This window comes from Petromyzon marinus, unplaced genomic scaffold (genome assembly GCF_048934315.1).
Source record: "Petromyzon marinus isolate PM22_M1 ecotype Great Lakes invasive population unplaced genomic scaffold, UKy_Petmar_22M1.pri1.0 PM_G_Scaffold_69, whole genome shotgun sequence".
Taxonomy (NCBI): Eukaryota; Metazoa; Chordata; class Hyperoartia; order Petromyzontiformes; family Petromyzontidae; genus Petromyzon; species Petromyzon marinus.
In genome coordinates, this window is record NW_027423023.1 from 552,718 (window position 1) to 696,896 (window position 144,179).

The 144,179-nt window shown below is 49.4% G+C and overlaps 2 protein-coding genes, 1 long non-coding RNA gene and 1 pseudogene across 8 annotated transcripts; 1 reads left to right on the forward strand and 3 right to left on the reverse strand.

Annotated features, from left to right (window-relative positions):
- Positions 1–15,486: 15,486 nt before the first annotated feature.
- On the forward strand, positions 15,487–50,570 carry LOC142920147 (protocadherin Fat 3-like). Its single transcript, XM_076062613.1, has 17 exons — positions 15,487–15,608; positions 24,901–25,782; positions 25,880–26,072; positions 26,365–26,429; positions 36,242–36,553; positions 36,712–36,925; positions 37,331–37,470; positions 41,284–41,574; positions 41,928–42,138; positions 42,438–45,040; positions 45,826–46,177; positions 46,477–46,679; positions 46,959–47,112; positions 47,499–47,741; positions 48,720–49,097; positions 49,365–49,612; positions 49,904–50,570. The coding sequence occupies exons 2-17, from the start codon at positions 25,021–25,023 to the stop codon at positions 49,910–49,912; spliced, it is 6,378 nt and encodes a 2,125-aa protein (XP_075918728.1). The 5' UTR covers positions 15,487–15,608; positions 24,901–25,020; the 3' UTR covers positions 49,913–50,570.
- LOC142920144 (selenoprotein W pseudogene) lies at positions 21,039–21,363 on the reverse strand (annotated as a pseudogene).
- Positions 50,571–66,410: 15,840 nt separating the features above from the next.
- Positions 66,411–103,046, reverse strand: LOC142920148 (neuronal cell adhesion molecule-like). 6 transcript variants are annotated; one of them, XM_076062617.1, is made up of 12 exons: positions 102,891–103,046; positions 97,001–97,129; positions 94,615–94,720; positions 82,824–83,047; positions 82,531–82,653; positions 81,605–81,772; positions 79,012–79,120; positions 74,457–74,641; positions 74,036–74,170; positions 70,499–70,642; positions 69,791–69,902; positions 66,411–67,723 (listed from the first exon to the last, which is right to left on the reverse strand). In XM_076062617.1, exons 2-12 carry the CDS (start codon positions 97,086–97,088, stop codon positions 67,552–67,554), a joined length of 1,566 nt encoding a protein of 521 aa, XP_075918732.1. In that variant the 5' UTR covers positions 97,089–97,129; positions 102,891–103,046; the 3' UTR covers positions 66,411–67,551. The 6 variants fall into 6 exon arrangements, with proteins under 6 accessions (XP_075918732.1, XP_075918731.1, XP_075918729.1 ...); XM_076062616.1 differs by having other exon boundaries at positions 97,001–97,199; XM_076062614.1 differs by having other exon boundaries at positions 102,871–103,046.
- A 25,897-nt stretch (positions 103,047–128,943) lies between these two features.
- LOC142920149 (uncharacterized) lies at positions 128,944–132,516 on the reverse strand. Its single transcript, XR_012938688.1, has 3 exons — positions 132,421–132,516; positions 132,030–132,070; positions 128,944–131,880 (listed from the first exon to the last, which is right to left on the reverse strand). It is a non-coding gene; the product is annotated as an uncharacterized LOC142920149 (long non-coding RNA).
- Between the last annotated feature and the right edge of the window lie 11,663 nt (positions 132,517–144,179).

The window sequence follows — 144,179 nt, forward strand, 5'->3', positions numbered from 1 at the left end:
GTTATTTTAGCAATATATTTAAGGACAGTGTTGTGTTTAGAATGCGTCTAGACAAGGAAGGTGACTTGTTCTGCACGGGCAGCCCAAATGATTACAATTTCTGTCATTAAACAATTTACTCTTGAGTAGCATTCGTTTAGCCCCGCTGTTACGAACCTAAACGCAGTAATGTTGAAACAAAGTAAACTTTAGTCGCTCACATCTCAGCTCAGACATGATCATCGCAATTATTTCCAAAGACGTGTGGGGTCCCGCAAAAGTAGTGCCCGGCCACAAATAGCGGGAATCAGAATTGGGTGCATCACCCTCGCAGGAAGGTGGTGTTCCGTGATGGGATAACGTCTTTGATCAAAGACTCTGATCAAACGCATCCGATTGATGCACTTGATCGATGCTTTGCTCAACTCTGACGCTGTTAACTCTCACATAATAAGCTCTAACAGTGTGAACACTGCAACCTATACACTTCAACCTATCCATTGTAACGGTATTAAAATAAATACTATAAGCTGCTAAAGTTTTGAATAACATAAATGTAGGTGCGGGATTGTAATCGCATGAGAATAATTTGAATCACACTGTGTGCGTAATGGCATCATACAAACATGGTTCCTCCAGTCTATCATATTTAGTTCAATACAACACGTATTTACAGTCAATATTAACAGCTGTGCACGTTTATTGCTCGAACTGCCTGGTTGCGATACACCTGACGGTCAAAAAGGTGACGCATCTGTGGGCTTCAACTCACCGCCTTATCTGCAAACAACCAGCCGTTAGCGGCACAGTGCTAAGGTGCCAAGGAAGCATCCATCGTGTGGCCCGAGCGAGAGCCCGCAGCAAGCACTCATGAGGTGTTGGCCAGGCTTTGGCTACACGCAGGTTCAGCGCTGCTGAGAGTGAAGCCTCCTGTAGACGCTCACTACAGGGCTTAACAGTCACCGACGGTCGATCTTCATCGGTATGCACGTCAATCCAACTCCGCGGAGACATTTCCACACGTTCCTAAATCCTTTACTGGAGAAGAAGGTTCTACAGATCACCCCTGGTGCGTTCTAAACAGCGCTGCAACTGTGATTCTGTGAGAAGCCTTAGGCTACTGCAAGTGGCTATTTCTAACCCCCACAACGAGCACAGCCAAACCTGGACGAATTTCTCAGCCTAGGTATATTAAAACGGTGCAGTAAACTGCCATAAGGTTCACCACAATACCTGTACCACAGCTCGGCACAAATACATTTCTGCCATCCGAACACAGATGCCGATTCCCGGACTGCAGGATTCAAACCTCGGTCCATTTTTGCCGCGAGGCATAAATGCCGCAAATTTCCCCCCACTTCTGATGAGCACAGTTGCCTATGTACGGCACGAAAGAAGTTTGACGTACGTCCAACTGCGCTGCCACCCTGCCACTCCGAACACGGCAGTGACTGCTTCACGTCGAGAAGACGCTGATCGTTTCAATGTTGAAGACAATGTGTGAGCTAGAGAGACGACTTCACATCCCAATGCGGGTGGATCGAACCGATCGCGCGTCGTCCGGGGGCGGTGGGGGGGAACTCGATGCAGAACAAACCGTCACAGTCCCTGTGGCCACTTATCCACCCACTCCCAAAGTCCCCGGGGCCGCTGCCCTGACCAGCACATGCAAGCAGCATCTTCAAAGTGGGTTGGAGTCGTTTTACTTAGAGAAGCCGGTGGGGGGGTGGGGGGGCTGTAGCGAGACTTGTAGTATGATGGTGGGGGTGGTAGGGGTGGTGGGGGAGCGATGGTGGTGGGCAAACATTGAGGGTGCGAGAGGGCCGACGATGGCGGGGGGAAAAGGAACACGGCACAGACCGCGGGGCCGTCATCTGGGGCGCCGTTCTGCGTTTATACTTTGCGCAAAAGTGCATGTCTTTTTGTCAACCTTGTGGTCTGGGCAATACTCGGCTGTTTTTAACAACTCAAAACGCTAACTAAAAACTTTCGGGAAAAACCACCCACTAATTATTCACAGATATTTATTTCGTTAAAAAAACCCATCAGCTCTGTGTTCAATGATTACATTATTAAAGCACTATCCAAACGTCTCCACCTCAAGTATTGTGATATGGAGTTCTTTAACCCTTTCAGTGCAGGCGTTGGCTGCTGACTGGTTGGGCTAGAGCTGGCCCAACCAACGCGTCTTGTCGAGGAAATTAAATGCGGCGACTACAGCGGGCCCAGCTGTGTTGATGAGAATGTCCTACAGAGGCCGATGTGAGCACGATGCTACGTAAACATCGGTGGGAAGAAGTTTTAAGTGGGCACACAGAGAAAGCTGCCAGACTACGTGCGGAATCGACAGCGAGGAGACTGGACGGCCTCAATAGGCGCGCATTCAGCAGCCGTCGCAAGCTTTTAGAATGGACCATGACAAAAATGTAATGAGCGTGTGTGAACAGTACTCGTGTGTGTGTGTATAGTGGATTTTTCTCTAATATTAAGATATTTTTAAGACAAGAATGTGATTTAGAATAAGCTTGACTTGTAATTCCGATTATAATGACCTTTGTTTTTAGCACGCAATACATTTTATGTACATCGTTGTTTGCCGGCAGATTACGTGGTTCATTGTAGAGGGAATCAATAGACTGGATTCAATATCCGTGACGATAGAAACTCAATGGATGGATCAACAGGTAATCTACATTGCTCCGTCGCCAGTGCTGCAACGTCACGGTGCACTGTGAAATCATGGTACGGGAGCCTTACTTCATGAAAATGTCTCCTTAATCTAAAACCCAACTCATTTATCCAGAACATGCTCCCAGTCAGTTTATATTAGTTTGGCGCAGGAGAGAACTGACCTCAATGGTAATACAAACCAACAACAATAACTTACGATTTACAGCTTTCGTGACTGCAAGGATTCATCTTCTTTGGTTCTTTCGGTAAAGTCACGTAGAATGAGAATAAAATAATAAATTGATAAAACAAAATAACACAATAATATTCTCACGACGTTTCGGCCACAACACAAGCGGCCTTCATCAGATGAAGGGACGAGACTGTCTGGAGGACAGTGCTGGAGTGAAAAAGTCACGCTTTTTTAAGCTGTGTGAGAAGAAACAAAGCGCTTTGACAAAGGAATTAGCATATAATTTAGCATTGAAATGGCTGAGTGATTAGCTTGTGACTGGTCACAGAAATGGCTATGTTAAAGTTAAAGCATACACATCCACAAAGGCACCCCTTGACAAAGGAATTAGCATAGAATTTAGCATTGAAATAGCTAAGTTAAAGTATACACATCCGCAGAGGCACCCCTTGACAAAGGAATTAGCATAGAATTTAGCATTGAAATAGCTGAGTGATTAGCTTGTAACTGGTCACAGAAATAGCTATGTTAAAGTCAGAGCATATACATTCACCGAGGCACCTAGTACAAATCAAACAGGAGAATTTAGCATTGAAATAACTAGGCGAATTTAGCATTGAAATAACTGAGTGATTAGCTTGTGACTGGTCACAGAAATGGCTATGTTGAAGTCAAGGCCTACACATCTGAGCTATTCACAGTAACTGGGTATACAATACAATATATAATGAATATTACATAGTGAACCAATAAAAAACTAAAATATAAATTACCTCAATGTTATCAATATACTCTATATTCTCCAATCAGCTAAGCCACCAACAATAAGTCGTTATATATCACAATGCTATATGGCGAAAAAATGGGTGGATTCTTACCCTCAACTTTAGCAACACGGATAGCTACGGGTCCCGTTCAGATGGACGAGTTCATCCACGGTCGGAACAGAGGAGGGGGAGAGAGACAGCTGCGAGGCGCTGTTATACTCCATGTTGTAAACCATACCATTAACCGTGGTGTGAGAGGTATTAAGAGTCAATGCCAGCGAAAGAGCTGCGGTCTGAAGGTCATCGTAAAATACAATTAATTAAGAACGGAAATGGTTTAAAACATCTTTCCAATGGTTACTAAGCCAGAATCCATCTTCTCTGTTGAAATTGTCTCTGTGCTTGTATATGTGAATGGCCTCATGAACGAATCTCTCATGGTAGCCGGTTGGTTTGCAAAGAACCTCCGTCTTGGAGAAGTCAATGTCATGTGAGCCCACTGAATTATAACAGTGATCTGGCACGGCAGAGGAGTTCGTTCTACCGTGTTTCAAGTCTGCTTTATGTTCGCGGATGCGGTCCGAGATATGTCGTTTGGTTTCTCCAATGTAGCTGCTACCACAGAGGCACTTTAGTTTGTAAACGCCCGGGTACTGTATGTCTGGAACAGCATCTTTTACAGATGGAACTAGATCACGGATTTTATGTACTGTGTTGAATCAGACCTGGATCTTGTGTTTATTCAGGATTTTGGAGATATTTTACGTGACCCCTGCAATGTAGGGTAAGGTGATGATTTTGAGTGGCTCCACAAGAGGATCCTTCTTCATGACTGGAGTGATGGCTTTGCAGATTGTGTAGTCGGAGTATCCATTAGCCCTGAGAGCCTGGTATACGTGCTTGAGTTCACTGGTAATGTGTTCCTGGTCGGAAATGCATTTGGCTCTATGGTATAGAGTCTTGATGAGGGAGTTCTTCTGGGATGGATGGTGGTGGGAATCCGGTTTCAAGTAAGCATCTGTATGGGTAGCTTTCCTGTAGACAGAGTGGCTCATTGAACCATCATGTCTTCTTTTAATTAAGACATCCAAAAAGGGTAGTTTGCCATCTTTTTCGACCTCCATGGTAAATCTGATGGCTGGGTGTATGTAACATTTTAGCTAAAGGTCTAAACTTTGCTGTCACACCGAGACACTTACCGGTTAATGATATCATTGCCCATGTCGACGTTGCACTCAAGGGCTTGAGTCACATCTTTGCAGACGTAGCAAGATCTGAAATCACTGCAACCCTCAAAAACACTAAGTTGCCACCCAGCAACATCAGCAAAGACGAACGTTTTGAATTATCTCAATTAAAAAAGAAAAGTGATATTGTCGTCCTCTCAGCCGACAAGGGCAATGCCACTGTCATCATGGACAAAACAGAATATAACAACAAAATCAATTGAGTGTACTTGTTGACAAGCATGTTCTGCCATTGCCGACAGTTGTGTTAAGATAATTTAATATTTCTCTGATGTTTTTTTAGTCTTACGCGGATGTTACGTCCAGTCTGTCCAATGTAGCAGCTGCCACATAAACAATTAATCCGATATACACCTTCTGTTGATAATTTAGGTAATGCGTCTTTAGTGCAAGATATTAGTTTTTGAATTTGGTGTACTGTACCAAATCTTACTGTAATGTTTTGCTTTTGCAAAACACGGGCTAATTTGTCAGTTACTCCTGAGATATATGGAATTTTTATTGTTTTAACAATCTGGTCGCTTTCAGCAGTATTGCTTTGCAATCGTGATTTGGCATTCAGTGCTCTGTTAATTTGAGCATTATTGTAGCCATTCTGTCGTAGTGCGTCTTTAACGTGTTTAATCTCTCTCACTAGACTCTCACCATCTGACACTGCTTTAGCCCGATGTATGAGCGTCTTGATAAGAGAGGATTTCTGAGCTGGATGATGATGTGATTCTGCATTCAGATAGGCATCAGTGTGCGTTTACTTTCTGTAAACGCTGTGTGTTATTTTACCGTTTAGGCCATGTCCAAGCAAAACATCTAGGAATGGGAGTGTGTTATTCACCTCCATTTCCATGGTGAACTGTATGGCCGGGTTTTGTGCATTGAGATGATTTAGAAAATCATTAAGTGTATCTTTACCATGTGGCCAGACAACCAAAGTGTCATCCACATATCTAAACCAAAAGGATGGTTGTAATGTGCTCGAGGCAAGTGCTCTTATTTCAAAGTTTTCCATGTACAAATTTGCTATAGCAGGGGATAAAGGAGAACCCATTGCTGCTCCTTCCTGTTATCCTACTCAAACTGTAAATGTGGATTCACTCTTCAACACACCGGTGGGCTAAAGTAGTGAATTGTCTTTTGTCAACGTGACACTTTTTTTGCTGATTGGCCGTGTCGGGTGGTGGAGGGTTACGACACATTTATAAATAAACACGATCTAACCCAAAAACCTTTATTATGAATAAAATAACGGTACTGACTGGGCTAATGATAAAATAACGGTACTCACTGGGCTAATGATAAAATAACGGTACTCACTGAATTAATGATAAAATAACGGTACTCACTGGGCTAATGATAAAATAACGGTACTCACTGGGCCAATGATGAAATAACGGTACTGACTGGGCTAATGATAAAATAACGGTACTCACTGGGCTAATGATAAAATAATGGTACTCGCTGGGCTAATGATAAAATAACGGTACTCGCTGGGCTAATGATAAAATAACGGGACTCGCTGGGCTAATGATAAAATAACGGTACTCACTGGGCTAATGATAAAATAACGGTACTGACTGGACTAATGATAAAATAACAGTACTCACTGGGCTAATGATAAAATAACGGTACTCACTGGGCTAATGATAAAATAACGGTACTCACTGGGCTAATGATAAAATAACGGTACTCATTGGGCTAATGATAAAATAACGGTACTCACTGGGCTAATGATAAAATAACGGTACTCACTGGGCTAATGATAAAATAACGGTACTCACTGGGCTAATGATAAAATAACCATACTCACTGGGCTAATGATAAAATAACCATACTCACTGGGCTAATGATAAAATAACGGTACTCACTGGGCTAATGATAAAATAACGGTACTCACTGGGTTGATGATAAAATAACAGTACTCGCTGGGCTAATGATAAAATAACGGTACTCGTTGGGCTAATGATAAAATAACGGTACTCGCTGGGCTAATGATAAAATAACGGTACTCGCTGGGCTAATGATAAAATAACGGTACTCACTGGGCTAATGATAAAATAACGGTACTGACTGGACTAATGATAAAATAACAGTACTCACTGGGCTAATGATAAAATAACGGTACTGACTGGGCTAATGATAAAATAATGGTACTCACCGGCCTAATTATAAAATAACGGTACTCACTGGGCTAATGATAAAATAACGGTACTCACTGGGCCAATGATAAAATAACGGTACTGACTGGGCTAATGATAAAATAACGGTACTCACTGGGCTAATGATAAAATAATGGTACTCGCTGGGCTAATGATAAAATAACGGTACTCGCTGGGCTAATGATAAAATAACGGTACTCGCTGGGCTAATGATAAAATAACGGTACTCACTGGGCTAATGATAAAATAACGGTACTGACTGGACTAATGATAAAATAACAGTACTCACTGGGCTAATGATAAAATAACGGTACTCACTGGGCTAATGATAAAATAACGGTACTCACTGGGCTAATGATAAAATAACGGTACTCACTGGGCTAATGATAAAATAACGGTACTCACTGGGCTAATGATAAAATAACGGTACTCACTGGGCTAATGATAAAATAACGGTACTCACTGGGCTAATGATAAAATAACCATACTCACTGGGCTAATGATAAAATAACCATACTCACTGGGCTAATGATAAAATAACGGTACTCACTGGGCTAATGATAAAATAACGGTACTCACTGGGTTGATGATAAAATAACAGTACTCGCTGGGCTAATGATAAAATAACGGTACTCGCTGGGCTAATGATAAAATAACGGTACTGACTGGGCTAATGATAAAATAACAGTACTCACTGGACTAATGATTAAATAACGGTACTGACTGGGCTAATGATAAAATAACGGTACTCACTGGGCTAATGATAAAATAATGGTACTGACCGGGCTAATGATAAAATAACGGTACTCACTGGGCTAATGATTAAACAACGGTACTCACTGGGCTAATGATAAAACAATGGTACTCACTGGGCTAATGATAAAATAACGGTACTGACCGGGCTAATGATAAAATAACAATACTCACTGGGATATTGATAAAATAACGGTACTCACTGGGCTAATGATAAAATAACGGTACTCACTCGGCTAATGATAAAATAACGGTACTCACTGGGCTAATGATAAAATAACAGTACTCACTGGGCTAATGATAAAATAACGGTACTCACTGGGCTAATGATAAAATAACGGTACTCACTGGGCTAATGATAAAATAACGGTACTCACTTGGCTAATGATAAAATTACGGTACTCACTGGGCTAATGATAAAATAACCATACTCACTGGGCTAATGATAAAATAACGGTACTCACTGGGCTAATGATAAAATAACGGTACTCACTGGGCTAATGATAAAATAACGGTACTCACTGAGTTGATGATAAAATAACAGTACTCGCTGGGCTAATGATAAAATAACAGTACTCACTGGGTTGATGATAAAATAACAGTACTCGCTGGGCTAATGATAAAATAACGGTACTGACTGGGCTAATGATAAAATAATGGTACTCACCGGCCTAATTATAAAATAACGGTACTCACTGGGCTAATGATAAAATAACGGTACTCACTGGGCTAATGATAAAATAACGGTACTGACTGGGTTAATGATAAAATAACGGTACTCATTGTGCTAATGATAAAATAACGGTACTCACTGGGCTAATGATAATATCACGGTACTCACTGGGCTAATGATAAAATAACGCTACTGACTGGGCTAATGATAAAATAACGGTACTCACTGGGCTAATGATAAAATAACGGTACTCACTGGGCTAATGATAAAATAACAGTACTCACTGGACTAATGATTAAATAACGGTACTGACTGGGCTAATGATAAAATAACGGTACTCACTGGGCTAATGACAAAATAACGGTACTGACCGGGCTAATGATAAAATAACGGTACTCACTGGGCTAATGATTAAACAACGGTACTCACTGGGCTAATGATAAAACAATGGTACTCACTGGGCTAATGATAAAATAACGGTACTGACCGGCTAATGATAAAATAACGATACTCACTGGGATAATGATAAAATAACTATACTCACTGGGCTAATGATAAAATAACGGTACTCACTGGGCTAATGATAAAATAACGGTACTCACTGGGCTAATGATAAAATAACCATACTCACTGGGCTAATGATAAAATAACGGTACTCACTGGGCTAATGATAAAATAACGGTACTCACTGTGCTAATGATAAAATAACAGTACTCACTGGGCTAATGATAAAATAACGGTACTCACTCGGCTAATGATAAAATAACGGTACTCACTGGGCTAATGATAAAATAACAGTACTCACTGGGCTAATGATAAAATAACGGTACTCACTGGGCTAATGATAAAATAACGGTACTCACTGGGCTAATGATAAAATTACGGTACTCACTGGGCTAATGATAAAATAACCATACTCACTGGGCTAATGATAAAATAACGGTACTCACTGGGCTAATGATAAAATAACGGTACTCACTGGGCTAATGATAAAATAACGGTACTCACTGAGTTGATGATAAAATAACAGTACTCGCTGGGCTAATGATAAAATAACAGTACTCACTGGGTTGATGATAAAATAACAGTACTCGCTGGGCTAATGATAAAATAACGGTACTCGCTGGGCTAATGATAAAATAACGGTACTGACTGGGCTAATGATAAAATAATGGTACTCACCGGCCTAATTATAAAATAACAGTACTCACTGGGCTAATGATAAAATAACGGTACTCACTGGGCTAATGATAAAATAACGGTACTGACTGGGTTAATGATAAAATAACGGTACTCATTGTGCTAATGATAAAATAACGGTACTCACTGGGCTAATGATAATATCACGGTACTCACTGGGCTAATGATAAAATAACGCTACTGACTGGGCTAATGATAAAATAACGGTACTCACTGGGCTAATGATAAAATAACGGTACTCACTGGGCTAATGATAAAATAACAGTACTCACTGGACTAATGATTAAATAACGGTACTGACTGGGCTAATGATAAAATAACGGTACTCACTGGGCTAATGACAAAATAACGGTACTGACCGGGCTAATGATAAAATAACGGTACTCACTGGGCTAATGATTAAACAACGGTACTCCCTGGGCTAATGATAAAACAATGGTACTCACTGGGCTAATGATAAAATAACGGTACTGACCGGCTAATGATAAAATAACGATACTCACTGGGATAATGATAAAATAACTATACTCACTGGGCTAATGATAAAATAACGGTACTCACTGGGCTAATGATAAAATAACGGTACTCACTGGGCTAATGATAAAATAACCATACTCACTGGGCTAATGATAAAATAACGGTACTCACTGGGCTAATGATAAAATAACGGTACTCACTGTGCTAATGATAAAATAACAGTACTCACTGGGCTAATGATAAAATAACGGTACTCACTGGGCTATTGATAAAATAACGGTACTCACTGGGCTAATGATAAAATAATGGTACTCACTGGGCTAATGATAAAATAACGGTACTCACTGGGCTAATGATAAAATAACGGTACTCACTGGGCTAATGATAAAATAACGGTACTCACTGGGCTAATGATAAAATAACCATACTCACTGGGCTAATGATAAAATAACGGTACTCACTGGGCTAATGATAAAATAACGGTACTCACTGGGCTAATGATAAAATAATGGTACTCACTGGGTTGATGATAAAATAACAGTACTCGCTGGGCTAATGATAAAATAACGGTACTCACTGGGCTAATGATAAAATAACGGTACTGACTGGACTAATGATAAAATAACAGTACTCACTGGGCTAATGATAAAATAACGGTACTCACTGGGCTAATGATAAAATAACGGTACTCACTGGGCTAATGATAAAATAACGGTACTCACTGGGCTAATGATAAAATAACGGTACTCACTGGGCTAATGATAAAATAACGGTACTCACTGGGCTAATGATGAAATAACCATACTCACTGGGCTAATGATAAAATAACGGTACTCACTGGGCTAATGATAAAATAACGGTACTCACTGGGCTAATGATAAAATAACGGTACTCACTGGGTTGATGATAAAATAACAGTACTCGCTGGGCTAATGATAAAATAATGGTACTCGCTGGGCTAATGATAAAATAACGGTACTGACTGGGCTAATGATAAAATAATGGTACTCACCGGCCTAATGATAAAATAACGGTACTCACTGGGCTAATGATAAAATAACAGTACTCACTGGGCTAATGATAAAATAACGGTACTGACTGGGTTAATGATAAAATAACGGTACTCACTGTGCTAATGATAAAATAACGGTACTCACTGGGCTAATGATAATATCACGGTACTCACTGGGCTAATGATAAAATAACGCTACTGACTGGGCTAATGATAAAAGAACGGTACTCACTGGGCTAATGATAAAATAACGGTACCGTGCATTAGTGCACCTGTGTGGTGCCACAACAGCGAAGCCGCTCCATCGAAACCGTGGCCGTCGCTGTGCTGCTGCGACCGAGAAGCCACCCGGCTCCCGTCACAGCACTTCCCCCCCCCCCCCACATAAACACACACACTCACGTAGGGCCTCGTGGGGAGGGGGCGGGCACCTGCCCTGAGTTTTTACCCGAGAGGCCCCCTCGTGGGGGTGCTCCACGGTTTCTCAGGGCCAGGGAATTGGCAGGCACCCCCCCCCCCCCCCCCCAGGCCAAATGACACTGGGGCGCCGTGGCTTAACTTAAATGACCACCCATGATGCACCGCGGGTTAGCGCCTCTCCCCATGATGCACCGCGGGTTAGCCTCTCTACCCATGATGCACCGCGGATTAACGGTTCTACCCATGATGCACCGCGGATTGGCGGCGCGAGGGCTTTGAAGATCAACAGGAGGGAGGGATCGAGGAGCCGTCACCTCACTGTTACTCGCACGTCCGTGAGACGGGGCAGAGAGCAGCCAGATTCCGTTTGCAGCATCATCTTGCCGCGACCTCCATCGCCGCGAGGTCGGACCGCAAGTACGAGGGAGAGAGGTAAGACTAAAGGTGGCGAAATTCGGAGAGAAAATAGAGAGAGCGGACAGGTCGATTAAGTATCGGGCAGTAGAGAGATAGGTTAGACCTGTCCTGCTGGTCCGCACTGACACGCACAGTCTAGTCTGTTTATTCGTGGAGAATAAATAATCGACGGTAAAATAAAACAAGATTACGCAATTCAAGCGCGTGATGGTGCTGCTGCTGCTGGCGGTGGTTACCGCGTGTGTAGAGCTGCGCTGTGAGGTACACGGGTACGCGCGTGCATAATCATACAACGGTTGTTGCGGTTGTGGCAGTGGTAGTTGTGGCTATCGTGGTGGTGGTGGGCAGTGTGGTCGGTGGCACGACTGGTGGTGCTCGTGCGGAGCCGCGGTCGCGCATCTTTACACAGCTATTTATAGCGCGAGTCGTAGCGGACGAAGGGAGCGACGCGCGGGTAGTCGCCGCGCTATTTTTAGCGTGGGCACGTGGTGGGTAACCGCGCGTGGCCGAGTGTGGGCAGCGGCGTATACCTGGGTACGCGTAGGGGAAATGCACGCGGGGAGCGTGTGTGTGTGCGAATGACCCGAGGTGGCCGAGAGCCAGCCAAGAGACGTGTCTCGTAGGAGTTTGCGCGGAGGCAGCGAGCTCGGAGCTGCGAACGGCAGCAACGAGGAGGGAAGAGGAGGAGGAAGAAGAAGATGAGGGGCAGCAGCCCCCACGCACTTGCTGCTAACAGAAAATCAATCTCGTGTTCCGGTGCCACAGCCGTTCCGTGTATTTGCACTCTTTCAGCTCGCTGTCGCATCAATGCGCACGCCTCCAATGCCCCGGAGGAGAACTCATTAGCAAGCACGGCCAACGCCACTGCCTGGGAAAGCGCTCCAACAGGACAAAATGAATCCACGACAGAATGAATAATAAATTACGGTCGCATTTTAGGCCCACATATGGAATAATCAGGCGTGGATTTACCCATATGTGGAATACCGCTACGGGAATCGACGTATTTTAATGACCCAACAATCTTCAAATAAACGGGGAATCGACCGATTTTTTTTTACCATGCAAAATCTCGAACACTGCTTGATCCATGCTCAAGCACACAGAAACAGGTGTTCAAAATATCACAGCTTGATCCATGCTTGATCATTCCGCCGCGGATTCATTATCTCCCGTTACAGCGCGCCTGTCGGGAAGCACGTGTTTTATTACAGAGTGCGGTGTAGCGCACGCGCCTGCAGACATTACGTAATCCACCGGGTATTAATAATAGCAACTCTGCCCCTGCCGCGCGCATGTCACTTGCGGAGATGCGAGAGGCGCGCAGAAGTAAAACTATGACCCAGTTCAAAATGTCCATAAAGATTGATTCCTTTGAGAGAGAAAAAAAATGCCGTGCCATTTATTACTTACTTATCCATCTCTTATCCATCTCTTATCCATCTCTTGTCCATCTCTAATCCGTCACTGTGCCATCACTCCTGGCATGAATCGTCCATGCAGCCATTATTCATGAGCTGTAAAAATAATAATGTACAGCCTTTAGTCAATCCACTGCTGAACAACATACAGCGGTATACAACAACATACCTGTCCTGGGCCTTCCCAAGGTCAACTCAGCCTTAAATATCCGACTGATGTCGTGTGTGAACATCAGCACTGGGGAGACAAAGGTGGCGAGGCCATGCTGTAGATGACACCACAATTGGCGTGCTATGCTGGTCTTTATAGGTGCCTGCAGTCTGCATGTGTCTCTGTGGTATATTAAAAGCCAAGTAAGAGATCTGGGTATTTGTTTGCTTGATGTATGCGCTATGCAATGTCAGACTGAAGCACACATTAACATGAATAATAAATGTCATTTAACATTTATATACAGCCTAAAACCAAAACAACAGTGAATCTTCACCCACTCACTCACCACTCACTCACCACACTGCAGGTCACAACAACACTCACTCACTACTCACTCACCACACTGCAGGTCACGACAACACTTACCCACTCACCACCCACTCACCACACTGTAGGTCACAGCAACACTCACTCACCCACTCACTCACCCACTCACCACACTGCAGGTCACACCAACCACTCACCACACTGCAGGTCACAACAACACTCACTCATCCACTCACCCACTCACTCACCACTCAGGTCAGGACAACGGTCACTCACCCATTCACCCAGCCACTCACTCACCACACTGCAGGCCAAGATGATGATGATCATCATCATCATCTTGATCATCATCCAGCGGTGGATTGACAGAGTGATGTGAGAGAGACAGAGAGAGATTAAATGGAAGCCATTTCATTTAATCTCTCTCTGTCTACTCGTATTTAGATGGATTCACACTCTGTTGATATTCTCTGTCAGACACTCAGATATCTCTCTATCAATATAGATGGATATTTAAAAAAAAACCTGCGTGTGACGCTGTTGGGCCACAAGGGCTGTTAGAGAGGCACCGATGGAAGCTCCCACACCCGTCCGCCTTTGTCTTCCCAACTGCGGATATTAAAAAAAAAGTGTTTTTTTACTCCACCCGCACTGAAGGCCAAAGGGCGCTCTATGGGACTCACAGAACCGGTTCCGACACCGTTCGCCACTGATGACAGCCGTGGTCGGTAATGGAACTGCTCTTAGTAGAAGCTGCTGCTGGGTTCGTGGAGCGTAGATGCGCTAACCACTGCGCTACCGCTCCCCGTACACACACACACATATATAAAACTACACGCGTGTCTATTCGTACTTCATGTGTACATGACGTTATCATCATGCACACTCGACGTGGTCAATCAACTGCTGGATGAAGTCTCCGTGGGCTCCATGCTACAGCCATATCCCACCATCCTGCCAAGCGACACACACACACAAATATAATAATAATTATTATTTTTTGACTTAAAACTTTCGTCAATGCCGACATTCGTATTCTGGGTTCTTTCGGTAAAGTTACGTAGAAGGAAAATACAAAATAAATTTTACATTCAAAATAATAAATGTAAAATAATAAAAGCTGTTTATTTAGGTCATTCGGTAAAGTCACGTATAAAGGTTCAAAGGAAATAACAAAAAAAAGTTGTAAGTCTAAAATTGTATTTCTTACACTTGGCCAAAAGAATGGGGGAGGGCGGTATCGCGTGATTTCAAGAGGACATTTGGAAACCATATAAAGCAACACAGACGGTCGGTCTGTGTTGCTTTATATGGTTTCCAAATTTTGCTAAAACCTGTTTAATTTAGTGCGCTCCTCTGTGTATATATCTGCAGTTATGTGTTTCCTCTCTTAAATTTAGCTCTTCTGTACCTGATGATTGCTTTTGTTGCAATCGAAACGTCGTACGCTATTATGTAATTTTATTATTTCTTATGCCTACGTGACTCTACTGAATGTTATTAATTAGGAACGGGGGCGTGACCAAGGGCGGAGCCTGAAAAGGGGGCGTGGCCAATGGATGGTCCTGGAAAGGGGCGTAGTCAAGGGGCGGGGCCTAAGAAGGGGCGTGACCAAAGGGCCACGCCCACGAAGGCCGAGTCCCGGGAGCGATGGCGTCTGTTCGCCGTCTCTGAGAAGGATTCCGCCGGCTCCGACCCCGGCTCCTCGGCGTCGGCCTCTTCGGTCTCCGCTCTTTGCGCAGCAGGTAGAGTGTCACGACGAGGAGCTGTCCTCGTCACCATTGCATCGTCATCCCCGTGGAGTGTGTGTGTCTCGTTACCCGTGGTGGTCACCACACACACGCGGCACGCAGTAGTGAGCTGCTAGATGCCAGCCAAGAGCAGCACAAAGTGGAGCCCTCTCTCCATCTCTCTCTCTCCCTCTCTCTCTCCCTCTCTCTCTCGCCCTCTCCCTCTCTTTTTTTACGATCAGAAGAAACAAGGAGATGCTCGGTGTAGTCGGCTCTTTGCTCCGTTCATCATTTCGGTTTTTTTGTGTTTTTTTAATGCTTTGCTTTATATAAACCACCCCCCTTTTAAGTGAAAGACCTAAAAAAAATATTTTTTTTCTTTCCCCTTCCCTCTCTCTCTCTCCCTCTATCTCCCTCTCTCTCTCTCGCTCTCCCTCTCTCTCCCTCTCTCTCTCTCTCTCTCTCTCCCCCTCTTTCTCTCCCTCTCGCTCTCTCTCGCTCTCTCTCCCTCTCTCCAGGCATGGTCCTTGTGGCTCCTCAGGGTGTCCTGTTGGTGGAACCGGACCATGTAGGAGTAGAGCACCTTCCTCTTTACATTTGCGAAGGCCACCTCCGGTAGGTCTTCTAGCCGGCACAGGTTGTGATCCGCCTTCGTTTGTCGGCATTGGCGATGCAGTGGCACGACTGAGAGCTCCGGTGGAGGGGGATCGAGAGGGGCCTCGTCATCCCCAACGCCGATGGGGGGCGTTCTCCCCGCTGCCGCTGAGAAGGCCCCTTTGGCTTCGGCCAGGATCCAGGCAACCACCCGGAGCGACTGCAGCCCTGTCTTTGCAGCCACGTCTGCTGGTCCGAACCACCGGCCCCTTGTTTCAGGCTCCACCAGATCTCCCATCCTGGTGAGCCGCGCGTTGGCGAGGCGCCTCTCCATGCCAGGGGTGGTGGTGGTGGATGGCAGCTTTGTCTGTGGGTTCCTGAGGATCGGTTCGAAGACCAGATCCTCAGCCGATTGCAGTTGGTTCAGCCTCCTGACGGCGAGGGAGCTCCATGTCTGCAGGACGCTTCTGTAGAAGGGTGGCAGCTGTCCCAGTGGGAGGCCCTGCAGGTCCATGTAGAATAGTTACTTGGAGCACTGCAGACCCCCCAGCTGTTTCAGGAGGAAGGAGGCCGTGACGCTCCAGGCCGGTGCAGGGGCGGCGTGCAGGAACTTTTGCGCTGCCTGCAGTCGGAAGGTGGCCAGCTGACTCCGCACGCACACCAGCCCATGACCGCCCTCGTCCAGTGGCAGGGCCAGGACCCCAGCCGCGACCCGGTGTCCTCCACCCGACCAGAAGAAGTCGAGGACTCGCTTCTGAAGTGCGTTGACGAGGCTCATGGGGGGGTGCAGGGAGAAGAGTCGGTGCCACAGCATGGACGTCACCAGCTGGTTCACCACCAACGTCTTTGTCCTGAAGGTGAGGAACTTGCACAGGCGACTCCAGGTGGCCAGCAGCTCCTTCACCTTCTCCTCCAGCTCGACCCAGTTCCTCTGCGGTGGTTCCTCCTCTGGTCCGAGGAACACCCCCAGGTGGTGCAGCGATGTTGTGCTCCAATTGATGGCTTTTGCCTTCTCGGGACACTCGGTCATGTCCCACGCTCCAACCAGCAGGCCGCTGCACTTTTGCCAGTTCATCTTTGATGAAGAGGCTTTCGAAAAGACCTCCTGGCACTCATGCAGCAGGGCGACATCAGCCAGGGAGCGCAGGATGAGGAGGACGTTGTCGGCGTATACCGTCAGGACCAACTTGACGCTTGGTTCCCTCAGCACCAGGCCGCTGAGTCTCCGCCTTATGAGATTCAGGAAAGGCTCTAATGCCAGGGCATAAAGTTGGCCCGACAATGGGCATCCGTGTCTCATTCCTCGCTCGAATTTGACCGGGGCAGTGAGGGCGCCGTTGATCTTGATCATGCACTCCGCCTTGGTGTAGAGTAGGCGGATCGTTCGGACAAAGGCATCCCCAAAACCCAAGGTCTTGAGGGTTCCCAGCAGGTACTTGTGGTCCACTCTGTCAAAAGCCTTTTCCTGGTCAAGAGCAAGAAACGCAATTGGGATGCCCAACCTCTGGGACACCGCGATGAGGTCCCTGACCAGGAAGATGCCGTCGTGGATGGTTCGTCTGGGGATGGTGTAGGACTGGTCCCCGTGTACGACTTGTGCAATCACCCCTTTCAGTCGCAGGGAGAGAGCCTTCGTCAATATTTTGTAGTCTGTGTTCAGGAGGGAGACCGGACGCCAGTTTTGTAGGTGCCTCAGGTCTCCGTTCTTGGGAAGCAGAGTGAGCACCGCCCTCCTCCAAGACTGAGGCATCACCCCAGTGACTGAGGCTTCCTCCAGCACCTCTCTGTAGTCCTCCCGCAGGGATGGCCAAAAAGCGGCGTAAAATTCCCCTGTTAGGCCGTCTAACCCTGGGGATTTATTTGGGGCCAGTCCTCTTACAGCTGCGTCAAGGTCAGTCCTGGTGAGCTTTTGCTCTAGCAGCTCTTTCCCGTCTTCCCCCAGGGTGGGTAGACCACTCCATGCCTCCGCCTGGGCCGGTTCCGATGTTTCTTCAGGGGAGAACAGGCTGCCGTAGAAGTCTCTGATGATGGTCGACTTCTGCTGGAGTTCGTGCACCAGGACACCGTCACCATCAAATCGGCACTCCATGGATTTGCGTCTCCCATTCTGCCTCCCGAGGGAGTAGAAAAGCGGGGATCCCGTGTCGAGGTCCGTGATGAGCTTCACCCGGGATCGCACAAACGCTCCCCTCGTCTGCTCCTCATGTAGCCCTTTGAGACGCTCCCTATTCTCCTCGTATTCTTGGAGAAGAGCAGGGTCGCTGTCCTCGGCGAGGCGACCCTCCAAATTGAGGACTCGGGCTTCCATGTCGGTGATGTCCGCGTTCTTCAGTCTGGTGCTCCCCCAGGTGTATTGTTGGCACAACAGCCTGGTGTGCACTTTGCCCATATCTCTCTCTCCCTCCCCCTCTCTCTCTCCCTCTCTCTCTCTCCCTCTCTCTCTCCCTCTCTCTCTCCCTCCCTCTCTCTCTCCCTCTCTCTCTCTTTCCCTCTCTCTCCTTTTTTTAGAATTCGGTGTTTGATGGTCTGCAACCTTTTATACATCTTTAAATGAAAATAACTGAAAGTTACAATCTCCTGTATACATTGGCAAGGTTTGTTATTCGAAAAACACGACTTGCACGAAATGCTATTTTTTTTTACTCGCGGCTCGTAACTGTAAAGTAAATTGTGACGAGCAATTTGGCAGTAGACTCGCAACGATTGAGGGTTGAGTCTTCTCCATGTAGAATTATTCAGCGGGAAAGTCTGTCAAGTACTTCTTTAGCTCGTCAGCCCAATGGTTTGTCCATCAGAATTTTCTCGAGGGCGTCGTTCACGACGGACGCGTTCCCTGGTGATGGCTCTCGTCACGACCGCGAGCTTCTCCAGGGACTCTGAGACCGAGGAGGACGCATTCCCTTTAAGAGTGTGCCCCTAATCTCAGCTCGTTACCTGTATAAAAGACACCTGGGAGCCAGAAATCTTTCTGATTGAGAGGGGGTCAAATACTTATTTCCCTCATTAAAATGCAAATCAATTTATAACATTTTTTACATGCGTTATTCTGGATTGTTTTGTTGTTATTCTGTCTCTCACTGTTCAAATAAACCTACCATTAAAATGATTGACTGATCATTTCTTTGTCAGTGGGCAAACGTACAAAATCAGCAGGGGATCAAATACTTTTTTCCCTCACTGTACATAGGCGTTAAGACAAAATCCCTGCCGAGTACAGTGTAGCTTCACTGTAATACAGTAGGCGACACTGCTAATGTCAATGGCTCCGTTGTAATCAGGGGAACCAAGTGTGTGGGATTATTTTCAGCTGCGTGAAATGCACTGCACGACGACTCCACTGCAGCAGCATACTTGAAATTGGTTTTGGCTAATCAACGTTGATATAAATAGTGCAATGTATGCTCAATAAAAAAAACGTGTTGTCAAATATCAGACTGGCCCAGTCCGGAATGGTTTTTGAAACTCCTGAATGTTTATATGTATTGAAGACTCTGAATGCATTGTGTTTACTGCCAATACCAATTAGGACATGTATGCATGCCATTGCAACAAAACTTCCTTAGTTTGGGACAATGATTAGCCAAAGTTAAACCCCTGCAACACGTGTTTTCAGTTATTTGCTTTTTCGAAGGAACAGTTAACAGTTAAGCCCAACAATTGAAAACTACAAAAAAAACATACTTTAGAACAGTAAACACAACAAAGTCTGTCTTCTGATTCAATGCATTCTATCAAGATCGCGGGTTTATTGAAGACCAATTTCGAAGTAAAGTCTGCGCGGGAATTAAACGATACAATTGACAACATACCTACCCCCAAGTGAAATTTAAAATCAATTAAAAAAATACCAGCGTCTCCTCCCCAGTGGCAACAAAGTGATAGATGTGTATGCAGAGGAGACGATTGACAAGAGTTTAACTCGTTGGTGGTTTGTTCATCGTGGCAGGGCGCTGAGAGCCATCTCCTTCATCCGACGCCGGCTCACGGTGAAACGACCACGAGTCCTGTTAAAGCTGTCACCAAAGGGGGCCACAAAACAAGAGGAAGTTATCACGACAGCAAAGTATGAAACAAACCCATTTTTACGACGATTAAGGCAATGGAGAGCAAGAGCAGGCAGTGGTTAAAACAAAAATCTAGATTTTTTTTAAAGATTTATGGAGCTGTTAATCAGAACAAAGGATGTGTTTGCATTTTAGACAACTTTAAAAAAAGAGCAAATGAGACGTGGAAACCAAGTACATTTGTTGGTAATGATTAATAATTTGGATATATATAAACTCCCAGAAAACAAATTGTACGTGCTAATGTAAGATATTATTTTCATATAAAAATATTCACTGAAAAGTTACATTTGCTCTTGTGCCAGTTTAACAAAAGCTGTGTGTACAGCAGTGGACTATTTAACACATGCTGACTGATTTCTTACTATAAATGTGCTAGCTTTGAATCATACATTATTTTAACATCAATACATTTCTTTAGAACCAGTGACACAGACAAGCCTTTACCTCTGTTAAGAAGCAAAGCATGTTTTGATTTAAAGCTTTAGTGACTGCAGGGATTCATATTCTTGGTTCTTTCGGTAAAGTAGAAGGCAAACAATAAAATAATAAAAATATAAAACAATAAAATCTCACTACGTTTCGACTGCAACACAAGCAATCATCATCATGTGTGAAAACCACAGCAAGAAAATTTCACACCTGATGATGATTGCTTGTGTTGCAGTCGAAACGTCGTGAGAATTGTATTGTTTTATATTTGTATTATTTTATTGTTTTCGTTCTACGTGGTGACTTTACCGAAAGAACCAAGAATATGCAAAGCATGCTTCTGCTTCCACACATTCTGGCTACTTCTTTTCGAGGGCTTTCTCCACTCCACTGAAGAAGATCTTTTGTAGCTTCTCATCTGAGTCTACAAACCCATCGCCGTTGGCCTTGGAGTGGAGAAGTTTCCCTCCCACAATCTGCACCTCCAGGAAGCCAGTCTGCGTCGGGGTCCCCTCACCAGTTATCTCTCCAGGGAACTCGGTTGCAAGTTCATCCTTGAGGTGGTGAAACCGACTTCGGTACCCTCAGGCGCCAACAATAAACGATGTGTATTTTGAGCGGCATTGCTGCTGTAGAGGTGGTTGAGGCCGAAACGTCTGTTCTGCACCATCACTGAACCGCGTCTTATCTCCCTCGCTCTCTCCCTCTACCCTCTCTACTACCACCACTATCACTACTACTACCACCACTATCACTACTACTACCACCACTAACTACCACTACTACTGCCACCACTATTACTACCACTACTACCGCCACTATTACTACCACTACTACCGCCACTATTACTACTACTACCACCACTATTACTACTACCACTACTACTGCCACCACTCTTACTACCACTACTACCACCACTATTACCACTACTACTACCGCCACTAACTACTACTACCACCACTAACTACTACCACCACCACTATTACTACCACCACTAACTACCACTCTTACTACCACTACTACCACCACTATTACTACTATTACTACCACTACTACCACCACTAACTACTACTACCACCACTCTCACTACCACTACTATTACTATCACTACTACCACTACTATCACTAATACCACCACTACTACCACCACTATTACTACCACTACTATGATCACCACTACCACCACTATTACTACCACCACTACTATCACCACTAACTACCATTACTACCACCATTATTACTATCACCATGACTACCACTACTACTACCGCTACTGCCACTGCTACTACACTCTATACTAATGTGTAGTGTACTCTGTACGCAACTGCGCACAATTCTAAGTCACTTATAACTGCTTTGCCGTTACTTATTGCCAATTATGGACTAATATCCTATCATCTCATAGAGTCCCTGGCACGTAATAATATGCTACACAGTGGCAGTGGGTGTCGCAAAATGTCGATTTACTACTAATAATAATGATCGAATCATTGGGGAGGGCACGTGCTGTTGTATATGCCGGGTATGAACATTTTGATGAAAATAATAAAAATTTAATGAAATTTTGAAAAATGCGTATTTATCCGAAATTATAGTATTTGATGTAAATATGTGCATAAATTATGCTAATTAGAGACTCGTATTATTTAATGTGATTGTGCTAATGTGGGCAGTTATGATAATTAGGCTTCGCTTCGTTGCTCAGGGTCGTATCATCAATCGGGATCATACAGTGAATTGTATGAAGTTATGCAGGTGTGCTGTAAGTATGCTAGATTAAGCTCGGCTTTGTTGTCTAAGTTTGTATTATCTATCATTATATTACAATTATTCCTGCTTTAACATTTACTGATTATGTATTAGTGTTTATGTCAGGTCTCCAAATTCAAATCTCACCGCAGGATACAGTTCTTATTATTAAGATTATTAGGCATGAACTCAAGAAGGAAACACTCAAACACTTCTGTGTTAAGCAATTTTAACTATAAACAAAAACATGACACTTTAATATGCGAACTCTCATGCTTGGAATTACCCCCGGTACCATCGGGGAAATTTCCCTCAGTGAGCAGTACATTTAACCATCAATGGTTGCGTTGTTTGACTTTGGCAACCGCACATATGATTAATTCCACCGTATAACTCGAGCTTAGTTGGTGATAGGGAGAGTCTTTAAAACAGGCATGCAACGATATTTATACGAAAGGCAATAAAAGCAAATTATTATACCCCAAAGGCAAAAGTATACATCAATAGATTCATCGGCAAGATTATATAATTAACTAAATGTCTTGGAATAAGGGTGTGCAGCGGGGTGCTTGCCCTCCTACGGGAGATTCTTATTTTTGGCTAAGCTTTAATTAATTCGTAGACAAGATTACATGCTACAGAAACGGGTTTAACACGATGTTATCTCTGTGAGCGTGATTCATCATGTATCGATGAATCTATTGGTAATTTATGCGATTAGAAGTAAATTCACATAAAACAAAATAAGAAGAAAAAATTAATGTACTTATAAACGACGTATTATCACTCGCTGAGCCGCGATGCCTTCACGGCCAGCTGATGGTTCATGCACTTTTATAATTAGTCTTCTTATTGTGTGGGTGCGTTGGATTGTCTCTTTGGTAAATTATTGTGTGAGCAAACGCCGGGAGCGTCGTGGGTTTGTGAGGGTGGGGGAGGGTATACAAACGACGGCTGGTTCCCTATCTCTTGTCTTGGTTCCCAGCTGGTGCTGGTCGGTGTGCGTGTGGGTCGAACCCACGGCGCGCTCGCTGGCGCTGACACTCTTGCTCACGGGCGGCTGGTCAGGCTCTTTCCCCTGCTGGATGAGCCGAGTTGGCACAACGCTTGGCAGCTGGCACCCTTGCTTGGTGGCGCTGGTGGCGCTGCTGCGCACTCACTCTTGCTCCGTCTCTCTCTGGCGGTGCCGATTTCGTGTGCAGATGGTTTTCTACAAGGCTGGCTTGGCCGATGCTTGGCCCTCTCCGCCCTTTCTAGAGGTTGATTGCTTGACGCTGAGAATAACTTTCAGCGATACTCTGTCGGTCCATGCCGAACTCAGCACAGAGCATCACCTCGCCCCTCTTCTCTGCGATGCACCACACGCATTGTTGCTCTCGAGGCCATGCCCCGGAGCTGGCTTGCTGTCCTCTTCCGAGCTGCTGTGTCTTCTTGTCGAGCTGATGGTCGCCGTCTTCTGCCGCTGGTAGCTGCGATTGTGATGTATGGCCCGTGTCTCTCTTTTTATGCCAAAATTTCTTGTTAGTATCTGATATCCCGAGGATAGAGGATTCGTTTTGGCTTAGGAATAACCCTGACTGCTAGAATTATTCTTGATGCTTCGGTCAGGTGTAGAAAATTATTAAAGGTGAAAATAACATTAGTATTGAATTCACAAATGAGTAATGATCCACTGATGTAGATTGTGGCTTGGTTTTTAAGTGGAGTGAGTGTGAGGATCGATAATGTTAGCTTCATCTTTGGTCGCTAAGTTTTGGAATTTTTACCATTTGTTAGCAGAAGCATGAAAAAATTAACCAAAACGAAACGCCTGTTTGTTATCCTTCGTCGGGGGGGGGGGGCGTGTGTTTTTTTAATTTGACTTCATGACTGACCGTTTCCGTTGGTGGGAGGGTGTCATTATCTTTGCGAGAGTGATAAGACAGCTGCTCGAAAGGGGGAGGGGGGTTCTGTTTGTTTGTGCTCCCAGCGACCCCGCGAGTGATTATATGAAAACAAATATTGGCAAAATCATTAATATAAAAAAATGGAAAAAGGCCTATATACACAACAGTGCCACCCCACCCCCCACTGGCTCCGCCACTGCGAACGAGCGAACGTTGAGGAGTAATTTGGCCGCCGCAAATGTCCACGTTGGGGATGGGTCTCTGGAAAAGGTGGTCGGGAGATGTCACCTCTCTCGCCTGGTACGCAGGAGGTCGTGGGTTCGATCCCAACCCTGAAGACGCCTGCTGCTGTAGATTTGGAGTTTGCATCTCTCATCATCATCACGGTGCTAGGAGATGTTAACTACTGCGCCTGGTATTTGGCCACGTGACGACGATGATGAGCCACTTTGCTGAGCTATCGTTTACGACGGCCAGTTCGCTACTGAAAAAGCGCTACCCGGTACCTCGGTGGGGGGTGCCTTGCCTGGCAAACATAAAAATTGTTTAGTTTATGGTTGGTCTTGATCTGACATGTTACAGGAGAAGGAGGACCGATACCCCGTTAGGAGCACCGAATGAACCCGGAGACTTTCGCGGCACCCGCCTTTCCGACCGCTGCTCGGTGTCGTCATTGTCGTCATTGCCTCTCGAGTGCAGACCATGACGCTCGACAAGATGGCGTCGGCGCTCCTCCCGCTGCTGCTGCTGCTGCCGCCGTGCGGCGGCCAGCCGGAGCCGCCCTTGTGCTTAGCCAGATATTTCTACAGTGCCACCGTCTACGAGAACTCCGCGCCCAGGACGTACGTGGAGAGCCACAGCAGGATGGGGTTCTACATCGGCCGCTCGGGCTTCATACCCACGTACTCCATCGTATCCGGGGATGAGGGGGCCGGGTTCACGGCAGAGGGGTTGCACTTGGGTGACACTTTAATCTTGCGCATCCGCACGGGGAATGTGTCGTTGAACCGCGAGGAGCGCCGCGGCTACGTACTGAGGATAAGGGCGGTCACCTGGAGCCGCCTTTGTCTGGCGTTCATCACGGTCTTGGTCCGGGTGATGGACCGCAACGAATTCAGCCCGCTGTTCTCGATGTCATCGTACGGCACGAGCGACTTCAACGCGCCGGCGAGCACCGTCGGCCTCCTCGTCGCCGACGACGCGCCGGCGGGCACCGTCGTCGTTCGCGTCACCGCCACGGACGCTGACGAGGGCCCCAACGGGCGCTTCCGTTACGCCCTGGCACATCACATGTTCGCCGTGCATCCGACGAGCGGCGCTGTGATGCTCGTCAAGAGGCTGAAGCGCGATGATTGGGGGATGTACATATTGAAGGTGCTGAGAAGCTACTGGCTCGAGGTGCGCGCTACGGATCGCGGAGTCTTCCAACGCTTCTCCGCACTGCACATCTACGTGGAGGTGCAGGTACAGAAACTCGCGCGCACTCACACGTGCGTATGCACCGCTGCATTTGAAAACGGCACGATGAGAGTACCGTGTGTGGTTTTCCCCCCCACCCAAGGACGTGAACGACAACCCCCCGTGGGTGTCGCAGACGTGGTACCAGGCCGACGCTATGGAGAACTCTCATTCCGTTATATTCCAAGTGAAAGCCTGGGACCCAGACAAGGACAGCGTGCCCCAGGGCAAGGGCCTCACGTTCAACATCGTTAGTGGAGACCCACGGGGAATGTTCACCGTAAACAAAACGTCAGGTGCGGGCGGTGGTGGGGGAGGAGAGCAAATTCACAACATTTACAATTGTAGTGTATGGTGGACACTACACGACACTTCTATGCACCACAGAACGTGCCAATTCATTACTAGTACAGCACTAACATACAGCAACATTTACTATCGACGCATTTCCATTTGACGCGATGTGACTCAACAGAGTCCGACATCACGATAACGAACTCCCCCCACCCCCCCCCCCCCCACCGCGTGCGTGCATGTGCCGGCCGGCATATGGTTGTGGTTGACCTCCGGTGAACCAACTCGTCACAGGCATCATATCTAACACCCCCGACAAGTCGCTGGACAGAGAGACGCAGGCGGAGTACGAGCTGGAGGTGAGAGAGTCACCGTGAGGGTGGTGGTGGTTGTGATGGGGAGTCCCTGACCCTTCATGATGGTGAGCGGGCCTAGGTAAAACTTCGTGGCCGGGAGTCGGAGCCGTTTCTGCGACAGGGATGTCCTCTGGCTCCTACAGTATTTTATCTAACCTACGAGCAGGAAGTACCCGGCGTTGCCCGGGTTGAAAAAAAAAATATTTCAAAACTTCTCTTAAAAACCTTACATATACATACACAGATACTAAGGTATTTTGAAAGCCCGGTGGGCCGTTTGTCCATTTCTCCACCAACAAAATTATAAGAGGCTTGCACAAGTCCAAAAAGTCATAGGAAGTGTGGGGTACATAGTTGATCTAAAAGGTTTCTGAAAATTGTCGACCCACCCCCTCAAAAAATATCTTTATCCCCGCGTAGGTATATATACCTACACACCCTTAATACAATATAGTAAGTAGTATCTCTTGCCTCTGTAGTTGTATCTACTGACTGTATAGTAGTATCTACTGAGCCAGTAGTAGCTACTGAATGTTTAGTAGTATTTAGTGACTGTAGTAACTACTGACTGTAGTAGTATCTACTGGGCCTACAGTAGTATCTACCGACCTTATAGTAGTAACAACTAACTTTATAGTAGTATCTACTGACTGTGTCGTAGTATTTACTGACTGTAGCAGTATTACTGACTGTAGTGGTATATACTTACTGGTAGTATCTACTAACTCTATATAGCAGTATCTACCAACTGGATAGCAGTTTCTACTATCACTACAGGAGTGCATACTGGCTGTGGTTGGACCTGCTATGATTACAGCAGTGCATACTATGGTGGCTCCTGCTTTCATTACAGCAGTGCATACTGACTGGTGGTATCCTGCTATGACTACAGCAGTGCATACCGACTATGGTGGTTCCTGCTATGATGACAGCTTTCACTACAGTAGTACATGCTGACTTTATCTTATATATGAAAGGGAAATTTGTGAATGTGTGTCTGTTCGAATTGTTTAGCATACTTGCCGACATGCAAACACCTTACTGTATATTAAACGAGAATATGCGATTCTAAAGAAATCTACAATCTTCGATTCCTTTGCGCGATTTAAAGAATCGATTCTTTGTGCGCTCAGGTTATATTTAAAATTACTGAGTTATATATTTTCATTGGTATGTTATGTCTTTAAGTTTTCAGAAGTTTTAAAATATATTTTTGCCCCGGGCAACGCTGGGTATATCGACTCTATAGCACAAAGTCCTCACCTGACAAGAGTGGCGTGTTGAGGCCTAGTACCATGCAGAGCCCCCGGCCTCGCCTAGATTGCCCCCCCCCCCGTGCTAGAATAATCGTGTAAAGGCGCGATAATTTTAGCATCTTCCGACCCTATAATAGTAATTGCACACATGGGGGGGGGGGTGGGGGGAGAGAAGTGGACATGACACTTTGATGAATTTACCTCGGCGTTGCGTGTAAATTTTGTTTGCATTTAGAACGTGAATGAGAAATGGCGTCCACCCTGCAGCGACGGCGTGCGCGCCCGTTGTTAGGGGCAACTCGCGTCAGCGTTTCACGCATACGCAACGGCGCGCTTTGTCGCGAGCCGGTCGGCAAAAGTAAATTACTAAATTAAGATAGATCGCACCAAAACGCGATTTTAACCACTTTTAAGGTGACGGATGGGAAAACGAAATGGCCTATTCCCACCGCGGAGCCCGGGGCGTGCCGCCCGGCAAATTTTTTTCGACGTCAATCCCACGGTCCGAGAGCCAAATCCCCCGCAAGTGAGCGTACACAGACAGACAGACAGAGAAACAGACAGACAAAAAATGCCTTTTATAAGTTAGACTAGCGGTTAGTACCCGGCGTTGCCCGGGCGAAAAAGGCAGACACACACATGGACTTACAAACAGACATGGACCCATACACATAGAAACCCACTGACTTACATGCACGCAAACACATGGACTCACACACACAGACATTGACTTGAGAGACATGTAGTTACACACACAAATCGACTCAAACACACAGAGTTACACACATCGACTCACACATACATACATAGACTGCACAAGAACAGCCGCCATTCGCCACTAAGTGGCAGTGACGTCACCACAACGCTTGTGGCAGGCTATGTGCACCTTGAGGCCACGTGAAGTGTCGAACACCTGCTGGCAGGAAGTCACGGGGCAGACCCAGATGGCACAGGTCGACTGAGATGACTGGCAGATGCACCACCTGTGCCCTGTACCCTGCTAACTTGCTGTGCTTTAGCCACACGGTGCACCGCTCGTTCTTGTGAGCGTCGCTCCTCCGCCCTCCGTTGTTGTTGGAGGCCAACTGCCTCCAACTGGCCTGTAGTGTCTTTCACGAGGCTCCTCCACAGATACCGATCTTGACACCGCTGGTACCAGTCGACAAGTCCACTCAGCTGCACATCATCCTGTAGCATATCACTCCATCTCTTCTCTAGCACCCGTTTAGAGACCTTCGATCCGGCGGAACAAAAGGTGTTTAGGCATGCGGTGGCTGGGCATGCAGGCTACATGGCCCAGCCAACGCAGCCTTGCCTGGCCATGCAGGCTACATGGCCCAGCCAATGCAGCCTTGCCTGGCGTAGGAGGTCACCAATGGGACTTTGTCCAGATCTTTCAAGTATTTGTGAGCTCATCACACAATCCAGCCTGGTTAAACCCAGGAAGGATCGTAGGCAGGCCAGCCTAAATGTTTGTAACCGGCGAAAATGTTGCATTAGGGGGGTCCAAGTTTCGCAAGTGTAGAGAAGGGAGGGAATGACCGTGGGCGAGACGATGTGGAGCTTCGTGCGGAGCGAGAGACCAGGTAGCTTCAACGCAGTGGCACACAGCCGATGAAAAGATAATGCCGCTCAACTGATTCAGAGTGAGACCTCTGGTGTTAAACCGGAGCCAGTCATGAGTACACTGGGCAGGTATGGGAAACTCTGCACTCTCTACAACTGGCCCATCACCAATTGTGAGTTATGGGGGTGGATTGTCCGATGGTACAAAATACCCAGGCAGGTGCTTAGTTTTGGTGGGGCTGATGGCAAGGCCCCACCTCTTAGTGGCAAGCTCCAGGCTGAGCAGCAGCGCGTCCAACTCCTCTTCTGAGTGAGCATTAATTACCAGACCATCAGCATACATAACGTGTTTGGCCAATAGGGAGCCATCGATTGACCGCACCCGGGCATCGATGAGCCTCCCATTGTATCTGTACCAGATGTGAATTCTTCCGGTAGAGGCATTGAAGGCTTAACGAAATATGTGGTCCAAATATATGTAAAAGAATGTGGGAGGCAGTGGACATCCCTGTCGCACCCCAAGATGTACAGTGAGTGGCTCTGATTCACGGTCACGTAGTTTGATGTGGGACCGCTCACTATCATGAAGGTCCTTAAGGATCGTGAGCAGAGGGTCAGGGACTCGAAAAGGACGAGGAGCAACCCAGAGCCCAGGCCTAATGATGGTATCATAGGCCCTGAGCAAGTGAATAAAGCACACATATGGACTAACATGCACACATGGACCTACAGGCACGCAACGAAATGGACTAACACTGACTAACATGGAGCCACGCACACACAGCGACGAACACATGCACATGGACTGACACACACATATCAAGTCACACACACACACATTGACTTACACACACACATCGAGTGAGACACACACATACATAGACTTACAGACACATTGACTTACACACATATGGACTTACAGACACACACACAGGGACTTACACACATGGACCCACGCACACACATCGACTGACAGCCACACATCGACTCACACATACATAGACTCACACACACAGACATGAACTTACACACACATACATATCGACGCACACACACATGGACTGCCACACATAGACACATTGCCATACACACATCGACTGACACAACAACAACAACCGCCATTCGCCACTAAGTGGCGGTGACGTCACCACGACGCTTGTGCCAGGCTATGTGCACCCTGAGGCCACGTGAAGTGTCGAACGCCCGCTGGCAGGAGGTCACGGGGCAGACCCAGGTTCCACGGGTCGACTGACTGAGATGACTGGCTGATGCACCACCTGTGCCCCCTACTGTGCCAACCTGCTGTGCTTTAGCCATCAGGCGCTCCGCTCGTTGTTCTGAGCGTCGCTCCTCCGCCCTCCGTTGTTGTTGGAGGGCGACTGCCTCCAACTGCCCAGTAGCATCCTTTACGAGCCTCCTCCACAGAGGCCGATCTTGACACCGCTGGTACCAGTCATCAGCAAGTCCACTCAGCTCCACGTCCTCCTGTACCACATCACTCCATCTCTTCTCTAGCCCGTGCCGCGCCCGCTTAGCCCCCTCAATCCGGCCAAACAAAAGCTGTTTCGGCATGCGGTGGCTGGGCATGCGGGCTACATGACCCAGCCATCGCAGCCTTGCCTGCCGGAGGAGCTCACCGATGGGACCCTGCCCAGATCTTTCAAGGATTTGTGAGCTCCTCACACAATCCAGTCTGGTTAAACCCAGGATGGATCGTAGGCAGGCCAGCCTAAATGTTTCTAACCGGCGAAGATGTTCCATTAGGGGGGTCCACGTTTCGCAAGCGTAGAGAAGGGAGGGAATGACCGTGGCCGAGAAGACCTGAAGCTTAGTGCGGAGCGACAGACCAGATAGCTTCCACACAGCGTTACGCAACCGATGAAAAGATATTGCCGCTCGACTGATTCGGAGTGAGACCTCTGCTGTTAAACTGGAGCCAGTCATAAGCACACTGCCCAGGTATGGGAAACTCTCCACTCTCTCCACAACTGCCCCATCACCGATTGGGAGTTGTGGGGGTGGAGTGTCCGATGGTACAAAATACCCAGGCAGGTGCTTAGTTTTGGTGGGGCTGATGGTAAGGCCCCACCTCTTAGTGGCACGCTCCAGTCTCAGCAGCAGCGTCTCCAACTCCTCCTCTGACTGAGCAGCTATTACCAAATCATCAGCATACATAACGTGGTTGAGCAATACGGAGCCATCCCTTGACCGCACCCGGGGATCGATTAGCCTCCCATTATATCTGTACCATATGGAGATTCCCCGGGTACAGATATTGAAGGCTTCACGAACTACATGGTCAAAATAGATGTTAAATAATGTGGGAGCCAGAGGACATCCCTGTCGCACCCCAAGGTGTACAGGGGATGGCTCTGACTCCCGGCCACGTAGTTTTACCCGGGCCCGCTCACCATCATGAAGGTCCTTAATGATCGTGAGCAGAGGGTCAGGTACTCCAAACGCACGAAGAACGACCCAGAGCCCAGGCCTACTGATGGTATCATAGGCCTTGACCAGGTCAATAAAGCAGAGATGTAGGTCTTGTTGGAATTCCCTACACCTCTGCTGTAGCAGACGGACAGAAAATATGGCATCTGTGCAGGACCGCCCTTTCCTGAAACCACATTGCAGCTCCGCAAGCCTCTCCTCAGTGTGCCTGGCAAGGCGATGCTGAATAATCCTTGCCAGGACCTTTCCCGGCACACTGAGGAGTGAGATGCCCCTGTAGTTGTTACAGTTTGTGCGGTCCCCATTCTTAAAAAGGGGGACCACCAGGGCATCCTTCCAATCCTGCGGAACCCGTCCAGTGGTCCAGACTGTTGTTATGATGTCATATAGGGCAGTCTGTGCACAAACGCCACCCTCCCTCAGCATTTCGCTTGGGAGATCATCTCTGCCCGCTGCCTTTCCTGGTGTCAGACTCCGGATCGCCTTCACTACTTCCTCAGCAGATGGCACCTCAGCCAACCACTCACAGGGGGTGACTTCTTCCAATATTTGAGGCACCGCAGCCTCAGCAGGGTCATCCTCACTTTGTGCCATGATGTTTTCCTGGCTGAGGGATTTTCCCTCCCCCAGGACCTCACAGAAATGCTCAGCAAATCTGCGAACCTGTTCCTGGGGGTCGGAGATTGGATCACCGTTTTTTCCCCTAATGATGGTAATAGGTGTGGCGCTGCAGGTTACTTTTTTGATGGAGTTAAATAGAGATTTGTGATCACGGGCCACTGAGGCAGACTCCATCTCCTCAGCAACCCGCGACCACCACCCATCCTTGCAGCGCCTCACGGCTCTCCGAACCTCCGAGCGAAGGCTGCGGTAAGCCTCCTCATTCTCTGACGTGGGATTCTGTAGCCGATGACAGTGGGCCTGTCGCTTTTTCTCAACCATCCTAAACACCTCCTCTGTCAGCCAGGGTCTCTGGGGAGGTCTGGACCGCGTACCCAAAGCAGCCATTGCAGCTGCATGAGTCACAGTCCTAAACCTCGCCCATTTACCCTCGACATCAGGAGGAGTCGGGGACGATGCCAATCCCAGCCGCAAGCGATGATGAAATTCTCGCTTGCAACTTTCATCAGATAACTGAGACCAGGCCACTTTATGTTGGAATGGGGTCCTAGGTGTACACCCACCACCGGAGTGGAAGAATGGCTGGCGCATCTTACAGATGACTAGTCGATGGTCAGAGGGCAGATCAGCTCCACGGTAGGTCCTGGTGTCAAGGACATGGGCTCGCATTCGCTGGTCCGTCACTATGTAGTCCAGCAGATGTTCTTGCTTGGACCCGGCATGCATCCATGATGTTGTGTGGATGCGCCGATGCCGGAACAGCGTGTTGGTAATTACAAGCCCATGGGCTGCACAAAAATCTAGCAGCCTCCTACCGTTGTTATTGAGCTGATCTGGCCCATGCCCTCCAATCACTCCAGACCAGGTGCCAGTATCATGACCAACTCGGGCATTGAAGTCACCCAACATGATGACTCTATCCCGAGGTGCCACTTTAGCCAGCACCTGTGACAGGAGGTCATATAAGGCATCTGACTCATCGGCTTTGCCTGCATCCCTCCACGGATGTTCATCTTCGGTGGGGGCATAAGTAACCACGACCACCATTCCTCGCCTCCGGTTGATGGGAAGGCGAGCCCAAAGTAGCCTGGGGCTTACAGCTTCCCACACCTCACCGCCACGCTCCCACACCCCCTTCATTCTTTTGTTCAAAAGAAGACCCACACCCTGTTGTTTGGCAGTCTGCTGCCCCGAGTAGAGGACTGTCCACCCCTCTTGGTGGCAGGAGCCAGAGCCGGTCCACCGGACCTCCTGAATGCCGCATAGATCCAGGCGGTACCGGTCCAGCTCCCGACAGAGGAGTGGCAGCCTCTCCTCTGCAGTGAGCGTTCGAACATTCCACGTGGCCACCCGTAGTGGCTTTTCGTTGTTTCTGGAGTAGCCCCGAGGGTAGGTATTCAATCTCCTGGCTCCGCCAATTGGGGTTTGGCCAGGAGACGTCATAGACGCCTGGCCCCCCGGGGCCTCCGGCACAACATGACTCCCACACAAACATACATGGACTGACACACGCACATAGAGGCACACAAACATGGACTGAGACACACACATGGATGTACGCACACACATGGACGTACGCACACACACACACACATGTACGTACAGACACACACACATAGACTCACACGCACACATGGACCAAAAAACACACACATAGAAAGAAATTTACTTACATTGACTGACAAGGAGCGACGCACACACACACACATTGACTCATACACACACATGGCCGCAGACATGCACATCGACCCACACACACACATGGAATTAGACGCAGGCATTATTACTGTGAAAGAAGTAACTTAATTAAAAAAGAGTAGTTTTTTTACACACACACACCACGCACACACATTGACTTATGCACACACATACATGGACTTACGCACACACCACGACGGTATGCACTATGACTACAGCAGTGCATACCGACTGTGGTGGTACCTGATTTCACTCAAGCAGTGCACACGGCCTGTGGTGGTACCTGCTTGAACTACAGCAGTGCACACGGACTGTGGTGGTACCTGCTTGAACTACAGCAGTGCAAACCGACTGTGGTGGTTTGTGGTATCACTGCAGCAGTGCCTAGTGACTGTGGCAGAACCTGCTATCACAAAGGCAGTGCATACTGACAGTGGTGGTAGCGGCTTTTACAAAAGCAGTGCATACTAACTGTGGTGGTAGCTGCTATGATAACAGCAGTGCATACTGTGGTGGTACATGGTTTAACAACAGCAGTGCATACTGAATGTGCTGGTACCTGGTATGATTACAGCAGTGCATATCGTGGTGGTACCTGCTTTCCCTGCAGCAGTGCATGCATATTGTCGTGGTAGCTGGTATGATTACAACAGTGCATACAGTAGTGGTACCTGCTTTAGCTACTGGAGTGCATACGGACTTTGGTACCTGCTTTTACTACAGCAGTGCATAGTGACTGGTGGTCCGTGCTATTACTACAGCAGTGCATAGTGCGCTTTCCCTACAGCAGTGCATGCAATTGGCGTCAGTTGGTACGGTCGAGCTCGTGCAGTACGTAAATAAAATGAGAATGGCACTAAATCGCTAATTAAACTAATTTTAAGTTGACGGCTGGGAAAACGTAATAGCCTATACCAAGCAGGGGGCTTGGGGCGTGCCACCCGGCAATTTTTTTCGGACTTGAACCCCACCGTTTGAGAGCCAAATCCCCCGCAAGCGCGCGCACGCGAAGACTTTTATATATAAGATAGCGTATGTGGGGATAATGGGAAAATGTCGTTCGTCGCCAAACAAATGGCAAAGTCGTGTCGGTGGGGGCTAAGTCGACTCTGGGAATCGACACCGAAGCGTAGGTTTGCAGTGGCCCCTGCATGAAAACGACGGAAAGTACAGCGTTCATCACAGATAGGTAAAGTTGTGCGCTTATTTATATAAATAGCTATTATTGCGACCACGTCTTTATGCGCGAGGGAATGACACTTATGCAGAAGTTTTCTCTTTCAAAATAGCTACTTTTCTAAATATCACTGTCCTGCTCACAAAACAACTACTTTGAGGGGAATCATCGCGTTTCCTGTACTCTGGAGGAACCAGCAGCCACCTCATATCCCTGCACTGAATGCTATTATTACGTCTTCTTCATTCTAACATATTTACACTTGCCCCCTCAGTACGGGGGTTGAGCGGCAACATTTCAATTATGCTTAATTGGTGCACATCAGCTCATAGTTACAGGTAGGATAATTTGATTTTTTTGTTGACTTTCATTTATTTACCAATTTATTAATTTTTCGCTCGCGCAAAATGTTTACACAAAAATGTTGGGACACCATCGCCCTCACTCTGAATTACTCATGGCAGATGCCTGCATTTCCCCCCCTTGCTTCTTTCACTTAAGTCACGCAGATAGAAAACTATTATTTTAAAAGTTAGTAAATATGAAAGTAATGTGTGTGCGAGTCCATATGCGTGTGCGTCATATGAGTGTGCAAGTCGATGTGTGTGTGTCTTTTTAGGGTAGTTGTGGGTTGGAGAAGAGATAGAGTGATGTGGTATAGGAGGGTGTGGAGCTGCGTGGACTTGGTACCAGAGGTGTCAAGATCGGCCTCTGTGGAGGAGGCTCGTGAAGGACGCAACTGGGCAGTTGGAGGCAGTCGCCCTTCAACAATGGAGGGCGGAGGAGCGATGCTCAACAACGAGCGGAGTGCAGGGTGGCTAAAGCACAGCAAGTGGGCACATGTTGTGCATCAGCCAGTCAGTTGACCCATGGCACCTGCTGGGTTTGTCCCGTAACCTCGTGTCAGCAGGCGTTCGAAACTTCACGTGGCCTCAACGTGCACATAGCCTGGCACAAGCATCGTGGTGATGTCACCGCCACTTAGTGGCTGAATGGCAGTTGTTGTTGTGCATGTGTGTCTGTGCGTGCGTCCGTCCCACCGGTGCCAGGTGTCCATCGTGGACACCGGCGTGCCCCCGCGTGAAACGAGGGTGGTGGTGTCGGTGAACGTCTTGGACAGAAACGACCACACCCCACGCTTCCCCAGGGACCTCCAGCACGTCTACGTGGTGGTGGCGGATGACGAAACGGAGGTAGAAATCGCACGTTTCTATGCCACCGACGCCGACTCGGGCGACAACGCCAGGATAGCGTACGACATATCGCCACAAGTAAAATATCGCATGGACGGCTATCAAGGAATCGGAATCCTCTTCACCCGGAGAAACTTGCACCGTGCGGGGACATCCGACACCATGGAGGTCAGGGACATACTCCATCCTCCACCCTGTTTCCCCCGCATCCCGCTTCCTCCCTCCTCCACACGCAGACACACGTGATGATATCACCCCGACCTCTTATCACCGCGATGATTCGACCACGAAACGTAACTCTCCAATCTCTGTTGCCGGCCCCGCAGCTCACCGCCATGAACATGGATTTGGACGCAAGAAAGGTGTCTACCAAATTGCGTGTGGATTGGGTCGCCACTCCTCTGCCGCCGGAGACGCCCCCGGCCTTCGCCCAGAGGTATCATGCGGTCACCGTGGCGGAGACGGCCGCCGTGGGCTCCGTGGTGATCGCCCTGCCCACGCAGAGCACGGCGGGGAGCCTCCTCTGGTTCAGCATCACAGGTCACGTGGTGCCACCACCCACCTCCCCCCACCCCAACACAACCCAACCCATCCCAACCCACATCATGATGTGTTAACGGTGACATGTTGAATGGTTAACGGTGACATCATGATGATGTGTTAACGGTGACATGATGATGGGTTAACGGTGACATCATGATGATGGGTTAATGGTGACATGATGGGTTAACGGTGACATGATGATGGGGTTAACGGTGACATCATGTTGATGGGTTAACGGTGACATCATGATGATGGGGTTAACGGTGACATCATGATGATGGGGTTAACGGTGATATCATGTTGATGGGGTTAACGGTGACATGTTGATGGGTTAACGGTGACATGATGATGGGTTAACAGAGACATGATGATGATGACGGTAGGGGCACCGCGTGTTGACAGGCGGTAACGTGGAGGACCGCTTCTATGTGACCCAACATGGCGGTGTTGTGGAGTTGGCCCAGCCGCTGGATGCCGAGCAGCGCACCTCCTACGAGCTCACCATCAGGCTCACCGATGGGTCCAACGCTGTAACCACCCTGGTGGGCGGGCACGCGTGTCTGTGTGTGTGTCTGTCTCTGTGTGACTGTGTGTGTCCGTCTGTGTGTGTCTGTCTCTGTGCGATTGTGTGTGTCTGTGTGTGTCTGTCTCTGTGTGACTGTGTGTGTCTGTGTGTGTGTCTCTCTGTGTGACTTTGTCTGTCTGTCTGTGTGTGTCTGTCTCTGTGTGACTGTGTGTGTCTATCTGTGTGTGTCTGTCTCTGTGTGACTGTGTGTGTCTGTCTGTGTGTGTCTGTCTCTGTGTGACTGTGTGTGTCTGTCTGTGTGTGTCTGTCTCTATGTGACTGTGTGTGTGTCTGTCTCTGTGACTGTGTGTCTATCTGTGTGTGTCTGTCTTTGTGTGTCCGTCTGTGTGTGTCTGTCTCTGTGTGACTGTGTGTGTCTGTCTGTGTGTGTCTGTCTCCGGCAAAACAACCCCCTACCTCCTCGCGGTGCCGGGCGGGCAACTCTGTCGTGGGCAGTGCCGTGGGGGGAGGTCCAATTTCGATTGGCTCCTCCCCTCATGGCATCTGTGTCCACCACAGGGGCTAAACGGGGGCTCTGGACGGGTGCGAGGGGCTGGTAACCCCTCCACCTTCAATTTATTACCACTAAACCGCAAATTAAGTATATAACTAATAAGCTTGTGCCGGAGGCCCCGAGGGGCCAGGCGTCTATGACGTCTCCTGGCCAAACCCCAATTGGCGGAGCCAGGAGATTGAATATCTACCCTCGGGGCTCCTCCAGAAACAATGAAAACCACTACGGATGGCCACGTGGAATGTTCGAACGCTCATTGCGGAGGAGAGGCTGCCACTCCTCTGTCGGGAGCTGGACCGGTACCGCCTGGATCTATGTGGCATTCAGGAGGTCCGGTGGACCGGTTCTGGCTCCTGCCACCATGAGGGGTGGACAGTCCTCTACTCGGGGCGGCAGACTGCCAAACAACAAGGTGTGGGTCTTCTTTTGAACAAAAGAATGAAGGGGGCGTGGGAGCGTGGCGGTGAGGTGTGGGAAGCTGTAAGCCCCAGGTTACTTTGGGCTCACCTTCCCATCAACCGGAGGCGAGGAATGGTGGTCGTGGTTACTTATGCCCCCACCGAAGATTAACATCCGTGGAGGGATGCAAGCAAAGCCGATGAGTCAGATGCCTTCTATGACCTCCTGTCACAGGTGCTGGCTAAATAGGCCCCTCAGGATAGAGTCATCATGTTGGGTGACTTCAATGCCCGAGTTGGTCATGATGCTGGCACCTGGTCTGGAGTGATTGGAAGGCATGGGCCAGATCAGCTCAATAACAACGGTAGGAGGCTGCTGGATTTTTGTGCAGCCCATGGGCTTGTAATTACCAACACGCTGTTCCGGCATCGGCGCATCCACACAACATCATGGATGCATGCCGGGTCCAAGCAAGAACATCTGCTGGACTACATAGTAACGGACCAGCGGATGCGAGCCCATGTCCTTGATGCCAGGACCTACCGTGGAGCTGATCTGCCCTCTGACCATCGACTAGTCATCTGTAAGATGCACCTGCCATTCTTCCACTCCGGTGGTGGGTGTACACCCAGGACTCCATTCCAACCTAAAGTGGCCTGGTCTCAGTTATCTGATAAAAGTTGCAAGCGAGAATTTCATCATCGCTTGCGGCTGGGATTGGCATCATCCCCGACGACTCCTGATGTCGAGGGTAAATGGGCGAGGTTTAGGACTGTGACTCATGCAGCTGCAATGGCTGCTTTGGGTACGCGGTCCAGACCTCCCCAGAGACCCTGGCTGACAGAGGAGGTGTTCAGGATGGTTGAGAAAAAGCGACAGGCCCACTGTCATCGGCTACAGAATCCCACGCAGCCTTCGCTCGGAGGCAAGGATGGATGGTGGTCGCGGGTTGCTGAGGAGATGGAGTCTGCCTCAGTGGCCCGTGATCACAAATCTCTATTTAACTCCATCAAAAAAGTAACCAGCAGCGCCACACCATCATTAGGGGAAAAAACGGTGATCCAATCTCCGACCCCCAGGAACAGGTTTGCAGATTTGCTGAGCATTTCTGTGAGTTCCTGGGGGAGGGAAAATCCCTCAGCCAGAAAAACATCGTGGCACAAAGTGAGGATAACCCTGCTGAGGCTGCGGTGCCTCAAATATTGGAAGAAGTCACCCCCTGTGAGTGGCTGGCTGAGGTGCCATCTGTTGAGGAAGTACTAAAGGCGAACCGGAGTCTGATACCAGGAAAGGCAGCGGGCAGAGATGATCTCCCAAGCGAAATGCTGAGGGAGGGTGGCGTTTGTGCACAGACTGCCCTATATGACATCATAACAACAGTCTGGACCACTGGACGGGTTCCGCAGGATTGGAAGGATGCCCTGGTTGTCCCCCTTTTTAAGAAGGGGGACCGCACAGACTGTAACAACTACAGGGGCATCTCACTCCTCAGTGTGCCGGGAAACGTCCTGGCAAGGATTATTCAGCATCGCCTTGCCAGGCACGCTGAGGAGATGCTTGCGGAGCCCCAATGCAGTTTCAGGAAAGGGCGGTCCTGCACAGATGCCATATTTTCTGTCCGTCTGCTACAGCAGAGGTGTAGGGAATTCCAACAAGACCTACATTTCTGCTTTATTGACCTGGTCAAGTCCTATGATACCATCAGTAGGCCTGGGCTCTGGGTTGTTCTTCGTGCTTTTGGAGTACCTGACCCTCTGCATCCAATCATTAATGACCTTTACACCTTGGGGTGCGACAGGGATGTCCTCTGGCTCCCAAATTATTTAACATCTATTTTGACCACGTACTTCGTGAAGCCTTCAATAGCTGTACCGGGGGAATCTCCATATGGTACAGATATAATGGGAGGCTGATCGATGCCCGGGTGCGGTCAAGGGATGGCTCCCTATTGCTCAACCACGTTATGTATGCTGATGATTTGGTAATAGCTGCTCATTCAGAGGAGGAGTTGGAGACGCTGCTGCTGAGACTGGAGCGTGCCACTAAGAGGTGGGGTCTTACCATCAGCCCCACCAAAACTAAGCACCTGCCTGGGTATTTTGTACCATCGGACACTCCACCCCCACGGCTCCCAATCGGTGATGGGGCAGTTGTGGAGCGCGTGGAGAGTTTCCCATACCTGGGCAGTGTACTTATGACCGGCTCCCGTTTAACAGCAGAGGTCTCACTCCGAATCAGTCGAGCGGCAATATCTTTTCATCGGTTGCGTAACGCTGTGTGGAAGCTACCTGGTCTGTCGCTCCGCACTAAGCTTCAGGTCTTCTCGGCCACGGTCATTCCCTTCCTTCTCTACGATTGCGAAACGTGGACCCCCCTAATGGAACATCTTCGCCGGTTAGAAACATTTAGGCTGGCCTGCCTACAATCCATCCTGGGTTTAACCAGACTGGATTGTGTGAGAAGCTCACAAATCCTTGCAAGGTCCCATCGGTGAGCTCCTTCGGCAGGCAAGGCTGCGATGGCTGGGTTATGTAGCCCGCATGCCCAGCCACCGCATGCCGAAACAGCTTTTGTTCGGCCGGATTGGTGAATGGCGGTTGTTGTTGTCTGTCTCTGTGTGACTGTGTGTGTGTACGTCTGTGTGTGTGTCTGTCTCTGTGTGACTGTGTGTGTCTGTCTGTGTGTCTGTCTGTCTCTGTGCGACTGTGTGTGTCCGTCTCTGCGGGCGACGTGGTGACGTCACGAGGCAGGGGACGGCCGCGGTGGCCACTTGAGACACGCCGGGGGCATCGTCACCTCTCACCACTTCCTCCTCACCGCCACCCACATCACCGCTGTACTCACCCCCGCTACCCTCACCCCCCCACCCCCCGCTAGGTGGAGGTGACGGTGCTGGACGTGAACGATAACCGGCCCCGTTTCTCCCGCGGCTTCTACAATGCGACCGTCGCCAAGGACTCTCCTGGCGCCGTCGTCAGCCTCCGGCTGGAGGCGACTGACGCCGACGCCGGCGACGCCGGCCGGTTATTCTTCTCGCTCGTCGGCTTAGGCGGCAATAACGCCGCCGAGAGCATGCGTCTGTTCCGCATTAACCCTGTCACCGGCGAGGTTACAGCTGCCGAGGAGCTGGACCGAGAGGCCAAGCAAAGCCACGTACTCACCGTCATGGTGAGGGGGCGCCACGCCGGGTGTGTCTGTGTGCGCACCGTACGTAGCCGACTGCTGATCGAAGGTGCCGACGATGATTGTGACGACGACGATAACGACGACGCCATGACCATCGTCTTGCGTGGTGACCATAGTGTACTGTATAGTAGCGTGTAGTGTAGTTTGTCACATAAACAAACCGTGTCACCGATCGCCACGTTTCGATAAGGTGACACCAAACCTTGCCGATTGGCCGTGTCGGGCGGCGGTGGCGCAGTTTGACGGCACCGCAGCGCCGGAGAAATGGAGGCTGAACCTTAGGAGGATGTTTCTAAGGACCTTACTCTCTCACTCACTCTCTCCCGCGTGAGCAGGTGCAGGACGTCAGGATCCCCGTGAGGCGAGCGTACACCACGGTGTTGGTGAGCGTCATCGATGACAATGACCACACGCCCGTCTTCGCCGTCGACCCCTACGAGGCCTACGTGGTGGAGTCGGCGGCCGTGGGCTCCACCGTGATACGCGTCAATGCGTTCGACCGCGACGACGGCCCCAACGGCAACGTCAGATACAGCATCAAATCCGGTGACCGCTCCACCACCACTCCCTCTCCCGCCGCCACTCCCATCCCACCGCCGCCACTCCCACCCACCCGGGGGGAGTTTCTGCACCGGGGCACATTTCCAGCGTCGTGGTTTCTTCGTGGCGACGCTCTGTCGCGTCTCTCTCCCTGAGCGAGTCGGGGGGGGGGGCCTGGCAGCCGACGGGCCGCCGAGGCTTCCCCCGCGTTGTTTGTCCTCGACAGCTCCTTTCGGTTTTGACGACGCGAACTCGCGTTCGTCCGACGACGACGATTCAAGACGCCCTCCGAATTCCCCCGACAGGAAACGTGGGGAATTCCTTCACCGTCCACCACACGCTGGGCGTCGTCTCTGTTGCGCGGAAGCTGAACGGTTCCGCGGTGGAGAGCTACGAGCTGATGGTGAGGGCGGAGGACCACGGGCGCCCTCGCCGCTCCACGGTCGCCACCGTCCGCATCGTCGTCAACGCGGACGGTGTTCCCCCCAAATTCACCCCCGTCGGCGTCGACGGCTCGGCGGAGGTCGCCGAAGGGGCCGTGCCCGGGAGCATCGTGCTCGCGGTGAGCGCCTCCGGCCAGTCGACAGTCACCTACGAAATACGGGAGGGCGATTCCGAAGGCGCCTTCGACATCCACCCGACGTCCGGGGTCGTCGCCACCAAACGGCCGCTGGACCGCGAGCGGACGCCGTCGTACCGACTGACGGTGCGGGCCACGGACGTGGCGGGCCTCTCGGCGGACACGTCGGTGTCGATCCGCGTGCTCGACGAGAACGACAACGCGCCCGTCTTCGATCGCCCGCGCTACCGCGGGGCCGTCGGCGAGGAGGCGGCGGCGGGAACCCCGGTGCTGGACCCCGACGGCGTCCTGCTCGTCGTCCGAGCCACCGACGCAGACGACGGCGGGGGGCGTGCGACGGTCGCCTATCGGATCGTGGAGCGCAAAGCCAGAAAGTACTTCTCCGTCGACCCGCGCACGGGGGCCGTCAGGACGGCCGGGGCCCTCGACCGCGAGACGACGGCCGAGTTCCGCTTCTGGGTGACCGCGTCGGACGGCGGCAGCCCGAGGATGTCCGCCAAGACGCCGGCCGAGGTGACCGTCGCCGTGCTGGACGCCAACGACTGCCCGCCGGCGTTCTCGGCGGCCACGTACGAGACGACGCTGATCGTGCCGACCCGCGCCGGCGCCCACCTGCTGACACTGGCGGCCTCCGACCCGGACGTCGGCGCCGCGCTGACCTACCGCGTCGCCTCGGGAAACGTCGGCGGTGCGTTCGCCGTGGACGCGCGCACCGGGGACGTCGCGGTACGGAACGCCTCCCTCCTCGCCGCCGGCTACGACCTGCGGGTCGAGGTGTCCGACGGGAGGTTCTCGAGCGCCGCGCAGGTGAAGGTCTCCGTGCGGGCGGTCGGCGGCAGGCTGCGGGTTCCGCCAAAGATCTCGGCGCGCATCCCCGAGAACAGCACGGCGATCGTCGCGGTCGCCGTGGTCGTCGCGACGGGGGGAGATCTCAACGAGCCGCTCGTCTTCGGCTTGCTCAACCCGAGCGGCGCGTTCCGGATGAGGCCGACGGCGGGCGTCCTGGAGACGGCCGGCGTCGCGTTCGACCGGGAGGAGTGCGATCGCTACGAGCTGCCAGTGGAGGTGAGGGGCGGCTCCCGGGCGCGCCCGAGCGTCGCTCACACCGTGGTCGAGGTGGACGTCGAAGACGTCAACGACAACGCCCCGGCGTTCGTCGGCCTGCCGTACCGCGCCGTCGTCAGGACGGCGGCAGCTCCAGGGAGCGCCGTGCTGACCGTGGCGGCCCTCGACCGGGACGTCGGCGAGAACGCCAGGGTGAGGTACTCCTTGAGGGACGACCACAATGACCGCTTCGTCGTCGATCACTCCGGCTGCAACATCTCGCTAAGGAGGAGCTTCGTCCCGGACGCGTCGGGCAAGGACTTCGTCGTGACCGTGGTGGCGACGGACTGCGGGGTTCCTCCGCTGTCGTCCGCGGTCGACGCCACGGTCACGGTGCTCGACGAGGACGCGCCGGCATTCGAGAGCCTCTCCCACATCGCGTGGGTGCCCGAAGACGTCGCGCCGCCCGCGCCGATCGCTCACGTCCGCGCGATGGCTCCGGGGGGCCTGCCGCTCGTTTTCTCCATCGTCGACGGCGACCCCTTCGAGCAGTTCTCCGTCGACTTCGGCACGGGCGTCGTGAGCGTCGTCGGCCCTCTGGACCGCGAGACGCGGGCCAACCACCGCCTCACGGTGCGGGCCGCATCCCCGGCGACGGGCCTGCACGCCGACGCGAGCCTGGACGTCGTCGTTGGGGACGTCAACGACAACCGGCCGCTCTTCGCGCAGGGCGCTTACGCCGCCACGCTGTCCGAATTCGCGCCCCCGGGGACCTCCGTCGTCCAGGCGAAAGCTGCCGACGCCGACTTGGGCTCCAACGGGGCGCTCCGCTACGAGATCGTGGACGACGGGGAGAAGGGCGGCGAGGGATTCTACGTGGACCCGGACGGCGGGCTGGTCGTGACCAAGGCGCCCCTGGATCACGAGCGAAGCCGGCTTCGTCGTTTCTCGGTGCGGGCGACGGACGGCGGCTCTCCTCCCCTCGCCGCCTACGTTCCGGTGACCGTCGCCGTCGAGGACGAGAACGACAACGCCCCGGTGTTCGAGCGGCCGCTGTACGAGGCGTCCGTGAGCCGGCTGGCCTTGCCCGGGCACTTCGTGGCCGCGCCTAGGGCGTTTGACGCCGACGCGTCAGACGCCCACCGGCTCCGATACGCCATTGTCTCCCCTTCCAGGGACGACAATCGTGAAGCATATCGCGACATCGAGACCAGCTTCGCGATCGACGTCGAGACCGGCGTCATCTTCGTCATCGGCGACAGACTGCGATTAGGCCTCGGCAAGGTAAGGTAATTTACCTTTTTTACCGGGTAAAAGGGTAAAGGTAAAGGGTAAAGGTGTCGACATGCCAAGGGGTAAGGTAAAGTGTAGGGTAAAGGTAGCTCGGAAGAATTACCCGGTAGGGTAAAGATAGCGCGAAGTATTACCCGGTAAATACGGTGCCTTGTTTACTGCTAAAAGCTCCGTGGCGCAGTCCGTGGCCTTCATTTAATAAGTTTTTTTTTTTTTAAACACGCTGTTATGAAATGTACCGTACGAGTAATGTAAGAACTCCACGACTCCAGGAAGTGGCCCCGAAGCTTGCCACAACATAAGGGGCCGTGCCCAATTACAGCCAACATCAGTTGACAGTGGGCAATTAGACCCAAGCCGAAACATAACATATAAAAAATAATGTTTAAAAATATTTTATTTTATTTTTAATGATAGTATATAGTATTGTCATCAGTATGACATAAGTATACCAAGTTTGCAGTCGAAACCACATTGGGAAGTGGGTTAAAATTGAGTTACAAGATTTGACGCTACAACAACGGCAACAACAGAGTGAGTTAAAAGAAAGCGTGTAAAATTGGAATAATCGAGAATATTCTATATGATAAAAGCGCTCTACCTAGCATTTACCTGTTTTAAACCTTTTTCATGTGTAGTACCCCAGTAATTACTACCCTGTAATTGGGTAATTTGTATGGGGTAAGGGTAAAATGTAGGGTAGAGTGATTGTATTGTGGTAAGGTAAAAGGTAGGGTAAAGGTAGGCTCGTTGTTTTTACCTTTTACCTTGCTGAGACCTACCTGCGATGGCGGCCGCCCGCCCGCTACCGCCTCCGGGTCTCGGTCACGGACGGCGCGTTCGTCAGCGTAGCCACGGTGGCGGTCGACTTGCTGCCCGCCTTCGAGTGGCCCAAGTACGCGGTGGAGATCCCCGAAAACTCAGAGGCAGGGACCCCAGGAAGGGCGCCCCCCGCCGAGGTGATCTTCGCCACGGGCTACGCCAACAATCGCCCCCCGCGGTTCTCGGACTCTGTGGTCTACGTCCGCGTGCCGGAGGACGCGGAGCCCGGCCTGGCGTTGGCCGTCATCCGGGCGGACGACGCGGACGCCACGCCGGAACACCGGTGGCTTACATACCACCTGGCGGGTAGTGTATAGTAGTTAGTAGTGTATAGTGTAGTGTACCGGTACAGCACGACACGCGTTGCGTTGGAGAGTGAACCCACCGCTACATTTGCAGTTGGCCGCGGAGACCCCCCTCGCGTTAAACCGACTCTCGTCGTCAAACTCTCGGTCACATTCTTTGGGTCTTTCGGTAAATGAAAAATTTATGATAAAATATCGCGACATTTCGATCGCAACACAAGCAATCGTCGTCGTGAGAGAGAAATTAAAACTCCCTCTCCATCACGACGGCGATGAACGACCGCGTCCTACCCACCGCAGGCGGCGACCCGCTGGGCCACTTCTCCCTCGGCCCCGTCAACATGGGGGGCGAGCGGACGCTGCGCCTGGAGCGGCCGCTCGACCGCGAGGAGAAAGAGTACCACAACTTGCGGGTGATGGCCACAGACGGCACCTACGCGAGAACGGTCGTCGTGGTCGTCATCGTGCTGGACGTCAATGACAACGTCCCCGTGTGTGACAAGGTACCGGTGTCCGTAGACTCGCCGCACAGACCCACACACTACAACAACGACAACCGCCATTAGCCACTAAGTGGTGGTGACGTCACCACTAATACAACACCAACACCACTATACCACTAATACCAACACCACTATACCACTAATACTAACACCACTACTACCACTAATACCAACACCACTACCAGTACAAACACTAATACCACCACCACTACTACCACGACTACCACCACTTCCACCACTACTACCATACTACCGCTGTGCCCCACGGTGCCCCCCCAGCTGTGGTACAACGTCACCGTGCTGGAGGACGTCGCACCAGGAGTCTTCATGCTGAGCGTTTCCGCCCGTGACTCCGACCTCGGCCCTAACGGCACCGTCAAATACTCGCTGCACGACGCCGGAGCGACGCTCTTCCGCTTGCACCCCGTCAGCGGTAACACTCCTCCTGTCACTCGCATAGTCACGCTCCTCTCACACTCCTCTCACTCTCATAGTCGTTAGGGTCGGGATCGAACCCACGAGCTCCTGCGTACCAGGCGTGGTAGTTAACATCTCATAGCCACTGTGGTGATGATGATGATGAGAGAGACGCAAACTCCATATTTACAGCAGCAGCCAGGGTGGGGGTCGGGATGGAACCCACGATCTCCTGCGTACCAGGCGAGGTAGTTATCATCACCACAGTGGCTATGAGATGTTGGGAGAGGCGTAAACTCCAAATATACAGCAGCAGGCATCGTCGGGGTCGGGATTGAACCCACGACCTCCTGCGTACCATGCGAGGTAGTTAACATCTCTCGTCGGCGTGGCCCCGCGTAGGGAAGCTCTTCACGCTGGCGCCGCTGGACCGCGAGGCCGCCGCGGTTCACGCGCTCACCGTGGCCGCGACCGACGGGGGCGGCCGCTCCTGCCGGGCGGAGGTCCTCGTGAGGGTGGAGGACGTGGACGACTCGGCCCCGCGCTTCCTCGTGGGGTTGCCCCCCCGTGCCGTCGCCCTGCGTTGGCGCCACGCCGGCGTGGGGACGGCGGTGACGAGCGTGCGCGCCGTCGACTCCGACCTGGGTACGGTGACGAAGTTGACGATGACGACGGAGATGATGATGACAATGACAACGATGACGTACACGTACACATGTGAGTGTGTACATTATGGGGAGCGGTGGTGTAGCGGTTAGCGCTACGCCGCGCTACGAACCCGGCGACCGGGGTTCGATTCCCGCTCACGGCCAACACCAGTGACGATTATCTAAACCGGTCCCGGGCCTCCCCTAGGTCGACTCAGCCTCAAATGAGTACCTGGTGCGGTGTGTAAACATCACCAGTAGGGAGGCAAAGGCGGCCGGGCGTGGTGCTGGCCAACCACCCACTCGTGTGCCACAGTGCCGGCCTTTATAGGTGCTACTCGCTGACAGCACTTGCCCCAAAAGTCTGAGGCTACACGTGGGATCTTTGACTTTGGCGATCTGGACACATTCCCATCGGTGAGCTCCTCCAGCAGGCAAGGCTGCGTTGGCTGGGTCATGTGGCTTGCATGCCCAGCCACCGCATGCCGAAACAGCTTTTGTTTGGCCGGATCGAGGGGGCTAAACGGGCGCGGCACGGGCTAGAGAAGAGATGGAGTGACGTGGTAGAGGAGGACGTGGAGCTGAGTGGACTTGCCGATGACCGGTACCAGCGGTCTCGAGATCGGCCTCTGTGGAGGAGGCTCGTGAAGGACGCTACTGGGCAGTTGGAGGCAGTCGCCCTCCAACAACAACGGAGGGCGGAGAAGCGACGCTCACAACAACGAGCGGAGCGCCAGGTGGCTAAAGCACAGCAGGTTGGCACAGTAGGCGGTACAGGTGGTGCTTCAGCCAGTTATCTCAGTCATCTCAGTCAGTCGACCCGTGGCACCTGGGTCTGCCCCGTGACCTCCTGCCAGCGGGCGTTCGACACTTCACTTGACTGCCTCAAGGTGCACATTGCCTGGCACAAGCGCCGTGGTGACGCCACCGCCACTTAGTGGCGAATGGCGGTTGTTGTTGTTGTCGTGTGTTTTAGGCCGCCGCCGCGGGGTGACTCACTCTCTGCTGGACTCGGCCGGCTACCGCTTCGCCATCGATGTCCGTTCGGGCCTCATCATCGTCAAGCGTCCGCTGGAGCGCCGTGCCCTCTACAACCTCACGGTGCTCGCCCGCGCCGGGGGGGGGGGCTCGGCGCCTTCCGCCACCGCGGCGATTTCCGTGTCCCTCCGTGACGACGATGACGTCGCCGCCCCGGCGTTCCGGCGGCCGGCTTACCGCGTCACCGTGCCGGAGGACGCGGCTCCGGGCACCACGGTCGTCACCGTGGCGGCCACCTTCGGCGGGGCGGGCGCGCCGAGCTACGGCATCGCCAGCGGCAACGAGCTCGGGGCGTTCGGGATCGACCGGAGGCTCGGTGAGAGACGCGGCACGGGGCACAGACGGCGGCCCTCTTGGGTCTCTGTCTCGCACAGAGACCCATAGACTCACGCAGAGGTGCATTCTGTGTGTGTGCTGTGTGCTGTGTGTGTGCTGTGTGCATGCTGCGTTCGTGCTGTGTGCGTGCTGTGTGAGTGCGTGCTGTGTGTGTGCTGTGTGTGTGCTGTGTGTGTGTGTGCTGTGTGCGTGCGTGCTGTGTGTGTGTGCTGTGTGCGTGCGTGCTGTGTGTGCCGTGTTGCCCCAGGCGTCATAAGCGTCGTGGCGAGGGCCCTGGACTACGACAAGCGCCGCCACCACTACCTGACGGTGTGGGCCGCCGCCGCCGGCGACGGCGACGGCGGCGACGGCGACGACGCCGGAGGAGCGGCGACCTCGCCGAGCGCCATCACCGTGGTGACCGTGGACGTCACCGACGTCGACGATGCGCTGTTCGCCAAGAAGAGCGCCGTCGTCGGGGAGGAGGACGCCCTGCCTGGTGACGCCATTGTCACGGTAATGGCGTCGACCCGTGACGATGCCGGTTACGTCGTCGCCAGACCGTCGTCACGGTGACGGCGTTAACCTGTAATGTCGCGTTTAGGTCGTCACTAAACCAGCAGCAGCAGCATGATGATGATCATGGTGGGTGGTAGGGTTTGTGTCGTGGTTAAAGCTGTCTCTCTTGCGGTGTTATAGTTAAAGCTGTCTCTCTAGCGGTGTTTGTGTTGTGGTTAAAGCTGTCTCTCTGCTGTGTTTGTGTTGTGTGTTTTTTGCCACCGCCGTCTGTCTCCTTCACCGCTGCAGCGTCCGTAGAGTGGAGCAGCCGGCGACGCCAGCAGCGAGAAGGAGGAGGAGATGCTGCGTCCTCGTTTGCCCGACGGAGCCCCTCGCTCGCTCATTGCGGGAGCGTGTCCGCGTGCAGATCACTCAACTCAAGGCTGACGGATGTTGTTTTGTTGTTGGTGCCTAATTGTACGTCGCCGCTTTGGTGATGCACCTCGCCAGGCGAGGATCGCACGCCTCCAACGTATCCGCTGTCGGTTAGCATCGGAGGGGACTCGTGGCTCGGCTCGGGCAAACGTTACCCGCCACGGCAGTGCCCTGGTGCCATTAAATTAAAGCCCCTCCTCGTTTTGTTTGTGTTGCAAGACAATTAGCATTTTGCTGTGCGGTGCGGCAACAAAAAACCGATTGCCCGCCGAGTAAGGGGCTGTTATCTTTTTTATGTTCAATGTTTTTTCTTCGAAACACATCGGCTCTGGTAGATGTTACTAAACCCGAAATCTTTAAATTTGCCGCTGATAACGGTGCGTTGGATGCTCGCACTCCTCTCTGTCCGCTGTAAAATTAACTCGATGCGTTCCCTCATCAGTTCTTTCCTCGGATTCGCTGCGAGCACCATCGACCCCCCCCCCCCCCCCCCCGTTGCACTGGAGCGGAGTGCCATTAAACAGCATCTCTTTTGTTTGCATTTTGACTGCTTGTGTTGTGGTTATTGCACACACGATGCCTTGAATAAAGGTGTCAGTTTTTGTGCCAGTTAAAAGGGTAAAACCTACTTCTATATCTTGTTACTGGCGAAAGCGGTCTCATAATGTAAATGCTCAACCGAGCCCTCAATACTCTGATAGTGCGCTGTTTTTGAGTTGTATGCCTTTTGGCGTCTTCTGGTCCAACACCAGTGGAGACTAGGCTCTAAGAAAAGACGTCCCGGGTGTGGACCAATCAAATTCAAGGACAGTGCATATTATTATCAGAGTTGTCTCTTTTGTTTGCATTTTGACTGCTTGTGTTGTGGTTATTGCAAACACGATGCCTTGAATAAAGGTGTCAGTTTTTGTGCCAGTTAAAAGGGTAAAACCTATTTCTAAGTCACCCCCTGTGAGTGGCTGGCTGAAATGTCATCTGTTGAGGAAGTACTGAAGGCGTTCCGGAGTCTGAGACCAGGAAAGGCAGCGGGTAGAGATGATCTCCCAAGCGAAATGCTGAGGGAGGGTGGCGTTTGTGCACAAACTGCCCTATATGACATCATAACAACAGTCTGGACCACTGAACGGGTTCCGCAGGATTGGAAGGATGCCCTGGTGGTCCCCCTCTTTAAGAAGGAGGACCGCACAGACTGTAACAACTACAGGGGCATCTCACTCCTCAGTGTGACGGGAAAGGTCCTGGCAAAGATTATTCAACATCGCCTTGCCAGGCACGCTGAGGAGAGGCTTGCGGAGCCCCAATGCGGTTTCAGGAAAGGGTGGTCCTGCACAGATGCCATATTTTCTGTCCGTCTGCTACAGCAGAGGTGTAGGGAATTCCAGCAAAACCTACATCTCTGCTTTATTGACCTGGTCAAGGCCTATGATACCATCAGTAGGCCTGGGCTCTGGGTTCTTCGTGCTTTTGGAGTCCCTGACCATCTGCTCACGATCATTAAGGACCTTCATGATGGTGAGCGGGCCCGGGTAAAACTACGTGGCCGGGAGTCAGAGCCATTCCCTGTACACCTTGGGGTGCGACAGGGATGTCTTCTGGCTCCCACATTATTTAGCATCTATTTTGACCACGTAGTTCGTGAAGCCTTCAATAGCTATATGGGGGGAATCTCCATTTGGTACAGATATAATGGGAGGCTGATCGATGCCCGGGTGTGGTAAAGGGATGGCTCCCTATTGCTCAACCACGTTATACATGCTGATGATTTGGTAATAGCTGCTCATTCAGAGGAGGAGTTGGAGACGCTACTGCTGAGACTGGAGCGTCCCACTAAGAGATGGGGCCTTACCATCAGCCCCACCAAAACTAAGCACCTGCCTGGGTATTTTCTACCATCGTACACTCCACCCCCACAACTCCCAATCGGTGATGGGGCAGTTGTGGAGAGAGTGGAGAGTTTCCCATACCTGCGCAGTGTGCTTATGACCGGCTCCAGTTTAACAGCAGAGGTCTCACTCCGAATCAGTCGAGCGGCAATATCTTTTCATCGGTTGCGTAACGCTGTGTGGAAGCTACTTGGTCTGTCGCTCCGCACTAAGCTTCAGGTCTTCTCAGCCATGGTCATTCCCTCCCTTCTCTATGCTTGCGAAACGTGGACCCCCCTAATGGAACATCTTCGCCAGTTAGAAACATTTAGGCTAGCCTGCCTACGATCCATCCTGGGTTTAACCAGGCTGGATTGTGTGAGGAGCTCACAAATCTTAGAAAGATCAGGGCAAGGTCCCATCAGTGAGCTCCTCCGGCAGGCAAGGCTGCGTTGGCTGGGTCATGTAGCCCGCATACCCAGCCACCGCATGCCGAAACAGCTTTTGTTCGGCCGGATCGAGGGGGCTACACTGGCACGGGCTAGAGAAGAGGTGGAGTGATGTGGTACAGAAGGACGTGGAGCTGAGTGGACTTGCCGATGACTGGTACCAGCCGTGTTAAGATCGGCCTCTATGGAGCAGGTTCGTGAAGGACGCTACTGGGCAGTTGGAGGCAGTCGCCCTCCATTCAACAACGTAGGGCAGAGGAGCGACACTCACGACAACGCGCGGAGCACCGGGTGGCTATAGCACAGCAGGTTGGCACAGTAGGGGGCACAGGTGGTGCATCAGCCAGTCATCTCAGTCGACCCGTGGCACCTGGGTCTGCCCCGTGACCTGCCAGCGGGCGTTCGACACTTCACGTTGCCTCAAGGTGCACATGGCCTGGCACAAGCGTCGTGGTGACGTCACCGCCACTTAGTGGCGAATGGCGGTTGTGTGTGTATGCGTGATGGTGTGTGTTGGTGTGTGTGTGCGAGTATTCGTGTGAGTGTGTTGGTGTGTGAGTGTACGATGGTGTGTGTGTTTGTGTGTTGGTGTGTGAGTGTGTGATGGTGTGTGAGTGTATGATGGTGTGTGTGTGTGTGTGCGAGTGTTTGTGTGTTGGTGTGTGTACGATGACGGAGTGCACCTATCCTGGCACAAGCACCGTGGTGACGGCACCGCATTGCGCTATAAACCTGGGCCATTCGAGTTCGATTCCCGACCACGCCTACCATCAATGGAGAGTGATTTCTGAACGATCGTGGGTCTCGCCTAGGTCAACTCAGCCTTGAATAAGTACCTGCTCAGGTTTATTAAAATATACCGGCGGAGACAAACGCGTCCACGCGTGGTGCTGGCCAGGCCAAACCAACCCCTCGTGTTCCACGCCGGCCTTAATAGGTGCTCGCTAACAGCCCTTGCCCCAACAGTCCGTGCAGGCACGCTGGAGTTGCTTTGCATTCGTCTGCGAGTCTGTGTGTTGGGTGAACACGGCCGAGTGAGTTTTGCGATGCAAGTGAGTGGTCGTGTGCGTGCATTTCATTTCACGATCCCAGCGACTCCGATCACGGCCACCAACACACGAGTGACCATTATCCGAAGCCAATTTCGGGGTCTACCCCTAGGTCGACTCAGCCTGAAAACGAAGGCCCGGCACGGTGGGTAAACATCGCCACGTTAGGGAGACAAAGGCGGCCGGGCGTGGTGTTAGACACCCATCCCTTCGTGTGGCGTGCCGGCCTTCACAGTTGCTCACTGACTGCACTTGTCCCAAAAGTCTGTTCAGGCTCTACGGGGGATCTTTGCATTTGGGTGAGCTGGGTGGGTAAACGGGTGGGTACATTCGTTGGAGATTAGATGAGTGGACGGGTAGGTGAGTGTGAGTTTGGGTGAGGGGGTGGGTGAGTGAATGGGTTGATGAGTGGTAGATGGGGCGAGTAAGTGGGTGAGTGAATGGGTGAGTGGGTGTGCATTGGCGAGCGGATGGGTAGATGAGGGGTGGGTATATAGATGAGTGAGTGGATACGTGGATTAGTGGGCGAGTGTTCGGTGGTTGAGTGAGTGGATGGGTGAGTTAGTGGGTCAGTGGGTTAAAGCAGGTCTGTGGGTAGGTGGATTAGTGGACGGCAAGTAGGCAGGTGAGTTGGTGAACGGGTAAGTGGTTGAGTGCGTGGCTGAGTGGGTGAGTGAGCGTATTGGGTGAGTGAGTGAGAATCAGGGAGTACGAGTGGTTGGGTGGGTGGATAGGTCGGAGTGTCGCTGAGTGAGGGCTAGGCAGCTTCGGTGAGTGGATGAATCAATGGGTGCATGGGTGAGTGAATGGGTGAGTGATTGTATGGGTGAGCGATTGTATGGGTGAGCGATTGTATGGGTGAGCGATTGTATGGGTGAGTGAGTGATTGTATGGGTGAGTGAGTGATTGTATGGGTGAGTGAGTGATTGTATGGGTGAGTGTGATTGTATGGGTGAGTGATTGATTGTATGGGTGAGTGATTGATTGTATGGGTGAGTGATTATATGGGTAATTGTATGGGTGGATGAACGAGTGGATGAGAGGGTGGGTGCGAGGGTAGGTGGATGGGTGGATGGGTGGGAGGGTTGGTGGGCGGATTGGTGGGTGGGAGGGTGGGTGGATGCGTGGGAGGGTGGGTGGGAGGGTTGGTAGGTGGGTGAGTGGGTGGGTGGGTGAGTGGGTGGGAGGGTGGGTGGGTGGAAGGGTTGGTGGATGGGTGGGTGGGTGCGAGGAAGGGTTGGTGGGTGAGCAGATGGACACGTGAGTCGGCGAGTGGGTGACCGGTGATACTGCTCAGCGGCGCCCGCTGAGTGCAGGCTGAGTGGATGATGATTGTGTGTGCGGGGCTGATGGTCGTGCGAGTCGGTGGCTGGGTCATTGGCGTTGCAGGAACGAGGCGGGCGTGGGGGTGGCGAAGTGGTTGGATGTTTGTTTTTTCAAACATCTGGCTAGTTTGTCAGTTACTCCCGCAATGTACCTTTTTTTGATCGTTTTAATTACTTGGGCAGTTTCAATGCTCGTGTTATTTGATTTGGTTTTGGTATTCAATGCCCTCTTGATTTGTGCATCATTGTAACCCTTCATTTGCAGCGCTTCTCTGACGTGTGGAATTTCACTTCTCAGACTGTCACCTTCTGACACTTTCTTAGCTCGATGAATGAGCGTCTTGATAAGAGCAGATTTCTGTGCAGGGTGAGGGTGTGACTCTGCATTCAGATAGGCATCAGCATGCATTTTCTTTCAGTAAAAACTGTGCATTATTTTCCCATTTAGACCCCGTCCGAGCAGAATATCCAGAAGTGGTAGAGTAAACGACACGTTTATACATTTACGCGATCTAACCCAAAGAAAACCTCTATTATGCGTGCATATTTAGACAAAGTTTTGCCAGCTGGCTGGAGGGAGAGATAGTTACGGATGAATGGTTACGTCGAAAGGACGTGCATGCTGCTATATGCTTTAAAAAAAGTGTATGCCAGACACCACGTGAGAGCAGAGTCTGAGACAATCGCACCCCACGTGGATTACGGCTTCGTGTGGAGGCATTCATCCAGCAGTGGATAGAACACGGCTGCTGATAGTGATGAATGAATGTATGCCCTTCTTAATATATATTTTTAAGAGTATATTATTTGACTGCTGTGGTGTAATGGTTGTCACACTGAACGTGCAACAAAGACGTCGCAAGGTTCTAATCTCCTACATCGGGCAGCTGAAACAATTGTAATGTCTTACATTTCGCCAACTCTGTCCAGCCAGCAGCATGCACGGTACACCACAATCAATCAATCGACGGGTTACATGGAGTGGGGTAAAGTGTCGGTCCTCCCACCTCTTCCAAGAGGAGACCAAAATGCCCGACAGGAGGGGCTCTTCGAGCAGAAGAAGAGCCCCCTGGCGTGAACCGCAATTGCAGGGCTGAAGCTTGAACCTTTACCATTAAGAATGTTTCTTATTTGTAAATTCACCTATCTGATAGGCACCTAAATTGTGTGCAGACCGCACTGTTTAACGAGGGCCTGATGCACAGCCACGCTTTCGTAAACATAGCGGCGTGCTAACAGCACACGGAACGTTGTTCTATACCTACATGGCTGGCTATGTGTTTCGTGAGACAGATGCATTATGTGTGAATGGCAAATGTCCTGACAGTTGTGGAGATTCGCGAAAGGCATTGGCGGGGGAGCTGCAAATACATTTACTCGGCAGACGCATTTAACCGGCAGTGACTCATGCTCTCATCATCACGTTCTTAAAGCGCTGCCCCGGGGGTAAATTTTACGCCTTTCTGGAATCCGTTTGATTGTGCATTGACTGGACAATGTGAGAACCCAACGCTTAGAATAATGCGTTGGCTGCGAAATTACATATCGCTTTATTATCCACCATTCCTAAACGGAGTTAAAGTGATGTGTCCGCATTTGTGTTTGGGGATATATTTAATAATACGGAGTTAGACTCATAGCCTTAATCTAAGTTGTCTTGTGGTTGTTGTTGTTTGACTTGCATCCCACTGGGATTTTTGCACACAGCGTTTGGTGTACGGTGCTTTTTCAGGAACATTTTTGCTGTGTTTTTCCCTGGATTTTCTGTTTGCACAGTCACATAGTCACTTTTAGATGTTTTCTTGTTCATGTTTTTGTTTTTTTGTTTGTTGCAGTTGCACCCGATTCAAGAGCCGAATGGCTCACAGGGCTCTACCAAAATAAATAACTGAAAAACTGAAAATGCAGTTATCATTACCGTTCTTATTTCTACGTCTTTTATATTCTTCCATAAGACCAAAAATCATTGGAATGTAAATTATTTTCTTTCCAATTTTCTAACAGCTGACATACATTATGAACACGCTTGCTAAAGCTGCATTAAATTCTGGATTTGCATGTAAGGATGTGAATGAGAGTGGAAGTTACATTTTTTACTAATTGAAATATAAAAAGTAAGTGCTTTCAATTCACTGTATTTTATGTCCATGAGCATTACGATTGTAAAATTATTATGTTGCATATTCAGCGAGTTAATGTTTTATTGTGCGAAAGAGGCAGACTAAGGTTGTCATGGTTCCAACTACTCTCCTTTTATCTTGCAGATATTCGACATTTTCACGTAATTAAATGCATTCCATCAAGACCGTTGCATTTTTTGCAGGTGACCGAGTGGCTCAAATCCTGGGTTAGAATCAACTGGCGGGGCCCGCTGGTGGCCTTTAGTGGGGCCCCTGACGTGCGGCCCCCGAAAATACACAACTTGTGAAAACACCCCCATCATCAACGTGCTGCTGCCACAAACCCAATGTTTTCAAATGGGTGGTGGCACTAACACTGATGATATCTTATCGGCGAAAGTGCCCACCCTACCCCTCCCCCCCCCCCCCTCTGATAATTTGTGAAGAACACTGAAGTAGATGATCACAGATCCATGCTCGTTTGAGTTGGGCTACACTTTGACCTGCTCGGAAAAAGGAAAGCATGGTGTGCTCAATAAGAAATTATAATGTTCAGAAAAGTAGCACCGATCACTGTCAACACTGCACCAAGCAAGCAAGGAGGCAATAACAAACAATTACCCCATCTCAGCATCAGCAAGGAGTTATTTAAACCAGGCTCTGGCAGGCAATGTCAAACAAGCATCCGTGATAAGAGGGTGCTTTGTACATTAACTCGAGACTTGTGCGTCAATATGTGATCCGGCAACAGCACTTTGCTGAATTTTCAAGGCTGTTCCAGGAATCCAGGAGCAATTGGCAATTACTAAATGACATATGTAAAATAGGTGCAGAAATATTATTAAATTGCTACACCATGTGCCATCTCGTGTGGATTGGCAAGAGGCAACAAAAGTGGCTTTTTAAATGTCTCACAGATGAATCACTTTGAGGATGAAAGCTTTTGACATGTTGCCTCTATTATCTGATAGATGAGACACGAGTAGAGTGGAGTGGCATTGCAAACCATAAAACACCCAATTATGCAGACGAAAGTCAAACAATGAATTTCATAAGAACTGTGAGAAATAGTTGGCAGTAGCTATTATCATTGCCATTTTTGTGAACTAGAAAAAATAATGGATGCAAAGATACATTTTATTAAGACAAACTTCAATGCCTGGAAACGAAACCGTTCAAAAGAAAACAATTATGATTATTTCGCCCGTGGGCTTTAAAATATTTGCCTCGTAATTTTATACGTAGGGCTTTCACGACCAACGTTATTATTCTAAATTGGTTTCGTCTGGGTTAGGTCGAGTAAAAATGCGTTGCAAAATCGAACACAGGCACTGAATAACAAGCATCACGTCACTCAAACGTTAGCCAGATGTATCGCTGCTTCAGCAGCACCACAACCGCTGTTGGTGTTGGAGAGCGGTCTCACGACGGCGTTTCGCTGGAGGTGATACCCAGCACCATCGGGCTATCAACAGGAACTCGGATCTCGCGTGAAAGCGCATCCTGATCCAGGTCCTGGAGTGGATGCCAAGACGCCAATGGCACAGTCGTGCACGTGGACCTAATTGAGGAGTTGGTTGTCGAATTTACTAGTTGGTTTCTAGTTGATTGGCCAGCTAGCTTAATGTAACAACCATATTCATTACTCTTTGGATCTTTCGGTGAAGTCACGTAGATAGAAAAAAATCACGACGTTTCGATCGCAACGCAAAGCAATCGTCTCCAGGTGAAAAAATACAGCAGGAGAACTGCTGAGGCAGGAGAAATATCACCTCAGCAGTTCTCCTGCTGTATTTTTTCACCTGAAGACGATTGCTTGTGTTGCAATCGAAACGTCGTGATTTATTATTATTTTCTATCTACGTGACTTTACCGAAAGACCCAAAGAGTGTGAATTCCTGAAGTCACGAAAGCTTTAAGTCAAGATTTAACCTTATTAATTGTTATACAGCACAACCATGAAAACCTACACAGTAGTTACTATGACTGTCTATGTTATCCATATATGTATTAAATAGTTGTTTAAACGTGAGCTTCTGTTGGGTGCAGACACATTTCATTACAGAAACTCTGGACAGAATTCTAATTTACATTTTGCTGTGGATTACATAAACCATAAACATGACACAGCAACGAAACTACTAAAAAGTTTTTAAATTAATACACACACTCAAGCTATCAATGAAAATATGTACATTGGGTGACACTGCATCACAATAATTCATGAAATCGCTGGGAAGCAGAGGGGACTTGGGGGTGGTGAATTGTTACAGCTCCAATGACACGATGTAACACAAATTTTGTTCCTGGGTAGTAAGTGTTATTTTGTAATTGCTTATGCCTAAAAAGTCTAGAAAATTGCTATTATTCCCCACAAGCTTTTGTGACCAGGACAGTGATATTTGGAAATTTACCTATTTTCAATGAGAAAACGGGCGAATTTGTGTCTTTTCGTTCACATAAAGTAAAAAAACAACAACATATGAATTAAAAGTAACATGTATTTATACTAAAGTGATACAAACATGATATAGAACCGAGTCGTTTTTCGAGACTTACAATTATACTGTAAATAAATTTCATGAATCAGCCCCTAAATGTAGTCTCCCATCATGTTTTTGTTATACTGCCCTTGGTAGCGGCGTTCAAAGTTCAGTATATCCTGGTGGAAGCGCTCGCCTTGCTCCTCCGAGTACACTCCCACGTTCTCCTTGAATTTATCAAGATGAGCATCAAGGATATGAACTTTGAGGGATGTCCTACAGCCCATTGTGTCGTAGTTCTTCACCAGAGTCTCAAACAGCTCCACATAGTTTTTGACCTTGTGATTGCCCAGGAAGCCACGAACCACTGCAACAAAGCTGTTCCAAGCCGCTTTCTCCTTACTGGCGAGCTTCTTGGGGAATTCATTGCACTCCAGGATTTTCTTTATCGGTGGTCCAAAGAAGACACGGGCTTTGAACTTTGCCTCATACAGCTTAGGGAAGAAGTCTTGAAGGTACTTGAAGGCTGCCGACTCCTTATCTACAGCTCTGACAAATTGTTTAATAAGGCCCAATTTGATGTGCAGTGGTGGCATCAGCACCTTCTGGGGGTCCACCAGTGGCTCCCACTTGACGTTGTTTCTCCCCACAGAGAACTCGTTCCGCTGTGGCCAGTCCCCCCTGTGGTAGTGCGCCTTGGTGTCCCTGCTATCCCAAAGACAAAGATAGCAGGGAAACTTGGTAAAACCGCCTTGGAGACCCATCAGGAATGCCACCATTTTTAAGTCTCTGATGACCTCCCAGCCGTACTCATCATACTTCAAGGTGTCCAGCAAGGTCTTGATGCTTTTGTAATCCTCTTTGAGGTACACCGAATGAGCCAGGGGAAGAGACGGTTACAGGCGATTCCGATTGCCTCGAAAAGACTGGTCACATTGTGGCAGAAGCGGAGCCCATTTTGACGGGTGAAGAAGCTGCAAAAAGGTTGGTGACGCTTCCTCTGATCTGCGACTTGCACACTTTCATCCAACAAGTTCTACTGCTTCAGCCTAGACGTCAAAAGCTCAGCATTTGACTTGGTGAGACCAAGATCTCGGATCAAGTCATTGAGGTCTTTTTGGTTGGGGTAGTATGGGTTTCTCTCCTCAGCTCTACCTCTGAAATTGTTATCTGGATCTACAAAGTCTTCCTCGATTTCTGACTTGCTGCTCTCTTCTAAAGACGGCTGCTGTCTCTCCGGAGGAGTGGGTACGAGGAGCTCATGGCAGTGTGGCACCGGGGCGATGGATGAAGGAAGTTCCGGAAACGCGACAGCAGGTGCATTCTTAATCATTGTTTTTTTCGGTAAAGTCACGTATGTAGAAATACAATAAAATTATGTTAAAACAAAAAACAATCACGACATTTCCATCACAACGCAAGCGATCTTCATCAGGTGTCAAGAACAAATAACGGAGGTAAATACAACAAAAAGATGAGAGACAAGAATTCAACAAACCTGAAAAAACATTATGTGAAGCACATCGAATCAGGCCAACAACACAGTTAAACACTTCCTGGCGGACCACAAATTTCAGAATAGTGTTAAATTTCGTGTTCAACCTTTGGATTGCACGCACCAGCATAGATAGAATGAAAAATACGAGGTACACGGTCAGTAGAAATATATATACAAGTCCACCAAGAGGTAAGGAGGGAGGAAAGACGGACAGGCAGGCAGAGAGAGAGGGTGGGGGGGGCGGAGGGATGAACAGAAGCTTAAATAGGAAATACGGTTGGAGGGGGGGAGGGGCCAGAGCGAGAGCGGCAGCTCAAACACGCACATCTTACACATACAAAACGGCAGCTCAAAAAAGGACCACCTCTTGAAAATACAAAACAGCAGCTCAAAAAATGACCACCTCTTGTAAATACAAAACGGCAGCTCAAAAAAGGGCACATCTTACACATAATTACAACGGTAACTTTCCCATAGTAGTGTGATAATAAAGTATTTAAGCTTTCGTGACTGCATAAAATTACTCATTGTTTTTTTCGGTAAAGTCACGTAGGTAGAAATACAATAAAATTATGTTAAAACAAAAAAACAATCACGACGTTTCGATCACAACGCAAGCGATCTTCATCAGGTGTCAAGAACAAATCACGGAGGTTAATACAACAAAAAGATGAGAGACGAGAATTCAACAAACCTGAAAAAACATTACGTGAAGCATATCCAGTCAGGCCAACAAAACAGTTAGACACTTCCTGGCGGACCACGAATTTCAGAAGTGTTAAATTTCGTGTTCAACCTTTGGATTGCACATACCAGCATAGATAGAATGAAAAATACGAGGTACACGGTCAGTAGAAATACATATACAAGTCCACCAAGAGGTAAGGAGGGAGGAAAGACGGACAGGGAGGCAGAGAGAGAGGGGGGGGGGCGGAGGGATGAACAGAAGCTTAAATAGGAAATACGGTTGGAAGGGGGGAGGGGCCAGAGCGAGAGTGGCAGCTCAAACACGAACATCTTACACATACAAAACGGCAGCTCAAAAAAGGACCACCTCTTGTAAATACAAAACGGCAACTCAAAAAATGACCACCTCTTGTAAATATAAAACGGCAGCTCAAAAAAGGGCACATCTTACACGTAATTACAACGGTAACTTCCCCGTAGAAGTGTGATACTGTACTCAGAGAGACTAAAACACCAGTTCTCTACAAACGACGCTGCTTCTGTCTGAAGAGGGCTCAGGCAGATCACCAACTACAAACCCAGAGCCCCCCACACCACTAACGACTCCCGCCTAGCCAACGACCTGAACGAGTTCTACTGTAGATTTGAAAGACAATTGGACTGTCCTGAACCACCCCTTCCAACCCAAGAGGCCCCATCCCCCACCAATACTACAGAGACGACTATCTCCTTTCAGGAGGGAGAAGTTAATAGACTTTTCAAGAGGCAGAATCCACGCAAAGCAGCCGGGCCGGACTCTGTCTCTCCAGCCACCATCAGGCACTGCGCTGACCAGCTGTCTCCGGTGTTCACCAACATCTTTAACACCTCCCTGGAGACATGCCATGTACCAGCCTGTCTCAAGTCCTCCACCATCATCCCTGTGCCCAAAAAGCTAAGGCCAACAGGACTAAATGATTACAGACCGGTCGCCCTTACATCTGTGGTAATGAAGTCTTTTGAGCGCCTGGTCCTGGCACACCTCAAAGCCATCACAGACCCTCTCCTGGACCCCCTTCAGTTTGCCTACAGAGCCAACAGGTCTGTGGACGATGCAGTTAACATGGCCCTCCACTTCACCCTAGAGCATCTGGACGCCCCAGCATCCTACGCCAGGATCCTGTTTGTGGACTTCAGCTCGCCTTCAACACCATCATCCCTGCCCTGCTTCAGGACAAGCTCTTCCAGCTGAACGTGCCATACACCACCTGTAAATGGATCACAGACTTCCTGTCTGACAGGAAGCAGTGCGTTAAGCTGGGAACACAAGTCTCTGACTCCAGGTCCATCAGCACCGGAACTCCTCAGGGTTGCGTCCTTTCCCCTCTGCTCTTCTCCCTGTATACCAACAGCTGCACCTCCAATCATCTGTCCGTCAAACTATTGAAGTTTGCGGATGACACCACCCTCATTGGGCTGATCTCTGGTGGGGATGAGTCTGACTATAGGTGGGAAGCTGAACAAGGCCAAGGGCTAACACTGTTTTTAACATTTGATCTACATAACGACACCTTGCCGATATTAACTATGTTACCCTATTTGTATTTTTTTATTTTTAAATTATATCTTAAAGCTATTTTATATTCGATATTTATTTAATTTTATATACTTCAGCCCCTTGGTGTTAGACTTTTAACCCTTATTATAGTAAGACTTGTTTAAAACTTATTTAAGATTTTAGATTCCTATATGTTGAATGTATGCACCATCCTGCCAAAGTAAATTCCGTGTCGGTGTGAACTTACATGGCGAATAAAACCCTTTCTGATTCTGATTCTGATAATAAAGTATTAAAGCTTTCGTGACTGCATAAAATTACTCATTGGTTTTTTCGGTAAAGTCACGTATGTAGAAATACAATAAAATTATGTTAAAACAAAAAACAATCACGACGTTTCGATCACAACGCAAGCGATCTTCATCAGGTGTCAAGAACAAATCACGGAGGTAAATACAACAAAAAGATGAGAGACGGGAATTCAACAAACCTGAAAAAACATTATGTGAAGCACATCCAGTCAGGCAAACAACACAGTTAGACACTTCCTGGCGGACCACGAATTTCAGAAGTGTTAAATTTCGTGTTAAACCTTTGGATTGCACATACCAGCATAGATAGAATGAAAAATACGAGGTACACGGTCAGTAGAAATACATATACAAATCCACCAAGAGGTAAGGAGGGAGGAAAGACGGACAGGGAGGCAGAGAGAGAGGGGGGGGGGGGGGGCGGAGGGATGAAAAGAAGCTTAAATAGGAAATACGGTTGGAGGGGGGGAGGGGCCAGAGCGAGAGCGGCAGCTCAAACACGCACATCTTACACATACAAAACGGCAGCTCAAAAAAGAACCATCTCTTGTAAACACAAAACGGCAGCTCAAAAAATTACCACCTCTTGTAAATACAAAATGGCAGCTCAAAAAAGGGCACATCTTACACATAATTACAACGGTAACTTCCCCGTAGAAGTGTGATAATAAAGTATTAAAGCTTTCGTGACTGCATAAAATTACTCATTGGTTTTTTCGGTAAAGTCACGTATGTAGAAATACAATAAAATTATATTAAAACACAAAACAATCACGACGTTTCGATCACAACGCAAGCAATCTTCATCAGATGTCAAGAACAAATCACGGAGGTAAATACGACAAAAGGATGAGAGACGAGAATTCAACAAACCTGAAAAAACATTGTGAAGCACATCCAGTTAGGCCAACAACACAGTTAGACACTTCCTGGCGGACCACGAATTTTAGAAGAGTGTTGAATTTCGTGTTCAACCTTTGGATTGCAGATACCAGCATAGACAGAGTGAAAATACGAGGTTATATGGTCAGTAATTACCTCATCAGCTCTCGCAATGTTGATGCATTAAAATAAAAACCGGATCGTGGTAACGAAGCATCGATTACAAAAAATATATTACACTCACAATGCAACGCACTGATTTGTGTAAGACTCACTGAAGGTATCATTTATACGATATATATGCAAAAGATTCGCTGTAACATCTCGAAATCTAAATCAGGTCAAGGCTCCCGGGAATCTCATGCCTTCTTCTGTGTGGCCACCCCGACTCTGAATCCCTCCACTATCGATGCAGCCTCTGCGTCAATATCCTAACCTCTCCCGACCCTTGGCTTCTACTGTTCCGTTCTTTTTCCATCCTTTTCCTATTTCCCATTCTTTCCTGTCTTCCCCTTTACCATTCCGCGTTTTCCCCCACGCGTTAACGCCCTTGACTCTACTCCCCTTCCCGCCGTGAGGCCACGGGAGCAGAGCCGCTGGTCTAGGCTAGCGGAGCAAACAAATACTGGCCGGATGGCCCTCACATTCTAAAGGTTGTGAATTCTGGTTGGAGGTTCGTTCACTGAGCCCATCACCTTCCTGTAGACAGGTCTAGGAGGTGTTCCTCCTCTGAATTTGACCCTCGCGATCTGGGTCCGTCTGTATTTTTCCTCTTGTGATTTGCCACGCGAGGCGGCGATGTTGGGGCCCACGACCTCAGGTGTGGGAGAATGCAATGCCTGTCGGGTCCGGTGTGGGCTGTTGGGGGCCTCGTTGCAACGGAGGCTCTTGCTGCCTCCCTCATCCCCACTCTGTTCTCCGACCCTTGCTGTCGTCGGTTTGGGGCAATCCCTTCGGAAGTGCCCCTCTTCTTTGCAAAGATTGCATTTGACGCAATCCTTGCCATAGAACAATCTATGGGCACACCAAATAGATTTTTCCAAGACGGAAATACTCTGCAAACCCACCCCTCTTCTTTGCAAAGATTGCATTTGACGCAATCCTTGCCATAGAACAATCTATTGGCACACCAAATAGATTTTTCCAAGACGGAAATACTCTGCAAACCCACCGGCTACCTTCAGAGATTTGTTCGCGAAGTCATCTTCGGTCTCCGCTCGGCATCGTGGGTCAGTCAGGACGTTACTGGCTGACCCGGTTATGTAGTTACCCTGTTGGGGTCTAGTGAGCATGTGTACGTTGGTGTAATTAGCCCTGTCGGGGCTGTGAAGTAAACGTGTTGCTTCCAAGTCAAGTGGGTGCCTCAGTGAAGAACACTACAGATGTATTTGTATGCACGTAGACTTGTCACTTACCTGCAATGGTCATTCATCTCTGCTGCTGCCCATTGGAATCATGCTACACGTGCCATGACATTTCAGACAAAAGCACGTGTAGCTTAAAAAATGCACACGCTAAGATCGTGTATTGGTAGCGATGACAAGGGTCAGTGATCGTGTATTGGCAGCGATGACAAGGGTCAGTGCACAGGTGATACATGCAGTCCCTAGCCACTTGTTGACGTGATTGGCCAGTTCTGTGGTTTAACACACGAAAGGCTTGGAAATAATTAATCGGTCATTAGGTAGAGTATGGAGAAATGCTTAACTGATATTGAAAACGACAAGACCTGGTTCAATGCTCATAGGAAATGTTTATTACGTTGCTATTTTAACACTGGGTTCCATTCACTACCGTTTGCCTGTTGGATCGACCTTTTGAACACTTCCTCGCACCCATTCCAGTTTGAAGCAACCCCCTCTCGCTCCCCTCCCTCACCCACTGCTCGTCCCTCCTGACCACCCCACCGCTCCCGAAGTGACGAAACCAGTTCCATGTCAGCGTCACAGACTGTCGAGAATGCCCCATCCACTCACGCCCCCTCTGACCTCTCTCCTCCCCCCCCCTTGCGCCTCCTTCCTACGCCCTCCCTCATCCTCCACCTCTCTCCACCCCTCCCCCCTCTCTTCCCTGCCCTCGCTCACCCCTCGCCCCTCCCACCGCTCCCACCCCCCCCACCTCCCCCCCAGATCTTCTCTGCACCTCCCCCCTCGCCCCTCCCCCCTACCTCCCCCCCCAGGTTTTCTCTGCGTCTCAACCCATGCCCCTACCCTCGCCTCCCTCAGCCTCATCCGTTCATCGCTCCCCCTCCTCGAATCCCTGCCGCCCTCCGGCCCTGCCGCCGCTCCCCGGCCCCCGGCCCTCCCTGGCCTGCAGCCGCGGCCCAGGGACGCGGCGGCCGCCTCAGCCTGGCCGAGATGCCGTCGATGCTCCTGCGGTCTCCTCCTCCGTCTCCACCTCGGCCCCTCTCGACGGCCGGTGGTCGTCGCCGGTCGCATTCTTGCTCGGCCCTCCTGCGCCGTGACGGCCGTCGCGGTTTGGTTACCCGTGGGTCTCTACGAGTCGTGGGCTTCTGTGAGTGTCTGGCAAACACAACCCCCTGCCTCCTCGTGGTGCCTGCCGGGCGGCGACGCTGCGGCGGGCGGTGTCGTGGGGGGAGGACCAAATTGGCCTCTCCCCTCGTGGTGTCTGTGACCACCACGGCGGCCACATGGGGGCTCTGGACGGGTGCGAGGGTCTGGTAACCCCTCCACCTTCAATTAATTAGCACAAAAACACGACATAGATGCGTGTGCCCTGAGGTGCGGTTGGTGGTGGTGCTGGTGGTGGTGCTGGTGCTGGTGGTGCTGGCGGTGCTGGTGGTAATGCTGGTGGTGCTGGTGGTGGTGGTTGTGTTGGTGGTGCTGGTGGTGGTTGGCGGTGGTGGTGCTGCTGCTGGTGGTGGTAGCGCTGGTGATTGTGCTGGTGGTTGTGGTGCTGGAGGTGCTGGTGCTCGTGGTGCTGGTGCTGGTAGTGCTGGTGGTGGTAGTGGTGGTGCTGCTGGTGGTGCTGCAGGTGGTGGTGCTGGTGGTGCTGGTGGTGGTGCTGGTGGAGGTGGTGAGGGTGGTGGAGGTGGTGAGGGTGGAGGAGGTGGTGTTGATGATGATGGTGGAGACGGTGGTGGTGGTGGAGGTGGTGTTGATGATGGTGGAGGGGGTGGTAGTGGTGGTGGTGGTGTTGATGATGATGGTGGAGGGGGTGGTAGTGGTGGTGGTGGGGTTGATGATGATGGTGGAGGGGGTGGTAGTGCTGGTGGTGGAGGTGTTGATGATAGTGGAGGGGGTGGTAGTGGTGGTGGTGAGACAAAGGCGGCCGGCCGGGCGGCGGCGACGGCACTTTGCTAATCTTCGACGAGGAGGTGCGCCCTCAGCGGCCTGGAGTCCACGTCGTTGACGGCGATGCACACGTACGAGTCGGTGTCCTCACGCCGCGCGCCAATGACGCGCAGGGTGCCATTGTTGAAGGTCCGGTGGCGCTCGTCCTGCAGGCGGAGGTTCCGTGAGTCCTTGAACCTGGCGGTGAGAGAGAGAGAGGGGGAGGGGGAGAGAGAAACCCGCCGGTGATATTCACGAAACCGACTAAACTCCCGCACCTTAAAGCTTTCGTGACTGCAAGGATTCATCTTCTTTGGTTCTTTCGGTAGAGTCACGTAGAATGAGAATAAAATAATAAATAAATTACACAAAACAAAATAACGCAATAAAATTCTCACGTTTCGTGAAGAAGGCCACTTGTGTTGTGGCCGAAACGTCGTGAGAATTTTATAGTGTTATTTTATTTTATTAATTTAATATTTTATTCTCATTCTACGTGGTGACTTTACCGAAAGAACCAAAGAAGAAGTTCAACGTAGGTACAGGCCTCGCGGTACAAAGAGCGCCCGAGGCATCCTTAGCCGAACAAATGAGCCACTTCGTCGGGGCTGTCGTTTGCGACATGGCCGCTTCTGATAACACATTCTCCTGCGGAGGGAGGGAGCTGGTAGTAGGAACGTTGGGTTGCTCGGTCAATGGCAGCGTGGTGCATTCAGCACAATATGCCCGACTGTGAGGGCGGGCACGAGCCGGCGTGAGTAGGTTAAACGTTGAGTTTTATAAGGGCACCACGGGGTGACCAGCCCCTCCACACCCAGCCCCACCCCTCCCACCCCCCACCCAGCCCCACCCCCCACCCAGCCCCTCCCCACCCAGCCCCACCCCTCCCACCCCCCACCCAGCCCCACCCAAGCCCCTCCCCACCCAGCCCCACCCCTCCCATGATTGGATGCACGACTGACAGACACAACAACAATCCCCTGTGTGCTGCTGGTGGTGTAACAACCAGGAGGTTCCTACACAGTATAAAGCGCTCCGTAGCTCAGTGGCCATGAGCTGGTGAAACTATCCTCATGGCGGCACCCCCGGGGTAGTGAATGATACCAACTGGCTCACGCGAAGTAGATTCCTCTAAGATGAAGGTACTTTGCACGCTCGCTGGCCATCAACAAAATATTCATTATGAGACCTCCTTTGCCAGTAACAAGATATAGTAATAGGTTTTACCCTTTTGACTGGCACAAAAACTGACACCTTTATTCAAGGCATCATGTTTGCAATAACCACAACACAAGCAGTCAAAATGCAAACAAAAGAGACAACTCTGATAATGGTCCAACACCAGTGGAGACTAGGCTCTAAGAAAAGCCGTCTCGGGTGTGGACCAATCAAATTCAAGGACAGTGCATATTATTATCAGAGTTGTCTCTTTTGTTTGCATTTTGACTGCTTGTGTTGTGGTTATTGCAAACATGATGCCTTGAATAAAGGTGTCAGTTTTTGTGCCAGTCAAAAGGGTCAAACCTATTACTATAACAAAAGATTCGTTCGTGAAGCCATCCATATACATATAGAAACGGACACAATTTCAACCGAGGAGATGGGTGCAAAGTGAAGGATGTTATCAACCAGTTTAAGTCATGACTGGCTGTGATGTTCCCATCCTACCACCTTAGCTAGTTGCAATTTACGCCCATTTCAAACTTGCGCGTTCACAGTATTGACACCGACACAGCCATTTCGCGCGCCCACTACCCCTCTTATAGACGACCGCTTGCGTTGCGATCAAAACGTCGAAGTTTTTGGTTTTCCGTTATTTTTCTGTGAACCGATCTACGTGACTTTACCGGAAAACACCCCCACAAAGAATATGGCCGAGGCGATCGGGAATCTTTTATTTCTGGGACGCTATTTTTTTTACCGGGGTGTTACTCAACTCCGCGACCGGGGTACCGGTCGATCCGAAATCAGTGCCACGCTCGGCGATCTCGAAACGCTAAACATCAGCGTGAAAAAAAAACCGTCACCGTTAACATTGAACTTTGAGCGGCGAATCGCAAGCGGCTCGTCGAGATGAGTCGACTGCCGCATCGCCGGCCATCAGCAGACTAAAAATTACTGCATCACGCACATTACGCGAGAGCCGGGGTATTATGATACCCCGGGGAACCACCATGAGGTTCAAATAAATAAACAATCGTCTAAGTGAGCGGAGAGAGAGAGAGAGGCAGAGAGGGAAGGAGCCAGGGCAGCGTTCCGTCTCACCACAGGAACTCGGCGGGCGGCCACGAAAACACCGCGCACTCCATGTACACCGCCTCTCCCTCCCTCACCACGTACAGCCTGTCTTGCTTCGACAGCATCTGTGGGGGCACGGCTGTGGGAGGAGTGGGGGGGCACAGACAGCCAGCCGGAAGGGGTCGTCCGTCAGAGTCGGTCCAAAGTGCCCTGCCTAGAGGGGGGCGACCTACAGCCGTCTGTCCAGTCAAGGACCTCCTCCTCCTCATTCTCCTCCTCCTCCCCATACTCCTCCTCCCCATACTCCTCCCACCTCCTCCCCATACTCCTCCTCCTCCCCATACTCCTCCCACCTCCTCCCCATACTCCTCCTCTTCCTCATACTCCTCCTCCTCCCCATACTCCTCCTCCCCATACTCCTCCTCATCCTCCCCATACTCCTCCACCTCCTCCCCATACTCCTCATACTCCTCCTCCCCATACTCCTCTTCCTCCCACCTCCTCCCCATACTCCTCCACCTCCTCCCCATACTCCTCCACCTCCTCCCCATACTCCTCCTCCTCCCCCCCATACTCCTCCTCCTCCCCATACTCCTTCTCCTCCCCATACTCCTCCTCCTCCCCATACTCCTCCTCCCCATACTCCTCCTCCCTCTTCCAACCTCCCTCCTCGTCCTCCCTCCTCCTCCTCCCACCTCCTCCCGGTCACCCCCCCACCCCCCGCCCCCCGCTCACCCGGCACTTTGATGTAGGCGTTGGCCAGGATGGTGCCATGCCGGTTGGAGGCCTCACACTGGTACACGCCGGTGGCTCCCCCGTCCAGCCGCCTCAGGGTCAGGGAGTCGCCGTCCACGCTCCGCCCGGGCACCGCGGGGGCCTCTGCTCCACCGCACAGCGACACGACACCCGGCACGGTTTGGTGCGTGTGGGGGCCTTGACACGATTCAGAGCATGTTTTTTGTTTCCATTTTGACCACCAGCATATGTGGTGGTTAATGCAGACATGATTCCTTGTAAAAGGTTTCAGTTTGGTGTTTTACCATTTTAACACAGCTGTTTTGAAAGAAAATTCATTGTTTTTTTAAACTGATTGGTCCACACCAGAGACAGCTGCCTCTGGTGTGGACCAATCAGTTTCTGTGAGTTTGACAGCTGCCTCTGGTGTGGACCAATCAGTTTCTGTGAGTTTGACAGCTGCCTCTGGTGTGGACCAATCAGTTTCAAAGACAATGCATATACTTTTCGATTTAAAGCTTTCGTGACTGCAATGATTCATCTTCTTTGGTTCTTTCGGTAAAGTCACGTAGAATGAGAATAAAATAATAAATTGATAAAATAAAATAACACAATAATATTTTCATGACGTTTCGGCCACAACACAAGCGGCCTTCATCAGGTGAAGGGACGAGACTGTCTGGTAGGACAGCGCTGGAGTGAAAAAGCCACGTTCAGATCACGACCTTTAAGCTGTGTGAGAAGAAACAAAGCGCCTTGACAAAGGAATTAGCATATAATTTAGCATTGAAATGGCTGAGTGATTAGCTTGTGACTGGTCACAGAAATGGCTATGTTAAAAGTTAAAGCATACACATCCGCAGAGGCACCCCTTGACAATGGAATTAGCATAGAATTTAGCATTGAAATAGCTAAGTTAAAGCATACACATCCGCAGAGGCACCCCTTGACAAAGGAATTAGCATAGAATTTAGCATTGAAATAGCTGAGTGATTAGCTTGTAACTGGTCACAGAAATAGCTATGTTAAAGTCAGAGCATACACATTCACCGAGGCACTTAGTACAAATCAAACAGGATAATTTAGCATTGAAATAACTAGGCGAATTTAGCATTGAAATAACTGAGTGATTAGCTAGTGACTGGTCACAGAAATGGCTATGTTGAAGTCAAGGCCTACACATCTGAGCTAATCACAGTACTATATAGTGAACCAATAAAAAATAAAACCAAAATATAAATTACCTTAATGTTATCAATAAACTCTATATTCTCCAATCAGCTAAGCTACCAACAATAAGTCGTTATATATCACAATGCTATATGGCGAAAAAATGGGTGGATTCTTACCCTCAACTTTAGCAACACGGATAGCTACGGGCCCCGTTCAGACGAACGAGTTCATCCATGGTCGGAACAGAGGAGGGGGAGAGAGACAGCTGCAAGGCGCTATTATACTCCATGTTGTAAACCATACCATTAACCGTGGTGTGAGAGGTATTAAGAGTCAATGCTGGCGAAAGAGCTGCGGTCTGAAGTTCATCGTAAAATACAATTAATTCAGAACAGAAAATGTTTAAAACATCTTTCCAATGGTTACTAAGTCAGAATCCATCTTCTCGGTTGAAATTGTCTCTGTGCTTGTATATGTGAATGGCCTCATGAACGAATCTCTCATAGTAGCCGGTTGGTTTGCAAAGAACCTCCGTCTTGGAGAAGTCAATGTCATGTGAGCCCACTGAATTATAACAGTGATCTGCCACGGCAGAGGAGTTCGTTCTACCGTGTTTCAAGTCTGCTTTATGTTCGCGGATGCGGTCCGAGATATGTCGTTTGGTTTCTCCAATGTAGCTACTACCACAGAGGCACTTTAGTTTGTAAACGCCCGGGTACTGTATGTCTGGAACAGCATCTTTTACAGATGGAACTAAATCACGGATTTTATGTACTGTGTTGAATCGGACCTGGATCTTGTGTTTATTCAGGATTTTGGAGATCTTTTTAGTGACCCCTGCAATGTAGGGTAAGGTGATGGTTTTGAGTGGCTCCACAAGAGGATCCTTCTTCATGACTGGAGTGATGGTTTGCGGATTGTGTAGTCGAAGTAACCATTAGCCCTGAGAGCCTGGTGTACGTGCTTGAGTTCACTGGTAATGTGTTCCTGGTCAGAAATGCATTGGGCTCTATGGTATAGAGTCTTGATGAGGGAGTTCTTCTGGGATGGATGGTGGTGGGAATCCGGTTTCAAGTAAGCATCTGTATGGGTAGCTTTCCTGTAGACAGAGTGGCTCATTGAACCATCATGTCTCCTTTTAATTAAGACATCCAAAAAGGGTAGTTTGCCATCTTTTTCGACCTCCATGGTAAATCTGATGGCTGGGTGTATGGAATTGATGTGGTCGCGGAATTGGTCTAGAGCAGGCTGGCCATGTGGCCAGATGACAAAGGTGTCATCAACGTACCTCTTCCATAAGGTCGGGCGTAGAGTGGCAGTCTGGATGGCGTCAGTTTCAAATTTTTCCATGAATACGTTGGCTACAACCGGAGATAGGGGGGAGCCCATTGGGGTGCCCTCAGTTTGTTTGTAGAAAATTCCATTCCAGGTGAAGTATGTGTTGGTTAAGCAATGTCTCACCAGGGGGGGTACATCAGTATGCAGTCCTTGATGAACCAGGTCTTCAATGATAGCGATGGTGTCAGGTACCGGGACTTTGGTGAACAAGGACACCACATCAAAACTGACAAGCAGGTCGTCTGGGGACAGGGAAATGCCTTTGATTGTCGATACCAGGTGAGTAGAATTTAGTACCGCAGAGGTGGTTTTTCCAGTGAAAGGTCGCAGTATATCAGCAAGAAAACGTGCCAGTTTGTAGGTGGGGGAGTTGATAGTAGAGACGATGGGACGAAGGGGTGTATCTTGTTTATGTATCTTTGGAAGGCCATATAATATTGGTGGTCTGACAGCAGAGGGTTTCAACGAGAACTGTTTGATCTCATCAATTAATGCTGTTGAATCAGAGTATGTTTTTTGTTTGCATTCTGACCACCAGTATATGTGGTGGTTAATGCAGACATTATTACTCGTAAAAGGTTTCAGTTTGGTGTGTTAACATCTTAACACAGCTGTTTTGTTGTCAGAAAAAAGTGGAAAACCTATTCTCAGGCTATGAGTGTGTGAGCGTGTAATAGACTGTGAGTGAGTGAGCGTGTAATAGACTATGAGTGAGTGTGTAATAGGCTGTGAGTGAGTGAGCGTGTGATAAGCTGTGAGTGAGTGAGTGTGTAATAGACTATGAGTGAGTGAGCGTGTAATAGACTATAAGTGTGTGAGTGTGTAATAGACTGTGAGTGTGCGAGCGTGTGATAGGCTGTCAGCGAGTGAGCGAGCGTGTGATAGGCTGTCAGCGAGTGAGCGAGCGTGTGATAGGCTGTCAGCGAGTGAGCGAGCGTACGAGAGTGGACGAGCGTGTGGACGAGCAAAGTCAGTGGGTAGTGAGCGAGCGCATAGGTTGGACGAGCGGGCGAGGAGGCGTCTCACCGTCGATGGGGACGCCGTTGAAGAACCAGCGGACGAGCGGTTTGGGGATTCCGTCGGCGAGGCAGGCGAGCTCCACGGTGTCCCACGGAGCGTAGACGCGGCTCTCTGGCTCGGGAGCGATCCAGTAAGGCTTGGCTGCAGCGGTCGGGAAAACACGAGGAGGAGGAGGGGGGAGCAGGTGGTGGAGGGGGGGAGGAGGGGGGAAGGAGAGTGGAAGGAGGGGGGAAGGAGGGGGGAAGGAGAGGGGAAGGAGGGGGGAAGGAGGGGGGAAGGAGGGGGGAAGGAGGGGGGGGTATTAATTTGAGGTCGAGTCGACCTAGGAGAGGCCCGGGACCGGTCAAAACAATCGTTGCCGCGACTTGGGACCCGCAGGGTTCGCTAACCGCCGTGCCGCCGCTCCCTCCGTCGCCCCCCGAGGCACCTTCCACGGTGACGGTGAAGGTGTGCAGGGCTCTGCTCTCGCCGTTGTCGGCGTGACACCGGTAGACACCGGCGTGGGCCGCCAGCGCGTGACGGATTGCCAGCGTCTGGTTGAAGGCACCGAAGGTGATGCGGCCGCTTGGGAGCTCCCCGTCCACCTTGGCCCAGCGAAGCTGCGGTGTGGGGCTGAGCGCACGCAAGCGGGGGAATGCGCGCACGTGTACTCACACGCACGTGTACTCACACGCATGTGTACTCACACGCACACACACGTGTACTCACACGCACGCGCACACACGCACGTGGGTGTGCGCGCATGTGTACTCACACACACGTGCACACACGCACGTGGATGCGCGTGCACGTGTACTCACACGCACGCGCACACACGTTCGTGGGTGTGCGTGCGAAACTAGCGTGGGATATTACGTAGTGTAGTGTGAAGTGTAGTGCATAGCAGTGTAGTGTACAGTAGTGAAGTGAATAGTCGTGTCGCGTGTGTGTGTACGTGCGTGTGTGTGTGTACGTGCGTGTGTGTACGTGCGTGTGTGTACGTGCGTGTACGTGCGTGTGTGTGTACGTGCGTGTGTGTACGTGCGTGTGTACGTGTGTACGTGCGTGTGTGTACGTGCGTGTACGTGTGTGTACGTGTGTGTGTGTACGTGCGCATGTGTACGTGCGTGTGTGTACGTGCGTGTGTGTACGTGCGTGTGCGTACGTGTGCCGAACGGCAATGCTGTGGTCAGCAGTGCCATGGGAGTAGGGCCAACTTAGATTCGCCATTCCCCCCATGGCGTTTGTAGCCACCATAGCAGCAAAAGGGGGCTTTGGACGGTTGCGAGGGGCTGGTAACCCCTCCAGCTTCAATTAATTACCACTAAACCACGAAATAAAACTCTTATTAAGCTTGTGTCGCAGGCCCCGGGGGGACAGGCGTTTATGACGTCTCCTGGCCAAACCCCAATTGGCGGAGTCAGGAGACTGAATCCTTACCCTCAGGGCTCCTCCAGAAACAACAAAAAACCACTACGTGTGGCCACGTGGAATGTTTGAACGCTCACTGCGGAAGAGAGGCTGCCACTCCTCTGTCGGGAGCTGGAATGGTACCGCCTGGATCTCTGTGGCTCCTGCCACCATGAGGGGTGGACAGTCCTCTACTCGGGGCAGGAGACTGTCAAACGACAGGGAGCGGCTGCTCTTCTGAAAAATGAATGAGGGGGGCGTGGGAGCGTGGCGATGAGGTGTGGGAAGCTGTAAGTCCCAGGCTACTTTGGGCTCGCCTTCCCATCAACCAGAGGCGAGGAGTGGTGGTCATGGTTACATATGCCCCACCGAAGATGAACATCCGTGGAGGGATGCAGGCAAGGTCGATGAGTCAGATGCCTTCTATAACCTCCTGTCACAAGTGCTAGCTAAAGTGGCCCCTCGGAATAGAGTCATCTTGTTGGGCGACTTCAATGCCCGAGTTGGTCATGATGCTGGCACCTGGTCTGGAGTGATTGGAGGGCATGGGCCAGATTAGCTCAATGACAACGGTAGGAGGCTGCTAGATTTTTGTGCAACCCAACACGCCGTTCCGGCATCGGCGCATCCACACATCATGGATGCATGCCGGGTCCAAGCAAGAACAACTGCTGGACTACATAGTGACAGAACGGCGGATGAGGGCCCATGTCCTTGACACCAGGACCTACCATGGAGCTGATCTGCCCATTGACCATCGACTTGTCATCTGTAAGATGCGCCTGCCATTCTTCCACTCCGGTGGTGGATGTACACCCAGGACCCCATTCAAACCCATAGTGGCCTGGTCTCAGCTAGCTGATTAAAGTTGCAAGCGAGAATTTCATCATCGCTTGCGGCTGGGATTGGCATCGTCCCCGACTCCTCCTGATGTCGAGGGTAAATGGGCGAGGTTTAGGACTGTGACTCATGCAGCTGCAATGGCTGCTTTGGGTACACGGTCCAGACCTCCCCAGAGACCCAGGCTGACAGATGTTCAGGCTGACTGAGAAAAAGCGACAGGCCCACTCTCATCGTCTACAGCATCCCACGTCAGAGAATGAGGAGGCTTACCGCAGCCTTCGCTCGAAGGTTCGAAGAGCCGTGAGGCACTGCAAGGATGGGTGGTGGTTGCGGGTTGCTAAGGAGATGGAGTCTGCCTTAATGGCCCGCATTCACAAATTGCTCTTTCACTCCATCAAAAAATGTACCTGCAGCACCACACCTATTACCATCATCAGGGGAAAGAACAGCGATCCAATCTCCGACCCCCAGGAACAGTTTTGCAGATTTGCTGAGCATTTCTGAGGTCCTGGGGGAGGAGAAATCCCTCAGCCTGGAAAACATTGTGGGACAAAGGGGGGATGACCCTACTGAGACCTGCGGTGCCTCAGATATTGGAAGAAGTCACCCCCTGTGAGTGGCTGGCTGAGGTGCCATCTGTTGAGGAAGTACTGAAGGCGATCCAGAGTCTGAGACCAGGAAAGGCACTGGGCAGAGATTATCTCCCAAGTGAAATGCTGAGGGAGAGTGGCGTTTGTGCACAGACTGCCCTCCACGACATCATAACAGTCTGGACTACTGGACGGCTTCTGCAGGATTGGAAGGATGCCCTGGTGGTCCCCCTCCTTAAGAAGGGGGACCGCACAGACTGTTACAACTACAGGAGCATCTCAATCCTCAGTGTGCCGGGAAAGGTCCTGGCAAGGATTATTCAACTTCGCCTTACCAGGCACGCTGAGGAGAGGCTTGCGGAGCCCCAATGCGGTTTCAAGAAAGGGCGGTCCTGCACAGATGTCATATTTTCTGTCCGTCTGCTACAGCAGAGGTGTAGGCAATTCCAACAAGATCTACATCTCTGCTTTATTGACCTGGTCAAGGACTATGATACCATCAGTAGGCCTGGGCTCTGGGTTGTTCTTCGTACATTTGGAGTCCCTGACCCTCTGCTCACAATTATTAAGGACCTTCATGATGGTGAGCAGGCACCGGGTAAAACTACGTGGCCGGGAGTCGGAGTCAATCCCTGTTTACCTTGTTGTGCGACAGGGATGTCCTCTGGCTCCCACATTATTAAACATCAATTTCGACCACGTAATTCGTAAAGCCTTGGATGGCTGTATGGGAGGAATTTCCATCTGGTATAGATACAATGGGAGGCTGATCGATGCCCAGGTGCGGTCAAGGGATTGCTCCCTATTGGTCAACAGCGTTATGTATGCCGATGATCTGGTAATTGCTGCTCACTCAGGAGGAGTTGGAGGTGCTGCTGCTGAACCTGGAGCTTGCCACTGAGAGGTGGGGCCTTACCATCAGCCCCACTAAAACTAAGCACCTGCCTGGGTATGTTGTCCCATCGGACACTCCACCCCCACAACTCCCAATTGGTGATGGGGCAGTTGTGGAAAGAGTGAAGAGTTTCCCATACCTGGGCAGTGTGCTCATGACCGGCTCCGGTTTGGCAGCAGAGGTCTCACTTTGAATCAGTCGAGCGGCATTATCTTTTCATTGGTTGTGTAACGCTGTGTGGAAGCTACCTGGTCTGTCGCTCCGCACGAAGCTTCAGGTCTTCTCGGCCACAGTCATTCCCTCCCTTCTCTACGCTTGCGAAACGTGGACCCCCCTAATGGAACATCTTTGCCGGTTAGAAACATTTAGGCTGGCCTGCCTACGATCCATCCTTGGTTTAACCGGGCTGGATTGTGTGAGCTCACAAATCCTTGAAAGATCTGGACAAAGTCCCATCGGTGAGCTCCTCTGGCAGGCACGGCTGCGTTGGCCAGGTCATGTAGCCCGCATGCCCAGATACCGCATGCCTAAACAGCTTTCATGACTGCAGGAATTCATACTCTTGGGTCTGTCGGTAAAGTCACGTAGATAGAAAAATAATAATAAAAATCACGACGTTTCGATCGCAACACAAGCAATCATCTTGAGGTGAAAAAATACAGCAGGCAAACTGCTGAGGCAGGAGAAATATATATTTGCTTGTGTTGCGAATGAAACGTCGTGATTTTGATTTTTATTTTTCTATCTACGTGACTTTACCGAAAGACCCAAGAACATGCCTAAACAGATTTTGTTCGGCCGGATCGAGGGGGCTAAATGGGCGCGGCACGGGCTAGAGAAAAGATGGAGTGATGTGGTACAGGAGGACGTGGAGCTGACTGAATTGCCGATGACCGGTACCAGCGGTGTCAAGATTGGCCTCTGTGGAAGAGGCTCGTGAAGGACGCTGCTGCTACTGGGCAGTTGGAGGCAGTCGCCCTCAACAACGGAGGGCGGAGGAGCGACGCTCACAACAACGAGCGTAGGGGCTGTGTGGCTAAAGCACAACAGGTTGGCACAGTAGGCGGCACAGGTGGTGCATCGGCCAGTCATCTCAGTCATCTCAGTCAGTCGACCCGTGGCACCTGGGTCTGCCCCGTGACCTCCTGCCAGCGGGCGTTCGACACTTCACGTGGCCTCAACGTGCACATAGCCTGGCACAAGCATCGTGGTGATGTCACCGCTACTTAGTGGTGAATGGCGGTTGTTGTTGTGTGTGTACGTACAGCCCTTGAACGATGCACCCCAGCAGTAGCGTGTCTCCCTGAAGCACCAGCTTGCTGCTTGTCTTACCGCGAGGCTCCACAAACACCGGACGTCTCTTTGACGGATGAGCTGTGTGTGTGTGTGTGCGTAGGGGAGTGGGTGGGTGGATAGGTAGTGTAGTGGTTAGCACTATGCTGCGCTCCGACCCTGCTGACCCGAGTTTGATTCTCGCTCACAGCCAACATTTTGATTATCTGAATCGATCCTGGGCCTACCCTAGGTCGAATCAGCCTCAAACGAGTGCCCGGTGCGTTTTGTAGTAAACATTGCCACCGGGGAGACAAAGACGGCCGGGCGTGGTGTTGGCCACCCCCTTGTGTGCCGTGTTGGCCTTCACAGGTGCTCGCTAACAACAGTCTGTTAAGGCCATACGGGGGGATCTTTGTCAAGTCGAGCGAAACAACCCCCTACCTCCTCATTGGTGCCGGACGGTAACGCTGCGGTGAGCAGTGCCATGGGGGGAGGACCAATTTCAATCGAACATTTCCCTCGTGGCGTTTGTAACCACCACAGCGGCCAAATGGGGGCTCTGATCGGGTGCAAGGGGCTGGTCACCCCTCCACCTTCAATTATTAGCACAAAACCATAAAAAATATTCTAGCGGGGGGACAGGCGTCCATGACGTCTCCTGGCCAAACCCCATTTGGCAGAGCCAGGAGACTGAATCCTTACCCTTGGGGATCCTCCAGAAATAACAAAAAGCTACTGCGGGTGGTCACGTGGAATGTTCCGACGCTGACTGTGGATGAGAGGCTGCCACTACTCTGCCGAGAGCTGGACAAATACCGCCTGGATCTCTGCGGTACTCAGGAGGTCCGGTGGACCGGCTCTGGCTCCTGCCACCATGAGGGGTAAACAGCCCTCTACTAGGGGTAGGAGACTGCCAAACAACAGGGAGTGGCTCTTCTTCTGAGCAAAAGAATGAAGGGGGCGTGGTAGCGTGGCGGTGAGGCGTGGGAAGCCGTAAGCCCCAGGCTACTTTGGGCTCGCCTTCCCATCAACCAGAGGCGAGGAGTGGTGGTCGAGGTTACTTGTGGCGACAGGCCCACTCTCATCGCCTAGAGCAGCGGTCCGCAACCTTTTTGGCACTAGGGACCGGTTTGGTGGAAGACGATTTACTCACGGACCGGGGGGCGGGGGTTCATCATTGGGTCTTTCCCCCTTTTCAAAGAAGCTCTCCGGCGACGTTTGTTTCTTAACTCCTTGTGGCTACCTAGGGGGTTAGAGCTTGTGGGCTTACTCATTGTGGCTACTAGGGGTTAGAGCTTGTGGGCTTACTCATTGTGGCTACTAGGGGTTAGAGCTTGTGGGCTTACTCATTGTGGCTACTAGGGGGTTAGAGCTTGTGGGCTTACTCATTGTGGCTACTAGGGGTTAGAGCTTGTGGGCTTACTGTGGCTACTAGGGGGTTAGAGCTTGTGGGCTTACTCATTGTGGCTACTAGGGGGTTAGAGCTTGTGGGCTTACTCAATGTGGCTACTAGGGGGTTAGAGCTTGTGGGCTTACTCCTTGTGGCTACTAGGGGTTAGAGCTTGTGGGCTTACTCATTGTGGCTACTAGGGGTTAGAGCTTGTGGGCTTACTCATTGTGGCTACTAGGGAGTTAGAGCGTGTGGGCTTACTCATTGTGGCTACTAGGGGTTAGAGCTTGTGGGGCTTACTCATTGTGGCTACTAGGGGTTAGAGCTTTTGGGCTTACTCATTGTGGCTAATAGGGGGTTAGAGCTTGTGGGCTTACTCATTGTGGCTACTAGGGGGTTAGAGCGTGCGGGCTTACTCCTTGCGGACTCACCGCTCACCTCCTGCTGCTGTGCGGCCCGGTTTCTAACAGGCCACGGACCGGTACCGGTACCGGTCCGGGGGTTGGAGACCCCTGGTCTAGAGCATCCCACGTCAGAGAATGAGGAGGCTTACCGCAGCCTTCCCTCGGTTATTGAGGCGATGGAATCGGCCTCAGTGGCCCGCGATCACAAATCACTCTTTAACTCCATCACAAAAGTAACTTGCAGCACCACACCCATCACCATCATTAGGGGAAAGAAAAGTGATCCGATGTTCGACCCCCAGGAACAGGTTTGCAGAATTACTGAGCATTTCTGTGAGGTCTTGGGGGAGGGGAAATCCTTCAGCCTGGAAAACATCATGAGGCAAAGTGGGGATGACCAGGGAGAGATGATCTCCCAAGTGAAATGCTGAGGGAGGGTGGCTATTGTGCTAAGACTGCCCTACATGACATCATAATCAGTCTAGACCACTGGACGGGTTCCACAGGATTGGAAGGATGCCCCCGTATAGCCTGTAACAGACTGTTGGGGCAAGTGCTGTTAGCAAGTAGCACCTATGAAGGCCGGCATGGCACACGAGGGGGTTGGTGGCCAGCACCACGCCCAACCGCCTTTGTCTCTCCAAATGGTGATATTTATAAAGTCGCACCAGGTACACACACACGTGCACACACACGCACACACGTACACAGACGCACGCACGTACACACAGACGCACGCACGTACACACACATGCCCTGCCAGCGATCGCCGCCACCGCCGCCGCTCACCGGGTTTGACGATCAGCCGAATCGGCCCCTTCTGCTGGATGGTTCCAGTGCGCGGATAGCGGGTGCAGCACACGTAGTAGTCCACGTCCCCGGGGAGCACGTTGGCAAAGTACAGGTCGCCATCCAGGCCCTGGGACACTCGAGCATCCAGCCGCACTCTCTGCATGGCTGCAGCACCAGCAGCACGCCGGGGGTAAGGGGGGGGGGGGATGAAAGGGTTCGGAACGAGAATCTTTAGACTGCAGGAGGAGGAATCCGACGAGCCATGAAACTGAATTGTCACAGAAGTCCACCACTAAACCAGCATCAGCATCATCAGCAGCAGCATCATCAGAATCAACATCATCAGCATCATCATCAGCAGCAACATCAGCATCAGCAGCATCAGCATCATCAGCATCATCATCATCAGCAGCAGTATCATCAGCATCATCAGCAGCAGCATCATCAGCATCATCATCATCAGCATCATCATCAGCATCATCATCAGCAGCATCATCATCAGCAGCATCATCATCAGCATCATCATCATCAGCATCATCAGCAGCATCATCCGCCGCGCAAGTCATGGCAGCAGAAGAGCCCCTGTACAACGTATAGCGACGCACTGCCTCCCCCGATTCACAAATCTGGAAGGATACATCACGGCAATGATGCACTCCACTTCTCGCTTGCCTGGCTCGACAACCTGAATGTGAAATTGTAGTCGTTGTCTCTGCATCTACATCAGCATCCGTGGGAAAGAGGAAGAAGCCCTGCATACCAGGCAAGGTAGTCAACATCTCCTAGCCACCGCGATGGCGACGAGAGACACCTCAAACTCCCAAATACGCAGCAGCAGGCGTCGTCAGGGTCGGGATCAAACCCACGACCTCCCGTGTACCAGGAGAGGTAGTCAACATCTTCCTATCCACCGTGGTACTCACAGCCGTCCAACCAGAAGATGTCGGGAGGGGGAAAGCCGTGGGGAGGGTTGCAGCGCAGCACGGCCGGGGAGCCCTCCTCGGCGAATACGGGGCTCAGGTCCTCAAGGGGCCACGCCGGGGCACCTGCAGCACAAAAACAAAGACGCCGCCCCCGCCCCCGCCCGTGTAGCCTTAACAGATTGTCGGGGCAAGCGCTGTCAGCGAGCGGCACCTTTGCAAGGCCGGCACCGCGGCGCACGCCGGGCCGGCTGGTTTACCGCGCGCCGCGCCGGGGTGCTTGTCCCCCTACTCACGAGCCAGCCGCACGGCGATGTTGGCGGTGAGGGCCGTTCCATGCCGGTTCTCCGCCGAGCAGCGGTAGACCCCCTCGTAGGCCTCCATAGCGCCGTGTCGGCCGCCGGATGCGGCCAACACCGCCGCCGTGTCCACGGTGAAAGTGCCGGAGCCATTCCCGTGTTGCTTCACGTTGGGGTCCCAGCCTGGGTCAAAACGCCGGCCGTCTTTGCTCCACCGGAACCTGAAGCGCAAATGGGAGGGGAGGGAGGAGAGGGGAGGAGAGGGAGGGAGGGAGGGAGGGAGGGGAGGGAGGGAGGGGAGGGAGGAGAGGGAGGGAGGGAGGGAGGGAGGGAGGGAGGGAGGGAGAGGAGGGAGGGAGGGAGGGAGGGAGGGAGGAGAGGGAGGGAGGGAGGGAGAGGGAGGGAGAAGATGGAGGGGAGGGAGGGAGGGATGGGGAGGGAGGAGAGGGAGGAAGGGAGGGAGGAGAGGGAGGGAGGGAGGGAGGAAGGGAGGGGAGGGAGGGAGGGAGGGAGGGAGGGAGGGAGGGAGGGAGGGAGGGAGGGAGGGAGGGAGGGAGGGAGGGAGGGAGGGAGGGAGGGAGGGAGGGAGGGAGGGAGGGAGGGGATGGAGAGAGACGTGTTTCACCCGAAGCTCCTGGCCTTACCTCTAAAACTTTTATTTTTCTCACCCTTTTTTCGGGATGTATTTTCACCAACAGTGTCTTGCTTTACACACAATTTGTGATCACTTTCTTTATTTATTTGGACTTCCTTCGTCCTTCTTTCCTCGTTCCTTTATGTTGTTTTCACCGTTCAGGGCGCGGCTGCGCTCTCTGCAGTGTACAGGTGTCTTCGCTCTCCGCACAATCCTCCACTTTTACTTGATAGTCGATTTCATAATCACGCTTTTCTTTGTTGTTAATTCGATTTTGAGTTCCTTTGTTCCTCAAGCAATTTTTAGAATTTTGTGCGTTTTTCGTGTTTTCTGTTCATTCCTTTGTCTCGCGTGCCTCCACGTGTTACACGCACCCACGTGTTGGCACTGTACCCACGCCGGCCGGTGTGAGTGCAGTGCCAACATCCCCTTTAGACCCCTCTTGTGTTGTACTGCGAGCGTGTTTACAGCATTTTTTTATTTTTATTGGTGTGCTTTTTTTCAACATTAAGTAATTTTACCCTCTCCATGGGAGCTTTGGGTGGACAGCAGTAATAGTAATTATGAGAAGGTGGTCATAACACAGGTTTGACCATCTTTATAAACATTCATCTTCGTTTCTTGTTTTTTTGTCAATAATTTTCTTGGCTTTAGAAAATAAGAGAGATTTGCTTTAGCAGTTGTGTGCGACATCTCACACGAGAAAGCTACCACGCCTACGCAAGGCCGGTCTCTTGGGGCCTGTAAGGCGCCCGCAGCAGCAGCAGCAGCAGCTGGAGCCTCCACGCGAAGGCTGGGATCCGCTGCCCCGGCTTCCACCGATGTCCCGCTCGAAGTTTACGCGGAAGCGCTGGGCGCCATCGTGCCTGGAGGCTCGATAAAGTACGCCTCCAAGGTGAGCGGAAGGGTGGTTTTCTTCATGCAGTCCGAAAAGATGGCAAACGCCACCATAGAGAAGGGGCTGACGGTTGACAATTGGCACCTCACCTTGGAGCCACTGTCGTCGCCATCGGTACGCGTGATCGCATCCAACGTCCCCCCCCTACATTCCCGATAAAGACATCCAAGATAACCTGGCTAAGTTGGGTACGCTGACTTCCAACCTACAGCGTGTGCCTCTGGGCCTCAAAAATCCTGCCTTGAGGCATGTCTTGTCATTTAGAAGGCAGGTCTACATGCTGGTGCCCAATGGGCAGCTTGAGGGAGGGCTCCTTTGTCGTCATGCATGGAGAAATGGCCCATAGGCTGTTTTACTGCAGGGACGTGCTAAAATGCAACCTATGCAAAGTAGAGGGGCATATTAAAAAACACTGCACCAAAGACAGCAAATGCCCAATCCAACAGCGAGGCAACGGTGGAAAAGGATGCTAAAGAAGCACACCCAACAAGTGACCCAGGAGAGGGTCCCTCACCACGGAGATCACCCGAGATGGCGGTAGACCCCGCTCCGACACCAGCTACTGCCATGGAGACCGAGGCTCAGCCAGCCACCCAGCCATCATTGACAGCCGGACCTCTGAAGAGGAAATTTATAGGAGGATTCGGCTTCGTCGTCCCCAGAGTCAAGCGGGGATGAGGTCAGTCCCTTTAAAGATCTCCCAGAGTTGGAGTCGGACATCGCACCAACACCTGGGGGAGACGTGGAGAGCTGCCGGTGGCAAGGACGGCGGTCTTCACCGTCCCAGACACCCCTAGAGGCGGGACACGCAACAGGGAAGAAGCCCCGTGCGGGAACCAAGCTCAAGCGCGGGACGCCTGAAGAAAATCTGCAGCCTGAAATAGAAGCGGGGGGTGAAACGCAACCTGTGCAGTGACGGAGGAAACCAGTGAAGAGGGTCGCGCTTCAGACCGCGACGACGCGCCCTGCGAGGCGGCCGAGGGCTCCCAGGAAACGCGAGCGGCCGAGAGCACGGAGGAGCCCAAATAGGACCCGACTGACCAAACTACGCGCGGTGACCGGGACGAGGACGATGGAGGGTCATCAGTGGAGGGGCAAACGGCATCACCCAATAAAGCATCGACGGAGGATACCACCTTGTGGCACCGCTTCTTTTCCCTCACTCCACCCGCATAGCTCTTAGCAAAACTTCAGAGACTGAAAGCTGCCTTCTTCTGGTCGCAGAGGAAGCACCGTGTGGCTGCCAGTGTCTTGGCCTTGCCACTGCGGGAGGGCGGGCACGGTCTGGTGTGTGTACGGAGCCAGCTCTCTACTTTTCGTCTATAAGCCGTACAGAGGTTTCTCTACTCGGCCCCATCACCCGTGTGGTGCTCCACAGCATCTTTTTTTTTTCTGAATAACCTCGGGGGGCCTTCAGTGCAGCAAGCAGCTCTTCTTCGTGGACATTACGGGTATTCCACTCACGCAGATTCCCCACTTCTACAGGAGTATCCTAGATACATGGGGTTTCCTTGTCACCGCCCGACTGAACACACCCCAGTCGGCATCAGAATTTGCTCACGAGCCACTGTTACGGAACCCCCACACGGCACTATCCTCTCTTGCGGGCCCTGCCATGGAGAAACGCGTGGTGGACGCACATCTCATGAGGGTGGGCGATTTTGTGAAACCGGGCACTGGGGGGGGGGCAATGGCTTCTCCCTGCCGAGATAACTGCGATGACCAAGATGCGCTCGGTGAGACTCGCCGCAAAACTCGTGAATGAGGTATGAAGGTCCTTCTCAACAGCAGTGGGGAGCGCGCCTGCTGCGAGCGTTGGCGACGAGTCAGCCGGCGGTGGCCCAGTGCCACCAAAGCTGAATGTCGTCCCAGCACGGGAGCACACTCGCCTCTCTTCCTCACGGCAGCACGGGGGGCACGCCACGGGGAATGGCCAGGAGGGGTGCTTCTCAGGTGTAGACCGGAAAAAGCTGTACGCCCAAATGGTCGATTTCCACCATCAACAAATAATAACGTCACGTTAGGGCTACGCTTGGAGGGACACGATGCCCCTGCGGTGATCGCTTGAGGTCTCATTGGGAGCTGTTTTACTCAAATCCATCGTACAAGCGCCACGGTGATCTTAGCTGGAGCACTGCCCATGGGACTGTGACCACGAACACATTCCTGGCACTTTTCACAGACGCAAATCCTGAACGCGGATTCTGTGGTGAGCTCGAAACAGTGGCGCATCAATACGTACGCCGCAAAAGCCTAGACTCACTCTATAAGCTGTTACGCAATATTCTACTGAAATTCAATCTTCATTTCTCCCCCACAATTCTTATTTTTGGATATAGGGGGCACGAGGGTACCAAGGATATCGAGGGGTTGACGGACTTCATCATGAACAACGCCAAACTGGCCATCTATAGGGCCAGGAAATGCGCAATTGACGGGAGCGGCGTCCCCAGCCACTGCCGCATCTTCAAGGCCCTGGTTTCTGGCAGAATTTGGCTGGAATTTCGGTACGCTCAGTTGACGGGGGGCGTCACGTCTTTCTCGACGCGTTGGGCTACCGAGGGTGCTTTGTGTAATGTGACAAAAGCAGGGGATCTGGTGGTGATGGGTTTTTAAGGTTGAATTTTTTAATGGTGTTTACGAACACAGTAGCAGACAATGCGATTTATGTTACATGGGAAAACCGTGTTATATCTTTAATTTTTGTTTTAAAAGGGGGCACGTAAGCAAACAAAAAAGACGAAAAAAAGACGACATGATGAACGAAGCAAAGTGCCGAAAGACCGAGCATCTTTCTGTTTCTTCTGATCGTTAAATAAAAATAAAAGGAGGGAGGAGAGGGAGGGAGTGAGGGAGGAGAGGGATTGAGGGAGAGGGAGGGAGGGAGGGAGAGAGGGAGGGAGGGAGGGAGTGAGAGAGGGAGTGAGGGAGGGAGTGAGGGAGTGAGAGAGGGAGGGAGGGAGGGAGAGAAAGAGAGGACGCGCTTCGTTTGAGCTCCCCGTGGTAACTTTATAAATCTAACATACCCTCTTCTAATTCATTTCTTTTCTTCAAGTTTTTACTCATCAGGAGTAAGTATTCTGCCTTTTGCACACACAAGTAGTACTTTTTGTGTTGCTCATTTTTCTTTACTTTTTTTAAGCTTAACAGTTCAGGGTGAGGCCATAGCCTTTTGAAACACGTTGGTGTTTCTTAGGCGATGGGCTCAATCCTATAGTTAATTAAAGCATCGTTTTCATACTTTACAGGTATTTTTATACTCTACTTATTGTTCCTTTATTCTTCTGCTTATGTTTTTAATCTCGGTTTACGAATCTCAAACTATTTGAGATTTGTTATAACTTACATTTTGTGTGAGCCACGTGGAGGCATCCACACTGTAGCGCAGAAATTTAAGGCCACACAAGTAATTGTTTACTTTGAGGCTAAAGCAATCTATTAGTTAATGATTCCTTAACACTGCGTTTTTTTTGTTTGCCTCCACGAGTGTGCAAGGACTCTAAGTTGTATTTATTTAACGATGAGTGAATGCATTTAATAAACACATTTTTCTAAAAAGTAGATTTGTTTGCAAAATACATTCATTTATTTAACACGCAAATTTATTATTAGATATCACTATCAAATTATTTTTCCATTTACTGCTTCATAATTTATTCAATAAAAATAGTTTATTGAATAAATAAATATATCTCTTTCCTTTCTTTTTTCCTTTCATTATTTTCTTAAACGAGGATTCTTTATTCATCCTCAAGGGGAGCTCTGTATAGAAGCGCAGCACCACAGTCAGGTAGAAATTGAAGGCAGCAGGAAGAAAATGGCCACCTACGCAAAGGTCGCAGCTGCCAATCTGCCTGTAGTCACGAGGCCCCCCACTAGGGCCTCTGCTCCAAGGCCAACCCCCCCAATTGGTGACCACTGCCGCTGCGCGAGAACGGCATCCGTTGCTACGCCTCGAGCTCCGTCACGATCGAGGCATACGTCGAGGCCCTGGCCGCCATCGTCCCGCCGGCCACCATCACCCACGCCTCGAAGGTCAGCGGGAAAGCCGTATTCTTCCTGACGACGAAGAAGGTGGCCGATGCGGCCGTCGAGAAGGGGATGACCGTTGGGGGACTCCACGTCCAGCTGGAACCCATCGCTTCGGTGGCGGCGCGAATAGTCATTTCGAACGTGCCGCCCTACATCCCCGACAAGGCCGTGTTGGAGCACGTGTCCAAGCTGGGCACCATCGTGGTGCCAGTACGTGCCCTGGCACTGGGGTGCAGAAAGCCTGCTCTCAATCACATTTTATCTTTCAAGAGGCAGGTGCACGTCCTGCTGACTCACGGACAGCAGGAAGAGGGCTCGTTTGTCATTGTCAATGCAGGCATTGCCCATAGACTGTTTTATGCCAAAGATTCCATCAGATGCAATCTCTGCAAAGAAGAGGGGCACTTCCGAAGGGATTGCCCTAAACCGACGACGGCGAGGGTCGGAGAAAAGAGCGGGGAGGAGGGAGGCAGAGCAAGGGGGGCAAAGCAGCAAGAGCCCCCATTGCAACAAGCCCCCCAACAGCCCACACCAGACCCACCAGCCACGCAGCCTCCTACACCTCAAGTCGTGGCCCCAACTTCGCCGCCTCAAGCGACAAATTGCAAGAGGAAGAATACAGAAGGACCCGGATCTCAAGGGTCAAATTCAGAGGAGGAACCCCTCCCAGACCTCGAACAGGAAGAAGCGGTGAAACCCCCCACACCACGGGAGGAAGCAGAACAGCTGCCAGATGCCGAAGACGCGGTTTTTGCCTTCCCAGACGCCACGCCAAGTGACGCGCGGGCGGCGAGGAAGAAACCCACCAAGAGGAAGAAGCAGCGTGCGTCTGGGGAAGGGTTTCTACAGCAGGAGACCGTCGAGGATGAAGGCGACATCACCACGGAAATCGACCCGCCTACTGTTGTCATAGAGACTCACTCCCCACCAGCTATACAGAAAGCCCTTGACCAAGAGGAAGAAGTTGGCGGAGAAACACTCACCAAGGGCAAGGACGAAATGGATGGGAATGAGAAGGAAGGTCCCCGTACCACTGCTGATCTAAAACCAGCGGAAGAGACACCGGGCCATCCACCCGAAGAGCCTGAGCAGGAGCCATCCCAGGCCATCCCTAACACCGGGGGAGAGGACGCCGCTGGGTCATGCGCCAGCTCAGCCGCTGCAGCTCTTCCAGCGGAGCCGGACGCCGAGGAAATCGATTCAGATCGGGACGACTGCTTCAGCATGGGGAGCGAGAGCAGCCAGAGGTCTACACTCCTTGACCCTCAGACTCCCCTGATCTCCTCGGAAGATCTCTGGAAATTCCTCGACGAGACCAACATGAGGAAGGACAGAGCGGACATTGCCTTGGCTCGTTGGAAGGACAGCAAGGCAATAAAGGCCTCTGTGACTCAAGCAGAGAGATTCCTTGCCAAGCAGAGACTCGAGTCCCGGGGCAAGGACAGGGCAAAGCTGAGATTTTTCCGCAAACAAATTATAAGGTGGGAGGCCACGGGGGAAAGGAACAAGCAATGCCTATGTACATCGGCTCCCTGAATGTGAACGGGTGCAGGGAGGCAGTGCGGAGGTTTTACGCAATGTCTCTTGCGAGGAAACACGCTGCCTCTGTCTTCTTCATTCACGAGACGCATCTCACGGTCGAGGACGAGGATCACTGGAGGAAGGAGTGGGGAGGGGACTCCTTCTACAGTCACCTTGACAACACCTCCTGTGGAGTCGCGACCCTGTTCGCTAAAGGGTTTCATCCCGAACTCATCACCCACACCGAAGTGGTGAAGGGAAGGCTGCTCGCGGTAACGGTCAGGGTGGGCGATGTCACCACCCACCTACTGAATGTGTACGCGCCGGTGACCAACAAGGAGAAGATCCCGTTTCTGCACCTCCTGAGGAGGCACCTGGCCGGGATCCCGGACGATGTGTGCATGATTGTGGGTGGCGACCACAACTGCACACTCGGCGCCCTGGATCGTTCGGGGGGGGCAGCCGGGGGGAGTAGGGCCTAAGAGGGAAATGCAGGGACTCCTGGAGGACGCTGCCTTGGTGGATGTGTGGCGCATACATCACCCGGGCCAACGCTAGTTCACGTACACGAGGACGAGGTGCGATGGCTCGGTGACGCAGTCCAGGCTCGACAGATTTTACATCTCTAAGAGCTTTGTGACGTGCGCCACAACGTCTGGCATCAGGGCGGCACCCTTCACGGACCACAACCTCATCGTGCTCCGTGTCAGGCTGGAGAGGGCCCGTGAGGGCACGTCCCGCTGGCATTTTAACAACTCACTGCTGGAGGATGGCACCTTCTTAGAAATGTTCGAGGACTTCTGGGAAGAGTGGCGAAAAACCAAAACGCAGTTCGACTCTCTGGCCCAATGGTGGGATATGGGCAAAGTGCACACCAGGCTGTTGTGCCAACAATACACCTGGGGGAGCACCAGACTGAAGAACGTGGACATCACTGACATGGAAGCCCGAGTCCTCAATTTGGAGGGTCGCCTCGCCGAGGACAGCGACCCTGCTCTTCTCCAAGAATACGAGGAGAATAGGGAGCGTCTCAAAGGGCTACAGGAGGAGCAGACGAGGGGAGCGTTTGTGCGATCCCGGGTGAAGCTCATCACGGACCTCGACACGGGATCCCCGCTTTTCTACTCCCTCGGGAGGCAGAATGGGAGACGCAAATCCATGGAGTGCCTCTTTGATGGTGATGGTGTCCTGGTGCACGAACTCCAGCAGAAGTCGACCATCATCAGAGACTTCTACGGCAACCTGTTCTCCCCTGAAGAAACATCGGAACCGGCCCAGGCGGAGGCATGGAGTGGTCTACCCACCCTGGGGGAAGACGGGAGAGAGCTGCTAGAGCAAAAGCTCACCAGGACTGACCTTGACGCAGCCGTAAGAGGACTGGCCCCGAATAAATCCCCAGGGTTAGACAGCCTAACAGGGGAGTTTTACGCCGCTTTTTGGTCATCCCTGCGGGAGGACTACAGAGAGGTGCTGGAGGAAGCCTCAGTCACCGGGGTGATGCCTCAGTCTTGGAGGAGGGCGGTGCTCACTCTGCTTCCCAAAAACGAAGATGTGAGGCACCTACAAAACTGGCATCCGGTGTCCCTCCTGAACACAGACTACAAAATATTGACGAAGGCTCTCTCCCTGCGACTGAAAGGGGTGATTGCACAAGTCGTAAACGGGGACCAGTCCTACACCATCCCCGGACGAACCATCCACGACGGCATCTTCCTGGTCAGGGACCTCATCGCGGTGTCCCAGAGGTTGGGCATCCCAATCGCGTTTCTGGCTCTTGACCAGGAAAAGGCTTTTGACAGAATGGACCACAAGTACCTGCTGGGAACCCTCAAGACCTTGGGTTTTGGGGATGCCTTTGTCCGAACGATCCGCCTACTTTACACCAAGGCGGAGTGCATGATTAAGATCAACGGCGCCCTCACTGCCCCGGTCAAATTTGAACGAGGAGTGAGACAGGGATGCCCATTGTCGGGCCAACTTTATGCCCTGGAATTAGAGCCTTTCCTGAGTCTCATAAGGTGGAGACTCAGCGGCCTGGTGCTGAGGGAACCAAGCGTCAAGTTGGTCCTGACGGCATACGCCGACGACGTCCTCCTCATCCTGCGCTCCCTGGCTGATGTCGCCCTGCTGCATGAGTGCCAGGAGGTCTTTTCGAAAGCCTCCTCATCAAAAATGAACTGGCAAAAGTGCAGCAGTGCAGCGGCCTGCTGGTTGGAGCGTGGGACATGACCGAGTGTCCCGAGAAGGCAAAAGTCATCAATTGGAGCACAACATCGCTGCACCACCTGGGAATGTTCCTCGGACCAGAGGAGGAACCACCGCAGAGGAACTGGGTCGAGCTGGAGGAGAAGGTGAAGGAGCGGCTGGGCACCTGGGGTCACCTGTGCAAGTTCCTCACCTTCAGGACAAAGACGTTGGTGGTGAACCAGCTCGTGACGTCCATGCTGTGGCACCAACTTTTCTCCCTGCACTTCCCCATGAGCCTCGTCAACGCACTTCAGAAGCGAGCCCTCGACTTCTTCTGGTGGGGTGGAGGACACCGGGTCGCGGCTGGGGTCCTGGCCCTGCCACTGGACGAGGGCGGTCACGGGCTGGCCACCTTCCGACTGCAGGCGGCGCAAAAGTTCCTGCATGCCGCCCCTGCACCGGCCTGGAGAGTCACGGCCTCTTTCCTCCTGAAACAGCTGGGGGTCTGCAGTGCTCCAAGCAACTATTCTACATGGACCTGCAGGGCCTCCCACTGGGACAGCTGCCACCCTTCTACAGAAGCGTCCTGCAGACATGGAGCTCCCTCGCCGTCAGGAGGCTGAACCAACCGCGATCCGCCGAGGATCTGGTCTTCGAACCGATCCTCAGGAACCCACAGACAAAGCTGCCATCCACCACCACCACCCCTGGCACGGAGAGGCGCCTCGCCAACGCGCGGCTCACCAGGATGGGGGATCTGGTGGAGCCTGAAACACGGGGCCAGTGGCTCGGACCAGCAGACATGGCCGCAAAGACAGGGCTGCAGTCGCTCCGGGTGGCTGCCCGGATCCTGGCCGAAGCCAAGGGGGCCTTCTCAGCGGCAGTGGGGAGAACGCCCCCCATCGGCGTTGGGGATGACGAGGCCCCTCTCGATCCCCCTCCACCGGAGCTCTCAGTCGTGCCACTGCATCGCCAATACCGACAAACCAAGGCGGATCACAACCTGTGCCGGCTAGAAGACCTACCGGAGGTGGCCTTCGCAAATGTAAAGAGGAAGGTGCTCTACTCCTACATGGTCCGGTTCCACCAACAGGACACCCTGAGGAGCCACAAGGACCATGCCTGGAGGAAAGCCCTGCCCTGCATCTCTCCGGAGAGGCCTCGCTGGAGGCAACTCTACTGCAGGCCGACATACAACCGCATCGGCGATCTCAACTGGAGCATCACCCATGGCACCGTCACCACCAACGTCTCCCTGGCGCGCTTCACCGACACGTCCCCGGAGTGCCGGTTCTGCGGTAAAGTGGAGACGGTGGCATACCAATACGTGGAGTGCAAGAGCCTGGACTCGCTGTTCAAGGTCCTGAGAAACATCCTTCTAAGGTTCAGCCTTCACTTCTCCCCGACGGTCCTCATCTTTGGATACCCGAAGGGCGACGGACCCCAACATCTTCAGGGGCTGGTCAACGTGCTCTTCGGCTACGCCAAGCTCGCCATATACAGGGCGAGGAAGATGGTCCTGGAGGGGCAACGTCCAGCCAGCAGCCTGGGCATCTTCCGCGCTCTGGTCGGAGCCAGGGTGTGGCTGGAGTTCCGCCATGCGCGGCTGACCCACGCCGTGCCGGCCTTCAAGGAGCAGTGGGCACTGGAGGAGGCCGTGTGCTCGGTGGCAGATGACGGAGAGCTCTGCATGCAGATCTAAGCTACCCGTCGAAGGCCGTTTGACTGTGGGAAGGGCTGCGTGCAGATGCAGCACTTGTTGTAGTTATAAAGAAAAAAGAGAGAGCGAGAGAGAGCCAAATGGAGTAGGAAGAGAGGGGGCAGAGAGAGAGAAGGGGCGGAGAGGGGGGTAGAGAGAGAGGAGAGGCAGAGAGGGGGGTAGAGAGAGGGGGGGGGGGGCAGAGAGGGGGGTAGAGAGAGAGGGAAGGGGAAAGGAGAGCAGAAAAAAAATTTGTTGGGTCTTTCATTTAAAAGGGAGGGGGGGGGGGGTTTACATAAAGCAAAGCATAAAAAAACAAAAAAACGAAATGATGAACGGAGCAAAGTGCCGACTACACCGAGCATCTTCTTGTTTCCTCTGATCGTAAAAAAAAGAGAGAGGGAGTGAGGGAGTGAGGGAGGGAGGGAGGGAGTGAGAGAGGGAGGGAGGGAGTGAGGGAGTGAGGGAGGGAGTGAGGGAGTGAGGGAGGCAGGGAGGGAGTGAGGGAGGGAGGGAGGGGAGTTTAATTTTAATTTAATTTTTATTTTAAACGGCCAACCTTGTAAATTGTCTTTCGCCAGAGTTTCTTACACCGCTGTGCTGTGCAGTTGAGAGGGAAGGAGGAATTCAGTACCAAATTGTCGGTGGGGAAAGCGGTTAGTTGGTTGTTGTTTTAGGACACCGGCCTTTGTTCAGGCCTTGTTGTCAACGCAGCTTGTCAATGTTGAAGCGTAAATAAAATGTGAAAAAAAAGAGAGAGGGAGGGAGGGAGGGAGGCAGGGAGGGAGGGAGTGAGGGAGGGAGGGAGGGAGCGTACTTGGGCGTTGGGTTGCCTTGGGCCTCACACTCCATCACAATGTTGTCCTGCGGTTCCACGATGTAATTCAATGGCGAATGCCGCCTGATGGAAGGAGGGTGAGTAACTGCAAGAGATCGACGGGTTAATAGAAGCATAGCTTGCAGCAAACAGACGTGGAGGAGACCCGGTGCACAAATGAAAAAATGTGAAACTTCGATTTAAAGCTTTCGTGACTGCAATGATTCATCTTCTTTGGTTCTTTCGGTAAACTCACGTAGAATGATAATAAAATAATAAATTGATAAAATAAAATAACACAATAATATTCTCACGACGTTTCGGCCACAACACAAGCGGCCTTCATCAGGTGAAGGGGGGCGAGACTGTCTGGTAGGACAGCGCTGGAGTGAAAGAGCCACGTTCAGATACGGCCTTTAAGCTGTGTGAGAGGAACAAAGCGCCTTGACAAAGGAATTAGCATATAATTTAGCATTGAAATGGCTGAATGATTAGCTTGTGACTGGTCACAGAAATAGCTATGTTAAAAGTTAAAGCATACACACCCGCAGAGGCACCCATTGTTAAAGGGATTAGCATAGAATTTTGCATTGAAATAGCTAAGTTAAGGCATACACATCTTGACAATAGAATTAGCATAGAATTTAGCATTGAGAAAGCTGAGTGATTAGCTTGTACCTGCTGCAGAAATAGCTACGTTAAAGTCAGAGCATACACATTCACCGAGGCCCTTAGTACAAATCAAACAGGAGAATTTAGCATTGAAATAACTAGGCGAATCCAGCATTGAAACAACTGAGTGATTAGCTAGTGACTGGTCACAGAAATGACTACACATCTGAGCTATTCACAGTACTATATAGTGAACCAATAAAAACTAAAATATAAATTACCTTCATGTTATCAATAAACTCTATATTCTCCAATCAGCTAAGCTACCAACAATAAGTCGTTATATATCACAATGCTATATGGCGAAAAAATGGGTGGATTCTTACCCTCAAATTTCAGCACCACGAACTCGTTTGTCTGAACGGGGCCCGTAGCTATCCGTGGTGCTGAAATTTGAGGGTAAGAATCCACCCATTTTTTCGCCATACAGCATTGTGATATATAACGACTTATTGTTGGTAGCTTAGCTGATTGGAGAATATAGAGTTTATTGATAACATGAAGGTAATTTATATTTTAGTTTTTATTGGTTCACTATATAGTACTGTGAATAGCTCAGATGTGTAGTCATTTCTGTGACCAGTCACTAGCTAATCACTCAGTTGTTTCAATGCTGGATTCGCCTAGTTATTTCAATGCTAAATTCTCCTGTTTGATTTGTACTAAGGGCCTCGGTGAATGTGTATGCTCTGACTTTAACGTAGCTATTTCTGCAGCAGGTACAAGCTAATCACTCAGCTTTCTCAATGCTAAATTCTATGCTAATTCCATTGTCAAGATGTGTATGCCTTAACTTAGCTATTTCAATGCTAAATTCTATGCTAATCCCTTTAACAATGGGTGCCTCTGCAGGTGTGTATGCTTTAACTTTTAACATAGCTATTTCTGTGACCAGTCACAAGCTAATCATTCAGCCTTTTCAATGCTAAATTTTATGCTAATTCCTTTGTCAAGGCGCTTTGTTCCTCTCACACAGCTTAAAGGCCGTATCTGAACGTGGCTCTTTCACTCCAGCGCTGTCCTACCAGACAGTCTCGCCCCCCTTCACCTGATGAAGGCCGCTTGTGTTGTGGCCGAAACGTCGTGAGAATATTATTGTGTTATTTTATTTTATCAATTTATTATTTTATTATCATTCTACGTGACTTTACCGAAAGAACCAAAGAAAATGTGAAACTCTCCGGTAGAAGTTTGCCCCAATCGAGAAGCACGGAGGAGACGTCACGGCCACCACGCCTCTAATTCCTGATACGGCGGTCTGGCCTTGACCACCTGCACGTGAAATCGCAGTTGTCGCTCTGCATCCGCATCGGCTGCGCGGAAGAAGAAGATTTTGTACGGCACCCCTCAACGCCAGCAGCATCCGGCGACGCTGTACGTTGAGCGGCACACGAGGACCCAAAATCCCGTAAGACGCAGTTGGCTTCGGACATTTCTGGGCACCAGTTTTTCCCTCCGCGCGAAGAGTCGGCGTCAGGCGTTCAGAGTGTTCGGGCCGCCGCTATGAACGTTGTGCCGCTTTGTTGCGGCTATCATTTGCGACCGCCGGGGTCGCTTCTGAAAGAAAGGAGCCACGTAGCTCGGTGGGCATTGCCCGGTGAAGTCTAACGAGTCGAGTTTAGCCGATGGTCTTTAGTGGACGATTGGTGGGTGTAGAGTTGAGAGAGGGGGGCATCGTCCCAAATGGGGTGGCGGGGCAGAGTTTGCTACTCACGGTCAAGGGGCAGGGCGAGTGGGTGGTGACGGTCGCCCAGCACAGCCAATAGCAGCGCCACAAAGCGTGCGGTGGTGAAGGCGTCCATCGGGGGAGCAGATGGTCGGACCGGGGGCTTCCTTCACTTGGCTAGGAGGAGGGGGTAGAAGGGAGGGAGCAGGAGGGGGAGGTAGCAGGAGGGGGGAAGGGAGGGAGGGAGCTGGAGGAGGTGGAGCAGGAGGAATGATATTTATTAAGACTGCAGGAGTAGGAATCCAAAGAGCTATGAAGCTATTTTTCATATATGTCCAGCTGGGGCACTGGGTCAGAACATCACAACAACAAACACGATGTGAGGGGCAGAGTACAGGAAGAGTAAACAAACCACTTTACAAATATATACTAATAAAACTAACCCATACATGATCTTGCCACGCGAAGCCCAGAGATCTGGCCACAACTGGTGGCTGATATCATCAAGTGGACATTTATAGCAGTATAGACAAATACTGTAAACGCGTGGTGTTTCTGAATGTGGACGGAAACACAGGAGGACCCGGAGTAAATTCCACGTGACCACATGGAGTGAGACACGTAAACTCCAAATATACAGCAGGTAGTGTCAGTCGGTATCAAACCCACGACCTCCAGTACACCAGGTGACAACCATGTCAGGTTAAAGATCTCCTTTGCAAGGGACACTTGGATGCACGCTCCTAATTGATGGACACGTGCTCCTAATTGATGGACACGTGCTCCTAATTGATGGACACGTGCTCCTAATTGATGGACACGTGCTCCTAATTGATGGACACGTGCTCCTAATTGATGGGCACGTGCTCCTAATTGATGGACACGTGCTCCTAATTGATGGACACGTGCTCCTAATTGATGGACACGTGCTCCTGCGTTCATCATGTTTACGTGCTCATTTCACTGAGGCTGCATTTCGCCACTGCAGAATACTAAAGTTGAGGAAACACAGTCTTATTTTGGCACCAATGCTCGTGCCGATTTTTTTAAACCAGATAAATAAAAATCAACATTGATACCCCAGGAAACAGGGCAACGCTGTAACAGCCACAGCTCAGGTTTCTCCCATCACTTAAACAGCTCCCCCCCCCCCCCCCCCGGAGTGAGAACACCCTCCAGGATAGAAACCAACACGGCTGCACGTCTGTGCAAGTGCTGTGTGAAACAATTGTTGATGGAAACAAATATAAAGTTATATTCTTAGTTTTTTCGGTAAAGTCACGTTGAAGAGAAACAACAAAATAACAAAATATATATAAAACAATAAAAATTCTCACGACGTTTCGACCATAACTCAAACGGTCATCATCAGGTGTGTCGGTTTGCATAAATTTATTTTGAAAACGGCATATTTATTTATTTATATAAAAAAATAACGTTTGCGTCACGCGCAACGATTGGCTGTTTGCCAGGACTAGTCCATCTATTTTTTGAAAAGAGGAGGGGGGAGACGAAATTTGTTTTTATGTATGCTGTCTGAAAGCCACTGTAAGCGTGAACAATCAATCAAGAACTGAAATGATTTATCAAATCTTTCCAATGATTGCTAAGATAGAATCCATCTTCTCGGTTGAAATTGTCTCTGTGTTTGTATATGTGGATAGCCTCATGAACGAATCTCTCATGGAAGCCAGATGGCTTACAAAGAACCTCCGTCTTGGAAAAGTCAATGGCATGTGAGCCTACTGAATTAGAACAATGATCTGCTACGGCCGAGGTGTTGGTCCTACCGTGTTTAAGGTCTGCTTTATGTTCACGAATGCGGTCCGAGATATGGCGTTTGGTTTCTCCAATGTAACTACTACCACAGAGGCAACTTAGTTTGTAGACACCAGGGTATTGTATGTCCGGAATCACATCTTTTACAGACGGAACCAGATCACGGATTTTATGTAATGTGTTGAAACGGACCTGGATCTTGTGTTTATTCAAGATTTTGGAGATCTTTTTTGTGATCCCAGCAATGTAGGGTAAAGTGATGGTTTTGAAAGGCTCCTCAAGAGGGTTCTTCTTCATGGTTTGAGTGATAGCTTTGCGGATTGTATAGTCGGAGTAACCATTAGCCCTAAGAGCTTGGTGTACGTGCTTGAGTTCACTGGTAATGTGTTCCTGGTCGGATATGCATTGGGCTCTATGGTATAGAGTCTTGATGAGGGAGTTCTTCTGGGATGGATGGTGGTGGGAATCCGGTTTCAAGTAAGCATCTGTATGGGTAGCTTTCCTGTAGACAGAGTGGCTCATTGAACCATCAGGTCTCTTTTTAATTAGGACATCCAAAAAAGGTATCTTGCCATCTATTTCGACTTCCATGGTAAATCTGATGGCTGGGTGTATGGAATTGATGTGGTCGAAGAATTGGTCTAGAGCAGGCCGGCCATGTGGCCAGATGACAAAAGTGTCATCCACGTACCTCTTCAATAAGGTTGGGCGCAGAGTGGCAGTCTGGATGGCGTCAGTCTCAAATTTCTCCATGAAAATGTTAGCTATAACTGGAGAAAGGGGGGAGCCCATTGGGGTGCCCTCAGTTTGTTTGTAGAAAGTTCCATTCCAAGTGAAGTATGTATTGGTTAAACAGTGTCTCACCAGGGGGGGTACCTCAGTGTTTAGTCCTTGATGAACCAAGTCTTCAATGATTGCAATGGTGTCAGGTACAGGAACCTTGGTGAATAAGGAAACTACATCAAAACTGACAAGCAGGTCGTCTGGGGACAGGGAAATACCCTTGATTGTTGATACCAGGTGAGTAGAATTTTGTACTGCAGAGGTGGTCTTTCCAGTGAAAGGACGCAGGATTTCAGACAAAAAACGAGCTAGTTTGTAGGTGGGGGAGCTGATAGTAGAGACTATGGGACGAAGAGGTGTATCAACTTTATGTATTTTTGGTAAGCCGTATAATCTTGGTGGCCTGGCAGCAGAAGGTTTCAATGAAAACTGTTTAGATTGATCAATTAATGCGGTTGAATCAGAAATTATTTTGTTGGTTTGTGTGACGAGGCTGTTGGTGGGATCTCTTTTTATTTTTGTATAACTACCATCGTCGAGTAATTCTTTAATTTTGTTGTTGTATTCTATTTTATCCATGATAACAGTAGCATTGCCTTTGTCAGCTGAGAGAACTACAATATCATTCCTCTTTTTTAATTTATATAATTCAAAACGCTCATTTTTGCTGAAAAAAAAAATGAGCGTTTTGAATTTTTGCTGAAAAAAAATGAGCGTTTTGAATTATATAAATTAAAAAAGAGGAATGATATTGTAGTTCTCTCAGCTGACAAAGGCAATGCTACTGTTATCATGGATAAAATAGAATACAACAACAAAATTAAAGAATTACTCGACGATGGTAGTTATACAAAAATAAAAAGAGATCCCACCAACAGCCTCGTCACACAAACCAACAAAATAATTTCTGATTCAACCGCATTGATTGATCAATCTAAACAGTTTTCATTGAAACCTTCTGCTGCCAGGCCACCAAGATTATACGGCTTACCAAAAATACATAAAGTTGATACACCTCTTCGTCCCATAGTCTCTACTATCAGCTCCCCCACCTACAAACTAGCTCGTTTTTTGTCTGAAATCCTGCGTCCTTTCACTGGAAAGACCACCTCTGCGGTACAAAATTCTACTCACCTGGTATCAACAATCAAGGGTATTTCCCTGTCCCCAGACGACCTGCTTGTCAGTTTTGATGTAGTTTCCTTATTCACCAAGGTTCCTGTACCTGACACCATTGCAATCATTGAAGACTTGGTTCATCAAGGACTAAACACTGAGGTACCCCCCCTGGTGAGACACTGTTTAACCAATACATACTTCACTTGGAATGGAACTTTCTACAAACAAACTGAGGGCACCCCAATGGGCTCCCCCCTTTCTCCAGTTATAGCTAACATTTTCATGGAGAAATTTGAGACTGACGCCATCCAGACTGCCACTCTGCGCCCAACCTTATGGAAGAGGTACGTGAATGACACTTTTGTCATCTGGCCACATGGCCGGCCTGCTCTAGACCAATTCTTCGACCACATCAATTCCATACACCCAGCCATCAGATTTACCATGGAAGTCGAAATAGATGGCAAGATACCTTTTTTGGATGTCCTAATTAAAAAGAGACCTGATGGTTCAATGAGCCACTCTGTCTACAGGAAAGCTACCCATACGGATGCTTATCTGAAACCGGATTCCCACCACCATCCATCACAGAAGAATTCTCTCATCAAGACTCTGTATCATAGAGCCCAATGCATATCCGACCAGGAACACATAAGCAGTGAACTCAAGCACGTACACCAAGCTCTTAGGGCTAATGGTTACTCCGACTATACAATCCGCAAAGCTATCACTCAAACCATGAAGAAGAACCCTCTTGAGGAGCCTTTCAAAACCATCACTTTACCCTACATTGCTGGGATCACAAAAAAGATCTCCAAAATCTTGAATAAACACAAGATCCAGGTCCGTTTCAACACATTACATAAAATCCGTGATCTGGTTCCGTCTGTAAAAGATGTAATTCCGGACATACAATACCCTGGTGTCTACAAACTAAGTTGCCTCTGTGGTAGTAGTTACATTGGAGAAACCAAACGCCATATCTCGGACCGCATTCGTGAACATAAAGCAGACCTTAAACACGGTAGGACCAACACCTCGGCCGTAGCAGATCATTGTTCTAATTCAGTAGGCTCACATGCCATTGACTTTTCCAAGACGGAGGTTCTTTGTAAGCCATCTGGCTTCCATGAGAGATTCGTTCATGAGGCTATCCACATATACAAACACAGAGACAATTTCAACCGAGAAGATGGATTCTATCTTAGCAATCATTGGAAAGATTTGATAAATCATTTCAGTTCTTGATTGATTGTTCACGCTTACAGTGGCTTTCAGACAGCATACATAAAAACAAATTTCGTCTCCCCCCTCCTCTTTTCAAAAAATAGATGGACTAGTCCTGGCAAACAGCCAATCGTTGCGCGTGACGCAAACGTTATTTTTTTATATAAATAAATAAATATGCCGTTTTCAAAATAAATTTATGCAAACCGACACGCCTGATGATGACCGTTTGAGTTATGGTCGAAACGTCGTGAGAATTTTTATTGTTTTATATATATTTTGTTATTTTGTTGTTTCTCTTCAACGTGACTTTACCGAAAAAACTAAGAATATGAATTACTGCAGTCACGAAAGCTTTAAATAAAAAAATATAAAGTTGATATGAAAGGGCTCCTGGCAAAGCGTCACCGCAAGGTCGACGTACTGATAATTACGTGCATTTTTGTCGTCCTTGTAAACACGGACTGTGAATAAAACGAGATACAGTACTGGCAGAGTTTATGGATGTGTTACTTGTTCAAGCAGGTTACTCGGTCTAAGAAAAAAAGGCACAGCAAAAATAACTGTGCTTTTTTTACGCCTGATGAAGGAAGCTTGTGTTGCCTCCGAAACGTCGTGATTTAATTTAGTCGTTTTCATTTATTTTATTTTTTACCTACGTGACTTTATAGGCGGCAGTTTGTAAGCTCCTAAATAGGAAAAAGTGAGTTTGAACACGTGCTCAAGTGAAGTATTTGAGCAATGCACACGCATTTTTGCATGTGCATTCATTGCAAATAATGCAAGTTTAAAAAATGCAGCTACGATCCGTTACAAAAGCCTATAAGCAGCCTTAATACATATTTAGAAGCTTGCTCCCTGCTACATACCTAGACCATCTGACAGGTCTCCAATAGGGTTCATCGAGTGACAGCGGCTCCGTAGCCGGCCAGGGTGCCACCTCGGCCGGCTGGGCAATCTAGCCGAGAGCGGCATCACTCCCCGGGACTAGGCCTCGACGCGGCACTCACCAGCGCAACGCGGCCCTCACCAGCGCAACGCTGCGTAGATGTCTGGGGGGGGTCTTGAGCTCTTTTCTGTGTCCTCGTGTGGTGGTGGTGGAGGAAATCCGACGTTTCGTGCCTCTAACACGGGCAGGCGACTGCGCGCAGCTGCGATCACGTGAGGCCTTAGCAGGGCGCTTTTAGAAAACGTAGCGCGGATAGGAGAACACGTGAGGGCGAGCATGATTCACAATCCGTAGAACTGATAAGCACCGCCCATTGACAACACTGCCCCATAGAGTCACGTAGGTAGAAAAATAACAGATGACGACGTTTCGATCGTAACACAAGCAACCGTCATCAGGTGGGACAACCACAGCAAGAAGAAAAAACTGTTTAAGTAGGCGAGGATTCACGTGAACCTATAATCTATGTATATAAAAGGCAAAGTTGTGAATGTGTGTCTGTTCGAAATGTTTAGAATACTTCCCGACATGCAACAAACTTGAAATTTGGCACGTGGGTAGCTTCCAGACTGTACACAATGCAAAAAGTATAAAAATAGACTTTTGTGTTTTGAGGTGGGAGCGCAACAATGGATATATTTTGCACGGCAAGTGAGCGGTGACGTCACCCGCTCCCCCCCCCCTCCGCGTAGGCCCTGTATTAATCCAAGACAATAATCCAAGTCTCGGGCGAAGCCGTGTAGTAGTAAAGCTCGTGTCTTATATATAGAGATATGCATATTTTGGGGGCTTCTCCGTTTTGTGGGTTGTTTACCGCATGCTGTATAGGAACTGCATCCAGTTCCTGAAGATGCCAGCGCGTGGAGCGAAACGTCGGTCACCGCGCCCCACAACACGTGGCACAACCGGAAAATATAATTGAGAGCTCTACAGCAGAACCCTTAAAGCAAAAACAAAACCTACGCAGGAGTATCATTTTAAATTTTTTGACATTTATATTGCAATTGTAATATCGACGTTATGTCTTGAGACTAACACATTTCCATTTGGAGCTCAAAGATGCGTTGGTTTTTAGTCGCGATATCAATCTCGATTCTGTTATATTGTATAGCGAGCAATGAATCATCACCCCGTTTCAGACAAGGACCGTGAGAGATGACGTCAGAACTACTGCTGAAATCACTGGAATTGGCCTCTTAATCCATCCGCACTGGACTGTATCCACACGAGGACTTCATTTCATCTGGGTGTGTCCGGATCGGCGGCAGAGACATTGTTCCTGCACCCAGCACACCACATCCAGTATACCTCTCTATTTAGCTCCGTCTCTTGTCGTTGTGCACCCACTCCAGTCTACCAGCAGCTTGGAAAGTATTTTGGTGAGAGATGAAGCCCCGGGCACACTAGTTACGTGCCCTGCTGTGTCCGCCACATGTCAATAAAACGTGCACATATACGTTCGTTTCAGAGCAGGAATAAGGCACAATTGGTGAAACAAACATACATTAAATCTTGACTTAAAGCTTTCGTGACTGCAGGAATTCACATTCTTTGGGTCTTTCAGTAAAGTCACGTCGATAGCTTCAAAGAAAATGACAAAAAAGTCTACGTGACTTTACCGAAAGACCCAAGAATACAAACGTACATGATTATGATGACGTATTATTGTGTGTGTGTTTGAGTCATTGGTGACCAGGCAGAGACCATTCACTCACAACCCTTGCGCGAGCAAAATTTGATCACGGGCAGCTTGCTCAGATTCAAAAGCAGAAACTGAGCAGTGCAGCCTCAGAGCATTGCCCCTGAGCCCCCCCCCCCCCCCCCCCGGTTCGTCAAAGCGCTGTCGGCAAGCGGGTAGCGTGCACAACATCTATCGTGCCACGTGGCTCTTCACAGTCAAACCGCAGCTGCGACACAGCAGGCATCTCGGCCCACGGAGAGAAGGGATGCAAAATAAAAGGGCATCGAAACCCCCGCCTAGGAATTCTCGTGTGTGGGTGTGTGCAGTGGAGAGGGGGCAGTGTGGGGTTGCAGCTGACCCCGACACAAACAGCTGGAGCTGAACTTTGAGCAGTGGCGTAGCTATCGAATTTGACAGGCGATGCAACTGCTCCGTGCGTGGACGTTGGAACGTCTTTCGCATCGCGCGTAGCCAACCGTGCCGGTCAGAACCGCATGGGGCTCTGGGGCAACATTGACCGGAGACATCCGGTTTGTTGTTGCTGTTTGTTTGTTGTTATTGTTGTCAGCCAGTACATTCCCATTGCTGGGCAAAGGCCTCCCTCATCCACAACAGAGGTTTCTGTTTGTTTGGTTAGATCGCGGAAATAGATAAATTTTGCGTCGTAAAAACCCGCCACCACCCGACACAGCCAACGAGTAAGGGTTGTCACGTAAACAGAACGTGCCAATTCGTCACTAGCACAGCACGAGTGTGTAGTGTATAGTGTAGTGTATAGTGTAGTGTACTAGTACAGCACTAGTGTGTAGTGTATAGTGGTGTATAGTGTAGTGTACTAGTACAGCACTAGTGTGTAGTGTAGTATATAGTGTAGTGTACTAGTACAGCACGAGTGTGTAGTGTATAGTGTAGTGTATAGTGTAGTGTACTAGTACAGCACTAGTGTGTAGTGTAGCGTATAGTGTAGTGTACTAGTACAGCACGAGTGTGTAGTGTATAGTGTAGTGTACTAGTACAGCACTAGTGTGTAGTGTAGCGTATAGTGTAGTGTACTAGTACAGCACGAGTGTGTAGTGTATAGTGTAGTGTACTAGTACAGCACTAGTGTGTAGTGTATAGTGGTGTATAGTGTAGTGTACTAGTACAGCACTAGTGTGTAGTGTAGTATATAGTGTAGTGTACTAGTACAGCACTAGTGTGTAGTGTATAGTGGTGTATAGTGTAGTGTACTAGTACAGCACTAGTGTGTAGTGTATAGTGGTGTATAGTGTAGTGTACTAGTACAGCACTAGTGTGTAGTGTAGTATATAGTGTAGTGTACTAGTACAGCACTAGTGTGTAGTGTATAGTGGTGTATAGTGTAGTGTACTAGTACAGCACTAGTGTGTAGTGTATAGTGGTGTATAGTGTAGTGTACTAGTACAGCACTAGTGTGTAGTGTAGTATATAGTGTAGTGTACTAGTACAGCACGAGTGTGTAGTGTATAGTGTAGTGTATAGTGTAGTGTACTAGTACAGCACTAGTGTGTAGTGTAGTGTATAGTGTAGTGTACTAGTACAGCACGAGTGTGTAGTGTATAGTGTAGTGTATAGTGTAGTGTACTAGTACAGCACTAGTGTGTAGTGTATAGTGGTGTATAGTGTAGTGTACTAGTACAGCACTAGTGTGTAGTGTATAGTGGTGTATAGTGTAGTGTACTAGCACAGCACTAGTGTGTAGTGTATAGTGGTGTATAGTGTAGTGTACTAGTACAGCACTAGTGTGTAGTGTAGTATATAGTGTAGTGTACTAGTACAGCACGAGTGTGTAGTGTATAGTGTAGTGTATAGTGTAGTGTACTAGTACAGCACTAGTGTGTAGTGTAGTGTATAGTGTAGTGTACTAGTACAGCACGAGTGTGTAGTGTATAGTGTAGTGTATAGTGTAGTGTACTAGTACAGCACTAGTGTGTAGTGTATAGTGGTGTATAGTGTAGTGTACTAGTACAGCACTAGTGTGTAGTGTAGTATATAGTGTAGTGTACTAGTACAGCACGAGTGTGTAGTGTATAGTGGTGTATAGTGTAGTGTACTAGTACAGCACTAGTGTGTAGTGTAGTGTATAGTGTAGTGTACTAGTACAGCACTATTGTGTAGTGTATAGTGTAGTGTATAGTGTAGTGTACTAGTACAGCACTAGTGTGTAGTGTATAGTGGTGTATAGTGTAGTGTACTAGTACAGCACTAGTGTGTAGTGTATAGTGGTGTATAGTGTAGTGTACTAGTACAGCACTAGTGTGTAGTGTTGTGTATAGTAGTGTATAGTCATTCATGGATTTGGCTGAACGTCGCAGTGTAGAAGCGCAGAGCTTGGACATTTATTTCACCGGATATGGCTCCCTTCTAGCTTGCCTCTCGCTTTTCACGCAAGTGGCCTCGGTGCGAAAACCGTGCACGTTACAAATTCAGCAGCATTTCGAGGCGCGATTGCACGAATTTCGACGCTGTTTTTCAAGACACGTTTAAAGCATAGAGCGCGGCCACCTGCACGCGGTCACCCCGGTGACTCGCCGAGTTCGGGCGCGGGCGCAGTGCCCCCCGCGACGCCACGGAGGGGGGCCGAGCGGAGCGCGCGGAGTGTTCATCACGCCAGCAGCAGCACCGACAATTCGCGCTGTCGTGGCTTCTAACGGCGGCGAGAGCCGAGAACCTCGTCCGGGGCGGGGGGGGGGGGCGCTCGCCGGCAGTGAATCCACACGGCGACGGTGCCCGCCCTCGACTCGTCAGGGAGGGGGCGAACACGTGGTCGAGAGGGCCCGACCCTTCGCAGCAGTATAACGAGAACATGATGGGAGACTATATTTTGGGGGCTGATTCGTGAAAGTGATTGACAGTAAAATCATAAATCTTGAAAAACTACTTGCTTATAAATCTTTTGTAGCAATTTTTGTTATTACTTTAGTATAAATACATGTTAATTTTTATTCGCCCATTTTCTCATTGAAAATAGGTACATTTCAAAATATCACTGTCTTGGTCGCAAAAGCAAAGTCTGTGGGGAATAATAATAGCGGCCACTTTCTGTACTTTTGAGGCAGAGGTTCGCACATTGAGCGTTAAAATATTCCTCCATTTGCACATCGATACAAGTGCATGTATGCCCACACAGTTGTGTTAGTTGTTGTTGTTGTAAAATATGGGCCGTGTAAGCCGCTTTGACGAAACGAAAAAAGAAAGGACTTGGTGTCTGATGATTCAAGCCCTGCTAATATCACAGTCGATGACACGAGGCTATCGATTTAATTATTAACTGGCAAAAAAATGACAGTTCACTACACCCGCACAACAGCGTCAAACGAATACCGGCGAAACGAGAATCGCGAGCTGAACAAACCTTTAAACGAGACACGATGACGAAAAACCCCTAAAAAAAGGAAGTAACTAAAATCCTAAAAAAGGTAGCAAGTCATGGGAATAACCGCTAACACCGCGTTACTACCGCTAACACCGCGTTACTACCGCTAATACAGCATTACTACCGCTAACACAGCGTTACTACCGCTAACACCGCATTGCTACCGCTAACACCGCGTTGCTACCGCTAACACCGCATTGCTACCGCTAACACCGCGCTGCTACCGCTAACACCGCGTAGCTACCGCTAACACCGCATTACTATCGCTAACACCGCGTTACTACCGCTACGGGTAGCTCAGGATGCCATGCTTCGAGCCCTATCTCTAACGCCGAGCGAAACGGTCCCAACGGTGCGGGATGGGGGGGGTCACGCCCCCAAACACTCGCGTAGAAATCGCTCCCAGAGTGTGGTGGTGGTGGTGGTGGCGGTGTTGCCGCGTGACTTCTGGAGGACCTTGAGTCTCTGGTGGAGATTGTAGAGGTCAATGGATCCCACGGACTTCTACATCGCTTTTTAGACGGTCAACGCGAGAGAGTTTGGCAAACTCTCTCACTTTCTCCTGCAACATCATCAACATCATCATTGTCAACGTCAACATCGTCAACATCATCAACATCAACATCATCACCAACGTCAACATCGTCATCGACACCATCGTCATTAACATCATCACCACCACCCTCACCACCACCACCCTCACCACCACGCTAACCACCACCACCACCACCACCCTCACCACCACTGCTCACCTGAGGCAGGAACTGACACAGGTTGGACACCTGGATGTTGAAGACAAAGGGAGGTGGCCCAAATAATGTCTGCTTAAGCCCCCCCATAGACTGGCACCAGCACTGTGAGAGATGAATTACCGCGCGTGGAGGTGTTCGGGGAGGTCACAGATCTGAGCGCTGAGTGGCCCAGGCTCAAATTCCTGGGGTCAAACGTGGGGTTTGAGCGGCCCATTTTCAAATGTTGTTAAGTGTAGGGAATCGATGGTCTCGGGCCGGTCACCAATGACATCACAAGATCATTCCACGCTATCAAATTAGTTTTTCTTAAATTGGCGAAAAAAAAATATCCGGCTCAGAGATTTAAAAGAAAAAGATTTTACTGCAATGCGATGAACCTCTTCTTGAGGGCATGTGGGAATGTGAAGGGATCTAAGCAGTAGTTCTGTGATATCTCCTTCTACAGGCCGTTCTCGAAAAACACGTTGTTAGCGCTGCCCTGCTAGTGCTCTGAACGGACACTCCTTCCCCGTGTCACGAACTGGCCCGTACAATCGGAATACAATTTTTGTAAAATATAGAAACATAACCAGTCGCACTCACTGCAGCTGAGCGCTGCAGTGAGTGCGCGAGTGCACGTGACATTTACCAGCTGGGGATTTTTTTGCACACAGCGTTGTTGGTGCACGGTGCTTTTTTCAGGAATATTTTGATGGGGTTTTTTTTTCATGGATTTTATGTTTTTACACAGTCACACGTAGTAGTCACTTTAAAATGTTTTCTTGTTCGTATTTTTTTGTTTGTTGTGGCTGCACCCGATTCAAGAGCCGAATGGCTCAAAGGGCTATACCAAAATAAAAAAAACTGAAACTGTACGTGCTGCTGTGGATGTGTGGGGGCTACCGTCTCCCGCCATCACCGAATTGTCGGGGCCGCTGTCTCCCGATTCCCCCGTGACGCTCGTACCGCTACCCCCTGGCTCAACTCCCTCGCCTCCCTGTACCCCTGCCTTTGCTGCTGCCCGCGTTGGCATATTTCTATTAGCGGGGCGGTACGCTCTACGCTTACAGCGCGCTACGCTGGTTGAAGGGGATCCCTGCGTTCTGATTTAAAGGGGCCGTTCAAACCGCCGCGCGAATACGCGTACGCCTGGCGCGTCGCTCGCTACCTCGCTATAGACACTCGTACAGGCGAGCGATCGTAACCCAGTCACACCGGAGCGCGAGCGCTAAGCACTATTCTAAGTGATTGTACAGATGCGGGGACACCAAGCACGCTCCACGCTCTCAAAGACCGCACGACGCAGTTTTATCCTCCAGCTAGCGATTTTATTTGCCGCGAGTAACCAATTTAATCAAAGTGTGATGGTGTGGGTCAGTGGACGCTAGTCTATCCCTCGGAGGTCTTCGATTCAATTTCTCCTACCGATCGCCCCGCTCTCTACCCTGGATTTAAAACACTTAAACTTACGCCTCTCTCCCTCGCACTTACTTCCACCCTGCTGTGCTGACCGCTGTAAGGGGACGAGGCGGCGAGTTGTCTCTGTAGAGGGGCGAGCCTGGCGGTGCTGGAGTACGTCTCACGGACGTCTCGGACGGCTGACTCTGCTGCTCCTGGAACCGCGATGAACTTGAAGAAGAACTGACTTGCTACCTGAATCCCCCTCCCTTTATCCTACCTACAACAAAGGAATTTCGCCGTTTCGGTCTCTTGGCCTCCCGTCCAATCAGGGGCTCGGATTTTCCCGCCCTTTCGATACCCGGATCCCAGCTCGGATGACGTCGCCGCAGTGATCTCACCGACGTCCGCTCTCTGTTCTCCCGCTACCAGTCCACTGACCCGTGCTTGTGCGTGTGTGGTTCCACTCGCGGTGGCTCGATGGCCCTTGCCGTGACTATGCCACTTTAATATTAGGTCGCGGCGCCGCAGTGCATGTCAGCTACAGGGGGAAGATCGCCCAATTTCCCGGCCGCAGGAAACCATGAAGTTCGATCCCACTAGGGCCTTCTGGACAAAAACCTGTCGGCCGGGTGACCTCCCCTCCCGGCTCTACGTGGGGCGTGTGTGCGTTCGGGGGGGGGGGGGGGGGGTGGCGAGGGTGCTCCGCGTCGGCGTCGGCATCCCCCGGTGGCGGCTTCACGGTGGTGGGCACGACCTTGGCAGAGTGGCTCTGCTGCGGCGGCCTCACGACTGTGCAGTGGGCAAAACGCGGACGTCTGAGAAGGCACCGGCCCCGGGAGAGTGGCGGGAAATCCGAGGCCTCGGTGACGGCGTCGCGGCAGTGGGCACGGCTCCGCTGGAGCGGCTCTGCTGCGGCGGCACCACACAGCCCCCCAAGGTGCCAGTCCCCGTCCCGGGTTGACTGGAGCACCTCGCCTGGGTTGACCCTACAAGGTAGCACCGCGGGGTCCGTGGGACTCGCCCGGCTCTCGTGGCTGTGTCTCGGGGGTGGTGGCTCCGTCTCTCAGGGTTCCGGCGGCAGTCTCCTTCTCCACTTCAATGGTTCCCTCTGGCCCTGGCTACCTGCGGGCTGGGAGACAAACTCGGGGGTGGTAGGGTTCAGGGGGCGCCGTCCCCGTCTCTCCTGGCTTGGGCCCGGACCCCCTGGGGCCCGGGACCCCGTGGGGCTCATATACCGTGCGAGGCCCCTGGGTATCGGGGGTGTGGGGACCCCGGGGTTTCGAGGTCCTCGAACGGTGGGGTTCTCCCTCGCTGGGGCTGCCCTCCATGGTTTTAGTCGCCGAACATTAACTACCATCTCCCGGCCCCTCTCTCCCCCCTGAATCAGTACTGTCCAGGGGGAGATCTGTCGCCCAACCGTCCAGGGTCCCCGCCAGTAGGTGGTTAACTTCCCCACCTGCCCGGCCCCGACGCGAGGGGTGTGCAGCCACACCTTAGAGCCCGCCGAGTAGAAGGGGGGCTCCATCCAGGGTCGGGCGCCCTGCTCCTGCCGCCAGTGTGCGGTCTCGCCTTGCGGGTAGGCACGGACCCTAGCTTCTCGCAGGGACCCCATCAAGTGCTCCACGGGGCGGCTCCCTTCCTCCCGTTGCGGCGGAGGGACACCGAACAGCAGATCTGTAGGCAGGCGAGACTCGCGACCAAACATCATTAGGAGCGGGGTCTGTCCTGTGGATGTGTGTACTGTGGTGGCGTAGGCGAACAGAGCATAGGGGAGGTGTTCGTCCCAGTCCCGTTGATTCGTGGCCGCCATGCGTTTAAGCTTCCCTGCTAGAGTCTGGTTCATTCTCTCTACCATCCCATTTGCCTGGGGGTGATACGCCGTAGTTCGGTCCTTCTGGATCCCGAACTCCCGGCACAGTGCCTGGAATAGCTCTGCCTCAAACTCACTACCCTGGTCAGTAATGACTCGTTCGGGGATCCCGTGCTTAAGTACGTAGTGTTCCACGATCGCTCGGGCTACTACGAGGGCTGTCTTATCGGGGATGGCTACCGCTACGGGATAGCGTGTGAAGTACTCCACCGCTACGAGAATATATTGGTTGCCCCGGTGGGATCGCGGGAATGGCCCCTGCAGGTCGATCCCGACCAACTGGTTCATCTGGCTGACGTGGAACGGCCTCAGGGGTACCTGGTATCGCGCCGGTTTCGGCCCGCATTGCTGACACGCGCGGCAGCCCTGCACCCAGGCGGCCACGTCTTGTGCCAACTTGGGCGAGAGATACTGGCAGCGCAGGGTTTCACGAGTGCGCCGTTCTCCATCATGGCCCCCGAGCGGGTGGTCGTGCACTAGTCTCAGCAGCTGGGGTCACACCTGGGCGGGCACGCAGATGCATTCCGGCTGGCCGGCTTCGGTTAGCTCCCATACCACCCCGTTCTGCACGCACAATCGGGCATACAAACCACTCCAGGGCCCCGGTAGGGTGTCCTCTTTCTCCCGTAGGGCCGCCTCCACCGCCGCCAGATCTGGATCCCGAAGCTGGATCCGCCTCAGCTGCTTGTCGTCCAGGCTCGGGAAGGCGCAGCCGACGTCCTCCTGGATCCGATCGGGTGGGGTTGACCGACCCGTCGGGCCCCGGGGTGTGGGCTCCGTGTCCGCCGAGTGGTCTCTTTGGCACATACTGCACTGCCTCTCACCAGGGAAGGGTTAGTCTCGGTGCGCTCCTGGGGGTCCACCACCTGCCGACAACGGCCCCCCCTGAAGCACGGGCAAGCTTCCTCCACCCTTGTCTCGGCGCACACCGTGGGTCGCCTCGACAAGGCGTCCGTGTTGGTGCGCGTACGCCCAGCACGGTACTCGATTTGCAGGTTGTACTCCTGCAGCTGCGCCAGCCATCGGGCCATCTGCTGCGACCGAGAAGCCATCCGACTCCCATCACAGCACTTCCCCCGCCACCCCCCCCCCCCCCCACCTAAACACACACACACTCAAGTAGGGCCTCATGGGGAGGGAGGGGAGGGGGGCACCTGCCCTGAGTTTTTACCCGAGAGGCCCCCTCGTGGGGGTGCTCCACGGTTTCTCAGGGTCAGGGAATTGGCAGACACCCCCCCCCCCCCCCCCAGGCCAAATGGCACTGCGGCGCCGTGGCTTAACTTAGAATTAAATGACCACGGCGAACCCACTGAGAACCGCAGTGAGGAGATGCCCAAGACACACACGGATCAGCAGACAGGTGGGGAGCGGGGCAGCATGGGTTAAGCGTCTCTACCCATGGTGCACTGCGGGCTAGCGTCTCTACCCATGATGCACCGCGGATTAACGGCCCTACCCATGATGCACCGCGGATTAACGGCCCTACCCATGATGTACCGCGGATTAACGGCCTGACCCGTGATGCACCGCGGATGGGCGGTGCGAGGGCTTTGAAAGGAGCATAAAAAGGGACGCTTTGGGGAAGCACGGGGCCATTTTTATTATTTGACTGGAGATCAACAGGAGGGAGGGATCGGGGAGTTGTCACCTGACTGTTACTCGCACGTCCGTGAGATGGGGCAGAGAACAGCCAGATTCTGTTTACAGCATCATCTATCCGCGACCTCCATCGCTGCGAGGTCGGACTGTAAGTACGAGAGAGAGAGGTAAGACAAAGGGACAAAATTCGGAGAGAAAATCGAGGGCAGACAGGTCCATTAAGTATCAGGCAGTAGCGAGATAGGTTAGACCTGTCCTGCTGGTCCGTACTGACACGCACAGTCTAGTTCGATACTCGCGGGGAATAAAACCACTAATAGGATAAAGCTGTGTCGTGGTCACTTTGAGTGCGAGGAGGGAGACGGAGTGTTTGGTGTTCGCATACCGGTACGAGTGTGTACAGAGTGTTTTGTGTTCGCGCGCATACAACGGCTGTTTGCAGTGAATAAGGGAGTAGAACGTGCTTAGTGTCCGTACCTGTACGATCGTTTACAGTATTGTTCAGCGCGCGCGTACCTACACGAATATCTTCGGTGGTGCCCAGCGCTCGTGTACCTGCGCAATAGCCTACAGTAGCGCTTTGCGCTCGCGCGCCTGTGTGACGGGGTGGCGGGCGCGCACTCGCGCGATTGTCTAATAGCGAATTAAGCGCCTGGCGTGCGTGAATACGCAGCTGTGTAAACAACCCGTTAAATCGGATCAAAGTAATCGCGGCGTGTTTGTTTTTGCTTAAACGCGTGGAGCGTGGGCGGGAGGAAATCCCACGGGAGCGCGCCGCGCCTGTTTATTCCCGTGCAGGACGGGGTTTTACTTTGCGAGCGCGCTCACCGCGACACGCCGCCGTTGAACAGGGTAGCGCATCGAGCCGCTAATTAAGCTACGCAAACGCGGTCGACATCTCAGGCAGAGGTACAGGGGGGGCGAGGCATTAGGGGTCGGTAGTCTGGACCTGACAGAGCAGCCGGGGGGTAGCGGTATGAATGGAACGGGGGAGTCGGTGGGCAACGGCCCCGACAATTCAGTGATGTTTCATCTTCTTTGGTTCTTTCGGTAAAGTCACGTAGAATGAGAATAAAATAATAAATTGATAAAATAAAATAACACAATAATATTCTCACGACGTTTCGGCCACAATACAAGCGGCCTTCATCAGGTGAAGGGACGAGACTGTCTGGTAGGACAGCACTGGAGTGAAAAAGCCACGTTCAGATCACGACCTTTAAGCTGTGTGAGAGGAAACAAAGCGCCTTGACAAAGGAATTAGCATATAATTTAGCATTGAAATGGCTGAGTGATTAGCTTGTGACTGGTCACAGAAATAGCTATGTTAAAAGTTAAAGCATACACATCCGCAGAGGCACCCCTTGACAAAGGAATTAGCATAGAATTTAGCATTGAAATAGCTGAGTGATTAGCTTGTAACTGGTCACAGAAATAGCTATGTTAAAGTCAGAGCATACACATTCACCGAGGCACCTAGTACAAATCAAACAGCAGAATTTAGCATTGAAATAACTAGGCGAATTTAGCATTGAAATAACTGAGTGATTAGCTAGTGACTGGTCACAGAAATGGCTATGTTGAAGTCAAGGCCTACACATCTGAGCTATTCACAGTAACTGGGTATACAATACAATATATAATGAATACTATATAGTGAACCAATACAAAACTAAAATATAAATTACCTTAATGTTATCAATAAACTCTATATTCTCCAATCAGCTAAGCTACCAACAATAAGTCGTTATATATCACAATGCTATATGGCGAAAAAATGGGTGGATTCTTACCCTCAACTTTAGCAACACGGATAGCTACGGGCCCCGTTCAGATGGACGAGTTCATCCATGGTCGGAACAGAGGAGGGGGAGAGAGACAGCTGCGAGGCGCTATTATACTCCATGTTGTAAACCATACCATTAACCGTGGTGTGAGAGGTATTAAGATTCAATGCTGGCGAAAGAGCTGCGGTCTGAAGGTCATCGTAAAATACAATTAATTAAGAACGGAAATGGTTTAAAACATCTTTCCAATGGTTACTAAGCCAGAATCCATCTTCTTGGTTGAAATTGTCTCTGTGCTTGTATATGTGAATGGCCTCATGAACGAATCTCTCATGGTAGCCGGTTGGTTTGCAAAGAACCTCCGTCTTGGAGAAATCAATGTCATGTGAGCCCACTGAATTATAACAGTGATCTGCCACGGCAGAGGAGTTCGTTCTACCGTGTTTCAAGTCTGCTATATGTTCGCGGATGCGGTCCGAGATATGTCGTTTGGTTTCTCCAATGTAGCTACTACCACAGAGGCACTTTAGTTTGTAAACGCCCGGGTACTGTATGTCTGGAACAGCATCTTTTACAGATGGAACTAAATCACGGATTTTATGTACTGTGTTGAATCGGACCTGGATCTTGTGTTTATTCAGGATTTTGGAGATCTTTTTAGTGACCCCTGCAATGTAGGGTAAGGTGATGGTTTTGAGTGGCTCCACAAGAGGATCCTTCTTCATGACTGGAGTGATGGCTTTGCGGATTGTGTAGTCGGAGTAACCATTAGCCCTGAGAGCCTGGTGTACGTGCTTGAGTTCACTGGTAATGTGTTCCTGGTCGGAAATGCATTGGGCTCTATGGTATAGAGTCTTGATGAGGGAGTTCTTCTGGGATGGATGGTGGTGGGAATCCGGTTTCAAGTAAGCATCTGTATGGGTAGCTTTCCTGTAGACAGAGTGGCTCATTGAACCATCATGTCTCCTTTTAATTAAGACATCCAAAAAGGGTAGTTTGCCATTTTTTTCGACCTCCATGGTAAATCTGATGGCTGGGTGTATGGAATTGATGTGATCGCGGAATTGGTCTAGAGCAGGCTGGCCATGTGGCCAGATGACAAAGGTGTCATCCACGTACCTCTTCCATAAGGTCGGGCGTAGAGTGGCAGTCTGGATGGCGTCAGTTTCAATTTTTTCCATGAATACGTTGGCTACAACCGGAGATAGGGGGGGGGGGCATTGGGGTGCCCTCAGTTTGTTTGTAGAAAGTTCCATTCCAGGTGAAGTATGTGTTGGTTAAGCAATGTCTCACCAGGGGGGGTACATCAGTATGCAGTCCTTGATGAACCAGGTCTTCAATGATAGCGATGGTGTCAGGTACCGGGACTTTGGTGAACAAGGACACCACATCAAAACTGACAAGCAGGTCGTCTGGGGACAGGGAAATGCCTTTGATTGTCGATACCAGGTGAGTAGAATTTAGTACCGCAGAGGTGGTTTTTCCAGTGAAAGGTCGCAGTATATCAGCAAGAAAACGTGCCAGTTTATAGGTGGGGGAGTTGATAGTAGAGACGATGGGAGGAAGGGGTGTATCTTCTTTGTGTATCTTTGGAAGGCCATATAATCTTGGTGGTTTGGCAGCAGAGGGTTTCAACGAGAACTGTTTGATCTCATCAATTAATGCTGTTGAATCAGAGATGATTTTTTTCCTTTTGGTAACCAGGCTGTTGGTGGGATCTCTTTTTATTTTTGTATAGCTGCCATCGTTGAGTAGTTCTTGAATTTTGTTGTTATATTCTGTTTTGTCCATGATGACAGTGGCATTGCCCTTGTCGGCTGAGAGGACGACAATATCATCTTTAAGCTGTGTGAGCTTGGCTGTGTTCGCTCCAGCGCTGTCCTCAAGACAGTCTCGTCCCTTCACCTGATGAAGGCCGCTTGTGTTGTGGCCGAAACGTCGTGAGAATATTATTATTTTATTTTATCAATTTATTATTTTATTCTCATTCTACGTGACTTTACCAAAAGAACCAAAGGAGACGGTAGCCCCCACAGTGTATATTGTAGTGTATATTGTAGTGTATAAGTGTATAGTGTAGTGTATAATAGTGTATTGTACAGTAGTGTATAGTGTAGTGTATGGTCGTGTATAGTGTAGTGTATAGTAGTGTAGTGTATAGTATAGTGTAGTGTATATTCTATTGTATAAGCGTATAGTGTAGTGTATAATAGTGTATAGTAGTGTATATTGTCATGTAAAAGTGTATAGTGTGTGTATAATAGTCTAGTGTATAATAGTGTATTGTATAGTAGTGTATAGTGTAGTGTATAGTAGTGTATATTGTAGTGTATAAGTGTATAGTGTAGTGTATAATAGTGTATATTGTAGTGTATAGTAGTGTACATTGTAGTGTATAAGTGTATAGTGTAGTGTATAATAGTGTAGTGCAGTGGTTCTTAACCTGGGTTCGATCGAACCCCAGGGGTTCGGTGAGTCGATCTCAGGGGTTCGGCAGAGCCCCCGCCACGGAGGTCCGGACACACTTGAATTATTGTGTAAATTTGTGATGACACACACGGCCCGCTTGGCCATCACTGGCTGCAGATGATCATGCTACACTGCTTGGCCAATCAGCGCTGCGGGGAATTTAGTGCGTACTCAGTAGTCAACGTGTGACTGTTGTTGTCGTACGTCGTGTGATTTCTTTAATATTTTATCCATACTAACTATGTCGGGCAAAAGAAGAAAGTGGTCGGACGAATATGTACAACATGGATTCTCATGTATCACGGAACGTGATGGGAGTGAGCGTCCTATCTGCATGATTTGCAACGCCAAGTTGAGCAACTCTAGTCTTGCACCGGCAAAACTAAAGGAAAACTTCTTGAAGCTGCATGGAGACGGGGAATACAAGAACACAACACTTGCTGAATTCAGGGTGAAGAGAGCCAGATTCGATGAAAGGGCCACTCTGCCTGCTCTTGGATTTGTACCTGTTAACAAACCGATCCTGACAGCATCGTACGAAGTTGCTTACCTGATCGCAAAGCAGGGCAAGCCACACACCATTGGTGAAACACTTGTGAAACCAGCTGCATTAAAGATGGCGAATCTGATACTCGGAACAGCGGCCGAAGGTAAATTATCCCAAATTCCCCTTTCAAATGACACCGTCAGTGACAGAATAGAAGACATGAGTAAAGACATCTTGGCTCAAGTAGTCGCGGATCTGATTTCAAGCCCGGCAAAATTCAGCCTTCAACTCGACGAAACCACAGACGTTTCTGATCTAAGCCAGCTTGCTGTTTTTGTACGCTATGTGAAAGACGACATGATAAAAGAAGAGTTTTTATTTTGTAAGCCTCTTACAACAACAACGAAGGCAGCCGATGTGAAGAAGCTTGTGGATGACTTCTTCAGAGACAACAATCTTTCATGGGATATGGTTTCTGCAGTTTGTACGGACGGAGCTCCAGTCATGCTGGGAAGAAAGTCTGGTTTTGGTGCGCTAGTAAAGGCCGATGCACCACACATCATTGTGACGCATTGTATTCTGCACAGGCATGCGTTGGCAACAAAAACCTTACCTCCAAAAATGGCAGAAGTATTAAAAACTGTGGTGGAATGTGTGAACTATGTGCGAAAAAGTGCTCTGAGGCACCGCATCTTCAGTGAGCTGTGTAAAGAAATGGGCTCTGAATTTGAGGTACTTCTGCTCCATTCTAATATTCGGTGGTTATCCCGGGGACAGGTGCTGAATCGTGTTTTTGCCATGCGTGTGGAATTAGCCCTGTTTTTGCAAGAGCACCAACACTGCCCTGCAGATTGCTTCAAAAATCCTGAGTTCATTCTCATTTTAGCGTACATGGCTGATATATTCGCAGCTCTCAATCATCTCAATCAGCAGATGCAGGGTGGTGGAGTCAATATCATGGAAGCGGAAGAACACCTGAAGGCTTTTCAAAAAAAGCTACCGTTATGGAAACGACGAACAGAGAACAATAACTTCGCAAACTTCCCGCTTCTGGACGACTGTGCAAGTAAGATCGAATATGTGTCTGGAATCGGAGATATTTCTGTATCCACGGAACTGAAGCAAACAATTGCCACGCACTTAGATGAGCTTGCAAAGTCTCTCGACGGATATTTCCCTACAAGAGAGTCATATCCAGCATGGGTGAGACAGCCGTTCACGTTTGCTGTTGAAACAGCAGATGTCAATGATGAATTCCTCGACGAAATCATTGAAATTCAGCAGAGCCAGGTTCAACAGCAACTCTTCAGAACAACAACGCTCTCAACGTTTTGGTGTCGACAAATGAACAAGTATCCAGTTATTGCTAAGAAAGCCCTGGATTTTTTTATACCATTTGTTACAACATATCTTTGTGAGCAATCCTTTTCGAGGATGCTGGACATAAAGACGAAGAAAAGGAACAGACTTTGCTGTGAAAATGACATGAGAGTGGCACTTGCCAAGGTGAAGCCACGCATATCTGAACTGATCTCTCAAAGGCAACAGCAGAAGTCACATTGATTTCCAGGTATGTAATTTGTTGTGAGTTTATGCATTGTGTTGGTTTTATTCTTTGAACAAGGTAATGTTCATGCACGGCTCATTTTGTGTACCAGTAAAAAACATATCTATGTCTTGAATTTGAAAAAAATCACATTTTATTTTTCACTAAAGAGGGGTTCGGTGAATGCGCATATGAAACTGGTGGGGTTCGGTACCTCCAACAAGGTTAAGAACCACTGGTGTAGTGTATAATAGTGTATTGTATAGTAGTGTATAGTGTAGTGTATAGTAGTGTATATTGTAGTGTATAAGTGTATAGTGTAGTGTATAGTGTAGTGTATAGTGTATAAGTGTTTAGTGTAGTGTTTAGTGTATAGTGTAGTGTCTAGTAGCGTAGTGTATAGTGTAGTGTAAAGTGCAGTGTATAGAGTAGTGTATAGTAGTGTAGTGTATAGTTTAGTATACTAGTCATCACGTGACTAGTGTAGCTAGCCAGGTGGTGACAACACTCGTGCGTGCATCTCCACTCGTCTGTGTTTGCAAGTAAGCGCTCGTGTGTGTATGTGCACCCACGTGTTTGTTCGTGTCTGTATGTATGCACACTGTTGCACATGGTTCGCTCGTGTGGGTGTGTAGTGGAACGCACTGCTCATGAAAACATTGCCTCGTTACGCGGTAAATGCTGCGGCACAACAGGAGGGCACTACAGGGATGAGGCTCTCCGCTCTTGGTGCTGTGAATTAAAACAGCGCCAGGGTGGAGCGTCCTGATCCCTACATCTCGTAGCTGTGACGAAGTGAGAGTGATCAACGGACAGCCATCATGGTTGCCAGGTAAAAGGAGACTTCACCCGGAACTCTCCTCCACACGTGTTCCCTGTGAACATTGTCGCAATAAACGTACGATCAGGAATCTTTAAAATATCCGAACTTTGTTGTTCCGCAAGAATATTAACGCTCAAACTAGTATCCAACTCTTCATGAATTCACTTGGTCAAACAGTTCAGGTACTCGGCAAAGCATTTCACCACCCGGTATGCAACAGTTAAACAATCTACTCCAAATCAACACCGAAATGTCAAATTATCATCCACCATTGACTTCCACATCGATGGAAGCCGTTTGCCACGACGTCCAAGCCATTAAACACAGGAACAACGAACGTGCCATTCAAGTACATCTTGAAACCCATTTCCTGAAGTAGTTTGTATTAAACAATAACTAAATAACAGAAACACGTTTACAATATTGAGCGAAGTTATAGTCACGGACTTTTCCAACTTTAGCTCAACAGGACCACAAAAGCTCAGATATGTGGTGCATAATAAATGAATCAATCTGATTGAAATCATGAACTGGCTAAAAACTTTTCGATTATCAACATCACTTTATAAAAGAATAACATTTTAAATATAAGCGCCCAACTTTATCTATCTGTGATGAGCGCTGCACTTTCCGTTGTTTTCATGCAGGGGGCGCTGCAAACCTACGCACCCCCTGCATGGACGATGGAGGCGCAGGGACAAACGTTCGATTACGTTGGAATCGATCTGCAGACGGCGGTCTTCTCGCACGGCCAGCTCCGTGTCGCCTTATCTCGATCCCGCAATCCCAAACAGGTGAAAGTCCGCATTGAACCGAACCCCCGGCAAGGCCATCTACTTAACGACGAGAGAAAATTCACATGAAATGTCCAATTCAATGAAGTCTTCCAGATGTAAATTGATACAAGCTTTTAATGAAGAAATACAAATTATCTAATTCAAAACACAACACAATTCAAATGTTTCATTTTAAAACTTCAAACCGGAGCATGGGGTACTTGCGTGAATGCGTCCTTCGTGTGCAAATGTTGTGACTTTCCTGGCCTGAAGGCCGTCAATGGTGCACAGCGTCTCAACAACAGCAGTGGGGTATGCTTCAACCGATAGGTAACGAACATCCAGACGTGAATCAGCAAGGAGCATTTCTAGTCCCAGTTAGACAAAATCTACGTCAACACATAAGACAAAACTACAATTCGTGTTGTAGAGAATGTACCTCCTCCTAAACGTGTAACTTTCAAGTGGTATGCCTTGTAACTGATGAATGATCCGAGCGTGCTCCCTATTTCAAAGACAATGAGTTGCTCCAGAGGCAGACGCTTCGTGAAACACAAAAGTACCCTTTGACCTGTATCACAATAACAACGGGTCTCACCCGAGTTCTCTATACAGGTTACTTCCAAACACACACACACACACTTTGTCCTAACATCACTTATTCAATGTTTGACCCTCAGACAAAATGTTACATGCACGCGCACAATCAGACAAGCATTCATTCTAAATCATTGACGGGCATATTAACAACATAGAATCACTTCCAGCGAAATTGACTGCATCACGTTACATCGTATTAACAAGAAGTTATTTTACAAATACGCACCGTCTGCTTAACAGTGTATGTACAACGTACTTTTGTTGCGTCATTCAAAACGAGTAGGCCGTTGCATGCTGGCGTCTGGGTCAAAATGTAGCAAATTTAAAACATTACGCTACAAATAATAGATCACGGCACTTCGATGGCAACACAAGCAATCGTCATCAGGTGGGATAAGCACAGCAGCAAGAAGAAGAAACTGCTGGAGTAGGCGCCTACTACTTCAGCAGTTTCTCTTGCCGTGGTTGTCCCACCTGATGACGATTGCTTGTGTTGTGATCTAAATGCCGTGATCTGTTATGTTTCTACCCACGTGGTGACTTTACCGAAATAACTCAAGAGTGTGGATTCCTGCAGTCACGAAAGCTTCGAATCAAGATTTCCTACAAACTACACAACTGAGATGACGCATCAATCATCGCCCCCTACTGACAGGCTCTTGTCCACATGCAGGCTGGTGCAGGGCCACCACCTTGTGTCACACAGGGGCAGCTGCTACTTGGGGATGCTCTTCAAGTGTTTCAGACGAGGTACGACACAAAACTCCGAGTTGCTGAGGCGATTAAGCAAGCACGGTGTAAATGCAATTATTATAACATAGTGAATGATTGGGGGCTTATTGTCTCTCGCTCCTGGTTAAAGATCTACCCAACCCACAGGTCCACAAAGACTGGCCACTCTTACTCTGCAGGATGAACCTAGAAACTGAGTGTCCAACTTCACATTCTTGTCATTAAAGGCCTGTGACAAAGGTGCATCTATTGGAACAACATCGTCTCTGGCTTACACATCTACCGGCTCTCCACTTGACTTTGGATTGTCTCGGAGGAAGTCCACCCACACCTCAACTTCCACAAACTGCTGGGAGTTGCCTCGCTCTGCCTCACAGTCAGAATTCTCCTCCTGCTTCACGTTGCCTCCATCGATGTGAAGGTCCCATTTTGGAGTTGAATCTTCATCTTCACATTTCACCTTCACTTCTTCCCTCTTCACAATCACCTCTTCCCTCTTCACCATCACTTCTTCCCTCTTCACCATCACCTCTTCATATTTCACCTCGATAACTTTAAAAGTGTCCAAGCTGGGATTTTCTTCGGGTTCTTGTTTCATGAGGGATGGGCTTATTGTGGCACTTTGACTTTCACAAGCTGATTTCAGACTCCACTCCTTGTGGATCTTCTGATGCTTCTGTGTTCTCTGGTGTACTTGAAGATGTGGTTGCTGTGCAAACGCCTTCCCGCACACACTGCACTTGAAGGGTTTCTATCCCGTGTGTGTTCTCTGGTGTATTACAAGAGCAGGTGACCGTGAAAATGCTTTCCCACACACACTGCACCTGAAGGGTTTCTCTCCAGTGTGTGTTTTCTGGTGTTCTACAAGAGTAGATGATTGTGCAAACGCCTTCCCACACACACTGCACCTGAAGGGTTTCTCTCCTGTGTGTGTTCTCTGGTGTTCTACAAGATTAGATGACTGTGCAAACGCCTTCCCACACACAATGCACTTGAAGGGTTTCTCTCCCGTGTGTGTTCTCTGGTCTGCTACAAGAGCAGATGAATGTGCAAACGCCTTCCCACACACACTGCACTTGAAGGGTTTCTCTCCTGTGTGTGTTCTCTGGTGTTCTACAAGATTAGATGAATGTGCAAACGCCTTCCCACACACACTGCACTTGAAGGGTTTCTCTCCTGTGTGAGTTCTCTGGTGCCGTGTCAAATCTCTAGTACGATCCGTGCTGTATGCACACTGGTCGCATTGTTGACTTGTCATACCGAGCTGCGCTGAGTGCCTTTGCTCCATCAGACCAATTCTGCAGAGGAAGCGTCAGAGGAAGCGTCAGCGGCAGACAGAAAAAAATAATATCCACACCATCTACACGTCAGTATCGAGGCACAGAGGAAAGCATATATGCACAGTAACACGTGACTTACACGTCTATACTTATTCATATATTCATGATATAGTGGAAAAGTGTCCCAAATTCATCACACGGGCTGTTATGGCACACAATGAGAGGGCAAATGGTTATAAACATGCCTGGAAGCCCTCGTATCTTCAAAATGAATGTTCACCAAAAACTCCGAGCACACAATTTCAGCTGGCTGGCAACAAAAGGAATATTTATGAAAGATAAATTCAGCTGACATAGCAAAGGGTGTTTAAAATAATACTACTTGTGTTCGGCAGAAATGCATAAATTAATGTTCAATCGCAACTTAGAGGTGTGAAGCCAGGCACAGATGTCCTTGAATGCTGGGATGAACAGATCCGACTTCAGCTGCACGTGTGTGCTGTGTTAACTTCCTGACTCCATTCTTACAAAGAGTTGCAGAGGAAAACAAAAATAAACTACTGTTTTGATATAACCTCCGTGCTCAATAGAATTAATAGACTTTACTGCAAACACAAACTTGACACTGTCACACACTCAGAGGCGGAGCCAGGATTTTCAGGTAGGGGGGGCAACCCCTCCAGCAATGACATGATAGGAGTTGTTAGTAAGTAAGGAGTTGTTACTAAGGAGTTGTTTGTAAGGAGTTGTTAGTAAGGAGTTGTTAGTAAGGAGTTGTTAGTAAGTAATGACTTGTCCCTTGCTTTTTATTTGACGCGTGTGATCGGCATTGCGCTCGCTGAAGGTGTTTGCCTTCAGGGAAGTCGTGTACTGTATACGCAAATGCGCAAAATTCTGTGAGTCACTTACAACTGCTTTGCCGTTACTTATTGCCAATTATGGACTCGGACTGTTGTCCTCTCATAGAGTCCCTGGCACGTAATAATATGCCACACGGTGGCAGTGGGGGACGCAAAATGCTGCTTTATCTATATCAGTGGTTCTTAACCTTGTTGGAGGTACCGAACCCCACCAGTTTCATATGCGCATTCACCGAACCCCTCTTTAGTGAAAAATAAAATGTGATTTTTTTCAAATTCAAGACATAGATATGTTTTTTACTGGTACACAAAATGAGCCGTGCATGAACATTACCTTGTTCAAAGAATAAAACCAACACAATGCATAAACTCACAACAAATTACATACCTGGAAATCAATGTGACTTCTGCTGTTGCCTTTGAGAGATCAGTTCAGATATGCGTGGCTTCACCTTGGCAAGTGCCACTCTCATGTCATTTTCACAGCAAAGTCTGTTCCTTTTCTTCGTCTTTATGTCCAGCATCCTCGAAAAGGATTGCTCACAAAGATATGTTGTAACAAATGGTATAAAAAAATCCAGGGCTTTCTTAGCAATAACTGGATACTTGTTCATTTGTCGACACCAAAACGTTGAGAGCGTTGTTGTTCTGAAGAGTTGCTGTTGAACCTGGCTCTGCTGAATTTCAATGATTTCGTCGAGGAATTCATCATTGACATCTGCTGTTTCAACAGCAAACGTGAACGGCTGTCTCACCCATGCTGGATATGACTCTCTTGTAGGGAAATATCCGTCGAGAGACTTTGCAAGCTCATCTAAGTGCGTGGCAATTGTTTGCTTCAGTTCCGTGGATACAGAAATATCTCCGATTCCAGACACATATTCGATCTTACTTGCACAGTCGTCCAGAAGCGGGAAGTTTGCGAAGTTATTGTTCTCTGTTCGTCGTTTCCATAACGGTAGCTTTTTTTGAAAAGCCTTCAGGTGTTCTTCCGCTTCCATGATATTGACTCCACCACCCTGCATCTGCTGATTGAGATGATTGAGAGCTGCGAATATATCAGCCATGTACGCTAAAATGAGAATGAACTCAGGATTTTTGAAGCAATCTGCAGGGCAGTGTTGGTGCTCTTGCAAAAACAGGGCTAATTCCACACGCATGGCAAAAACACGATTCAGCACCTGTCCCCGGGATAACCACCGAATATTAGAATGGAGCAGAAGTACCTCAAATTCAGAGCCCATTTCTTTACACAGCTCACTGAAGATGCGGTGCCTCAGAGCACTTTTTCGCACATAGTTCACACATTCCACCACAGTTTTTAATACTTCTGCCATTTTTGGAGGTAAGATTTTTGTTGCCAACGCATGCCTGTGCAGAATACAATGCGTCACAATGATGTGTGGTGCATCGGCCTTTACTAGCGCACCAAAACCAGACTTTCTTCCCAGCATGACTGGAGCTCCGTCCGTACAAACTGCAGAAACCATATCCCATGAAAGATTGTTGTCTCTGAAGAAGTCATCCACAAGCTTCTTCACATCGGCTGCCTTCGTTGTTGTTGTAAGAGGCTTACAAAATAAAAAACTCTTCTTTTATCATGTCGTCTTTCACATAGCATACAAAAACAGCAAGCTGGCTTAGATCAGAAACGTCTGTGGTTTCGTCGAGTTGAAGGCTGAATTTTGCCGGGCTTGAAATCAGATCCGCGACTACTTGAGCCAAGATGTCTTTACTCATGTCTTCTATTCTGTCACTGACGGTGTCATTTGAAAGGGGAATTTGGGATAATTTACCTTCGGCCGCTGTTCCGAGTATCAGATTCGCCATCTTTAATGCAGCTGGTTTCACAAGTGTTTCACCAATGGTGTGTGGCTTGCCCTGCTTTGCGATCAGGTAAGCAACTTCGTACGATGCTGTCAGGATCGGTTTGTTAACAGGTACAAATCCAAGAGCAGGCAGAGTGGCCCTTTCATCGAATCTGGCTCTCTTCACCCTGAATTCAGCAAGTGTTGTGTTCTTGTATTCCCCGTCTCCATGCAGCTTCAAGAAGTTTTCCTTTAGTTTTGCCGGTGCAAGACTAGAGTTGCTCAACTTGGCGTTGCAAATCATGCAGATAGGACGCTCACTCCCATCACGTTCCGTGATACATGAGAATCCATGTTGTACATATTCGTCCGACCACTTTCTTCTTTTGCCCGACATAGTTAGTATGGATAAAATATTAAAGAAATCACACGACGTACGACAACAACAGTCACACGTTGACTACTGAGTACGCACTAAATCCCCGCAGCGCTGATTGGCCAAGCAGTGTAGCATGATCATCTGCAGCCAGTGATGGCCAAGCGGGCCGTGTGTGTCATCACAAATTTACACAATAATTCAAGTGTGTCCGGACCTCCGTGGCGGGGCTCTGCCGAACCCCTGAGATCGACTCACCGAACCCCTGGGGTTCGATCGAACCCAGGTTAAGAACCACTGATCTATATATATGAAAGGGAAATGTGTGGATACGTGTGTCTGTTCGAAATGTTTAGCATACTTCCCAACGTGCCACACACTTGAAATATGGCATGTGGGTATGTTCCATACTGTACACAATGTAAAAAATATAGAAAGTCTTTTAATCAAAGAAACTGAGTAAAATTGTGAAATGTAATGCAATGCAACACAGAGAGTCGGTCAACACACAATAAACGCATAGCCTGGTAGATTACTTTCTTGCAAAGATTGCTCAACTAAGTGAGATAATTGAAGCAAACGTGATCAGGCGAGGGCAGGAGGCAAGGCCCCTCGTGGCTAGGCCCCGCGCTGTAAAGTTCCAACCTGGACATCGATTCCCATGCTCGCTGCTACTCAATTGACATCCCTACGAGAGAGAGCGAGGCTCTACCTCGGTAAACAACAACAACCACCACAACCACAACAACCACCACCACCACAACCGCGATGAGAATTTCTCACTTCGGATTTTAGTTCACGCGCGGAGCGGCAGATTCCTGTTACCTCGTGACGTCACGCGGCAGCAGGAGGTGACGTCACTTGAGTGGTACAAGAACACTCCCCTCCCGCAACGAGCGGGACCTAATTTAAATAAATTATGTTAATGAGCCAGGCCCATACGTGGAGGGATGGGGCGTGGGTGCTGAAACCCTTCGCAATAAACTCGCGAGGGCCTTCACGAATATATTATGTTAATGAGCCGCCAGTCACCGGGCGTAGCTTTGCTCAAATAAGGAGTGTACTTGAACAGATAACGGAAGTGACCCAGGCAGAGGTGACGTCACGCTCAAGGGCGCGGTAGACGGGGTGGGGTGAATACCTTGGTGACATGACGTCACTAGCGAGGGACACCTCCCCCTGGCGTTTCACGCCGATGAGGTGATGCTGAGTAGTGACGTCACAGAGCGGGGTTGGAGTTTAAGTTGATTCAGATTCATTTTCAATTGCTCCCTCCCTTGAACTCAGCAACAACAACGTGGACATTGCATCCCACTGGGATTTTTAGCACACAGCGTTGGTGTACGGTGCTTTTTTCAGGAATATTTTGTTTTTTTCATGGATTTTCTGTTTGCAGAGTCACACACAAAGTAGTCACTTTAAGATGTGTTTCTTGTTCGTGTTTGTTGTGGTTGCACTTGATTCAAGAGCCGAATGGCTCACAGGGGTATACCAAAATATATAAACTGAAATTATTGTGTACACTGTGTGTGTACACTGTGTGTACACGTACACACTGTGTGTGTACACTGTGTGTGTACACACTGTGTGTGTGTGCACTGTGTGTGTGTGTACACTGTGTATGTACACGCACACTGTGTGTGTGTACACTGTGTGTGTACACTGTGTGTGTGTACACTGTGTGTGTGCACTGTGTGTGTACACTGTGTGTACTGTGTGTGTGTGTGTACAGTGTGTGTGTACACTGTGTGTGTACACTGTGTGTACACTGTGTGTGTGTACACTGTGTGTGTGTACGCTGTGTGTGTGTACACTGTTTGTGTGTGTGTGTACACTGTGTGTGTGTACACTGTGGGGGGCAGTCATCTCAGTCGACCAATGGGCATCTTTTCATCAATTTATTACTTACCAATTTTTCTTATCTACGTGACTTTACCGAAAGAAGCAAGACTGTAAATGTTAACGAGCTGCACCACGCTGTGTGGGAGCTGCCTGGCCTGTCGCTCCGCACGAAGCTGCGTGGAGCCTCTGCGTGGAAGTTCTGCGCCGGTGAGAAACTCTCTCAGTCTGACCCCCACCCCCATCCCTCCACGCAGATTGAGGCGAGCCGAGTGGTGGCGCATTCTGTTTTGACTCAAAACGTTCGCGACTGCAGGAATTAACGTTCTTGGTTCTTTCCGTCAAGTCACGTAAATTAAAAAAATGTTACATTGAAGAAAAAAATAAATTGACGATTTAAATAATAAAAATAAACGCGTTTTTTTCTTTCTTTTTGTTTTCTATTTACGTGACTTTACCGAAAGAACCAAGAATGTGGTAGCACATTCTCTATTTATTGCAGAGGTTCAAGGTTAAAATCCGACAGGCACACCTGGCTACCCCAGCAACATTCACCACAATATGCGCAGTCTGCTAAACGGCAGATGTAAAATATAACGTTGTGTCATTCACAACGCACAGGTCATTGCATGTTGGTCTCACGGTAAAAATTGGGGTAATTCCAAACATTATCGAGAAACTCCACAACGGAGAAACGCACCCCATGTACCAACGACGGAGGCGCAGGGACAGACGCTCGATTACGTTGGAATCGATCTGCAGACGGCCAGCAGCTCCGTGTCGCCTTATCTCGATCCTGCAATCCCAAACAGGTGAAAGTCCGCATCGAACCGAACCCCCGGCAAGGCCGTCTACTTAACGACGAGAGAAAATTCACACGAAATGTCCTTCTCAACGAAGCCTTCCGGGTGTAAAATGAACTTTTAAGCTTTTAATAAAGAAATAACAATCATCTAATTCAAAACACAACACGATTCAAAGATGTTTCATTTTAAAACTTCAAAACGGAGCACCGGGTGCTTGCGTGAATGCGTCCTTCGTGTGCAAATGTTGTGACTTTCCTGGCCTGAAGGCCGTCAATGTGTTGGACCATTATTGGTGCACAGCGTCTCAACAACAGCAGTGGGGTTTGCTTCAACCGATAGGTACGAACATCCAGACGTGAATCAGCAAGGAGCATTTCTAGTCCCAGTTAGACAAAATCTACATCAACACGTGAGACAAAACTATAATTCGTGTTGTAGAGAATGTACCTCCTCCTATACGTGTAACTTTCAAGTGGTATGCCTTGTAACTGATGAATGATCCGAGCGTGCTCCCTATTTCAAAGAAAATGAGTTGCTCCAGAGGCAGACGCTTCGTGGAACACAAAAACACTGTTTGACCTGTATCACAAGAACAACGGGTATCACCTGAGTTCTCTGTACAGGTTAGTTCCAAACACACACACACACACTTTGTCCTAACATCACTTATTCAATGTTTGACCCTTATAGATCAAATGTTACAAGAATGCACAAAACCAGACAAGTATACATTCTAAATTATTGACAGGCATATTAACAAAATTGGATTACTGCAGTGAAATATACTGCATCACGTTACATCGTATTAACAAGCTTTAAAAAAAAGCTGCAGTCTGCTTCACAGTGTATGTAAAACATAATGTTGTGTCATTCAAAACGAGTAGGCCATTGCATGCTGGCATCTGAGTGAAAATTTAGCAAATTCTAAACATTACCTACAAACTAAAGAACTGAGATGACACGTAAATCATCGCCCCCTACTGACAGGCTCTTGTCCACATGCAGGCCGGTGCAGGGCCACAACCTTGTGCCACACAGGGGCAGCTGCTACTTGGGGATGCTCTTCGAGCGTTTGAGATACAAAACTCCGAGTTGCTGAGGCAATTAAGCAAGCACCATGTAAAAGCAATTATTATGATAACATAGTGAATGCTTGGGGGCTTATTGTCTCTCGCTCCTGGTTAAAGATCTACCCAACCCACGGGCCCACAAAGTGTTCAACTTTGCATTCTTGTGATTAAAGGCCTGTCACAAAGGTGCATCTATTGGGGCAACATCGTCTCTGGCTTACACATCTACCGGGTCTCCACTTGACTTTGTATTGTCTAGGAGCAAGTCCACCCACACCTCCACTTCCACAAACTGCTGGGAGTTGCCTCACTCTGACTCACAGTCAGAATTCACCTCCTGCTTCACGATGTGAAGGTCCCATTTTGGAGTTGAATCTTCATCTTCACATTTCACCTTCACTTCTTCGCTCATCACTTCTTCACATTTCACCATCACCTCTTCATATTTCACCTTGATACCTTTAAAAGTGTCCAAGCTGGGATTTTCGTCCGGTTCTTTTTTCATGAGGGATGGGCTTATTGCGGCACTTTGACTTTCACAAGCTGATTTCAGACTCCGACTCCGCTCCTTGTAATGCTTTTGTGTTCTCTGGTGTCTTCGAAGATTTGATGAATCTGCAAACGGCTTCCCGCACAGAGTACACTTGTAGGGTTTCTCTCCCGTGTGTGTTCTATGGTGTTTTACAAGAGCATATGACTGTGCAAACGCCTGCATGCACACACTGCACTTGAAGGGTTTCTCTCCCGTGTGCGTTCTTTCGTGTACTTTAAGATTTGGTGAAACTGTAAACGCCTTCCCGCACAGAGTGCACCTGAAAGGTTTCTCTCCCGTGTGTGTTCTCTGGTGTTTTACAAGATCAGATGAATGTGCAAATGCCTTCACGCACACACTGCACTTGAAGGGTTTCTCTCCCATGTGTGTTCTCTGGTGTGTTACAAGATAACATGAATCTGAAAAGGCCTTGCCGCACAGAGTACATTTGAAGGGTTTCTCTCCTGTGTGAGTTCTCTGGTGCCGTGTCAAATTTCCAGTCCGGTCCGTGCTGTATGCACACTGGTCGCATTGTTGACTTGTCGTACCGAGCTGTGCTGACTGCCTTTGCTCCATCAGACCAATTCTGCAGAGGAAGCGTCAGCTGCAGACAGAAAAAAATAATATCCACACCATCTACACGTCAGGTACAGAGGAATGCACACGTGACTTACACGTCTATACTTATTAATATATTCATGATGTAGTGAAAAAGTTTCCCAAATTCATCAGATTTGATGAATCTGCAATCACCTTCCCGCACAGAATGCACCTGAAGGGTTTCTCTCCACGAGCTGTTAGGGCACACAATGAGAGGGCAAATGTCATTAATATGCCTGGAAGCCTTCATATCATCAAGATGAATGTTAACTCAAAACTCTAAGCACACAATTTCGGCTGTCTGACTAGAAAAGGAAAATTTATGAAAGCTAAATTCAGCTGACAGAGCAAAGGGTGTTGAAAACAAGGCAAACCGACACACCTGATGATGACCGTTTGAGTTATGGTCGAAACGTCGTGAGAATTTTTTATTGTTTTATATATATTTTGTTATTTTGTTGTTTCTCTTCAACGTGACTTTACCGAAAAAACTAAGAATATGAATACTATTTGTGTTATGCAGAAATTAATGTTCAATTGCAACTTAGAGGTGTGAATCCATGCTCAGATGTCCTTGAATGCTGGGATGAACAGTTCCGACTTCAGCTGAATGTGTGTGCTGTGTTCACCTCCTGTTTCCATTCTTATAAAGAGTTCCAGAGGAAAACAAAAATAAACTATTGTTTTGATATAACCTCCGTGTGCAGTAGAGTTAATAGACTTTACTGCAAACACAAACTTGACACTGTCACACACTGCCATGAGTAAACAGGTGGTGGTGTGACCAGAACCATGCCTGGCCACCTTCATCTGCTCAGCATTAATTCTTCCTCACTCCACCAAGTAATGAATCGAGGATCAATCAACATAGCCGAGGCTATCCGTGTCTCTGTGTCTCTCTCCCCATGGTGAAGGTGTTCCCCTCCACATATTCAGAGCCAACAGCGGCACGCGCTTAGTGACTTTGACCGATAGATACATTGACGCACGTATTGTTGGTTTTTTTAGTAAAGTCACGTAGATAGAAAATAAAAATAACAGATTAAATTCAATAAGATAAAGACCACTTGTGTTGCGATCAAAACGTCGTGGGTTTTTTGCTTCATTTAATTTTTTTTTCATTTAATTTAGCATCCGTTATTTTTATTTAATTTTCTATCTACGTGACTTTACCGAAAGAACCAAGAATATTAATTCCTGCAGTCACCAAAGTTTTAAGTCAAAACATTCACACACGTTGCCAAAGCCTCACCTTGTGTTGTTGTGGGCAGGTCGCTTCTGATAACAAGAGCGGTATAGCAACTCAAGCGGACTTGGCCTGGTGAAAAAAATGAAAATAAAAACTGCGTGAATATTTCCAATAAAATAAAGTTACAAAGTGGCGAGCCGGGTGAAGACAAATTAAACTTAAGCGAGATAATTAAAGTGAATGCAAATCAGGCGAGGGCAGGAGGCAAGGCCCCGGGTGGCTAGGCCCCGCGTTGTAAAGTTCCAACCTGGACATCGATTCCCATGCTCGCTGCTACTCAACTGACATCCCTACGAGAGAGCGAGGCTCTACCTTGGTAAACAACAACCACCACCACAACGATGAGAATTTCTCACCTCGGATTTCAGTGCAAGCGCGCACACGGCAGCTTCCTGTTACCTCGCGACAGCAGGAAGTAGTATGACGTCACTTCCCTCCCACGAGCGGCTCTGTAACTGAATAAATTATGTTAATGAAACCGGAACATTCGTCGAGGGATGGGGGCGTGGGCGCTGAACCCGTCGCAATATAATCGCGACGGCTTCAACGGATACATTATGTTAATGAGCCACCAGTCACTGGACGTAGCTTTGCCCAAATAAGGATTGCCACTGGAGCAATATCGGCAGTGACCCATGCGGAGGGGACGTCACGCTCGAGAGCGCGGGGGACGGGGGAGGGGTGAATACCTTGGTGACATGACGTCACTAGCGATGTAGACCTCCCCCTGGCGTTTCACGCCGATGAGGTAATTAAGAGTGGTGACGTCACAGAGTTGGAGTTTAAGTTGATTTAGATTCATTTTCCATTGCTCCCTCCCTTGAGTGTGTGAGCTCAGCAACAACGTGGACATTATTGTGTATACACTGTGTGTGTGTACACTGTGTGTGTGTACACTGTGTGTGTGTACACTGTGTGTGTGTACACTGTGTGTATACACTGTGTGTGTGTGTACACTGTGTGTGTACACCGTGTGTGTGTACACTGTGTGCGTGTATACTGTGTGTGTACACTGTGTGTATACACTGTGTGTGTGTACACTGTGTGTGTGTACACTGTGTGTCACTGTGTGTCGCTGTGTGTGTCACTATGTGTGTCACTGTGTCACTGTGTGTGTGTACACTGTGTGTGTACACTGTGTGTGTGTACACTGTGTGTGTCACTGTGTGTCGCTGTGTGTGTCACTATGTGTGTCACTGTGTGTGCGTCACTGTTTCACTGTGTGTGTGTACACTGTGTGTGTGTGTACACTATGTGTATACACTGTGTGTGTCACTGTGTGTCACTGTGTGTGTACACTGTGTGTGTGTACACTATGTGTATACACTGTGTGTGTGTACACTGTGTGTGTACCCTGTGTGTGTTCACTGTGTGTGTACACCGTGTGTACACTGTGTGTGTGTACACTGTGTATACCCTGTGTGTGTGTACACTGTGTATACACTGTGTATGTGTACACTGTGTGTGTCACTGTGTGTGTACACTGCGTGTGTACACTGTGTGTGTCACTGTGTGTGTACACTGTGTGTGCACACTGTGTGTGTACACTGTGTGTGTGTACACTGTTTGTATACACTGTGTGTCACTGTGTGTCGCTGTGTGTGTCACTGTGTGTGTCACTGTGTCGCTGTGTGTCACTGTGTCGCTGTGTGTGTGTGTCACTGTGTGTCACTGTGTGTGTGTGTCACTGTGCCTGGCACAAGCGTCGTGGTGACGTCACCGCCACTTAGTGGCGAATGTTATGTCACTGTGTCACTGTGTGTCACTGTGTGTGTGTACACTGTGTGTGTACACTGTATGTGTGTACACTGTGTGTACAGTGTATGTACACTGTGTGTACAGTGTGTATACTCTATTTGTACCCTGTGTGTGTACAGTGTGCACTGTGTATACACTGTGTGTGTGTGTACACTGTGTGTGTACACTGTGTATACACTGTGTGTGTACACTGTGTATACAGTGTGTGTGTACACTGTGTGTGTACACTCTGTGTACACTGTGTGTACACTGTCTGTGTACACTGTGTGTGTACATTGTGTGTACACTGTATGTGTGTTCACTGTGTGTCCGCATTGAACCGAACCCCCGGCAAGGCCATCTACTTAATGACGAGAGAAAATTCACACGAAATGTCATTTTCAATGAAGTCTTCCAGATGTAAATTGATACAAGCTTTTAATGAAGAAATAAAATCATCTAATTCAAAACACAACACAATTCAAAGATGTTTCATTTTAAAACTTCAAAACAGAGCACCGGGTGCTTGCGTGAATGCGTCCTTTGTGTGCAAATGTTGTGACTTTCCTGGCCTGAAGGCCGTCAATGTGTTGGACCCTTATTGGTGCACAGCGTCAACAACAGCAGTGGGGTTTGCTTCAACCGATAGGTACGAACATCCAGACGTCAATCAGCAAGACACATTTCTAGTCCTAGTTAGACAAAATCTACGTCAACACGTAAGACAAAACTACAATTCGTGTTGTAGAGAATGTACCTCCTCCTATACGTGTAACTTTTAAGTGGTATGCCTTGTAACTGATGAATGATCCGAGGGTGCTACCTATTTCAAAGACAATGCGTTGCTCCAGATGCTTCGTGGAACACAAAAACACCATTTGACCTGTATCACAAGAACAATGGGTCTCACCTGAGTTCTCTGTACAGGTTACTTTCAAACACACACGCACACTTTGTCCTAACATCACTTATTCAATGTTTGACCCTTACAGATCAAATGTTACAAATATGCACAAAATCAGACACGTATACATTCTAAATTATTGACAGGCATATTAACAAAATTGGATTACTGCAGTGAAATATACTGCATCACGTTACATCGTATTAACAAGAAGCTTTTAAAAAAAAAGCTGCACAGTCTGCTTCACAGTGTATGTAAAACATACTGTTGTGTCATTCAAAACGAGTAGGCCATTGCATGCTGGCGTGTGAGTGAAAATTTAGCAAATTCTAAACATTACCTACAAACTACACAACTGAGATGACACATCAATCATCGCCCCTATTGACAGGCTCTTGTCCACATGCAGGCCAGTGCAGGGCCACCACCTTGTGCCACACAGGGGCAGCTGCTACTTGGGGATGCTAGAGCGTTTGAGATACAAAACTCCGAGTTGCTGAGGCGATTAAGCAAGCACCATGTAAAAGCAATTATTATGATAACATAGTGAATGCTTGAGGGCTTATTGTCTCTCGCTCCTGGTTAAAGATCTACGCAACCCACGGGCCCACAAAGTGTTCAACTTTGCATTCTTGTCATTAAAGGCCTGTGACAAAGGTGCATCTATTGGGGCAACATCGTCTCTGGCTTACACATCTACCGGGTCTCCACTTGACTTTGTATTGTCTAGGAGCAAGTCCACCCACACTTCACTTCCACAAACTGCTGGGAGTTGCCTCACTCTGACTCACAGTCAGAATTCTCCTCCTGCTTCACAATGTGAAGGTCCCATTTTGGAGTTGAATCTTCATCTTCACATTTTACCTTCACTTCTTCGCTCATCACTTCTTCACATTTCACCTTCACCTCTTCATATTTCAGCTTCACCTCTTCATATTTCACCTTTATACCTTTAAAGTGTCTAAGCTGGGATTTTCGTCCGGTTCTTGTTTCATGAGGGATGGGCTCATTGCGGCACTTTGACTTTCACAAGCTGATTTCAGACTCCACTCCTTGTGGATCTTCTGATGCTTCTGTGTTCTCTGGTGTACTTGAAGGTTTGATGAATCTGCAAACGGCTTCCCGCACAGAGTACACTTGAAGGGTTTCTCTCCCGTGTGTGTTCTCTAGTGTTTTACAAGATTATATGACTGTGTAAACGCCTTCCCGCACAGAGTACACTTGAAGGGTTTCTCTCCCGTGTGTTCTCTGGTGTTTTACAAGAGCAGATGAGTGTGCAAATGCCTTCACGCACACACTGCACTTGAAGGGTTTCTCTCCCGTGTGTGTTCTCTGGTGTGTTAGAAGATTAAATGACTGTGTAAACGCCATCCCGCACATCGTGCACCTGAAGGGTTTCTCTCCCGTGTGTGTTCTCTGGTGTTTTACAAGATCAGATGACTGTGCAAATGCCTTTACGCACACACTGCACTTGAAGGGTTTCTCTCCTGTGTGTGTTCTCTGGTGTTTTTTAAGAGTAGATAAATCTGAAAATGTCTTCCCACACACACTGCACTTGAAGGGTTTCTCTCCCGTGTGTGTTCTCTGGTGTTTTACAAGATCAGATGACTGTGTAAACGCCTTCACGCACACACTGCACTTGAAGGGTTTCTCTCCCGTGTGTGTTCTCTGGTGTTTTACAAGATCAGATGACTGTGCAAACGCCTTCACGCACACACTGCACTTGAAGGGTTTCTCTCCCGTGTGTGTTCTCTGGTGGTTCTGAAAAACTGATGGCCATGCAAATGCCTTGTTACACACAGTACATTTGAAGGGTTTCTCTCCTGTGTGAGTTCTCTGGTGCCGTGTCAAATTTCCAGTCCGGTCCGTGCTGTATGCACGCTGGTCGCATTGTTGACTTGTCGTGCTGAGCTGCGCTGAGTGCCTTTGCTCCATCAGACCAATTCTGCAGAGGAAGCGTCAGCTGCAGACAGAAAAAAAGAATATCCACACCATCTACACGTCAGGCACAGAGGAATGCACACGTGACTTATACGTCTATACTTATTAATATATTCATGATGTAATGAAAAGTTTCTCAAATTCATCAGATTTGATGAACGTGCAAACGCCTTCCCGCACAGAGTGCACCTGAAGGGTTTCTCTCCACGGGCTGTTAGGGCACACAATGAGAGGGAAAATGTCATTAATATGCCTGGAAGCCTTCATATCTTCAAGATGAATGTTAACTCAAAACTCTAAGCACACAATTTCGGCTGTCTGACTACAAAAGGAATATTTATGATAGCTAAATTCAGCTGACATAGCAAAGGGTGTTGAAATAATACTATATGTGTTATGCAGAAATTAATGTTCAATCGCAACTTAGGTGTGAATCCAGGCTCAGATGTCCTTGAATGCTGGGATGAACAGTTCCGAATTCAGCTGCATGTGTGTGCTGTGTTCACCTCCTGTTTCCATTCTTATAAAGCGTTCCAGAGGAAAACAAAAATAAACTATTGTTTTGATATAACCTCCGTGTTCAACAGAGTTAATAGACTTTACTGCAAACACAAACTTGACACTGTCACACACTGCCATGAGTAAACAGGTGGTGGTGTGACCAGAACCATGCCTGGCCACCTTCATCCGCTCAGGATTAATTCTTCCTCACTCCACCAAGTAATGAATCGAGGATCAATCAACATAGCCGAGGCTATCCGTGTCTCTGTCTCTCTCTCCCCGTGGTGAAGGTGTTCCCCTCCACACATTTAGAGTCAACAGCGGCACGCGCTTAGCGTCTTTGACCGATAGATACATTGACGCACGTATTGTTGGTTCTTACAGTAAAGTCACGTAGATAGAAAATAAAAATAACAGATTAAATTCAATAAATAAAGACCACTTGGGTTGCGATCGAAACGTCGTGGGTTTTTTGCTTTATTTTAAAAAAAAATATTTTTCATTCAATTTTATCTTTTTATTTTATTTTCTATCTACGTGACTTTACCGAAAGAACCAAGAATATTAATTCCTGCAGTCACCAAAGTTTTAAGTCAAAACATTCACACACGTTGACAAAGCCTCACCTTGTGTTGTTGTGGGCAGGTCGCTTCTGATAACAAGAGCGGTATAGCAGCTCAAGCGGGCTTGGCCTGCTAACAAAAGAAAATAAAAACTGCGTGAATAGTTACAATAAAACAAAGTTACAAAGTGGCGAGCCGGGTGAAGACAAATTAAACTTAAGCGAGATAATTAAAGTGAACGCAATCAGGCGAGGGCAGGAGGCAAGGCCCCGCGTGGCTAGGCCCCGCGTTGTAAAGTTCCAACCTGGACATCGATTCCCATGCTCGCTGCTACTCAACTGACATCCCTACGAGAGAGAGCGAGGCTCTACCTTGGTAAACAACAACAACCACCACAACGACCACCACCACCACAATCGCAATGAGAATTTCTCACCTCGGATTCCAGTGCAGGAAGCGATAGCTTCCTGTTGCCTCGTGACGTCACGCGGCAGCAGGTGACATGACGTCACATCCAGGGTAAGAGACACGCTCCTCCCACAATGAGCTGCTCCGTAAATAAATAAGTTATTGAATGAATAAATTATGTTAATGTTATCCGTCCCATATGTCGTGGGGTGCTGAACCCGTCGCAAAAAACTCGCGACGGCTTTAACGAATACATTATGTTAATGAGCCGCCAGTCACTGAGCGTGGCTTTGCCCAGATAAGGATTGGCACTGGAACGAATTCGGCAGTGACCCCAGCGTACGTGACGTCACGTTCAAGAGCGCGGTTGAATAACTTGGTGACATGACGTCACTAGCGAGGTACACCTCCCCCTGGCGTTTCACACCGATGAAGTAATGCTGAGTGGTGACGTCACAGAGCGGGGTTGGAGTTTAAGTTGATTTAGATTCATTTTCCATTGCTCCCTCCCTTGGGTGCGTGGGCTCAGCTACAACAACGTGGACATTATTGTGTATACACTGTGTGTGTACACTGTGTGTGTGTACACTGTGTGTCACTGTGTGTGTGCACTGTGTGTGTGTGTACACTGTGTGTGTGTATATACACTGTGTGCACCCTGTGTGTACACTGGGTGTATACACTGTATGTACACTGTGTGTACACTGTGTGTGTACACTGTGTATACCCTGTGTGTGTACACTGTGTATACCCTGTGTGTGTGTACACTGTGTGTACACTGTGTATACACTGTGTGTGTCACTGTGTGTACACTGTGTGTGTACACTGTGTGTACCCTGTGTGTGTACACTGTGTGTGTGCACTGTGCGTGTGTGTACACTGTGTGTACACTGTGTATACAGTGTGTGTGTACACTGTGTGTGTACACTGTGTGTACACTCTGTGTACACTGTGTGTACACTGTGTATTTACACTGTCTGTGTACACTGTGTGTGTACATTGTGTGTACACTGTGTACAGACACTGTGTGTGTACACTGTATGTGTGTTCACTGTGTGTGTACACTGTGTATACACTTTGTGTGTACACTGTGTGTGTATACACTGTGTATACAGTGTGTGTTCACTGTGTGTGTACACTCTGTGTACACTGTCTGTGTACACTGTGTGTGTACATTGTGTGTACACTGTGTATAAACTGTGTGTGTACATTGTGTGTGTACAGTTTGTGTGTACACTGTGTGTGTGTACACTGTGTGTGTGTACACTGTGTGTGTACACTGTGTGTGTGTACACTGTGTGTGTCCGCATTGAACCGAACCCCCGGTAAGGCCATCTACTTAATGACGAGAGAAAATTCACACGAAATGTCCTTTTCAATGAAGTCTTCCAGATGTAAATTGATACAAGCTTTTAATGACGAAATAAAATCATCCAATTCAAAACACAACACAATTCAAAGATGTTTCATTTTAAAACTTCAAAACAGAGCACCGGTACTTGCGTGAATGCGTCCTTCGTGTACAAATGTTGTGACTTTCCTGGCCTGAAGGCCGTCAATGTGTTGGACCATTATTGGTGCACAGCGTCTCAACAACAGCAGTGGGGTTTGCTTCAACCGATGGTTACGAACATCCAGACGTGAATCAGCAAGGTGCACTTCTAGTCCCAGTTAGACAAAATCTATGTCAACACGTAACACAAAACTACAATTCGTGTTGTAGAGAATGTACCTCCTCCTATACGTGTAACTTTCAAGTGGTATGCCTTGTAACTGATTAATGATCCGAGCGTGCTCCCTATTTCAAAGACAATGAGTTGCTCCAGAGGCAGACGCTCGTGAAACACAAAAGTACCCTTTGACCTGTATCACAAGAACAACGGGTCTCACCCGAGTTCTCTGTACAGGTTACTTCCAAAACACACACACACTTTGTCCTAACATCACTTATTCAATGTTTGACCCTCACAGTGTTGTATATATAGGTGTTATGAAAATTGATGAAAATAATGAAAATTAAATGAAATTTGAGATTTGCATAATTTATCCGAAATTATGTTAATCAGTGTAATTATGCGCATAAATTATGCTGATTCGAGAGGTAATCGTATTAATTTATGCGAGTGGGCGTGGTTATGATAATGCAGGTCGTTATGGATTATCAGGTCGAGCCTCGGTGACGAGGATTGTTATGAATTGGAATGACGCAATTAATCGTATGCAGTGACGCAGGCGTTGTGAGCGTGAATGAGAGAGAGTCGATTCGACTCTGCTCTTTAATTCCGTATTATCGATAGGGATACGATTACTCTCGATTGAACATTATGGATTATGTGTGTTATGGATTATGTGTGGTGATAGTGTGCTTATGATAGGTCCCCAGGATTCAGATCTCATACGCAGAACAATATTATGCAGAATTTCAGGAAGAATCACACACAAACCTTCTGCTTTAATCAATTTTATTTCTAGCTAACTTTAATTTTTGGATAATATGAAAAACTCAATCTCGGGATTTTGGAATTTCAACACAGCGTTAACATGATACCATCACGATTGCGTTGTTTCACCTCGATAGCGGCACCTGTGGTTAATTCCCGACGCGTAACGCAATCGATCGGTTGTTGAGAGAGAGATTAAAAACATGCGAACTATTCTATCAAACCTTAACTTTATAATATGCAAACTCGTATGCTTGAATTGTTACACAACACGGCACTTGGTCTTTGATTCGTATCCAATCCTTAATACATTCTGATATGCGAAGTTATTATGCTTGAAATCGTCAGCACAGGACCACCTTGATGTTCGTTCATTGATTCATAACGATTATGAATTTAAAGCGTTCGACTGAAACACTTCTAATTGCCTTATCAACACCACTCGATGGCCACAATGCTTCGTTACTTGAATTGTCACACAAAACAGCATTCGGTTACTGATCATGCGCGGCTCTTAATGCAATTATTGTCACGTTGTTAACAATAGGATGACTGATTATTATGCAACGCTACTCGTTGACAGGGCACTCCAACCAGTTTTATTCTTGGAGGCACAAATATGCGTTTGAATTCGTTATTTCATTCGTGGATACCGGCAAGATTATGCAGAAAGACAAATATTAACGAACTACTCAAGTATTCCTAATCAACTTCTCAACGCGACTCAATGGGTGGCGATGTTTCCTTTTGAGATCCTTATCTCGGGCCAATCTTTTAATTGATTGTGGCCAGACCCCTGACAGGGAACCGGTTGAACCCGCTCTTCAACCCCGCGAGCGGCGCTCCGTGGTGAGGTGCCAAGAATTAATCCTTGTTAATGGGTCAGTTGGTAATTTATGCGGTTAGAAATACAGCCCCAGCACAATATTACAGAGGAAAATTATGAACACTCTTAAAAACGATGGATTATTCACTCGGTCGTTGCGATGTTTCCACAATCACGGATGGTTCAATGGCTTGAGGTTTTTAGGCTTTGTTAATGACCCGTGTGTGTGTGTGTTGAATGGTATGAGTGGTGAAAGAGTAGGCCAATGTTCGGAATCGATTCTTTGCGTCAAGCAGACGTCTGGTTTGTCGTGTAGTGGGGGGCAGTGTATCATACGTATCAGCTGATTCTTCTTTCAGTAGTTGGTTCGGACTCGACGGACATTGGTGAACGAGTAGATGCGTTGTTGTAGCTGAGATGACCGTCTGGTAGACGGCGTTAGAAGCACGCCCGCAGCGGCGCGCTGGTGCTCCGTCGTCGGCGGTTGTAGATTGCAGGCTCACGATTCGCTCGTGGTGGCGCTGGCCGCTAACAGCGGCAGCGGGTCGCCAATCGGCGACACTCGCCAATTCGGCGAGTTGTAGAGACGTCTCCGGCGTCGGTGATGGCTGGTCTTCTGCTGAGATGAGTTGAGCGGGTCTTCTGCTGAAATGAGTAGAGATGAGTCTTCTTCTGTTGAGCTGAGTTGAGATGAGTCTTCTTCTGTTGAGCTGCCCCCGAGGGCTGATGAGTTGGCCCCGAGGGCTGACGAGCTGATTTCAATGCTGAAACGGCTCCTTTTTATGCCAAAAATCTCTCTCCTTCTCGGCTCCCCCTCACGAGGCGGAGCTATCTTTGATCTGATCGTATGTCGGTGGGGGGGGGGGTTCGTGTGTCGGTGGTGGGGGGGTTCGTGTGTCAGTGTGTATGTTTGTGTGTGTCATTTATGACACGGTCCTGTTCGGGTCTTTCCTCAAGCCATAAACATCAAGACAACAGACACCTCGATTCATCTCGGTGGCGTCTGGTTGTCTAATCCCTCCACCCAGAGAGAGGGGCGGGTTCCCCCCCCCCCCCCTTTTCCGTTCGCGTTCCGACGCACAAAGAAATGGTTAAGATTTTTTTTAAGTTTAACATTTCACATCACAGTTGGTATCTTATCATACACAGTTATGATCCTGCTTGTGATTCATAGTATTTTATTTATTTCCAAGTGAAGATGCTCTTCCGAGCGTATGCATTTTATCACGTGCTGCAGGGAAAGACAAAGGTGGCCGGGATCTTCCCATCTCTCTATACTTTGCAAATATCATTTCGACTCCACATTCTACCAGCCTAATCCACCCCGTTACCTTGGCTCTTACTTAGTTTATTAATTTTCGTCACTTTGTGCGTTTATAAATGTGTGACAGTTTAACTTAAAGCTCGCTCGCTCTTTTGCTGCCCGTGTGCAGGGTGGGGTGGGGGCTATTACTAAGTTCCGTGTGTGGCAGATGGTCCCCGCGATAACGATCTGGTTGCCCTGGCGTGAAATTCCTCTCTCGCGCTCTTCGGGAGAGACAAAGGTGGTCGGGAGCACCTCTTTATACTTTCGACTTATATTTCTCAAATACCATTTGGTCCCATGTTCGCCAAGACTCGTGTTTGTAACTACGTCCTCCCGACACCTCTCGGTTTTACCGAGGTTCGAATTGTTATGATGGAATTATTAAAAAGAAAAATAATTATCATCCTGAGTTTAAGAGGTCCATTTC

Coding starts and splice junctions, on each gene's coding strand:
- LOC142920147 (XM_076062613.1), top strand. CDS start 25,021: ATGACGCTCGACAAGATGGCGTCGGCGCTCCTCCCGCTGCTGCTGCTG. Junction 25,783..25,879: donor ACATCTACGTGGAGGTGCAG/GTACAGAAACTC, acceptor CCCCCACCCAAG/GACGTGAACGACAACCCCCC. Junction 26,430..36,241: donor AGGCGGAGTACGAGCTGGAG/GTGAGAGAGTCA, acceptor CACCGGTGCCAG/GTGTCCATCGTGGACACCGG.
- LOC142920148 (XM_076062617.1), bottom strand. CDS start 97,088: ATGGACGCCTTCACCACCGCACGCTTTGTGGCGCTGCTATTGGCTGTG. Junction 74,642..79,011: donor GGGTGCATCGTTCAAGGGCT/GTACGTACACAC, acceptor GCGTGCGCTCAG/CCCCACACCGCAGCTTCGCT. Junction 70,643..74,035: donor CAACGGCGTCCCCATCGACG/GTGAGACGCCTC, acceptor GCGGTGGAGCAG/AGGCCCCCGCGGTGCCCGGG.